The sequence below is a fragment of the Pelecanus crispus genome, chromosome 6 (assembly GCF_030463565.1).
Source record: "Pelecanus crispus isolate bPelCri1 chromosome 6, bPelCri1.pri, whole genome shotgun sequence".
NCBI classification, from domain to species: Eukaryota; Metazoa; Chordata; class Aves; order Pelecaniformes; family Pelecanidae; genus Pelecanus; species Pelecanus crispus.
Genome location: NC_134648.1, coordinates 55,939,487 through 56,045,926, shown reverse-complemented (window position 1 = coordinate 56,045,926; position 106,440 = coordinate 55,939,487). Strand labels below are relative to the sequence as shown.

General features: G+C 40.0%; 1 protein-coding gene across 1 annotated transcript; it reads right to left on the bottom strand.

Moving 5' to 3' along the window:
* Positions 1–8,703: 8,703 nt before the first annotated feature.
* SLC24A4 (solute carrier family 24 member 4) lies at positions 8,704–104,660 on the bottom strand. The gene is made up of 17 exons (XM_075713377.1): positions 104,504–104,660; positions 101,952–102,062; positions 45,645–45,721; positions 44,379–44,453; positions 42,227–42,311; positions 37,872–37,975; positions 37,074–37,148; positions 36,101–36,126; positions 35,352–35,405; positions 34,142–34,284; positions 28,512–28,681; positions 25,770–25,914; positions 15,485–15,651; positions 13,550–13,664; positions 11,304–11,416; positions 10,604–10,669; positions 8,704–8,856 (listed from the first exon to the last, which is right to left on the bottom strand). The coding sequence occupies exons 1-17, from the start codon at positions 104,658–104,660 to the stop codon at positions 8,704–8,706; spliced, it is 1,836 nt and encodes a 611-aa protein (XP_075569492.1).
* Between the last annotated feature and the right edge of the window lie 1,780 nt (positions 104,661–106,440).

Here is a 106,440-nt window from a genome sequence, read left to right as displayed (position 1 = left end):
AGGAGCTCCTTGCTCCAACTCATGTAGTCATTTTCAGACGATGATGAAGTCATTCAATGAAGAGTTTAGCCGCCTCAGACAAACTGGTTGGCTGAGATTCACTCATCCCTCTCTGCAGGCTTGTCAGATCTCAGCTCTGAATCCTTCTGTTGGTTCTGGGCACAGAGGTCCAAGAAAAAAAAATAAGACACTTAGATTTGTTCACCAGCTGGGCACCTTTGAAATGTACCTTGGGTATTGGCATGAGAACAATCTTCTAGATGGATCACACAAATTCAACTCTATCCAGGTTTTTGTTTCCCTCCACTGCAATTCAACAGGGACCAGGCCCACTCAGAGTTTACCCTTGTTTTGCTGGAAAATAAGTTTGCTGAGACAAAAAAAGATAAAGGTGTGCTGTTCTGCATGGACCTGCCCAGATGGGGGAAATCTGTGTTCACACAAATATGCAGCCATCCTAGGCAAATATCTAAGATTGCAAATGCAGAACATCAGTTTTCAGTGTGTGTTAGGCATTTCCAAGGATGTTGCTAGGGAAGAAGGAATAAAAGGACTAGAACTATTTAAAAAGACCCAGGAAAAAAATGGCAAAAATACAAAATAAAAAAATCCAGTATTGTGGTGCTATTTGAGTTTCACATGATTTGGAGAGAAGCTATTTTTTTGGTTTTTTTTCATGAAATCTTTCACACTATTTGCAATTTAAAGAATGTAGAGGTTCAGAAATTTGAAGTTTTGAAATCAGTTTTGTTAAAGATATTGACCAAATGTCATGAAAAAAATCTCATATTTTTCTGCAAAATATTTAGCATTTCTGCAACGTAGTTAATTATTTCTATAAAATATTTAAAATATGAAAATGAAGACAAGTTTTAACATAAGAAATTTTGTCTGAGCTTTGCTGGATGTTTTTTTAAGCTAGAGATTTGACAGGTTTGGAATGTGACACTGTGTTCTAGTATCAGGCTTTGGAAGTAAACAATTATACAAAACCTAAATGACAAAATATTATCCAGTTACTGCAAAATGCCACTTCTCTGTGATAGATCCAAGCCAAATGGGGGAATTCTTGTCTTTTCTAGGACTGATTCACCCTTTCCATCTTAAGCCACAGCATGTTGCAGCCCTTTTTTGTATTTTTATGCAGCTGAGTTGGAAAGGTTTAAAAATGGCTTATGGGGGAAGCCCTTAAGTACAATGAGCACTTTGGCTATAATAAAGTGCTTTCATCATATGCAGAGATTATATGACAGTTCTGTTTTCCATACAGTAGGAAGTGGCTGCATCAATAATATGGCACATGATAAGAGCCCATAGGAACTGTCATGCCTATTGTGTCACTAATCCATAGATTATGTGCCTTTTATAGGAGCCTATTACATAACAGATCATGATGGGTCATCATGTCAAACCTATGGGGGATTAAAAGAGGGGGTACATTCCACATTCAGATTTTGACTTTTAAAAGTTAATTCTGTGTGGAAGAAGGAATCTTTTTCCTTTCCCCGGCTTAGAAAAAGTTAGCCTAGCACACACCAAAGAATGAATCCTTACGCAAAAGTCAAAGAATGCAGGATATCCCTTTTGTCCACTTCACTAGGACTTTTCTGTAGATGCACAAAACCCACAGTGGCTAATGACAGGTTTATACAGCAACAGGGATGCCAAAAGCATGCATTGTGGTTAAGAAAAGTAAGGTCAAGCTTTGTTTTAACTTCCATCTCCTGGTCGTAAACTGGCTAGGAGTATTCATGAGAAGACTCTTGTCTTGTGAAATTGTAAATACACCAGCACATGAGACGAAGTTAACTCTTAGCTCCTCTTTTTCCAAGAACTGCATTTAAAAGCTTTTAGTCAGCCCAGAACAGACTGTACCAGAGACCATCATAGACCCTGAGGTGGACTACACGGATGTTGGAAATGGGTCATCAAGGGTAAGAGGGATTATTCCTTCTCTTCACAGTACCTCCAGAGCCCAGGTAACTGGGAAAGGAAAGTAGTACCGTGCAGCTTTTGGACCTTGCTTCCATCTCCTCTAGTCGGCACCCAGTACTCAGTGTGAACTTGCTGGATACCACCATGGGATGAAGCAGCCAAAATACCCTTGTTTCTGAGACTGCCATAATTACTTCTCGATCAGTGCCTCAGTACAGCAAACTGTGTTCTCAGCAAATCACACATTTCTAGTCCCAACAGAGCAAATCATGTGTTTCAGAATTGCTGCAAATCAAGCCGATACACTTAACTCACCCCAAATAATGGCTTGATCCAGGTGATACTCCCTGCAATAGATGAAAACGTGGGCCTTCTGTCACTCAGTTCAGCAGGGTCCAGATTTCACCAAGAAAGTGCAGGCACTTATCCTAGTTGGGTCCTGAAATTTTAGATTTTCAACAATAAATATGAGAATGTTTCACATGTTCTCATCATCTGAGGAAAAAAAACAGCAGACACTCTAGTTGTTTATATAATTTATTGATAGTGTACATATTTTTATATAGTGCATTACAATACTGACTCTTATAATCTTTTATAAATGCTGAATTAACTATTTTTTAAAATTTTCACAACAAAAATAATCAAATATCATGCCAACATTTTGTACCAAATTATCACATTAAATCCATTTGGATTTCATGACATATTTATCTGTACAAAGGACCCCATATCACAGAGCATTCACAGTGCATAAGGTCACAGTCATTGAAAAAATAAATAACATGATAAATAGATTTCTGTTATTTACATTTTACAAACCCATCCCTTCCTGTTTTCAAGTAAGCAGTTCTAGAAAGTTTTAATAATATTTAAAGAGGTATTGCACCTCCTAAGGGTGCACTGCAAATGCCTGCAAGTATGAAACACAGGGAATTTTGAAAGGTTCAGAAGTTATTTCAGTGATCATAAACAGTTTCAAATACTTTCTTGCAACGGAGGAGATAGTGGGAGCCAAATTCTACTCTCAGTTCCGCTGATACAAATTTGTGCCAACTACCAGGACATTAATGAGCACTGGCACCACTCCGAAGAACGTGAAGGCAAGAATTTGGTCATAACTTTGCTGCAGTTTCAGCCATTTGAAACATAGGTGCTGCTGGGGAAGCAGATTTACAAGTGTTCTTTGCATATACAACTGGTATATGAATGAAGGCCATAATCTTGCTGTAAAAACCCTCTGAAGGAAGCATCTCAGTTGGTATTAGTCTTTCTAGAGATTATACATACCTGGTTTTGATATATTCTGATACCTTTAGATTTTGTCACAATTCCCTATTGCTATAAACCAACCTTTATATTAGTCTTCCAGGTTTACCAAGGTCATCTCAGTGATGATGGCAATGATCGCTTACATTCTTTGTGCAAGTAAAAAAGAAAAATAAATGGAATTAAATTCAAACTGGTAATTCTTGTAAGAAAATATCCAAATGGCATTAGTTTCCCACAATCACTCATTTCTTTCAGACAGTGCACTGTATGTCAGAAGTATAGTAGCAAGCAGAACAATGTGATGTTACAAATTGCCACAATCACTACACATCTCGGCCTGTGGAGATGGAGCTAAATGTATGTCACGTTTCAGGACAGGGATGTATAGGATTTCACAGCTTTCTCTGGGGAGAAAATATCAGGACCCCACACGGGGAAATGCGAGAAAAGTATATGCTCAAGTTATTCAAAAGGAGGTTTTTAAACATGTACACAGTAGGCCAGACACTGGAATGCACATGTCAGTTGAACGACATTCTTCTCTTCAGCAGAACATTGATCACCTGCATACAGAGTTTTCAAAAAAGTTCACGGGAAAAATAAAGGGTTTTGTACAGAACTGCTGGAACTAAATGCTGTCATTTACCTGTGTAACCATCATATAAATCTCACCACCCAACAAAATGAAAAATCTGGAGTTCAGACTCAAAGAAATAGAAAGGAAATTGTGTAGTAAATGCATGAGCTGTGGACAGTTTATTTTGAGTGCTTATACACAAATAACTGAGAGATCTGAGGCTTGCAATGACAGAACGTTATGCTTCAAAGGTGATGCATTTCAATTAGGAAGATTCTTTGGTTCTACCTGGCTATCAGTGTTATTTTAGTGTCTGTTTCATATTACATTAGGTCTGATCTTTCCTTGGCATGAATAATCAGGCAGTATTTACACAGCTTAAAGCACTCTACCAAAAACGTCTAAGTGTAGGATGCAAATAAATGGCATTACAACTACAAGAAATCCAAGAAATGAAGACGACAAAACTCATGGGGGATTTGTGCAACTAGAGCAAACACATAATAGAAGCAAGTGTGTGTAATTAAAGCACAGTCACAAAGGAAATCAACAGCAGAATAGAATCTTCTGTATAATTGCTAAGTATTAGACTAGTAAAGACCTCTTCCATTTGTTTACATGTTGGCAGAACATTTACAAATATAATCTAAAACCAGAAACTAATTATATGTTTGTTACAGCTGCAGCAAGCATATAAAAATAAAACAAAATTGGCACGCCAATGACTGAGCCAGGAGAAAGATGGTTGATTATGCTGTACCTGTTGGGAAGACTTAAGGTGTACTTCTAGGCTAGACTTCAGCCCAGAGAGCAGCCCTTAGATCATCAAATAGTCATTAAGATAACCATAACCGTAGCTTTTTAGATTTGGACATATAGATCCTGAGCCTGAAATCTTTACTTAGGCAATACTTTATAATGCAGCACAATTGTTATGGTAAATAAAAGGAATCAAACGCTGCTGAACTCAATGGAAACACTCCCACTTGCTCATTACAGACAGGACTGCAGACCCTGTGGGTCTGTGTGGGACTGTGCTACTCCAGTGGAATTGCAGTGGAAAGGAGATCCTAAAAGCTCTCCTTGGCCAGCTGTAATTCAGTTTTGATCCTGCCTGTACACCAGGGCAGATGCACAGTTTTGAAGTCTGAGACAAGGAACCAGTTCTCTTATTTACAAAAGTGGAAGTCCAAAGTGGTATCAGCAGAGCAGAAGTCCACAGATTCTGGCCAAACCTTTTAATTTGAGAAAGAAATAAAATCTTTAGACCACAAAACCATTAAAATACGAAAAGATCTGAATATGACAGAAAACCCAGAAACCATGGTCCGCTGTCATCTTAGGACACAATCCAGCAGGCACTTGGATATATGCTGAGCTTTAAGCATGGAATCAATCCCACTGAAGTTAAGCTTTGCTGGATATGGGATATCTTTTTCTGAGTTGTATTACTTTTCAGTGTTAGTATGCTGGCAATTTTCAGATCACAGTAACAGCTTTCCTTCTCACATCCACCAGCTTTCTTTTCACTCTTGAGCTGAACGTTAACTTACACAACATTGTGACATACATTCCAAACTCAGACAGCTAACTTTTGCAATGGTTAGTGCAACAAAATGGCTACAAAATTTTACAGACACAATCTGAACAGCTGCAATATAGAACTGTACTAATTGCAGAGAGCCAAGCACAAATCACTCCTTTTCTTCACTGGAAAATGGCAAAATTTGTAGTGGTTTCCTGACCACATAAGCAAATTTTTTTTTTTTTTTGTATACACGTGAAAGGCACTAGTCTGGTATTACTCAGCAATAGCCTCCTAAATTACTGATACATTCTGATGTGGGTTTATCTGATATACAACAATTTGTCAATCAGCTCTTTCTCAGGCCATTCAATTTATCTGCATGGCTTGGCCTATAACTGCCATCTTTATTTATTTTAGCATATGGATAATGACTACATAGGGACTCTTTAAACTACTTCATATGATTATGTGTCATCAACGCCCTGATACAGCATCTAATAATTCTTTGGCAAACAATACATCCCTGGTCACGTGGTGGTGTCAGAGGAGAATCCTACTAATGTTATTTATAATGATAAGCATGGCATGATACCTGTCTCATAGCAGAAGATGCATATGAGACTACCTCATGAAATGCAGCATTAGAGTTCAATATAAATCATCCTGAAGTGGGTCTATGTTTTAGAGAGGGCTACAGATGACAGGACTGGCCACGCGATTTAAGGTCAGTATTACCTTCTGAGACTGTCTTTTGCTACAACAGAACATTCTAGTTTTCTGGAGCCAGTGATAATCAATTTAGGCAGAATGATTCTAAATGATGTCTGAAGGATTCATGGCATTAGCAAACACAATTTCATGCATATTTGGGCATATTTGCTACAGAACAAATTGGTGCCCCTAGTCTTCTAAAGTTGCCTGGCTCAGAAATATGAAGGTACAGTACAATTTGCTAAGTCTGGCACTGTAAACATTGATGCCCTCATCACTGTCAACTCAGCTGATGAGTAGGCATTCAAAACTAGACTTTGGAACTACTCTTCTGTAGTGTAAGCTGAGCTGCCTGAACTGTGCACAGAAGAGCAAATGTTTTCTTGGAGACAGCTAGTTCTCCAAGCCCACCCAACAGCAGAACAAAGGAAAAAAACATTTACTCAGCCTCTCCCTCTGCTCCTTTCAGCCTCATATCTAAGCCGTCACAAGATTTCCAGCAGCAAGCTGTCCTGAAAGATAGCAGGGAAGAGAGTAAGACTAGAGAGGGATGCTCCTACGGTGGCACAGCAGTATGCTGCATCTTCACAGCCTTTCTGCAACGGAAGACTCGTAAGATGAACATGAATTCCATCTCCTCAGCTTTCACTGCAGCAAAAATGTCTTGAATGCCTGGAAATGGGGTCACCGGCATACTTCAGGTCAAATCTGTTTACTGTCATGCTTGCCTGTTCAATAAAGCATTTTAATAATGCTGTATTTGTTGCCATCTTTAGGACTGGCTAGTTTAACTACATAACTACTTAATTAAGGTGAAAAACCCTAAATGGCTACTAATACTGACATTTGTAGCAAAGTGTAAAGCAAATAACAAGTATTTTGCTCTTTCCTTAGGATTACACTGAAAGGATCCAATTCCTAAAAAATTTCAACAGCAGAATACACTCCTTAATTCGTACTAAGATAATTTTTAAAATAGCCTTAATTATAAACACATTGCCTGGTGTAAACAGTATTCTGCATGTGAGCTGGCTAAACAGAATTATTTGTCATATATGTCAAAATAAGGAACTTTCTGATTTAGTGCTTATTTGCTAAGGTTTTATAGTATGTTCTCATTGACACAATAATGGGGTTTTTTTATATATAGTCTTAAGTGCAAAATATTAATATATTTAAAAATGCATCAACTGTTAGTTGGTAGATTTGTTTTGGTTTATAAACATTAAAAAATTAAAAAAATCTATGTATAAAGTTAACTGTGCTTCTTTAGAAACTTCATGTGATCATTCACATACAGCTTTAAAATATTTTTAAAGTTCAGTAGCAATTCAAAATACACTGTCTCAGTGATTTGCAATCATATGACTGCTACAATGTGGAATGTTACCCATTATTTTTAATACTCTGGGTCAGATCTTGCTGTCAATTACATCCAGAGTAATTCCCTATATCAGATTTATGCTGGTGGAAAGTGTATCAAAACTTGGCTTCTACTGGGGGTTAAAAAGAAGTATATCATGCTTCAAAACTTGCATGCAATCAAATCAAGGACCATATTCTCTTGACAGACTTGCTTTTGTATATTGTGTTTCTTAACTGCACTGCTCAGTGTCAGACACTCATCTTCATTAAGCTTCTGGGAACAAATAAAAAATGGAGAAGAATACACCAGCTTCTTGACTGATGAAATAAGCTTCTTCCCCCCCACCAATCAAATCAAATCATAATCAGGGTGGGTTTTGTTGTCAGAAAGTCTGGATTATGTTCAGATACTACTCTCAGCTGATAACAATAACTGATAGTTACCGAGCACCCAGTTATTTTTATTTGTTTAGTTTCTTCTAAATTTACAGAACGGGCTTGCAAGGGCCAATGCAAAGTTTTTCTTGTGGTGTAATATTCCACAAATGTTAGTTTATATTTATGTATACAGCATTCCTCATTAATGGTAAAACATATTTTTCAAGTATGAATTTCTGCATGTAATTCTCTTCTTCAATATGCAGATATTCTGACTTTTAGTGTGCATCATCACAAGTGATACAACATACAACCATTTCCTCTTCTTTCTCTGCCACATTGTTCATGTTCATTGAAAAGAATGATAAATATTCAACACTGTCACCAAAAACTGCCATAGTGCAGTTCCTCTATAAGCAGAGCACTTGAAGGGGGAAATGATGTCCTCAACAGTGCATGCCATGATATGTGCCTTGGACTTTCTGGTCCTGTAGTTGAGATATTTTGATTGAGCCAAGAAAAGTTCTGAACTTGCCTCTTATTCTTCCATGGAAAGTAAACGTCCAAACTGAAAAAATTATAAAGATTATTCTCCCTTCCTCTTGCTAACCTTGGTGGTTGATTGTCTGCAAAAGGAGAATGAAAACCGCAACAGAATGTCCCAGAAATGGGTCATTTTAGAGTTCTGCATAAGATCCACACGGCTTTATGACTCAGCAGCAATATCCAAAGAGGAGGAAAATGCTTTGGTTGCCTCGAGCTAGCATGTTAACAGAAAGGTATGCTTTCCTTCCACACAGGTAAAAGTGCTTGTTAGCTGATGAAGCAGGAATAACATTCAAATTACTGATGGAAAGAAGGTAGAAATGTGAAATGCCTCCTTGTCATTTATAGCATGTGCAATCAGAAGAATTTCAGTCTGTCTCCTTGTTGTCATTTAAAGTTCTTCTCGGCACATAGGGAAGTTGACAAAGGTGAAGACATTAAACTCTATCAATATAGAGAAACACAGGAAAACAGCATAAAGAAACAACACGTAGATGCCTAATTTCCTGTCAAGTTTCCACTTATTTACATGGATTCCAAACACCTGCAAGCAAACAAAGTGTTAGTTAATTAAGCCCCAGAGGAGATTTTCAGAAACAACCATTATGAGCTAAAAATGAAAGTATTTTGAATTAGAGATCCTGAATGAAGATAAAAATATATTCTCAGTATTTTATAGACCAAAAAGGCAACACATGTTTTTCTGATCAAGAAAAGGAATGCAGAAGCCCAAACTAAGAACTCAAACTTTGGCCTGACTCTCAGTTGTCCTAAGATCCTTTTACAAAATATTAAATGAACCCACTTTAAGGCACCTTCACAAGTTCTTCATGTAACTGAGAACCAGGACCGAGGTGCTCAGTTTCAGTCTGTGGTGCATTTTCAGTACACGGGGCACGTTCTAGTCAGGCAGCACTCATTCATTGATTCAGTATGAACTAAAGGAATGCACTGAACTACATGAATGTCTCTCCTTATGCCCCAGCAGAACACCAGCACCTAATGTTCATTCTTTCAACAGCTTCAGAAGAGGTGCTTTCTTTGATGTTTTGCTCAGCTCCAGAACTAAGGGGAGTTACAAGTTACAGGTAGCAAAGCAATAAAGTCCTCATGAAGGCATTTATTTTCAATGGTGTTGAGTGCCTCTGATTTATTATGTCTTTTGCTCAAAACTCCCCACGGAGTTTTGCTGGGAGGGTGTGTGCAAATCAGGGTATCCAGCAGAACAAATGAGTCAATAATAGATGCTTCGAACTCAGGTAATATGGCTTCTGCTATGAAAAGACTCTTTTCAGAAAAGCATGAAACAGCTAGCATAGTAACACATCTGCATAATCCTCCCATTTTTTTCCATAGTGCTGATTACCAATATGCATGCAGCAACATCAGATACAAATGTCTACAGAAACCTTTGTTGTTTCACAGGCACTGTGCAGTATGGCAGAACTGGGGATAAGAACAGAAAAGAACAGGCTCCCACAGCTTATTTATCAGATGCATTAGGAAGTTAGTGGCAGAGTGAACAGCCCCGGTCATTCTATCACTTAAGTCATGCACAGGTGATGTGGAGTTTTGGAAGACCTAGTCATGCAACAGTATGACGTCTCTGGTGATCCCCTCCTCTGCAGAGCCTCCACAGGCAATCAGTGAAACATGTTAGTATAAGTGGATATTTTTATACCTTTGGGATTTGATTCTTCTCACAGAGGGTTCCCTGGGAGTCAGCAGGATCAGACCTTAAGCACCAGCAAAATTGACTTTTGAAACAGAATTATTGTTTCACCTTAACAAGTCATGTGTTACAAGGGTAAGTGGCTTATGCTGAGTGACATTTAGCATGCCTATTCAAAGTCCTGAGGTTTACGGTCTTCACAGACTAGTCTTCATTAAGGGTTTTGACTACAGCAGTTGATCAGTCCAGGCTGGTTTTGGAAATCAGAGACAAGGGCAAAGGGTGATGAAGCATACCTGGGTCTTGTCCCAACATAAAGTAGAGACAAGACTGGAGTATGCAGCTGGACACAGGCACACAGAATTATTATTGGATCCCACAATTTCAACACTGCCACTGGAATCAATGGGACCTACATGCATCCAGCATCTCTTGCACCAAATGCCAGATTTCAGTCCTCACTGAGGACAATGGTAGCTCTTCAACTCCTGGTATTCCTATCGATACTTTACAATCAATGCTTTGGGGATAATAAGTATTTCCATTTTACCCTTCTATAACATGTAAATACCTAATAAGTATTTTGCAATTGGAATACTTGCAGACCTCAAATACTTACAGTAAGTGCCACTGATCCTAGCAAAAGTGCAACTGAATAAACCAGTCCTTTGCTGTTTATCTTAACCTGTAGGAATTAGACAGAGAAGAGACCTTTAAAATTCTCAGCATATAATAACTGTGCTTTGGAGATCAGAAATCAATTTACTGATTTATGGACCACCTTCTGTTTTGAATAGTGACTGACTTACACATTTTAAACTATGCAAATCCATGACAGATTTATCATAACAAAGAACAGGAAGGAATCAAAACAAATGTATAAGTAATCCCACCTACATAAAAAAACCCCACCATTCATAATGGATTTTATGTTAAAAGATCCTCAGGAGAGATAGGCTGTTATTCTCATCTTACAGACAAAAATACTAAGGTACAGGGAGACAGACAGGTGTGCTTGAAGCTGTGTAGTGAAAAAATTACAGAGCCATGAACAGATATCCATGGCACTATTTTGCTGCTAAACACTATAATGTACTCCAGTCGACAAACTCGGAATTAATTGCAGCTTGTGGAAGGAGAATTGCTTCTGTAACTCCTGGTTCCTTGGCAAAGAAGTAACACCTTATTTAGCAACCAATAACATGCTCAGCAGGTTGTTGGGTGGGTTTTTTTTTAAATTTTATTTGCATGCTTTCTTTTTAGGATTTTTTTTTAAGTAGACAAAAAGAAGAAACTAAAGTTTTGCCAAGTATACATACAGTTGATCCACAATCAATCGCCATGGTCTGCAAACCCCATGGAATGCCAAGGCCCACCAGAATGTCAAAGACATTGCTCCCTATTGTGTTGGATACTGCCATGTCACCAAGGCCTGCAGAGAAAAGAAGAAAACCTCTTGGGTAAAAATGAAGAACAGGACCATTACTCTGTGTACTAGAGGAAACTGAAGGGGAATGATCTGCATTGATCCAAGCCCCCTTGGACTGGCCAGAGTATCTGAGGTAGGGAGACAACTTCCATAATCTTTGCGTGACTTCTGAAAAAAGTGTGCAAAAATTGCTCACTCCAACTACATCTTCCTTGTGTCTTGGAGAGCCTTTACTGGGCACGTGGTATCCATTCAGCATCTGAGTTCAATGCCAATTAAAAAAACCAAGTCTTGTTCTAGGTAGTCTGCAGCCACAGGGAAACTGAAGATTATGTACTGGATTTAGTATGTGGACATATGGTCTTTATCTCATGTCAATGATGAACAGTGATCCTGAAAAGAACCCAACCAGATGGTAGTCAAAGATATTAAGCACTTCTGCGGGGCTTAATCAGCAATGATTTCACTTCAGGAACAATAAAATGCTACAGGAAAGGAAAAAAAAAAAAAAAAAAGAGTGAATGGAGGTGGAGTTCCTAGGCCTTACTCAAAATCTACTCCTAATGCTCATCACTGGCTGGACTCTCATTCTGCACCAGTGCCATGGGATGTGAGGAAGACAGAATTCTTCTCTGCCCCTGCTAATTTCCCTTAGGCGCTGGCCTAACTATTGAACCACTTCTACAAAGTGAATACTGGAAAGGAAGAGGAACTCTGACGTAAATAAGACATGTCCCACAAATACTTTGAGAGTACACAGAGTGGAGACCACACCATACATACAGTATCTTTTTGCAGGAAGCTGCTGAGAGAAAGGTTATGCTTTGGATCCATATTATGCTGGTGTCCATCTCTACTTTTTAGATATTTGTCTGCAATCTGTCAGTGAACATCTCTCTTAAATCCAAGTAGTGCAAAGTCCCTGTATTGTCTTTGAGAGAATGGGGCTGCTTTTTGCCAAGCTAGTGCTTACCTTCACTTTCAGAGGAAACAATCCCTACGTAGTTTTGCCTAATACTAAAGAAGAACTAATCTAAAGAAGCAGTCTGTTCATTTAAAAATGTAACATGTTTTCGTTCTGTTCTTGCAAAAATCTGTTCACGTTAATACTACATATGGAAAACTAATTTAGTAGGAAGGTGGTTCCATAAGAATCCTGAATACTTTTTTGTACTGCTTTTTGTGATATTTTCCTGCACACAACAAATAATACAACCTGGAAAATGAAATATTTTGAATATATAATTCTTTTCAATCAAGAAAAAAATAACAGCACTACTCCTATCTCAAACTACGAAGGTGGGGCTCTTGAGTACCTAATTTATCACTTCAGAACCCTTGTTGTTTGTCCAGTGATGTGTGCTGGAGATCTCATTATCTGGAAAAAAAAAGACTATGGGAATTGGAAGAGTGGAGAAAAATACAATTAGGACCTTTTCTTATTCTACTGCAGTACAGGAGATCACACTGTCACGTTTAATCTTTTTCAACAACAGGAAGAGATGTGGCTACATGTATTTCTCAAGTAAAAAAGGAAATGTACAGAACCTTAATCAAAACTTAAAGATACATGAGAAAGCCTTTGACAATTTCAATTGGAAAGCTGACGAGGACATAGCTGACATTTATCTAAAGCCCATTCCAGTGCAGCTATTCATATGTCCCAATGGGAAAGAGGTCTGCATTTGGATGAGAAGTATGCCTGGAGCAACATCACTTCTGCCAGGTCCTCTTAAACCATTTCACTTCCCTAGGTTCAAAAGGTCTTCTAGAAATCAGTGCAAGCTTTACATGGACAAGTGCTGGTCAGCATATATTCTTTGACGTAGTTTTTAATAGCTGATATTCCATATCATAACATGCATAACCACATAACATGCATGGGGTATCTGAGTGTTGAATGACCTTCTAGAATACTAGGGTGTGCCCAGTCCCAGTAAGCGAAAGATAACAGAACAGGGATTATTTTTTTGGTTCACAATAATTAGCAAAGTGTTTTGGCTTTTAACAAGGCCCTGAAATGGTAAAAATAAAAGAAAAAAAGAAAAAAATTGCATCAAGAATTTGTGTGTATGGAGGAAGCAAATCACAGAGAATGTATGTAAGATTGCAGTTATGCTTCAGCAGACACAGTACCTTGTCTTGCTACTATTAAGCTGGCCATACAGTCTGGGACGCTTGTTCCTGCAGCTAGGAAAGTAATGCCCATGATCACATCTGGTATCCCAAGGGTGTATCCAATCACAGTCACCTGAATAGTGAGGAAAATAGATTAACCTATCATATTTGGAAAGTCTTCTCATTCCAATACCGTTGTGGCATACTCTAAACTTTGATTTCTGGTGTGGACCCTAACAGGATTACTCAGGATACTTATCCATGTCTGCAAATTAAATAATTGTGCAATAAGCAGCCTAAAACCAACCCTGTGAAAAGTACTTTGGGTCTTATTATTTAACATTTTATGAGCAAACAAAAAGCTCCATTTTCTGTACTCCCAACAGGACATACTGATCTTTTAAGGAGGAGCACAGACATAATCCAACCTGTGGGGTTTTTTTTCATTCCCAAGAATGGCAAGATTCGCACTAGTTCTATGCTCAAAAAGACTGCAACCAATTGATATTGTGATATAGGGACAGAGATATAAAGAACTTATTTTATCCCAACACACAAAGAAGGAACCAGTTTCTTGCATGACTTCTAATATAATCCCAAACTGAGCAAGTCTGGTTATATTGTGCCCTGAGAGTCCGGATGTGGCTTTAGAAGAGCTCAGGGAATGGCTGAAGCTTGTAGCAGAGCTCTTGGAAAGGACAGGGAACTGTATTTAGCTGGAACATCCGAAGAAGGCTGAAAAAGCATCAAGAAAAAAGGCTGAACAGGCAGCTGAAAAGGAAATAGCTCTGTGAGAGTGAGAAGACTGAAATCAGGGACAGGCAGCTGCTTTCCTTCCGAGACTGCTAAGGGTGGAAGTCTTTAAGGCTCTGTGTTTTTTTCTTGAAATAGTTTGCCAGTCTCTTACATGAGGAAAACTGGACCCTTTGCCAAATAAAAGGTGTATTTTAGGAACCTGCTCACAAACCTTATTCTCAGGGGCAAGCTGCGGCTCAGAAATAGGAGTGGGCATGATTCTTCTGCTGCAAGTGGTAACGGGCTATTAAGGTCTGTCTGCCTCTTAAAATAAGCTGTGTTACAGCCTTCATGAGCACATCCCTCATTTGTGAAGGGGCTATCTACAAATGGAACCAACGTACAGAGTGTGGCCTTGCAAAGGACACGTGGTATGAAATGAATGTGTGGCTTTGGCACCATTATGCCAGGCAGAATGAGTGGCTGGCATGTGAAATTCTCCAACACAGTCTACATTAAGAGAAAAGAGGATTACTTTACAATGCAAAACTTATATGGAAAATTGCAAAACATATATAGAAAACACAATCTTCCATGAGAGGAAACATAAATACAAAGCAGTTTGCAAACACCTGACAAATTTGTGGAAGGTAGAGATGTTCTCCACCCAAAAAAGATTTTGCAGGTAAGAAGCTCAGTAACAAAAATTCTTCCATATGCATGACTAGAAGAGTGTATATATATATGTATGACTATGAGTGCATATATGTGAGACTATATATATCCCAGTATGAAACCAGCTGAAGGTTTCTTCACTATATTTTCCTTTGAAAGGAAAATGGGCATATAAATTCTTCAACAGCACATCCTACCAATCTTCCAGTTATAGGTATATACAGCTTTTTAGTTTTCCATCTTCTAGTGTAGAAAAAGGTAACTTTCTATACTTCTAAAGTATGGCTGATTTTTCCATCACAGAAACTATTTGAGGAAATCAAGCTGGAACCTTCCTGTACTGTATGGGGCCCTATACAGTAAAGGCCCAATTTTTTGTGCAGAAAAGAGCAGCAGAAAGCTAGAATTATAATAATTAGAGTATGAACTGAAGAGACTGCACTACAATTACATGCCATTCTTTAACAAATACACAAAAGATCTATTATATATTTTGAGATGCACATTTCACTCAGTATGGGAAGTCCTGCTACATGCACTTACCATCCACACCATGAAATAGGAGAAGGCGGCAATCCAGAGAGTGGATAAGATGAATGTTACCATGAAACACCTCTCCCAGCGTGGTTTGCTGCAGTTTGGAATGGTGCAAAAGAGCACGAACATCAATGGCCATGTCAAAATCCATTTAATTTTGTTCATTTTGCCATCTGCAGGACAAAGAAGGGAAATAACCAGTTTAGCTTTCCCATCACTATCCCTAGCCCAGTTACACCTCTTTGAACACAGCAGATGATCCCAGAAGATCCCAGAAGGATGTTTACAACTGTGCATGTCAGCTCATTTTCCAGTGTGCTTTTCATCTACACTTCCTCTTGTCACTCTTAGCCAAGTTCTGCATGCACATCCAGAATCTTATATAAGCCTGCCAAGGTCTATGTAAATCCATGAAAGAATCACAATGATTTAAAAGCATGGCTGCTTTTAAAACCAAAATCAACAGTCAGGTTTGTTGCTCTTTCAAATACCTGTGTTACTATTAATCCAAAATAAAAAAAAAAAAAACCAAACCAAACAACCAAAAAAATCAACCCCCCTCAGCTTTTAGCAAGGAAGATGGAAATCCTTGTAGTGAAAATACCCTGTACCTTCTGTGCAGCAACAGAAAATACATTCACAGAAAACCAAAGAACAGACTGAACCTATGAACATGACAAACTTGTTTCACGTGTCTCACTGTGGTCACTTGGGCAGAACTTTAAACCGGTCCTTAGGAGATCTAGACTTGTTAACTCTCTCCAACCACCTTGAGATGGTCTCTTATCCTCTATAAAAGGAAACTGAAGTTCTTGACTTCCCTCGTACAGCTCTCCAAAATCAACTGGTAAGAAATACCAGAGAGCTGTGATTACTGAAGACAACTACACACCTTCTCATTTTTTAAAAATGTAAAGTATTGTAAATGTGCACATAAATCTCAATACATAAAAGAGAATTATTTTATAATTGGGCCATAAATAAATGCGGCACCTTTTATGTGTTTCATGAGGTATCCTGCAAGTAGGATAACAAATTTGTTTATCAGGCTAAACAAGAGCATCACAGCTAACAGCATGGTGGTTTATGTTAGGGTTTTCTTTACATTGTTTTAGAATTCTGCTAGTAAGGATTTCCATCATTAACTGATAATGATATGCATGAGACCTAATAAAATATGCCACTTTGAATAAAATGGTTGATCGCATTGAAGAAAATTATCAGATACATCTTCCAGTGAAGTTACTCAGCTAAATTATAAAGGGCAGGTAATAATCAGTGAACGCTCCTATCAGTTTCACCAGGAATTTTCTTTCAGCAAAGACACTGGGATTTAGGATTTGTTTAATGGGAGTTTTTGTCAGTGAATTTAATTAGATTGAAATCTGTCCTCTGGACCAATGTGCACCAGATGCAATAAAATTAAATATTAAACATTTAAAAATTAATAATGCTTTTGTAACTTATGAGGCTACTTACTAGTCTAATTTAACTTGGTGAGTCCAAATGCAAGTCTTTATTCATTTACTTCAGTATGTATTCTAGAACTAAATTGTGTTGTGTAAGTTATGGAGCAGCTCCTTAACTTGAGATTTCCTTGTGAACTCTGAGATGCCATCAACCCATCAGGAAATCTTAGACTAAGCTTGGCCTTTTATTCCCATTTAGCTTGTGGCTGTGGAACTTCTAACACATACAACTACTGAAGTCTTCTGGTATCAATTCTAATTCTAGAATTTTACACATCACTGGGGATCTAGTATGTATTTTACAGGAAAGTCCTTTTTTCCTCTGGTTATATATACTGCTATACAGATTTTTAAAACAGTTATCTTTTATCTGTTCTGTCCAGAAAATGACACTTCCTAGCTCACATCTCACTTTAATTCTGTTAACAAGGCTGTAAATATCCTATGGTAATTTATACCTCCCCCTGTTTAATTTGTTACAGTTTGGATCATTAAAAGATTCCTGCTAGTTAATTTGTACTCTTTGTCTACCCAGGTTGCTAAGCTTGGTTCATAGTCAAACAAGTCAGCATGGGCTCGGCCAGTAAATTCCTCAGTGCATTATTCCAGATGCAGGGTGAGTGGGTGAGTGACAGGAAAAAAATTATGGATCCAATTCTGATCTGATGTGGGTGTGATCAGACTGACTTCAGTGCTGCTATACACAGGAGATTGTCCCATTTCTCTTTTCAATAACATGAATAAAAGAAACAAAATTGCCTGGAGAACAAATAGAGAATAAATAGATGCACTCAGCCTCTCCTGGGGAATGTGTATCTTGTCAGGGATCCTGTCTAGTGCCCTGAATTACTTAAACAAATGCTTAACTGTGAGAATTCACAGTGCCTTACCACTGGCATTGCTATGCTTGCTCAGTTCCAAGAAAACCAAAATATTAGTGAAGGAGGACTTGCTTTTCCCTTATCTTTGCTCAGTTGGAATGGATGTGTGTCAGATTAAAATTCCTGGCTCTATTAGTAGTGATGCTTTATCCACACAACGTCATGAGTTAGAACTGTTTTTTATAGCTAGATGGTTTGTGGAAGTGACACTTGCATTCGCTACATGGCAAACAGGCTTGAGACTTTGGGGAACAAGAAATGCATGTAATTCAGGGTTTTGGCAGCTAAATGGAGAAGCTGACTGGCCACTTGCAGTTAGCCTGGAATAGTTCTGAACCACCATGGCCAACGCAACCTACTTGACACACTTTACATTGGCTCCTCTTTTGTGTCAGGGTTTGCCAGCTTTTATAAGCTTCTATATAAAGCCTTAACTATCTCTGGCCTCAGTTCTGCCTCAGGCCATTTTCTTCAGCTCCTACTATGCTGGGTCATAGAACTTGTGTAGAACCTAGTGCTAAAGAAGTCTAGTCTTAATGCTATAACTTGGTATTTAAGTAAGAATTTAGTAAGTAAGTTTAGCAGCAACCTCAATGAAGTGAGAATTTCCTCAGGAAATGGATGACTTCATTCATTTCACCTGGCTTAGATGAATGCACAAACAATATGCAGCTTGAGAATTTTTTTTTATTTTATTTCTTTTGAAATTACTTCTTGTGCTGCTCTGTTGTTTTGGTTTTGACCACCCACTGTAAAATAATCATTAAAATGATTTAGTGATAAATTTGTTGAATTGGGGTATGCTTTTAGTTCATGACAAATTGTTTTATGATTGTTGCTTAGCTCACTAGTACATCTGCAAGCAAGAAAATTATCATCCTCATTAAGGCTATTATTCAATACATAGCTATTCTGCAAAAACAGACAAACAGTCCCATTACAAGGCCTTAGCTCAGTTGTTTTAATAGCACTACCGGCCACTCCAGTGAGCCCTGGGTCTGAAGGCTCTTGTGACAACCCACATAGCTGAGGAAAGGTGTATTTTGTTTGTTGCACCTCACACGACAACAATGAAAGAATATTCCTTTATTACAGAAAGCAACACTGGTCTATATTCTGTTCATTTCACCCTGCTGTAAAAGAAGCATATGAGGTTTTTTGCATGAAGTTGTTTTTCCTACTTTATACATCCATTTTTCTGTTTCTCCAGTTATTTGGAAGCCAAGAATGCCAAGTATTTCAGAGAGCTACCATTACAGAACAGCTTGATTACAATGTTTCTGAAAATGAAGCAGTAGCCCTACAACAGAGAGCCCTTTGCTAATTTTCAATACATTTCTAGGCTTGTCATCTTTCCAGATGTTATGCTCACAATAATTACTTTCACATAGTGTCCTTGTGAACAAAGTCAGCAACACACATCACAGCACTGCGAAACACAGCACAAGAAAGCAATATTTCCTTAAGATACTAAAGGAAGTGCCTTTTTACAGGAAAAATTCTGTTCTATTTGCAACATTCACAAAGAGTTGAGAGGAGCTCAGTACAAAAGTGTGAAACTACATTTCTGTTTCCATTCAGATCAGGAGTGTACCCTTGAAGTAAATCTCCTAATTTTCCCCATTTACTGTATTTTAGTTTGCAACACAGAGCAGCCTTGCATCACACCAACAAGATTCCCTTGGTATAAAGCTCAACCAGAGGCACAAACTTAAAAATGCTCCCAATAATAATGGGCATTTAGTCCATGGGACCAAGCTAGAGCTAGTCTGAAACAGAACTTCCAAATGCATATAGTGCAGACAGCCTACATGCCCTAGTCAATATGCTGCACAGGAAACACTTTTGCTGAGCTTAGACAGACTGCAGTCTGCAACTACACCATCAGGAGTCAGACTAAGTTACTGTAGTTAGTTACGTTTGATAGCTTTTCCACTTAGTCTTCCCTTTAGAAGTGTGGCAGTCAAGCATACACCACCGCTCCACACATTAGCTACTTCAGAACATGCCTAAACCTTCACATGTGAAAAAAGCATCTTCTTACACAAGACAATTAGTAGCTGACTGATCTAAAAAAATTATACATCCCTGAAAAGCACGAATCTAATTGGCACAGAGGATTTTCATAAGTGCATTGTTATGAATTCATATAAATCTCTAATTTAAGGTAACTTGAAAAATGGGAAAGGTTTTCTCTAATTTAAGTATAACTTCAAAATGAGAAAGGCTTCCTGGAGTTTACTATTGATTTCCATTTTTCTGGGATTTTGCTTTTGACAGTGGTAAACTTAGAAGAAAAATAAAGCACATCCAGGCTAGCTTAGGAAGATTACTGCTGCTGATTTTTTTGATGCTCCACTTCATAACTTTTAAATTCCCTTTTTATCTTTTTAAAACTCTCTACCATTTTTCATTTGAAAAAAACACCCCAACTTTTTTCCCCCCAATTAAAAGTGATTTTTAAATCGCTTGTCCCCTTGGTCCTAATTAGGCTTTACATTTACACCCACATATCATTAGCAACATTAATTCAAATCTCAACCTGAAAATGTGTAACAGTAACATACAAACCTCCACACTGGGAGCTTTGTAATAATGGAGACAGCAAGTAAATTTCTGCTAGAAAGTGCTGTTGTTCATCAGAGTTGGGACTGACTGGAAAACTTTAATATATGTAAATTAGCCAATCTGAAAGCCTAATTCATTTCTGAGCATGTGTGGTATCCAAAACACAACAGAGGAATATAAATTTTTGTCCCAAGTATGGGACTCAACATAGAAACAACTGAAATAGATATAACAAACTAGATCCATTGTGAATTTTCCACTAGAATTATTTTCCACTGAAAAATGCCTTTGTTGCAAAATAAAAAACTTCTGAGAAAATGGTTTTCAATTTACTGTTAGGAAAATTAACACAGCAGCTGCCTCTTCACCTTCTTGGAAAATCCTTATTGATTTCAGCTCTGCAACTTTTCCTAGGAACTCTGGAGGCAAGAGACTCTCTGTGTTACCACACTGGAGACAGGCTACATAGTATGTAAAAGGGTATCCAAGATGGCCCAACCTTTGCCAGCCTTCCAAGTGGGCAGTTGACATATTAAAACATTCTTATTGCAATTCTCCTGCAACAGAGCTTTGGAAACAATTCTTTTTTTCTGTGGAAAATACCAAGGTTTTACTTCTCATCCTCATCCAAAACAAACTATTTTCCAAACTACTGACACTTTTCTCTGAAGTTCCATTTTGTAGAATACAAGTTCCAAATTCCAGACCATGAGATCTGTCCAAAACAACTCAGATTGCTATTTTCAGCCTGTGCCTTTACCACACTTTGCATATTTGGATTTATGCCAATAATTTTCCCCTAAAGACACATTTTTGGTACAGTGGGAACTGGTCCAGAAAAAGAATTTGCTCCAGTATGCAAAAACTCTCAGAGTTACTGTAGGTTTACATAGGACAATATTCAACAAAAATAAAATGTAATTAGGCAGAGGTACTCCCCAGATCTTGTTTGACTTGGTTGGATTTTGGCATGGTTTATTTTGTATGTTTTAACCTCGCTGTCTACTTTATCAATGTTTTTTTAAGGAAGAACTGGGATTTATGGACTTCTTCAAGTCCCTCTTTGCCCCTTCAGAATGATGAGTTACCAAATTAAATCCTTGCCCACTTCTCTTGCAATTTATCCTGTGTGTCCTCCTCCAAGGTAGAGCACACTCATTGCTCTTCTGGAGCACATTTTCCAGCTTAGTTTTCCACAAAAGGAGTCTGGTTCATGAGCTCCAAGAACATGATGCAAATCAAAGTGCAGTACATGACAACAGTGAGATGTGCCTCAGAAGCACACTTGTGTCCTGAAACAAAATTCTAAGGTACATATGCCATTACAAAGGCAGTGGCAAGAGGAAGGTCTTCTAAAAAAGCATTTTAGAATACTACAGCTAGGTCCTGCTCTGAACTACCTTCTTGGAAGAACCTCTCTCTTGCAAAATCAAAGAAGCTACAGAAACTAGCTCTCTTCCTAACTCAGCCACCTAAGTCATGTTTCCAAACTTTGGCAAAAGCACCATAAAGCAGGCCAAAAGGACAGTCTGAGGAACAACTACAAAGAGGAACCAAAATGCACAATAAATCTTAATTCAAATACATTAGGACCAAGAAGTCTGCTGGGTTCACTAGTGATCAAAGTATAAAGGAGCACTGAGAGAAGATAGGGGCATTGCAGAGAAGCTAAAAGAACTCTCTGCCATCAGTGTTTGCAGAGACAGAAACTACAGAGGTTTGTGTATGGAACTCTTTTCTGTCTCGAGCTCAACCTTGAGGACATACAACTCCACAGGGGATATAACAGAGCTACAGCATCCTGAGTGTTCAAGTGAGGTACATGGGGTTTGCTTTGTTAACTGTGTTTTCCAATAAAAGAAGACATCAAATGAAGCTAGTAGGAGACAGGTTCAAAGCAAGTAAAAGGAGACAGTTCTTCACAAAATCCAACTCCTTCCCAAAGGATGTTGTGGGTGTTAAATGTTTGCAAAGATTCAATGAGAATTAGACAGGTTAATGAAGAAGAAATACATTAAGGATTTTTAAATACTCAGACATTACACCTAGTCCAGGAAGTTCCTTGAGCTGAAAATAGCTGAAGGCCAACTTGTCCTGTCTCATTCTTCCCCAGGCTTCTTCATAAAGTCATGGAGTCAGAATATTGGGCGAGACAAACATTTAGTTTGACCAAGTACAAACTTTTTTTATGTTTTCAGTAGATACTCTTAATTCCTTTTTGCTTCTATCCTACATGTTGTCTTTGTATTTTGGATCTATACAAAAATGGGCAGGATTGCTAATCTCCTTTATTGCCATCTCATTTTAGCTCTGGGAATTATTATTCCTATTTTAGCTAACACCATCACGACTTACATAAAGCATCCATGGTCCAATCCTGTAAGAGAAGTAGTTCTTCATTTCCGTGAAACCAGCAGGAGCTGTTGACACTACATATTTTAAAGGATCTTGAACATGTGACAGTGAATGCAATTTAAGCATCCATTAAGAGCTGCACAGAAGTGCTTTTTTGAGTTTGGGCTCTAAAAGACTACTGAGCTATGCCAAGGCTTTTACGCATCATTTGGTTGTCAACATATGCCTGCTCAGTTTCATCCTGCTTTATTCTGATCTGTGGGGGTTTTTTTAAAGTTTAAGACCTTTTTCCAAACAACTGTAGAGTAATCAAATTGTAAAGCACGAAATGAGCCCTTCTCTTGGAAGATAATCATCATGGCCTAAAGGTTAGGTCAAGCAAGATATTCCTCTTTAAAAGAGAATGTTTCTTCCCACACAGAAACCAAATGCAAAGGCTGGTTTGTATGATACTGTAGGTAGTTTCCATAAAAACTATGTGTTGTCTCCTGTTTCAAGATGAGCCTGAATCACAGCCTGGGGGTGAAACTCCCTAGCTGTCTGACATATGGGATCTAGGCTGGATACTGTAGTTTGAGACTGTTTTCATGTAACAGTTTTGTTCTCTTTCTGTGTGCTAAAGCCCTGCATTTATTGCTGAGCACTGCCATTGACAGACGATAAAAGAGAACAATAAGCAAAACTTATAGATGACAAATGATTACTGGGAATCACTCAGAGATGATGTAGCGCTTTAAACTTCACTTATATTTATTTGTTTCAGAAAAAACTTTTCCTTGCAAAAGGATCTGGAATACACAATTTGAAGGAGGAAAGACAAACCCCAAACTAGGCTAAAAAAGGTGACTACAGAACAGCAGAAAAAAGGGTTTGGGCCAATTCATAGCCATTTCTGTTGCAGCCCTTAAAATACTGGAGTGAATTTTCTACTTAGCACACTGCAAGCAGTTGACTTGGAAAGCCCTATTGGAAAGTGAAAGCCTGTTCTTCACAGAGCTCTTTAGAGTACTGAAAGAATACATGAACTTCTGATCTTTAGGAAATGTATGTGCCTTATTCCTGGCCTGAAAACACAACAAAAGAAAAACAGATGGGATTCTGGGAAACTGTAAACTACCTTTTCACTAAAGCCAGTTTTAAATGTCAGGATTTTTTTAGGCTACTGATTGTGCCACAGTACTTAAACAACAACAAAGCATGATGCTGGTTCTTTACATTTTCTCCAAAGTTATTAAAGTGGTACTTCTGAAAGCAAAAATAAAAGAACTCTCCCTCAGAATACATGAGTTGAGCAATGAGAATCCAACCAATAGATAATCATCTCCAGACAACAGAAGCAACAAAACCTGAAGATAATGATGAGGATTTTAAACAATCACTTTACCACTTTTACGCAACTCTTTAAGTTCATGTTGAACTTTTGCTCCATTCCAATATGAACTGTATCATCAGTAGTTCCACTTTGGCCTGTTACACCTCAATTATCTTCAAAGACTTTCACAAAAATGCTGAAAAACTGCATTTAAAAAAGGCCAATGGCATAACTAATAACTCCCTCCTTAGTTCAAAGCATTTTGTCTATTGTGAATGTCACACACTTAGGAAGCTCTACTCCAAAATCTACTTTTTATTCATAAAGTTGTCCGAGTCTTGAACAAATCCAAATATGGTCTCCAGGTAATGTCTGCCACATGTTAAGATTTCTGCATTGTCCTGGAATGTAAGAAGAAATGCATGATTGCGCTGCCCTAATTAAAACTTGACTCCAAAAACATATTAAAAATAACTCAGTTAAAAAAATCTTCATTGCCAACACATGCATTGAATCCTGCATTTTTAAGACGGTTTGAGGACACACATTTGTTTTTTAGAAGTTGTTTATTACTGCTACTGATACTATTATTATTGTTGTTATTATTAACAACATGTTCATGTGCACAAGCCTATCCACTTCTTTCACCATACAATAAAACCATTTTTTTCATGATCTCATTGATTATCAGGAGCCCATCTAATGGGCCTATCTTCAGTGAATTAGTTTGTTTCCATTCTTCACCCCCAATGAAAGTCCGTAACTGCTGACTGAAAGAAGCTCCTGTAAGAGCACACAGTACAGTAACACATGAAAACATAGGGTCTTATCCAGTCTTCATGGCGTATACTTCAATGTTTGTTCAGTCACAAACATCCCTTCTAAAATGACAGCAACTGAAGCAATGGGATCTCTAAGAAATTAGAATTATATACAACATGGAAAATTCTTCCTTCTTTTTCACTGTATGTGATATTCATTTATGCCAAGTAATATTTGTGTGAAACAGTAATTGTGTGACAGACTACTGACTACATGTCTGTGAGGGGTGATCTAATCTCTGCTGTCTAATCTCCAAAGCATTTGGGGGAGAATCAACCTGCAATGTGCTAAGGGCACCAACATAATAAGGCTGGTTATATATAGCCCTTCACACCAAAAAGTTTCCAAAAAATTTCAAAAGGTGAATATTATTACATATTGCTAGTCTTAAGAATTTTAAACACTGTCAAAGATATTCCCTCTTTCTCCCCCTAAACCTTTCTTCCTCTTCATCCAAGATGCCTCCCCTACAGTCACTAAATCAAGTTATTATGTATTTACACACCTAGCTGCCTCTGGCCTAGCAATCTCCAGAAGGCCGTTATTAACTGCTGACTTGAAAATTACTAGCAGTGCAGTGCTCATTGGGTTGGTCTGACATGTTTTTTAATATACACCTGCCTCACCTGCTTTACCTTTGCCTCTGGCAAACCAGCACTTCTACCGTCACTGTGCGTGATGGCTGGAAAACACTTTCCTAAGATCTGCTTTAGCCATGTAACCTCCAGCCGAGTTTTACTGTCATCAAATCCAGTCTTCAGACAGTCAAATCAATCCCCTTCTTCCTCTCTCCCTGCAAATGTTGTCTTTTCTTACAATCTAGTGTTTGGTATTTTAATTATCTTCTGTTTCCTTACTATAAACACCTGGAAAGTAACCCTTACCTGGCAATGAAAAGGGAGACAGACTGTCCTGTTCATTTTCCTCCTCTTGGTTCACCACAGGTATGTTCCCATTTTCAATATTCTCACGTCTCCCATTCTGAAGTGGTTTGCTTGAGCCATTGGCAGATTGGATTAACCGCTGACGCTGCACAGTGTCAAAGACAAAACTGCCATAGTTTGGAAAATATTGACTTAGTTAAATCTGGGGTTTTGCTGTCTGTCCAGCCCCAGTCACGTGAGCCGTAATGTTTCTCCACACAGCCTTTCTTCCAGTCAGCAACAAACAAATCTGTCTGTGGCCTACCTGTCTTCATCAGGCCAGTGTTGACCATCCACCTCAGAATTAGTGGCAGGAGTCTTTCAAGCCATGATGGAGAAAGTTGTCATATCTGTTCTTCCACACCATGTTTTAATGAGCATGGTTATTCTGAAGCACTTCTCACTCAACACTTCCCACTCAAACCAGCAATAGCACCATAATCTAGTGGTAACAGTCAAGACATTTCTGCAGTATTAGAGTTGGCTTACGAATGACTTATTACCCAGGATCCCTTCTACTCAGGTCCAACTCTTCTCCCTCCTTCTCATCCCCATTCCTTGAGGTAAATGTAAAGGTCCTACTTATAATTTCAAAAGCAAAACTGTTGCTCTTGTGCGAGTATATACTTTCATGAAGCTCATAACTGCCCCTGCAGACATGTGTAAGACTGCTACAGTTCCAATACATAGTACAACAACTACAGGGATAGGTTTTAAACGTCAGTATATACACCCATTAATACACTGGAGAATGTGAGATGTAACAGTAATTTCCTACTTTTATAAAAAAAGAAATATTTTTAGTTTGTTAGATGAGATAATGCAGGGTCAGCAAGTGTTCTCTTTTTCATGACAAATTATTGCAACTTCCTAAAAAGTGCTCTGAAACACCTTGAAAAATAAAGTAACTGCACAACATGCAAAAAAATTCTGAAACTAGTATTAACACACTGTAATTAAAAATAGAGAAAACTCGTATCTGAATACTTTACAAAATTTTGGCAGTGAGAATACATAAGAACAAAGATCCAAAATGCTCTGGTTTAGAGAATGTTTTTTGGAGATGTTGAACTAGCAAGTATCAGCTCTCTGAGCACATATCCATTAAGAAAGAATTTTTTTCTGATCAAGTGAATTGCCTTCAAAGCAGAACTTTCACGGAGTCAACTGCTGCTGTGTGCCCTATCTGATCTTCTGCTCTTGACTGTATGCCACCAAGCTGACTTCCTAATAAGCATCTCACTGGTTTACTGTTAAATTGGACTCTTGTTACAAATATATTAGTGCTGCTTTCTTTCATTGGGGTATTCACAATGCTGGGTAGACACATGAACTGTGTTATGATGTTCAAATTCCAGGAACTTGCTAAAGCTTGTATTTCCTAAACTACTGAAATTAATGTATTTGCCAGAGTAAAAAAACTCTCATATTTGACACTGTAGGGAGCAAAGGATAAAATCTGCCTTCATAGAAGCTGAGGTTGGCAGGCCAAATATTTCACCCCAAGTACTTCATACAAGCTCAGTACAGAGTCACTTGGCCAGTCCTGTCAGTTCAGCTGCAGGGTATGTGTCCTGGTTTCGGCTGGGATAGAGTTAATTTTCTTCCTAGTAGCTGGCTGGCATAGTGCTGTGTTTTAGATTTAGTGTGAGAATAATGCTAATAACACACTGATGTTTTAGTTGTTGCTAAGTAGTACGGACACTAGTCAAGGACTTTTTCAGCTTCCCATGCTCTGCCAGGTGCACAAGAAGCTGGGAGGGGGCACAGCCAGGACAGCTGACCCAAACTGACCAAAGGGCTATTCCATACCATATGACATCATGCTCTGTATATAAACTGGGGGGAGTTGGCCGGGGGGCAGCAATCAGTGCTTGGGAACTGGCTGGGCATCAGTCAGTGGGTGGTGAGCAATTGCATTGTGCATCGCTTGCTTTGTATATTATTATTACTGTTATTATTATATTGTTATTATTACTACTACTATTTTACTTTATTCAGTTACTAAACTGTTCTTATCTCAACCCAGGAGTGTTTCTCACTCCTATTCTTCCAATTCTCTCCCCCATCCCACTGGGGCAGGGGGAGTGAGCAAGCAGCTGCGTGGTGCTTAGTTGCTGGCTGGGGTTAAACCATGACAGTATGAAACAAGCAATACATGGTGGTGACAACGTATCAAGTAAGAGTTAACTGAAACTGTCCAGGGCAAATTCCCCTCATGAAAATATTTTGGTCCACTTTCATTTTGAGCTGAGGACTACACTGAAGACTAAAGAGGTAGGCAAATATCTGATGGGATTCTGATATGCTGCTTATGTAAGAGCAGTTCTTAAAAATTTTTGGTTGCCCTGTCTGTCCATTATCCTTTCTTAACCTGACCACTTTTGTGATGATCAAAACTAATTCTTCTGCTGCAGATAAAATCCAAATGTGCACACATACACACACACACAGAGAAACAAATGTCTTCTGGCAGGGAGATAAGGGAGCCCCTCCCTGGTGACTGTCCTCCTATTAAGACAGGCAGCATCACCAATTGGGAATCCATCTTCAAATCTGCTGTGACATAGCTGCTAGAGAAAGACATAGCTCTATCCCATCCCTAGGAACATGGGAGAATCGGAAATCCAGAATCACTATGAGCATGACTCTTTGGCAACCCCTTTGCCTCATAGTCATTCATTGTTTTCTTAATGAACCTACCTCATTAATGATGAGTCGGCTTGCCATTCGCATTCTGGTGCGTGGTCCAAACTTATTTGTAATCATAATCCGTAATCCAGCTTCAGGGAACCGGTATTTGGGGGGACTGGAGCAGATGATCTCATCCACCATCACAACGCTGTTTTTGCCATACTGCTGCATCCCCTTCACTAATGATCACAATGGACAGAGTTAGTTGTGGAATTGATCTTACTATGCTTCCCATCACCCAGAGTCATTCTCTTCAGGCTCAGGTGGGGGTAGTATTTATCTGAATGTTTGAATTCACGAGTGACTTTCCTGCAATACTTCTGCAGCCTGCTGAATCTGCTCATCACTTGTACACTTCATTTAGATCACATGCTGAAAAGGGATTTCACTCTGCTAAGGTAGCCACCAGCCCACTCTCAGATGAGTGGGAGCAGTTTTTACCCAGCCATTCATGCTGCAGTACCAGTTTTCATATGCTTATGTCCCACTACGATTTTGTAAGCCTTCTCTAAAAGCACTTGCACTGTGGCAGTGTAGACAGTGCTCCTGAAACCTCTGAAGCTACCCCATTGGATCAAGGTGCTGCACATCCAGAAGGCCCTAATGTTGTGCCCACTCCTTTTGGAAATCATCACTTCACCTTCACAGAAGGTTCACATTATCAGTATCTCTAACATGACAAGATTTGAAACAATGAAAAACAACAATTGTCAAGAACAAATGTAGGTTATAAGTAAGCCTTTGTTAATATAAAGGAACTTGTACCAAGGTTAAGAGTTTTGTTCTACTGTGTTAAGAACACAAACAGAGAGACAAAATTATATTGGGAATCAACACAAGTACAGGCAAGGACTTTCAGAGCTCAACAACAAACCAATATTCTCACAAATGCTGCAGACTACACATAGCAAGCAGAGCAAGGCTCAGCAGACAGGAGACATACCCATGTGGTGTTAGAAAGGAGGGCAGGAAATATGCATATGACTGTAATAAATATTAATTATTACATGTAATAATATGTACGGAAAAAAACCCCAACAAAATTCTTCGCTGCTTGTTTTCTGCTTTGCCTACCTTGGCTTCACCCTCCCAGTCCCCTTTTGCATTAAGTTACTTACATTAGGAAGAGGAAGAGAATTTAGGAGGTAGAAGTGAAAGATAATTATTAGTGCATAGTTCCAGTCACGAAGCAAAGGAAATCTAAGAAAACATTCAACTCAAACAAAGGAATTAAAATGGACCTCTTCTAAACACACAGAAGTCTGTATTGTTATTTTTTTTGCATTGTTACAGTGTTGAAATATTTTTGTTTTTCAGGAAGAAGACAGGATCCATGCATGCATGTAAATCACATCATGCAACAAAGGCTTTGCTGCCTCAAGCATCTTCTAACATATTTGAAGAAATACATTCTTCCATTATCATTCAACAAGAAAAAGCTAGCAAGCCTGTAAATCACCAGTAAACAGCTATGTATTTTACCCTTTAGCATTTGAGTGTCTTGCTTTGTTTCACTAAAATGAGTTTTCAGTGAGTACATTGGGGTCACCTGAAGTGTCATAAAGAGATCTGTGGTTTCACAAAGAAATATGCCCGACTCAAAGAATCCACTCTGTAGTCCTGTCTTGCAGCTTAATATCTCTAATGGAGAATAGAACTAGTAGTAATTTTGCATTTGGTAAACATAAAGGAGCAATTATCTTCCCCCCGCCCCAATATCTAAAACAAATTAACCTTGCTGGGTACTGCAGCTGATGACGCACATAAGGAGCACATCCATTCCAATGACTCCTACAGTTAGAGTGTAGCAGATTTTCTGTGACTGAATATATAGTCAGACAAGCTTCCTAGGAACCAATCCTCATGGAAGTGGACTCAACCACAGTAGCTTAACATTTGCTTTGGTTAGACAAAGAAAAAGAAATGTTTGACAGCAATCCTGATAAGGCAAAAAGGCCAGATATCTTTTTAACATTCTCATCAAATTAACTGCTCTCAAGTGAGTTTCTCCAGTGAAGTCTCCAAAGTGCTTCCTTATCTTACAGTGTCATGAAAAACATGGAAGCACTGCAGTTACTCTGGAACTGTTTCTTAGAGCACTAAGGAGACAGTGACCAAACATACTCAGCTTTGATGAAATACCATGATAAAAAAACTCAGCACTGATGCAGAATATATCATTAACAAATATATATATATAAAACTAACTGCAGCAGTTTTGACTTACTGCGGCACATTGCTCTTATTTCTGTAACAGCTCTTCAGTCTCACTCCCTGTACCCATAAACATACATACATTGGCCCCATATTGTACAAACAGGCTCCACCTAAAAATTGCAAAAGTGGTTTTCACAAATGTGAGGCAGAGAAAAGCCTTTTTCACTTCTCCTTTGTGATATTCCTTAGAAAAATATCTTCTGAGAATGGCTTTTCCTTTTAACAAACTACCTAAGGTAAACTTCCTGCTCACCACAAAGGAACATCACCAACAACCCTGTTAAAATCAACAGAAAGCTTCCTGCTGACTTTAGTTGACTCCTATCAGGCCCTCAGAAAACCACTTTTTTCAAGAGTTTCTGGTTTTAGGCAGGAATCGAACCATGCCACCTGGTGGAAATTTGGGTCAACATAATAAAAGCCAAGGGCAGTGAGCCACGTGTTTGTACTTTTAAAATAGGAGCATTATTCACAAAGTACAAGTATTTTGCCTGTACCTGTGTGTGAAGTGTGCAACTTGCCCTTGAAATTGGATTTATCTTATGGTGAAAAGCTCTCCTTTTTCCCTCTGCAACTTGAATAACAGAAGCTTTTTTATTGTACCATTGGAAGCTCTTGAAGCAATAAAACTTACAAGCATAAGAGAGAGCTGTGCAGCATGTGAACCCCCCTTTTATCTGCATCTTGAGCAACAGACTAACCATCCTTGGTGGGAAGAAACTTCCTCACCCAAAGCAACTGTTCTTTTTTGGGAAGCAATCAAACTTTCCGCCTGTGGAAAATCAGATTAAGGTTAGACCCACACCTTGGTGAAGCCAAGGGAGGTTTTTCAGTGGATCCTCAAACTTGCTAACCACTGGGCTGGAGGTAAGGCAGAGGCCAGCTCTAGTTCTCTCCCGGCTACTAGCAGTGCCTTTGTTTCAGAAAGCTGCTGCTGGAGAAGGTGCAGCTCAGCTTGTGAAGCCAGCCAAGTGTCACCTAACAACGAGTCACTGATAGGTCATGGCATATTTTGACTCAGCAGGAGGGAGATGCAACAGGCAGCCGTGTGATGGTTTTCTAGGACAGCTTCTTGACTCATAAAGCACGCATCTACAAAGCAGCTAGGCTAACACTGCCATCGCCGTCTCCCACTGCTCACTCCAAGCCCTGTCACCTCCTTCATCACTTCTTCGTGTCCTCTCTCATCTCAGGTAGGTTTGTCTGTGATAAAATCTACACTCTCACACTTTGAACGATGGTCCCTCCAATGCAGCATGTATTTGTGTAATGGGTGCTGGAGAAGGTAAAGGGAATCTGACTGAAACTGCAGTCTCGGTGCATCTTTGAGGGAAAGTAAAGAAGAAATCTGCCAGACAGTTGCTAGTGCAGACACTATTCTCATGAGTCCAGGTTTTTATTAGCTTTCTTGTTCCTCTTCCTAAAAGTTCTGCGTGTTCTTCACAAGCTGTCCTGGTTTCAGCTGGGATAGAGTTAATTTTCTTCCGAGTACCTGGCTGGCATAGTGCTCTGTTTTGGAGTTAGTATGAGAATAATGCTGGTAACACACTGATGTTTTAGGTGTTGCTAAGTAGTACTGACACTAGTCAAGGACTTTTTCAGCTTCCCATGCTCTGCCAGGTGCACAAGAAGCTGGCAGAGGGCACAGCCAAGACAGTTGATCCAAACGGACCAAAGGGCTACTGCATACCATATGAAGTCATGCTCAGTATAGAAACCGGGGGAAGTTGGCCAGGGAGCAGTGATTGCTGCTCAGGAACTGGCTGGGTGTCGGTCAGTGGGAGGTGAGCGGTTGCATCACTTGGTTTTTTAACCTGGGTTTTGTTCCTCTTCTTGTTGCTTTCCTTTTCACCATTTTTAATTATTATTATTGTTGTTGTTATTATTATTATTTTATTTCAGTTATTAAACTGTTCTTATCTCAACCCATGAGTTTTCTTACTTCTACCCTTCCGATTCTCTCCCCCGTCCCACCGGGGTGGGGAGCGTGAGCGAGCAGCTGCATGGTGCTTAATTGCCAGCTGGGGTTAAACCACGACACAAGCATTAAAGAATCTTCACATTTCCTGAAAAGGAAATAGGTGGACAGGCAAGCACTCTGTGCTATCATCCCTTTACCACATAGTGGCTAGAGAGGAGAGCATGCAGGGAGATGACAGCAGAACCCAACAAATGTCTCAGAAGTAAAAACCACTAATATCTGTGTTCTTTCACTGGATCATCCTTTTCCTGTGTCCCTGCTTGAATACGTAAGTAACAACTGCCCTAGGAGGTATCCCCTGAACCTTGTATGTATGTACCTCCACATCCAAATGACAGACTTCACTATATCATAGTCAATGTTCACAAAAATTCGTTGTAAAATGAGATCAAAGTATTTCAAGACATCTTCCTTTAATTATGCTAAAATGTCCTATGAGAAGTAATTTAAAATCTCTATTAAACTATTGTCTAAACACCATATCTGAGACCAGAGTATCAGTGTGCTGTCATTGCATAAACCTGTAGTAAGTGACAGTACCTACCTGCAAAGATCCCAGCCTCAACACTAAAAGCAGAAAAGAGTGGCATTCTCTGAGTCTGCTCTAAATTCCTGTTTGCCACTACTTGTTATTACATGAGGACCTTTCCAAATGCTACCTACATTGCTGCTGAGCTCAGTCTTCTAGAATGAGATATGTTTGCAAAGAACAAAGCAAGGAGACCTCGCTCATTAAGAGTAGCCCAAGAGCTCACTAAATTATATTGTTTGTGTTTTGAAGGTAGGAATGATTTTGCTATACAGAGAAAAGAGGCAATGGAAGAGAAGAGAGATAAGACAATGATAAAAACAGGCTTACAAAAAAGCCCAAAATACCCAGGTATATTTGCTTACCTTCAGTACTAGAAGCTGGGTATCATCTTCTTCCCCTTTATGACAAAGACACAGACAGCAAAGAACCTGCATTTTGCAATTTTACATATGTGCTTGGCAATGTATGCGGACCTATTTAGGCATGTGCAAGCCAGTCTTCTGAGGATCCGAAATCAACACATAATCCCTCTTGCCCACTGAGTTGCCCCTGTCCTTTCCTTCAACACCCAAGTCTCAGCTTCTAGTTCCAAACTAAATTTTGAAGTGAAAATTACCTTCTTCCTGGCAAAAAAAAAAATATTTCTTTCACAGTGTTGTAGCTCATCACTGAACAGGAGATAAAAAGGGAGCAAAATTGCCAATGTGCAAAGCAGCTTGTTTCCAGAATATCAAAAAAACCTTTTGATTGGGTTTTTTTCATCTGGCAGTCTGATTGCTGAATTGTCAAGTTAAAAAAAAAAATTCCTGCTTATGATTGTATAGTAACACTGTTTTGATCCACATTAAAGAAATAAAAAGGATATCCTGTGAACTACTCTTTTTCCAAGTCCTGTCTGCTCAGCCTTACCTTTCCATAGTAATGGAATGGATGGGTCATCACAACTAGAGGCATAACATTTATTACCATCTTCCAGCTCATTGTTGACTGTGTCACCATTTCCAACATTCTTGCTTTTAAGGGTGAAGAAATTTTGCAACCTCACATTGTACCTGAAAGTGCAAAGGAAAGGTCTGAAAAGGTTGGACTGTTGCATTTCCTCATGAAACTTTTAAGTGTCCAAGAACAACTTATGCAGACAAGCAGTAAAGCCTAGATGCATGTTCTCTGGCAACTAACAGGAAGTTAAGAGAAAGGACTATCCAATTCAGTGGCTAGGTGATATGAAAGCAAGGGCTGCACCTATCATGAGATACAGCAAGCTGCAAAAAGACACTAGAGCAGATTTAGTGAAGGCAAAACACTGGAGCTGTGGATTTTGGAGTGAGGACATTCACTATACAACAGCTTCTTTCCTCCTGCATCAGCTCGCAATTGACCTCACTGTTTCTCTCAGTACTGTGTTCCCCATGGCAGGTGCTTCAGCATTTCTGGGACTGCTGACCTTACCCTTCCAAAGAAAGAATGCATCTATTTTAGCCATGAGCGTGGGATCTAAGAGGGCTGTCGATGAACTCTGCTAGTACCTGATGTAGGAGAAAAGGGAGGCTGAAGTTCCAAAAAGGGTGATTTGTGAGGGGAGGGCAGCAAGGGATAAGTCTAAGTGACCTGCAGTAGAAGGGTGGACTCACAGACCCTTGCAGTAACAGTCAGACCTCTGACAGGAGAGTCAGAGGCAGTGACACTACAGAAGAAGGATGTCAGTATACAATCTGGTATGAGACAGTCTGAAGATTACCACATGCTTAGCAATCTGTCTAAAGTTCCTTGACCTTGTTCTCCACAGGTTACAAAATATGTGTAATAGCTGACATGCTGTGTGCTTACAATCCAGAGTACCCGGTGGACTTCATACACCTTTGTATAAATGACATTTTCCCTCAACTTTTTCGGAAAGCTACTTTACCTCAATGCCCTATGCAAAGCATGCATGAAAATATCTGCTGTTGACTGAGCACAAATCTAGCGTGAAACTGATTAAGCATGAAAAAGCAAGGGATCATATGTAGAAACATGACTGGCTGTATTATTCTCAGCAGGAAGGCCAAGGACAAAACCACACCAAAAGAATGATGATCAATTAACACCTGAAGGGCACATGGAGGAGAAAAGCACTTACTTCATGATAAGTATGTAGAATGAATACATAATGATGAGTACAAGGCTTTCCCACCTCAAAGAGACAAAAAAAAGTGTTAAAAGGCCATTCAAACAACTGTATGCTTTACAAGTTTTATGTAGGAGTGTGCATTAAACGTCTAGTACAAGTTACATTTGCGTACACAGGATTCACACCATTAAGATTAGATGGTGTCTCAGCAGAATGGGGGGAAGCAGGCTCTCAAGTTCCAATAAACATGCAAATAAAATGTAATGCATATATTGCAGAAATGTGCTATGCAGACTGAAACCACAGTTACCCTCTGAAGATCATAATGCCAAGGCCTTTTGTCATTTCAGTGCTGAAGCACAGGCCAGGCACTCTGAGAGGACTCTGTTAGAAGAAGCTTATGGTCTTCCACTAGGATCCCACCTTGGACTGTTCTTTGGGACACCTAGCACCCCCATAAATGTTAACAGCCAGAATCAGAGCAGCAGAACTTTGGCCACCCTCTCTGCATGTGAGTCTTCAGGCCTTACCTATAGCCTATTTACTTCGTTTATGTTTCCAGGTTCTCAAATTTTCTTTTAGTTTTCCCCAATCATCACAAAAAAAAAAACCAAAGAAAATACACAGGATTTCCTAGGTGTCAAATCCAGCTCATACTCCCAGCATGTATGAATGAAAGCTAATTACACTGCAACTCTATTTATTGATCTAGTCTCATGGCGAATACGGGACTGTAGGGAATAATTTACACAACTTACCATTGTATTTTCTCATCATATATGAACTAGAAGAAGGAAAAAAAGAAAGAAAACACATAAATTGGCCATTTCTCTGATCTATCTTGAAAAACAGTCAAATTTTATTTAAAAAATATCAGTCATATCTAGCCAGAAACTATTCAAGTTTTGACCCTTTCTAACCAGAACTTTCACTGTATGGATTGTGCCCCTCACAAAGCGCAAATGTTGTGAACAAGGCTTGGATCCCCCTCAGTGATTGTTATAAATACTAATTAGTAAAACAGTGTGAGTATTCATGTATTCTGAAGAGACCCAGCTCTGAGTCCTTTTAACAGCTAGACTAATTTTAGCAGAAAAGGCAGCCATTTTACTTCTGCTCTTGGGCCAAGTGGTTATACACATTCTACTCCACCCTATGTAACACCTGTAACTGAATGGACAGCTAGTGATCCATATTTATTGCAAATCAAAGTGGATTCCTCCCCTCCTTGCCACCAGACACAGTAAATGCATACGTTCAGGAACTACTGCACTGCTCTAAATGAACAAAGTGGTATCTCACCTGTGTTCTATTTAGAAAAATTTACCCAGAATCTGTGAAATAAAATTACTGTGTAGAAGCAAGAAACAGCCACCTTCCCTATTTAAAACAGAAGTGCAGCTCAAAATTTTTCATCTCCACAACAAGCAGTCCCCTAGGTCAGAAGAGAGCGCTAACTGCACTGTGTAACAGTAGCCTGCTAGCCTGCAGAACTTTACAGACTGTAGGTACAAAATAAATGGACATTGATGGACATGATGGACACCTATTCTGTGGGGCTGCATGAAGTTTTCATGTTTGGACCACATTGTGGAGCTGAGCCCTCACTTCTTGGTGTCACTAGAACTAGCTAGGAAAATAATTGTTTACCAGTGTATACCAATGGTTAGCAGGCTGGTCCTCCACAAACTCAAGCAATGAAACACATTAATTTATAAGAGAACTACTTACAACAATAAGTACAATCACAGATATTGTGTAGTATACAGAGTCCCGGAACACAGCCCACTGGGTGAGACAAACCACCTGAAAAATATCACACCTTAAGCCAACAAAAAATATGTGATTTTAAAGACAAAACAAAGGCCTCTATCTTGCAATCACTTAGGTGTGTGAGCAGAGTTATTATTAGCAACAATTTTGGAACTAATAGCAGTTTTATGCTAACAGGAAGACATACCAGTCTTACACAATGGATCTATAATAACCACCAGCAATAAAAATCATATAGAAACTTCCAGTAATGAAATACATTTCTTACTAATGATATTTTAATTGGTCATAATTTCAATTGTAAAATACAATTCATTGTACTGCAGCGAATCAATGGTTCACACTTCATTGTATTTGTGCATATATTGGACTCAATACTTGAAAAAATATGATACACAGTCTAACCATCTACTGAGTAGATGGAGCAAATCTCATGCTTGTGTCCTAGATTCTTTGATCACTGTCAGTACCAGGGAGGATTGGCAGATGCCACGGATCAGTTGACTGTGAACACAGTATTGTATGAAGAGGAACCAGTTTCCTCTCTATGCTACATGTTCAGAGTGCTGAAACTACAGCTGAACTTTTTGGAAACATTTGGTATTTGTAAAGCATTTGTAAATTCTTTCCAACATTTGACATTTTTCACAATGCCACCTCATTTTTGGTTTTGACTAATACTCTTTTTTAATATTTGCTCATGGAAACCCCTAAATTGTAAGCAATTGAACTCCATAAAATAAGTATCTTACTAACCTGTCCTGCAAACATGCCACAGACACCAATAATGCAGAGGATGTTGAAAACTGCTGAACCAACAATGGTCCCTATTCCTACATCTCCGTGAGTGATAAATACACCTGCAGAGGGAGCAAAACATGCATTACTACCTCAGTCATTTCATTTTAGGTCACGGGCAATTACTTAGAACACATGCTACCTGAGAACAAGCGATTGTTTGAAAGTTTAACCAAAACATATTTCATAATATATGCTCACTTCTCTGGAATATTTTGTGCTTTTAGTCTAACTAGCAGCTCCCCATTTTTGCCTTAACATCTCTACATACATATTTTTATTAAAAGTAAATAATTTCTTAGCTAGTTAGTTCAACAGTAAGTCCTGTATTTCACAGTTTGGTTGTTAGTGGTGCAGTAATCCATTCAAGTGAGTATAAAACATCTCCAGTCACATCAGGAGCATGGAATTTATTTCAAACAGTATAATAAAGCGCAGAAACCTTTCTCACAGGTATTTAATATTTAGTGTGTTCTTCCTTGCAGTGTCTCATGGGAATAAGAGATTTGTCCCTCAAAAAACTGGTAGCCACTTTGGGTGCAGTAATGTGTGCCTTCTGACTTGAACAGACAACCAGGATTCAGACTTCATGTGTTCTAGTTCCAACTTTCAGATTTCCCTTAGTACTGAACCCACCTATGCCTCAGATATAATTGTATCAGAATGACGAAAATCAATGTCTGGAGTGGACCTCCAGGTATTATCTAATGTAATCTTCAGCACTGAGACAAAACCAAAGATAATGTGAATGCACTGCAGAGCTGTATCTACTTGTACTTTAAATCTTTTGCTAAAGGGAGCCTTAAAGGCTTACACTCGCTGCTTTTTAATAAGTTGGATGTGAGGTTATAGTGCATTCCTTCAGACTGTATTTCCCTGAAGTTTGTAAAAATGTCAGTCGCGATAGTAGCAGAAAGCCTATTAAGGCTTTACTAAAGACAGATTTATCAAATTTAAGCCACTTGCTGCTAGAAAGCTAAGACCTAGTTGCCATTACTGAAACTTGGTGGGACAAATCCCACGACTGGAGTGTGGCTATCAATGGCTACAGGCTGTTCAGAAGGGACAGACGAGGAAAGAGGGGCACAGGGGTTGCCCTCTACATCAAGAAATGGATAGATTGTGAAGATCTGTCTCTGAAGAATACCCACAAGCAGGCTGAAAGCTTATGGGTAAGGATTAGACACCGAGGCAACAAAGCAAACCTTGTGGTTGCTGTCTACTGCACGCCGCCCAATCAAGGAAAGCCTATTGACAAAGCCCTCTTACTGCAGCTACAGGAGGCTCTTGTCCTGCTGGGGGACTTCAACCACCCTGACATCTGCTGGAAAAGTAGCACAGCGAGCTCTAGGCAATCCAGGAGACTCCTGGAGTGCACTGAGGATAAATTCTTAAGCCAGGTAATAGACAGCCCTACCAGAGGGGATGCAATGCCGGCCTGTTGGTCACCAACGCAAGTGAGCTAATTGGTGATGTCAAGACTGGAGGCAGCTTGGGCTACAGTGATCATGCACTGGTGGATTTCGCAGTCCTGAGGGATATGGGTCAGGTGAAGGGTAAAGTCAGGACCCTGAATTTTAGGAAAGCAAAATTCCAGCTGTTCAAGAAGTTAGTCAGTAGGACCCCCTGGGAAACTACCCTCAGGGACAAGGGAGCAGAACAGAGCTGGCAGATTTTTAAGGACACTTTCCATAGAGCGCAAGAGCTCTCGATCCCCAGGCATAAGAAAGCAGGAAAGGAAAGCAAGAGGCTGGCATGGATGAGTCAAGACCTGTTGGTCAAACTAAAGAGCAAGAAGAAAATGCACAGGCAGTGGAAGCAGGGACAGATATCCTGGGAAGAGTATAGGGATGCTGCCTGGTTCTGTAGGGATGGGGTCAGGAAGGCCAAGGTGCAGCTGGAACTGAACTTGGCAAGGGATGCAAAGAATAATAAGACGGGCTTCTACAGGTATGTCAGCCAGAAAAGGAAGGTCAAAGAAAGCATACCCCCCCAATGACCAAGAATGACAAACTGGTAACAACGGACAAGGAGAAGGCTGAGGTACTCAGCAACTTTTCTGCCTCAGTCTCTACTGGCAAACTCTCTTCCCACACCTCTCGAGTGGATGGACCGCAAGACAGGGACTGGGGGAGCAAAGTCTCTCCCACTTTAAGAGAAGAGCAGGTTCATGACCACCTGAGGAACATGAACATACATAAGTCTATGGGACCTGACAAGATACATCCCAGAGTCCTGCGGAAATCGGCTGATGCAGTTGCCAAGCCACTCTCCATGATATCTGAAAAGCTGTGGCACTCAGGTGAAGTCCCTGATGATTGAAAAAAGGGAAACATTGCACCATTTTTAAAAAGGGTAGAAAGGAGGACCCTGGGAACTACCGACCTGTCACCCTCACCTCTTTGCCTGGGAAGACCATGGAACACATCCTCCTAGAAGCTATGCTAAGGCACATGGAGGACAGGGAGGTGATTTGGGACAGCCAACATGGTTTCACCAAGGGCAAGTCTTCCTGACCAACCTAGTGGCCTTCTGTGATGGAGTAACTACATCAGTGGACAAGGGAAGAGCTACAGATGTCGTCTATCTGGACTTCTGTAAGGCCTTTGACATGGTCCCCCACGACATCCTTCTCTCTAAATTGGAGAAATATGGATTTGATGGGTGGACTGTTTGGCGGATGAGAAATTGGTTGGATGGTCACATCCAGAGGGTCAACAGTGACCAGAGTGGTCAACAGCTCAATGTCCGGATGGAGATCAGTGACAAGAGGTGTCACTCAGGGGCCCATATTGGGACAAGTACTGTTTAATGTCTTCATCAGTGACATAGGCAATGGGGTTGAGTGCACCCTCAGCAAGTTTGCAATGACACCAAGCTGAGTGGTGCAGTTGACACACCTGAGGGACAGGATGCCATCCAGAGGGACCTGGACAAACTTGAGAAATGGGCCCATGTGAACCTCATCAGGTTCAACAAGGCCAAGTGCAAGGTCCTGCACCTGGGTCAGGGCAACCCCCAGTATCAATACAGGCTGGGAGATGATAGGATTGAGAGCAGCCCTGCAGAGAAGGACTTGGGGGTACTGGTGGAAGAAAAGCTGGAAATGAGCCGGCAATGTGCGCTTGCAGCCCAGAAAGCCAACCGTATCCTGGGCTGCATCAAAAGCAGCGTGGCCAGCAGGTCAAGGGAGGTGATTCTGCCCCTCTACTCTGCTCTGGTGAGACCCCACCTGGAGTCCTGCATCCAGCTCTGGAGTCCTCAGCACAGGAAAGAGATGAACCTGTTGGAGCGGGTCCAGAGGAGGGCCACAAAAATGATCAGAGGGATGGAACACCTCTCCTGTGAAGAAAGGCTGAGAGAGTTGGGGTTGTTCAGCCTGGAGAAGAGAAGGCTCCAGGGAGACCTTGTTGCAGCCTTTCAATACTTAAAGGAGGCTTAAAAGAAAGATGGGGACAGACTTCTTAGCAGGGCCTGTTGCGATAGGACAAGGGGTAATGGTTTTAAACCAAAAGATTTAGGTTTAGACTAGAAGTAAGGAAGAAAGTTTTTACAATAAGGGTGGTGAAACACTGGAACAGGTTGCCCAGAGAGGTGGTAGATGCCCCATCCCTGGAAGCATTCAAGGTCAGGCTGGACAGGGCTCTGAGCAACCTGATCTAGTTGAAGATGTCCCTGCTCATTGCAGGGGAGGTGGACTAAATGACCTTTAAACGTGCCTTCCAACCCAAACTATTCCATGATTCTATGAAATTTGCTGCTTTCCCCCTTCTCTATCAGTGTAATCCTGTGTCCTTCATTCTCTTAATAGGTACTGCTTTTGCCATTTAGATCTCCTCTCTATACCAATAATTTCTAATATTTCAGAGATTATTTCAAATAATTCTGTAAGTAATGTACACAATGTCCTTCTGCCTTTAACAGATCTGACTTATCTATACATTAATTTGTTCTTTTCCCATGTCCCCTGTTCTCCTACTTCCTTGCTAAAATTAATTCCCTTTATTTGTGAAGAAGCAGCCAGAGAGGCATCAAATATCTCAAATTCTCTCTCTCAGGGGACTGCAATAAATCTCTTCTTTTACTTCCTATGTTCAGAATCAGCCATTCCTCTCTGTGTTTTGAGAGGAGATTCACAGTTTCATGAGATATTTTGAGTAGTTAATTATACCATGAACCACAGACTAGCTGACAGCTGCAATTGCTGATTATAAATTGACAGAAGAATGGTAGCACTTTTGGATATCTCTGCTTGATCTGCTGCTGATTTTTTAACAGCAGATCTCATAAAAGCTACTGTGTGGGCTCCATACCTATAACAGATGCAAACAGTTCTGGAGTGGAGCTCCCTGCTGCCATGAATGTGGCTCCAGCAACATCTTCACTCATACGTAGTTTCTGGAAGAAAAGCATTGCTAATTTCAGCACTGCTGCTGTATTTACATTGCACAGTTCTAGAGCTGCTAAGATAGAAGCTCTTCATTTTCTGGACACAGTGCTGTTAAAGGATGAAGTCACTACGATATAAAATTAGACACTACCTTTTGAGAAGGCAAATGTACTTTGGGCAAGTAAAATGTTTATACCCTAACTCAGCGAAGTGTCAGATAAAATTACCTACTTATATATAACTGAATAGCCAATTGCAGCTTACGTGTAGCTGATTAGAGAAAAGCATCTCTGCAGATTCAAAAAGACTGTAAACATCTCAAATTGTTTTCATTAATTTACTTTTGGAACTCTAAACACAGTCATTCAAGAATAAAGGGCAATTCTTGGGGCTTCTAAAATTTGAAAATAAAAATCCATAAGAGAAAAATACAACCTCTCTGAATGAACCTTACAAACAACAGGCCTGATTCTGGCTTCACTTTACAACTGTGTTAATCAAAAGCGAGTCCGCCGACACAGACAAAATTAGTCCAATTAGACAGAGAGAGGCCTGTGTACTGCAGATAGATCTATTTTTATGATGGTGTCTCTTAAGCTCTAATAGAATATAGATAACTTAAGAGTTCTCAGACCAGCAGAAACATGTGTAGCTCCACAAGTGGGCTGCATCAATTCAATAATGTCTGAAGATCTTTCCCTTGAACTACAAAGAAGGTTTTATGGAGGAGCTTTTTCTTTTTTGAGAGTCTCTAGACTCATCTTTAGTACCTTTATTTTTCTTCCAAAGATGGAAAAGTGGTTAGTGATGAAAGCACCAGTACAGAAATCATGTATTTTTCAGGCAGCATGCAATATTTTGAGCTCATGAAAATGGCATCCTACAGAACTTGACAAAACATAAACACAAGCCCTTAGTGTACTGCTTGATTTATTACCAGTCATACTGTTGCAGGACCTAAAGCGTAAATGTTCTATTTGAATTCTTCTTAGCTGTTTTAATGTTTAGCAGAACATGAGACAAGAGGCAAAGATTTTATGAAGGATCAGTGACAACTTAATTGGTACAACCCAACTGGTACAACTTAAATATGGTGTGTAAGGGGCATGCTGAAGACAGAACATCTGAAAAGGGAAAGAAAAGATCCCTATTGAGTATTTTACTATTACTGGCTGCCTCCCTTATTCTGCTATTTGTTCTTCTATTCATAAGTGTAAGTACATAGGTCTGAGTAACACTAATAGGAATTTAGTACATATATCCATAGGAAAATAGACTTTTTAACTAGCTACAGGAGTTTCTCAGAAAATGGTCATGCACATTTTTGTTAAAAAGCAAAGGAGATGAGATTTCCATTTTTCCCTCAAAAAGGAATTAAAATATCGTTTTGTATTTTGTGTTTTGTAGTAGTTCACCAAAGCCTTACCTAACATAACATTTACATGCCAATTATATATCCTACCCTGTCCTGATCACCTCACTTAATTAGAATCCTACATGTAATTTTGCAAAGTCTTCTCAACAATTATGTAAAGGAATTACATTTATTTACTAATTTTTTGCATATAAAATATGTATTCTCATTCCATATCAAACCAAGGTACGTACTTTTCTCATACATTCTCCCTTTTCTCCACTTTATGCCAGCAGCACATATGCTTGCTTTCTCCTTGCTGATACAGTGGTAGATGTCCAAAAAAATTTGCATAGCCAACACGTTAATTTGTGTATGTATGATTTCTTTTCACAAGTGACTTTTAAAACTAGGAGTACAATAATAAACTGAACTCATCCATATGTCATGTCCATCCTAGCTACATACTACAGGTATTTAAGAGTGGGTTTTGCTATCTGATCTCATTAAACCTTTCATTTTTTCTCCTTGAGCGTGGCCAGGGGGACCAATATGCACAGACCACAGGTTCATTTTTTGGTGGAAAGCTCAAACCATTTGAAAAGGACCGAGGCAAAAAAGTTGACAGGAATGAACTCCAAATAATGATGGCACAAAATGTTTGATTTTATAATAATCTCTAAAGAAATTTCCAAAAGAGGAATAAAGTTCTTTAACATACCTCACAAATTTTCTCTAAGGATGGAACAAAGAAGTCATCACATACTATGGCCAAAGCATAGAACATGTAAAGAGCCTGTAAAGAAAATAAATTCAGGAAATATTTCAGATTTTTCCTTTACATGAAAAGAGGAAAGAAGGCAATGCTATATTTATTCAGGCTAGCAGAAATAGCTTCATTTTTTATTCCATTCCAAATAAAAATCACTCTGCTGATCAACTTATGGCATAAAAACAGATTCTTGAATGTAAGATTAAGTTTAGAACAAGAATGTTTGCCAGACCCTAGAATATGAAAGGTATCATAGTTTGATGGAATAGGGTGCCACAACAGACTTCATATAAAGGAAAGTAACAGGTAAGGCTTACAAAGTTATGTAGTCATCATCTGTATTTTCAACTAGTTATCAGACCAAGTAATTAAATAGAAAGTAACACCATGTTGATTAACAATACTCAAGAAATAATCACACCTGGAAAGAAGCAGACCCTGACACGGCTCACTGCACCAAACCCCTCAGGAATGATCCTAGCTCCCTGCATACATATGATTCTCCCACTGTCTTATGTGGCCTTATGCGCTGTGCTCATGCAGTGGGCCTAATCCTGCTGTTGTCCATCAAACACAACTCCTTTTTACTTTACTTTCCCTGAGCTGGGAATGGAAAACTGGAGCACGTGGGCCTTACTTGTTTTGTTTTTTCTACAATAAAATATAAAACTCCACATGACATTTTCTTCATTTCTTCAGGGTTGGGGTTTTTTTAACAATTTCATCTTTTGTGTAGAGACACAATAGGAAAGAAAGTGAATCAAGAATCTTCCACATCATGCTTGATGTCATCAATAAAGGAATCCCAAACCCTGTTCATACAAGACGAAATACAAACATATACAAGTCTGTGATCCATGTGGCCAGGATTTTATCTCCAACAGGATGAATGCATACACACTCCAAATTCAGACTTGCATCATTTTCTTAAATAAATTGTAGAATCATAGAATCATTTAGGTTGGAAAAGACCCTTAAGATCATCGACTCAAACTGTTAAGCTAACACTACCAAGTCCACCACTAAACCACATCCCTAAGATGTTACCTTTTGAGCATTGGTACCCATGCAGACATATTAGAAATACTGAAATCAAAGTATTAGAAACATGTTGATATATACAGAGCTCGATTGAGTAAGGCCACTAAGATGATTAACATCTTACAAGACAAATAAAAGGAAAACGAAAATGAAGCACAGTAGAGGAAAACTTACGGCAATGATATGAAGCAGAACTCCTCCTTGCTGCCGTTCTTTATTTGTAAATACATCTTCAGGAAATTCATTAATGGCTGAAAAAGAAATATACTTTTTAAAAAAAATTTTACAGCATCTGTAAACGAAGACTGAAAAATAAGGATGCATCTGTAGAAATATATGACCAAACATGAGTGTATCTTCCAATTTATTACATTACAGCTTGCCACCTCAGAATCTCTTTTCTGCTCTGTAGAAAAAACAGAGAACTGATACTTAGGTGTTATTAATTATCATTATTCCAGTGACTTAAACCAACCTCCACTGTACTAGGAGTTTCACACTCTTAATGCCTTATTTTTACTATCGTCTCCTCTGTGTCTCCTCTAAATATACCTCCAAGGTGACAGGCACAGGCACAAAAATTCATGCTGAAGTAATATTGCTGGCTTTAAGTGTGCCTTGCCTGAAAAATTACACAATGGTTGTAACCTTCCATCAGGTTCTTAACTACAAACTTTTATAGGGCTCCACAGTCTTGTAAATTGTTTCACAAAGATTAAAGTGATTCCAAGTACTTTCTCCAGAAAGTCTACTATCTAAATCTGGTGAAGGAAGGAATGAAACAGATATGGTAGGTGGACAATAGGAATGTGCAAAGACATGAGTTTTGGGACTACTTCTGGGTGACAGTGAAGTTGTGTGGAGCTCAGTTAAAGGATCTATGTTCCACACAAAGGCAACAGTGAAAAAAAGATTCCAGATGGTGGAGACAAAGACAGCAACTAAATCAAAGGCCTGAAGAAATATATGAGATAAAAAGATCCAGATTGACAAGACAGGCAGGGACAGAGATCTACAGTGCCTCAGACAGGAGTCTGGGAAGTTTAAGGGTGAAAATTATTTCAGCCACTGGAATCCAAATGCACTGAAGTCATTAAATTATTATTCAGAAAGACATGTTCCTTTCCACGAGGAGTTGTAGATGTAGGTTGACAACAGGATAAGCTCCAGAAGGTTCTTATGAACTTACCACAATATACTGAAGCTCAGAGAAGGAAACAGAGGGAATATATTATCATCTTCCCCATATTCAGGTTGGCCAGTTTAAAAAAAAAATGTTTAAGAGCACAATATTTGATATTTATGCTGTTCCATTTTCAATTTCAATGGTGTATTTTCTCAATTTCTCAGCATAATTCTGCAAACAACAACCATGAACATAGAAACCAGGAATTTGAGGTATGGTTGATGTTTTTAGCTACTAAACTTCAAACAGTCTAAACCAGCCTTATTTTCAGGAAATGTTGCACTGTAACTCTTTGAAGATTACACTTTTTAGAGTATCTTAAATTTGAGTTACCTGCAATCACAAAACACACTTGAAAACCTTAGCTGCAGTGAGAGGATAATCTAGTTTCAAAGACCTGAATGACTTCTCATCTCCTCAATCTTTGAGTTTTATATATATACAAAAATGCCTCTTCTCATCTGGACTACACACACCTACATATGTCGCACATGTCTAGCTTGACAAAGACTTGAACAGTGTCTCCATGCAAAGTTTAAGATCCCGTAGCTCTGTTTTTCCCTTAGTGCCCACTACCATAAATGTGTTATTTTTTAATTAATACACTGGCAGCAGGCAGTGTTTAAAACCTAATATACAGAAATCACACCTTCCTTCCAAAAGTCAAATTTACCATTTTATGAAATCTCTCTAAATCCTCCAACCTAATATTTGAAAGCCACTATAGTTTTGTTTACAACTACTAACGGTCTATAAAATATTTAGCATAAAATAAAAGTTCATCAGCAATTCCTTGACCTGTTCTTACTGTTGTATTCTGACTAGAACCTATATCAGCACTTGGCATGTTGAACTTTCCCAAGATACAGCTGTATCTTTTCTTTTAAATCTCAGATAACAAAAACTGAAATGAAAGCAATAGTGGATATAAATATACAAATGCATCAGCACAATAGCACAATTATACCAAATCACTCATTGAATTATGGAATACCATTCAAGGGTATGCAGAGTACTTCAGTGCCTAAAGACCAGTAGCACACCAGTGTATAGCAGGACTAGCTTCAAGAAAGTGGGTCTGGGTTGCTACAGAACTCCAGAGTCTTCAAGGGCCGTGATCTGCACTGTAAAGAGATTTGTGACCTTGCGAAACAGTCTGAGGAAATAGCATTGCTAAACAAATGCAAACCACGCTGTAAATAAAAGACATTTGCCCATTGAGCCAAACAAATTCAAATACTTCTAAAATCAAAATATGTCCATAAAACATCTTCCTTTCTGTTTAGTTTTCTTCACTGTTACCCTCAAACAAGGAAAAGAATAGTGGAAATATACCTACGCTGGGAGAACACTGGTTGCATTGTAGTTTTGAGACACTGTATTTAGAGTTGACATTCTTACTCTTGTACTGGAAGACAGTGCAGGACTATCCACAAGCTACTGGTCAAGATGCAGCAATCTGCAATGCTTTTATCTACAGATAAATCTTTTAAGATGCCAACAGAACCTTATATGCATGTAACAGACAAGCAGGTTCCCTGTAGTAATATACTGCTATATACAGTAATACATATAGTAATATGTAATACAGTAATACCATTCCCCCCATGTAGCAATTGGGGAGGAATACCCTTCTGGAATAATATTGGAATACTGGCATCACAGGTGGTTGTGCCAGGAGCACCATCCCCCTTACTGCCACCATACAGCAGAGGGAGTATGTCCCTGTCCCGTAACTTGGCAAAATGGACATATCATCTAGGAAGCTATTACCCACCTGGTAATCTCATTCAGTTGAATGTAAAATATTCCACAGTATAACATTAAAAATGGTTAAGTAAGTATAAACTGAAGTTTCAAGAAGCATGAATAAAAATCACTATCTTTCTAACATGACTTTACTTACTCGAAGTTAATACTAAATAGGAAATCAGAAGACCAGAAGATAACAAAGGTAAGAGCCAGAAGACAGAAATGAGCCCAAGCATCTGATCACCAAGTAAAAGCAAACGACCTTCACTGCAAACCATCTTGCTTCATATGTAGTCTGGTGATGTAGTATTTGTAATAAATAACTACTTGTAATAAATATTGGCTTGCCTCACAGAGGTAATTTTAAATGAATTAACATGAAGGCAGTTTTTCTCAAAGATAATGTGCCTCTCAACACAGAACTCAAGGCATGCAACTGTTCTCACATAGAGACACTACAAAATCCTCTTTAAAAGTCAGGTAAATGAAGCAAGGGTAAACTTGGTAAGTAAGATTTCTTCCTTAATGAAATGGCCACCTGCCAGTGAGTTCCATGGTAAAGTTTGGAGTTTTTCAGTATAAGCATTTGCTGTCTTTATGGCTTTACTATCCAGACAATCATAGGTTTTTAAAATCGTCATCTATATATTCTGTATACCTTATCTACATACACTGTTCTTTATTTACTCGCTGTATCATGGGTTTAATACTTTAAACAGAGTATTTGTTTTTCTTACCTACTGCTATGATAACCTGGTTGCTCAGGAAAAGGCCGTTTGGATTCCCTTGGCTCCTAGCTTAGGCCTGGGAATCAACATCACTTAACTGAGGGGGGCAGTGGTACTCCCTCATCTGAATGAGCTGACAGAGGGGATATGACATTATCACGAAGTTTGAGAAAGCACAGTCTGCCCTCATGGTACAAGCTGATGCATGTGCACAGCAGGGCACTGCTCTACTTCACGCAGAGATATTTTCTCATGTACGGGAGACAGCTATCTGGCAGCCCGAGTGGGAGCTACATCTCCTCCGTTTCTACTGAAAGAGACAGAACAGATGGGAGAAGGAGATGAAATGAAGAGCAGTACATCTAATGGGGCTAACCTTTGCCAAAAAAAGGAGGGGAACATACACCAATCATCTTAAAATCAGCTAGAAATACAGAAATATTTATCCTGCTGGTACTGTTGCAAACTCATGGTTCCTGCAGCTCATCTTATCAAGCACAGATTTATTGAGGGGGAAGGGAGGGCACCAAGAAAGCCAAGCCTATATTGGAACTGTCATCATTCTGCAGCTCATTACCTCTCCCCAATCACAAAATGAGTGGGGAAACAAAAGCAGCTTATCCAGCCACGACTTGGAGGGGACACCACCACCTTTTTCTCTGAGTGCTGGAAACAAAAAATCCTTGATTATGCCATGACAGAAAGGATGATTCACCTCTGATAAAAAGCTCTGGCTGAGCTGTCTGTGGCTGAAGAGCTACACAAGGCAGGCAAATAGCATGCCTCAGAACACAATATAATAACAGCTGCACAGCTTAAGCTGTCTGCCTGGCTTTGGAGTGAAGATCTGGTATGCAGCAGCCGGGGTAACCCAGGCATGCCAGTGACACCTGCCCGGACTTAGGCTGTTACCGGATTACTTCTGAGTACCATCAGAGCATTGTTCCCATATGCCCTATCCATACTGTGACAGGCAGTCTGCCAATGAAGTTAAGTTTCAAAATCTTCTAAGCCTGACAGAATATCTCAACAACCACGTGGACCTGTGGTTTTATAACCTGCCTCGACATGTGATTTCTTCACCTTATCAGCAGTTGATTTACTCACAGAGGCAACAAACATGCTACCTCTTAATACCTGCTAAGCGTTCAAGCCTGTTACAATGCTTAAATTTCTCCTCACAGGGAGAAGGGAGCTGTGGCTGTTTGAAAGGACACATGCAATCAGCTCCACTCTGCCTTTGCAGGAAGGGGGTTAGGCAAATGATGTACACAGAAGCCCACTTGTCCTAATGCGTGCATCTTGTTCTTCTGCCCATGTTCCTCTGTCCCTTCAGGACATCTTACATCTACAGATTGCAATACCTACATCTTTGCCCTGGCATTCAGGGGTTGTTGATCATCAGACTTACCCAGGGGAGAGGTATAAGGGGAAGAAGGACAGACAGAAGACAGAATTATGTACTTCCGCTTTTATCCCCTCTACAATCATATTCACAAGCCAACTTGAATATTTCAAATTTGTGTCATTTGTTTAAGCACTGCAAGCAGCTTTAGGCACTCTGCACTTAGTATATTTCCGCATATGTGCAATTCCCTTTTCACATTGCAGATCATCACCTTCCTAAAGCCTGGTGTTGCATACATGCACATGTATTTGTGCCTCAGCGATTGCAAACAAACTCCTCACTGTGTGCAGAAATTAGCTTCTTTATACCTGTCAAGCAAATGCATGCATTGTTACCTGGTGTCAGCAGTAAAATGTCAACAGTTTGTGCACCAAGAGTTGAACTTGCAACAGCCTTCATGGTACTGCAACTTGCACTAATTTATAATTCTGTACTAATATAATCTGTTAAAAGATTTGATTGAAAGCCAAAAAATTATCACTTCTTTCAACCCCATCTCCCTGAATGCAGGGGTCCTATATGAGCTGAGTTGCAACAGAAGGGATAAGTATGTCTTAGAATCACCTTGCTTTCAAAACATTTGTGGCTTCGGCCCATACTGTTCTTCAAAATCAGTGCAGTGGGAAGATTTTTACAGAAAGAAGGTCAGCCACTTTGAAAGCAGCCTAGTGGCAATGGGAGAAATTCCTCCCATACTCTCTTTACCACCAATGTCAAGAGGGTCAGTCCCCTGTCACATTTGACATATTAGCTCAGGTGCTGAAGTGGTGACAGTCTCAGAAATGACTGTGGTGAGCTCAGTACAGCCAAACAGACATGTAGGTAGTCTCGGGGAACAGCACAATACACTCATCTGATCCTCTTGCATAACCCATGCACTGTCAGTATTGTGAGAGCAATTGGGGACTTTAGAAAAGAAGAGCAGGGTTGCTTTTGCTCATAGAAAAGTATTGACCTGTTTTAGTTATGTATTCCAGTGTTAACACTGTAAACAAAATCAACTCAAAGATAACGTTATCACAGTGAAACTAGTTTACTCATATAAAATGTGTCATATAAGAGTCCTCCTTTTTAATACAGATATAATAAATTTTAACAGTTATTAGAAAATCATAAATGTGCCATAGTACATTAAAACTGTATTTTTTACAGAATTACAGGAAGCCTAAATTCTTGAAAAAATCACATAAACTTCAAATTTTAAAATAACGCTTTCTAACACCACAAGCAACACTTTCTAACACCACAAGCTAACACGCCCTTAACTCTGAATTGTCACTTGAGAAAAACTGTATACTCGGCAAGTCCTTTTATACATGAAAGCTGGTAACTTTGAAAATCTTACAGGGACCAAAGAAGAAAGAAAAGAACGATTCACTGATAATCCTGGATGCCATCCTGAAAAAATAAGAATTACCAAGCTTTAAGCTCCCATTCCCATTAGACAGCTGTTTCCAGTTTTCTGTAGCAGGATGACACATGGAATTTCCCTGAAATACTCAGTTCAGCTTCTGCTGGATACTAATCTGGGCACCAGTGTTAAAGCAAATCAGGAATGGGCAATTCAAAGAAATGTATACATTTACTTGAAAAATTCTGCAAGGAAATTCCTTTAGAGATAACTCTTTAGGAAACTGGTTTCATGGATTATACCACCTGGACAGCAACAGAGCATCCAAATGAAGTGCAATGAAATGATACGAAAAACCACCCAACTTCTTTGAGAGACATTTGTGCATCAGTGTAACGCCATGTGATGCCAAAGATCAGATTTTCTATTTGCAGGCAAAGTACCATATGGCAGGAGGCACAGTAAGCATCCTCCTCCATAGCCCTCACCTCACAAACAGTAGAATTATGAGCAAATTTTATCTCTGTGGTATATTAATTCAATTTGCATTGCTCAACCAAAAGACTGCCAAATGTGATTATCTGTGCAATGGTAAGTGGCAGCTTATGGAGCAAATAACTGACTCAACTCTAAACTATTAAATCCATTTAATGTATGTATTGTAAAGGATGGTGTATTAATGAAATAGGCTTCAAAACTCTCCTTCCATCAGTAAGAAATTATGCAAATATCTATACAAGAGTGGATTAGCTACCATAAAAAGTAACATAAATACCTTATTAAACCCTGGACTTAGATTTAGTTTCTTTTCTCTTTTATGAAAAAGAGAAATACTTGCAATGTCAAACAATCAAATAAAAATATATTAACAATTATCTGCCAAGGAAAAGAAAATTGAAAGGCACGATGAAATCTCATCTCCCAATCTAGGGAGTCAGTGACGACACATGGATGCACAAGTACCGCAACATGGAGATGCATCGGCGCATCAGAGCGCAGTGTTTTGTGTGTACTGGGCTTTGTGTTAATGGTTTTAATGTCCTCAGGATAACTTCAAAAGGACCCGAAGTTTTGGGATCATGGATTTTCTTCCCTCCCTGGCCTCCAGCTGATATACTCTCTAGAAACTGGCTTTAAAGAGCTAGAGATCAAAAACCTCATGATGAGTTTTCTGTCTGACAACAGTCAGTTATTTCACATTATTTTCTCATACAGATAGCTCTTGCCTGATGCCTTCATACAGCTGTATCTCAACCTTATGACTGCAAAGTAGCAGTTCCACAGAAGACATCTGGAACCTTGCCTGGAACACCTCTACCATGACCCAGGATTTCAGTACAGCTATCAAACTGTGAAGTCCACTCAAATTAACCAAGAATGAGGACATGAACATTTCTAAATCAGTGCTGAACAGAGGTGAAATTACCAACACCTAGTTTTATTACATTTTAAGAACAACTTACATTAAAAGATTTTAATTCAGTGTAGTGCAGTGCCCTAAATATGCCTCCATTTGACAGCTCTCCACTGCTTATGTGAAATAAGCCACTGGTCTCAGCGACCAGTCACAGAATTTCTGAACTCTGCTAACACCTTCCATGATTATGGTACTGGTTTTCCACAAAGCACATGCGTATTCTTCAAAACCCCACCCAAGGACACCAACCCTTTTATTTTACACCTCAGATTCCTAAATCAGGATACTAAAACGTTTTTCACCTTCTCTCCTTTTTTACTTACTGTTTCATACTGCCTGAGCTGTGTTTACACTAAGCAGTTCAAACATTAGCAGGGTCCAGCATCGGTGCAGGTTATTCATGTCATTTCACAGCTTAGGGGGAATAATACGATTCATCCTCCACTCGAGACTGAATAATCATTGTGGAATAATGTGAACAGGTTTAAATTGTACTACCTCATGATTGTTCTGTGAATTAACCACAGACATCAGTCACCAATAAAAACTGGTGTCTTCTACGTGGAATTTCCCTCTGGTTTCTCACTTTGAGCTTCATACATTTGACCTCCCCTGTCCCCTTCACCTTTCCTTCATTTTTTGCTTCCTGAAAGTTGATGGTTTCTATGGTCATCAGCCTCTTGCTTCATTTGAGGGAGGGAGCCCTGGCTTGCAGGGCTTTGGACTCAACTTGGCTGTGTCCTTTTTAAATACAGGTAGAAAGCGATGTCCCTGGCAAGATCACTACCTGATTGGAAAACAAGTTTTGGAAAAGGGATAATAACTGGATTAACTATCAACACTGTGACTCACATAAGAAAGGACAGTTATTAAAAGGTCAGGCAATTTTTCATCCCAAAATAAAAAGAATTATTTCTTAATGTTTTTCACGGGCAAGCTGTCCAGCTGCAAATAGGGTGGAGAATCAAACAGCACTTGCTTTCTATGAGTTTTCAGTATTATCACCTCAAGCTCAATGAGGTCTTGTTTTGTGGGTTTTTTGCTCCCAGTGAGGTTTTAAAATATCTTCCAGAACTAAAGGATGGAAAGTATTTATGCTAGTTGTTCAGCCTACCCATTCATAAACTCAGTGTGTTCACCTCTACACAATAAGGCCAGAACTCTGCTGCCAAGGAGAGGTTGTGTTGTCTGCAATGTCAATGTTGTCTGCAAGGGGATTTCACTACAAATCTATTAGTAAGCTGTATAGCCAGGGAAAATGACAGCCTGGTTTCAATACTAGAGGGCTTTGAAAATCAACCAGGCAAGCTGTAGCACTTCACTGAAAAGATTATGAAAAGTGTAACATAATTTTAAGACACTGTGGACTAGTAACCCTCTTTGAAATAACACACTCCGTTTGGCACAAAAGAAGGACCTTTTTACAGAAGGCGGGTTATAACTCCCCAATTTTGTTACTGAATATACGTTGGAGATGCATTTATATATACTGTTGTTGTATTATGCCTAATGAACAGCTTGACAGTCAGAGTAGACCACTACCTCCTGCTTTGTTCCCCAAATGACTCTTTCAGCAGGTATGCAAGGAACAACCACCACAGAAGTTGTCCTTGACAGATTTTCCTACACTACAGAATTTCATAGCTGGAAGAATCTCTTTTCTGTGCTGCTTGAATAAGCAAGCAAGATGGATCAGTTAAGAGAATCTGGCCCAAGGTTGAAGTCTCCTTCCTCTCTGAACATCTGAAGAGCTCATTTGGCAGATGTCACACATTTCAAAACTGAGATGCATTATTATTCCATTGATGCCACATAACAATGGGATCTAAACTGCCCTTCAAAGACAAAAAGAAAAGCCGGCTACCAGTGACAGAGTTAATATGAAAGATGATCACATTTATGAATGGATATAGATGGAGTGGCAGGAAATAACAGTTTTCCTTAGAAAATATCACCATTTAATGAACATCTCTGCTTGCAAACTGACTACAAAAGTATTTTTCTATACAACCAAGCTCGTTCTTCCCAGCCTTCTTCAGTGAATAAAATAGGGTGTTACTACCTCCTTATACCTGCTGGAGATAGACTTCAAATAACACAGAATACGAGCCTATTTCCTGCCTGGTACATCCTCAGTAGAGGCAACAACCACATTCAAACTGCAAAATGACTGGCAAAATTTGACTTGATCAAAGTCAGACCACAGATTAAGTTTGAACTGCTGGTAGCTAGGAAAGCTACAAGGTTACCTGAAAACTGAACAGACTACATGTAGAAAACACTGAAAACGAAGACACTGCAAGAGCTGCCAGAGCAGCTATCTTTCAGAACAGAAGTGCCCTTTAAATGAAACTGCTATTGTGCCTTTAGCACAGTTAATGCATAATAATAGGCCTTTGAATCCCTTCTACTCCAGCAAAAGCTGCAGTATGGCTCATTTAAAAGCAGCTGTATTGGCACACACCATTCTTTTTCCACAAATACATGGAAAAGGAAATGAAATTCAGTATTTCAAATATACATATTTTTACTGTTTTTCTGATACCTAATCCAAGTAGGGATTTTAACCATCCAGGAAAATTGTGTTAATCTCCAAGTTGAAACAGCACAAAGCCCGTAGATGATATCTTCTAGCAGGCTAAGATTAAGTTAAATAAACTGGTTTTCTAGAAGCAAATGGGCACAAAGGTAGCAGAGCAACAGCAGACTTTAAGTCAGGCCTACAGAGACCAAACAGAGAAAGGCATAAAATAAAGTCAGGCATGGGTATTGTTTGAACTTTCTTTACTTACAAGTTTTTCTTTCTGGATATAGAAGGAAAATACTGGAAGGCAGCAGTAAAAAGACCTACTCGAACATTTATTACACCCCCTGCCAATTCAGGATTTTTCCAACAGTGATTTTTCTTGTGCTTTGTCCAAAAAGCTCCATCAATCAAGAGGGAACAGGTAAAATACAAAGACACAATAAGACAGAGGAAAAGCCCCTCGACACTGTTCATTAGGTGGCCTTTCTGGGGCCATAATTCCCAAGAGGGTTCAGCACAGGCAAGCCAAGATTTTGAAGGAACTCAGCTCACTATGGACACCATGCCCAGCCCTTATAAAAATCAGGCTGTTGATGCTACAAGCTGAGATCAGCTGATTAATTCTCTGAATTTTGCTTTTATTTTGGAAGGAAGCTGAATTTTGAAAAATTGTTTCAAGTTGCCCATATTAAGTTCTTTAAAAAAACTGCTAAAAAACACTGGAACTATAATGAAGTCAGGTTTTGGAGTCAAGTATTTAGGATAATGTTTTGTTTCATGTACCCCTTGGTGCTTTGAAAAACTCATTTCCATATGGACAAACAGAAGCACAACAGTTTCTCCTTGTAAGCCATGCTCATGTGGTGTAGCCAATTCTCATTACTTCATTGTAAACCATGTGATGATACTTGTTTTTTACTTTTCCTGAAGCCATGGTCCTAGAATCATGCAATTATGTAAAAACATCAGCTTTCACTTAAAACAAAAAGTCTGCTTCTAGCCTTTGTATTTGTGGAAGAGGGCCCAAGCCCAAAAATCGAAGGGACTTAGGAAACCGAGAAGACAAACAAAAAAGAGACACAGACTTCTTGTTTATCTTTCAAACAAACATCACAATTTTGCAGGGCCAGGTTTACACTTTCTGAGCACACAGGATTACTAGCATTACTCTTCAGTTCATGTGCTTTAGCTAAAGTCACAAATACATGCACATTCTAGTATGCGGTTTCTGCCCAATAATATAAAATGATGCCAACATGTTTCTTATACCATAGGCTAAAGCCTACTTCACCTTTTCCACACAAGTAATCCCATTTAAGGCAACGAAGATTTAACCCTCCAGTTCCTATATGTCATGATTCATTTATTACATAAATAATTTTTCAAATGGCAGATTTGCAGTTCTCTGCTATTTTTCCCCAGACAATATCCCCTGCGGCATTCTCTCCTTACTCTAGAAATTCAATAAGGAGCTGTAAACACTACTGGAGTACTTCAAGAATGATCTCTTTTCAGTCCTAGCCTCTACTTTATACTTAGGCAGCCTCACATTTGATATGAAATCCGGTAAGTAAAAACCAGCTTCTTAAAAGATTTGGAGAATTCCGCATATTTAGCAGCATCTTAAGTGGCACTTAAGATTTGAGGGAGGGAAAGTGATTTTTTCCTAAATGCATAGTAATTATTCCAGAATAAAAGCGATCTTAATCCAGAAGAGGCACACAGCAGGAGAGTCCACTGCTGGAAGGTAAAAAGATAAACATTACAATAATTCCACAATCCAAATTTACAGTCCTTCTCACACTGTCTTTGTCCATGTGAAATCCTATGCCATGATTATTTAGTGTCTGTAAATGAATGTTGCAGTGAAGCTCATACCAATTCACATAGAGAGAGCCGTAATCTTCACTTTAAGCAGTGCATACATGAAGCTGAGTACAAGGCCAAAGGCCACAGAAGTGAAATGAGCAAAAGAAAAGAAAGAGGGCAAAAAAGGTACATTGATTTAGTGATGTCACAGCCCAATCATGAAAGATTAGTACAGGGTTTTTTTAGACTTTAGAAGTTAAGCTTAGAAGAATATATAGAAGAATATATAGTTTAATACAACACAGATCTCTCTTTAATCTAGCCAGGTCAGCTACCAATAATAGGGGAACTACTGTCACACAAGCTTCAGCATATATGGTACAAGCCAGCTGAAAGCCTGGATATATAGGTCATAGCTGGAGCTTCTGCTTCACTGCTGCTGGTACCACAGCTAGTTCACTTGTGTGTCAGGTATTTCTCCATTACTTTGCAGTATTTTTGCAAATACTCCAGCTGTAAGTTTGGAGTGTTGCTTTCTAAAAACAAGCATCACACTGTCACAATCCTGCGTGCACATACACTGCCTGAAACCAACTCAGAGAACAGCACTTCTCATGCCAAAGCAGCTGTCACAAGTGCAAACTTAAAGAGTGCTAGCAGATTTTATTTTAACTTATTTCCAAACTTCTTGGCTGACCAGAAAATTGATGAAAGTGGTACCTAGCTTACCCACCTCTCCAGCTTACTCTGCTCTGGTTTACTACACAGCATGCATACAGACTATGGAGTAACCCTCAGCAGAGAATCCAAATCAGCACATCAGAAATGTATTTGTACCTGACGGACATTTGCACTTGGCTCAACAGGCACCAAACTACATTGTCTGCCCTTGAGAGGCAAGAAAGGTACGTTTATCTGGAATCTCCAAAAGACACCCATGGGAGACAATCACTGTCTATAGATATCACTAAGGTTACTATATAAATGAAGACAGGGAATTACAGAGAGTCTCAGAACACGGTAGGAAAAGAATCAATGTCTGAAAGCTAAGGAAGGAAAAATATCAGTTAAATATATGCACTAAATTCTTAACAAGAGGAGAAATATGAAAATGGCATAGTCATCTAATCATACCAACAGTAGCACGTATTTAAGACTGAGACCACATACCAGCAAACTAAAAAATGTCTAGGAGCACCATTGAAAATGTTCTTTAGAAGCATCACACCACGATGGTGCCCAGCAAAATACATGTAGTTAGAAATAGCTGATTCAAGGGATCTTTTTTAGTCTGGTCTGAATGAGGCTAGACTCCAGAGTTACCCACATCACACTTAACTGCCACTCAATGCAGTAGAACCACACAAGATATAACCAGCTGCAAAACATACAGAAAACTTTCACACCTGCCCATATAGGAATAATACTGCATTACTCTTCTTTCTTAAAATAAGCTTGTATCATCTTCATCTCATTGCATCAGGTGGTTCAGAAACTGTTTTTGCTCTCCTACCACTTGTTTAGATGAATTGAAGAGGAAAACACACCTTCCTAATATATATTAGAAACATACAGAAAATATATATCTCTCTATATATTCTGTTTATATTCTCTTCACATATATCTATTTAGGTTTGCTTCCAGCTGTTAGGCAAAAAAAAACCTGCCATGCAGAAATAAGGTGGTTGCTTGTATTCCTGCTGTGCACCAGAAAACAGAGCCAGAATCATAGTAAGAAATCTGATAGAATATGGCTGGAGGAGCAGAAGGGTGCTGAAAGAACAGCACAGCCACAAAAACGAGAAATGTGGACTAGGACAGTGAGTACTCAAACACAGCAGAGCCTCACCACAAACTTGATCTGCTTTCAGCTGATGTAAGGAGAGCAGAGCAGGAGTCATGGCTTTAAACTGCTTTAATCTGATAGATCATATCTCACCTGCCCAGAGACCCAGACCCAACATTTCAAAAGTTATTTATATGCCCATTTTGGATTAGTAAATCTATTAACTTACAGTGTCACTGTGTCATGTAATATCAATCTCTTTCACAGTCAGATGGACAACTAAATGTATGAAAACACCTCATACTGGCTGTACCTTCCTTCAACAGCCTGGCTGAATGTAGCTGATGAATGCAGCAAGCTGACTGACCTGACTGTGTATTTTGATTTACTTGGATTCAAGAATTTGCAAACCAGTTACAAACACCAAGGGACATTACCAGATGAGTACCATTTCCTAGTCTTTTGTTCTGTGAAAATGCTTCTTCTGTTACCTTGCACTCATCAAATACTGGGCATAAAATGTTGTACTTGGTTTGTGAAACAGTAAGGCCTGGTGAACCTTTCTTGCTTAGTAACGGATTACACCTTTTAAAATCCTTAACTTGAGCACAGCAGTGCTTCAATTCAAGCTGGCTAGCCTGTCAGAAAGCACTAGTTACAGCTGACATGAGCACATCTCATCAGCCACTAACACAATCACTCCGCAGTCATTCAATCACTGTGTGAAGCTCTTGAGTTATTTTCCAGTGCAGTTGCTCTCATCTATGTTAAGCTAATCCGAGATAGATCATTCAAGTTAATTTTTCAGTGAAGACACAAGCTGAATGAGAGAATATGATTTTCCCAACTGCATGGCATAGTTAATACCACAGTTGGGAATGATACGTACCAGTTTGATTTCCAGCAGTTGTTCCATCCACTAGACAAACCTCTTCCCATTCTTACTGTGGAAGCTTATATTGTGGTTTAATACGAGACTGGGCAGTTGACCAAGTAACAGCTTGGTTTTTTCAGTTCAGGGTTTTTTTTCCTAAATTTAACAGTTGGGAGATTTTGAAATGTGTCTGCAGATGAATCAACAGCTTAAATGGTTCAGTGAGCAAAATAATTGTATGGATTTTTTTTTTTTTGGTCAACACGGGAATTTTAACATATTTGCACTTGGCAGACATAACAAATTCGAGTAAAACTCATTTCAGTTCAATTTCTGCTCTCTTTAACTCTCATTTCTTAACCATATTCCTGCTGAAAGGCTAATATTGAAATAGCTCTACGAAAGTTAATGGAGCTTTGCTGATTTATATCAGTTTGAGATTCCAGCCCACACATTTTTCTTTAATTAGAAAGGTTGAGAAGCATAAATAGTGCAAATACCGTAAGTGCATGACGTTGTTCTCAAGTATGAGTTTAGAACTAGACAAAAGAATTCCGAAGCAGAAAAAATTTGTGGATGGTGCATTTCAACAAAGACAGAAACAAAGTTTTCATGGCTTTTCGTAACAACTACAAGGCACAAATCAAAGACCTAGATTCTGTAGCAGACTATGAGTGCTCCATCCCTGTAAGGTCATCATCACAAATCCAGCCTACCAGTTACAGAAGTTACTATTAATATTGGTCCCATTTCAATTGGACTTCTTGTTCTTTGAGTCAAGCACCTATTTAAGTACTCTAATAAAGCTCCTGTGATGATCTTATCTAAAAAAGTCACCATGCAAAGACATATTTGCCTTTGCAGCTTATTTCACTGACAACAGTTCAAGCTGTAACTGAACTGCAAAACCACATTCTACCAGACTACAGTACTATTTACACTGAGGGATAATTATAAGGAATTATCGCTGGTAGGCAAAACAAAATCCTACATTTTGAGAAACATATGTTGACATTTTAGCCATTAATTATAATCAGTGGCACTGATGCCCTTTTCTAATGGATTCACACAAGTAAGGTTAACAAGTCCAGTTCATGTAGCTACTATAAAAACAGCACAGACAAAATAAGTGGAGCTAGCATGCAGGCTCTGCTAAATGTTCAGAACCACCAGGTACTGCTTTCTACACAACTGATGGGGAAACGTACTGACACATCTATGTCAGACCAGGCTCCTTATTCAGGTTTGTAATCTAGGCATTGCGGGCACTATGCTCCGTTAACTGCATGGTGAACCAGGGGTAGCACTGGATAGACATGATCTGAATTACTTAGGCATGCCCTTAAAATGTGATCCCAAAAGAGCAGCCATACCTAAGACAAATTCCTTGTAGAAAGCAATTGGAATATAACCCCTTAAAGAAGCAAGGATAATGTCCAAGTATTAGAGAATTCCAGCCCTATACAGTAACATACACTGACAACATCCCAAGCTAAGCCTTCTCTCTTCTACTCAAGCGATGCTGTGGCAGTTAGGAATGTGATTGCCAGACTGAAATAAATTCAATTATTTGTGGAAATATTTGGAACACAGGAGATCATCAGAGGACTCAAAGACACAAGTGGTGTTTCACATGGGAAGAGGCCTGCCCTAGTTTTCAGATGAGGCACACCACACTGAAGACTGAGTTGTGAATAGTGAAAATGTAAGGAAATGACAGATTCTGACACATACAGTAGTAACTATAGACCATAACAAATACCAGCAATATATAGTAGTGACAGAGAAGGCTGCAGCCAAGCAGGAGTGATGGGGTGCTGTCCACAGGGCTCCTCTACCACCACATCAAGTGGGAAGCCATTTGTTTGAAAACCAAAAGCAGGCACAGCTTCCGAGAAAAGGAGGATGGCACAGCTGTGCCAGCAGGCTGAGGAGGTGTCAGTGGCAGCTGGAAGAAGCTGAGGAGGGGGTGGTAATTGTCTAAAATTAACATTTAAAGAAGGAACAGTGTACCCATGAATAACTGACATGAACAATCACAAGATGAGTTGAATCTTTGCCTACTAATAGGTGCAGCCACATAAAGGCATCAGAACATTGACTAACCTTCAGTGAATTAAGCACTGTTAAAAGTAGTGACAGCAAGAGCACTGTAGGAAAACTAGATATAGGACACAGAATAATGTTAATGCCTACAGAAAATAAATACATACACAGACTTTACAAAGTTACATTTCCCCACGCATTTGAAATGCAATCAAATATTTCATTTTCCCTCAAAAAAAAACCCAACCCTACCCCACCTGGCACAGCTCTGGGTTAAGGGATACAGACTGCAGGAGGGGAGTATTTGGAGGAGATTCCACAAAGCCAGTTTACATGCATTTGGCTTAAATGCCAGCTGCACTTCTAGTAAGCCTTTAACTGCTACCATACTGACATCCTAGAGACATGAAAGTGAGATCACAGCCCTGTATATATTTTAAAAATAACCAAAGTAATAGCCTAATTCTGCTAGCAATTTCCTACATTCAAATCCAACAAAGTAGAGCTGCAAATTGGTTCACACAAAAGTCACGCCAGCATTATGGCATGTTCTTCTTGTTCGAAGGTCAAGTAGTGGGTTAGCTTCACAGCATTCTTAAAAATCATTATTACATATACGCTATTTATAAAAGATATGTACATAATTCTACCCTTGATTGGTTTAGTGTGGACTTGGTAGTGTAGGTTAATGGTTGGACTGGATGATCTTAAAGGTCTTTTCCAACCTAAACAATTCTATGATTCTATGATTCTATAATAATACAACTAACCACAATAGTTAATATCATAAAAACCAAAAGAAATCACAGACAACACTACACAGGATGAAGAGATTACTGATAAAGAAATTGCTATGGGAGTAAAAGGAAAAAATAGCATGTAACAGGGAAGAAATCAAAGACTTTTTATGAAGACACAAAGAGCTAAGAAAGAGATGACTGAAACAAGTGCAGAGCATATGGAGAGAAGTACAGAAAATAAAATGAGGAGTGGGAAATTACAAAAAACATGCACAGTAAGGAATAACTACTGAGAGGCAAAATGATGTACCATTTTTGACTAAATATTCAGGGACATGCTAATGAGACATGAGGACATCCAGGAAGAAATGCCTGAAAGTCCAAGATCTGAGAACAGAAAAATGTGTGAGAAGTAGGCACAGACACACAACTTGGAAATTACCATCAGAGGAGTTATGACTGAACCCATCAGAGCAGAGCTGAAGATGTTATAAAGAAGAGAAGGCAACAGAAGGAAGAAACATGAATTATGCCAAAAGGAAAATAAAAAGGAGGCCAAGGAAACTATGAGCAAAGCAGACAATATCCAATAGAGCACAACACCAAAAAAGACAAGAGCAGGAAAGGAACAGAGGTAGCGACAGTAGTATGAGAAGAAGCGTACAGACAGATCAAAAACTGTCCCAGTGGTTTCCCTAAGGAGATGGATGCACAAACAAATGGCAATTGCCCCACATATTTCATTAGGAGTGAACCTGTGGGAACCACAGGTGTTCAAAACATTTTAACCAAAACAGTCAAACTTTAATTCCCATCAAAGAACCCACAAAAATAAGTAACATAGAAAGAGCCTGATAGAACACCTTCAGTCAGGTAGAACTTGCAGTTCAGGGCAGGTAACCTGCAAGACTTCAATAATTTGCAATACTGAATTCTAAACCACTGTAAAATAAACCCAGCAGTATTTACTTAAGCCAAATTATTTTCATGGTAGCTTTCCTCTCAAAAATGACTGCACATTTTGGCCCAACTCAACACAATTTTTCTTTAGATTTAAGAATCTTTTCTCTGCCAAAATCTAAATTACTTTTTGGCTGACATTTGAACAGTATTAATTAATAAACTATAATAGTTGGGCTACTATTCTATTCTCAATTCAGGCTATACCCTGACACATGACCTTGAATAAAACACTTGGATTCAGATCATCTGTTTCCCTTCTCACCATTTTGTGTCTTCTGATGATTGGGATACAAAAAGGTTTTACAACTGAAGATTTGGTAAATAATAGTATCTTCATTAAATGGTAAGCTAAAAAACTACTTTCCTTGTTATCAGACATAAACACATCAGTAAGAATAAAGAATACAATTTCAAGACATCTACTGAGATGTAGGAGACCTGGATCGTTCAGATATTTGTTAGTTGGACTTGCTGTTACTTCAATCTCTGTATCTGTAAAAGCTTACTTAACAATATCAAACAGACATGAGCTAGCTGCGTTTTTCTACTTTTGATATATGTGTCTATATATGCTTATATGTGTCTATTATTTTGGTGATTTTGCTGGAAATATTTCAGACTTTAGTGATACCAAACATAATGGTCTCCAGATTTTGCCTCTTTCTTAAACAGAAATTCAGCAAAGGAAAAAAATACACTATAATGTGAGTACAAGCTGTGCAGAGGCACAAAATAGCCATTGCAGTCTCAGAGAAAATAATTTTAGACAATGCTACGTTTCATGCTTTGAAGTGTTAAACTCTACAAACTCTGAATCTATCTGATCCTGTTAGCATCTGCCTTTCCACCAGCAAAAAGAATCACTGAATTGCAGCAGCAAAAGCAATACTGCATTTTATCAGGTGAGTTGAAGCAGACTCTGACCACACTGAGCAAAAAATGGAGTTCAATGAACTGGAAGCATCCTCTTCTACTTGGAATTCCCTGTATTGCATAACCAGGTAAAACAGCATGTTATCTCAGGTTTGAAACATCTGTGCTATCATGTACAAGTAAACCCCCACTTAACTCAATCCACTAATACATCTTCCCTCTCCCGTTCAACCATATAAATTACATAACCCTCCTGAAGAAGGGAAAATAGAAAAAGAATTTCATCAGCTGAGATCGACTTCAATGTAAAATAACTAGTACTCTTTAGCTTTTATTAAAACATAAAGCAAGCAATATAATGGGTTACCAGAGACATATTAGAAGACGGTGCAGTGCTGAACAGCCATACTTAAAAGCAACTCTCTATCAAAATAAGAAAGGAAGAACCCAGAATTAGGGGTAGGGTATACATTTTTCAAGACCATCAAATATCACTTTCTAAGTTCTAACTATTAGAAATCTTGCAATTATGTTTACGAAGAAACAGCTCCTAAATTCCATTATATCACTGATCCAAATAAAACTGGGGGGGGGGGGTGGGGGGGGGTGGGGCAGAAGGTATTTAGAGCGGGAGTTTTAAGACCTGAATCTCCTATATGAGTGTTTGTTCCAGTTCTGTCCCAAAGGAGAATGAAACTAGATGACCCAAAATTTTTCTTCCAGCCTCATGTTTCTCTGACTGGAGGTGCAGAAGCTCCACCTGACTGATTTATTCAAGTGCAGGTGCCCCAAACAACGTCTGAGCATCATAATCATAGATGCCTATTTCTGAGTGATTATCCAACCTGACCATTTGCTGTCGCTTCTCCAGTTCTCAGCTTCACCATTTCCATCTTGCCACCCCTTCTTACCTCAGCCTCTCACTCTCTTTGCACCAGACTTGCCCTCAGCCCTTTTTAAATTGCATTTCTAATCCATAGCCTTCCTGCTGCAGGTCCAGCACTTGCAGGACCTTCTTGCATCTCAGCCACTTTCCTACATTTTAATTGAGGCCCTAACCTAGGGAAGCACCTTAAAGCATGGGTAAACATGCTTTCTCAAATAAGAATTGACATTAACACATGCTATACTAAGCCAAGGTCTGGGGATGTGCTTCCTGTTGAAAGTTAGGGTTTTTTTTTTTCAGTTGTGATAAATATCTTTCTAGGTATCCTGTTTGGCATCTGGTAAACTTACAGAGCCCTAGAAATAAGAAAAATAAAGGAGGGCACAATATTTCAGGTTCCTTTTCATTTACTGAATTAGAATGTATTTGAAACTGGTTATAAAGCACAGCTGCAACTAAACAATGAAGACTGTACTGGGTTTTGGTTTGGGGCTTTTTATTTTAAGAAATTGCTGGCCAGAGCAAGGGTATATAAATTTCCTATATATTCTTTCTAGACTTTTCAATATACAGCTCTCTTCTGTATTACAATATCGCCCTAAATAACTAATAATTCCCCCTTCTCCTTCTATTCCCATCTTTTAAAAGTTCCCCAAACCAGTTATTTTAAGGTAACTCTGGTCACAACAGGATACAGAAGGACTGAGATAAACAGCTTTTGTCCCCTACAATGAAAGGAAGCAATTAAGAAGCCAGAAGCATCATTCTTGGTCTTACAAAACCACAGCACAAAAGAGGAATCCTTAGTAGCAAAAGAATGAAGTTTTCAAAGATGACTGGAGGATTTAGTCCTATTTTGATTTTATTGGAATTGTGTATCCAAATCCCTTAATCAACTGTGAAAATTTCAGCTAGGAAGTTCAGATTCCATGATACTAGAGGGACAATGTCTAAAATTCTGGTTTCCATGTGCAGTGCAATATAAGAGATATTGCAGTCAGTGGATCTAACAAGATATTCCATTAAGATCTATTTTGAATGTTTTCAAGTAAAATAACCAACTTAAACATTTCTAACATGCCGATTATCTTAGAATCCAATTGCAAATATTATGTAAAACAGAATAATTATCTCCAGCCGAAAAACTGCCATATTGACAGTCTAGGAGTTCAGCTCCTAGCAGCATATGTAAAGAATCAGAGACACTTCCAAAATTTTTGCGGGTTGATCCATTTCTTCCTCAAAAAAGGAACAGAGGAAAAATTAAGTATATAGAACATGAGAAAAAAGTGATAAAGAAGAATAAAGAAAGAAAGGAGATGAAGATACAATAAACAGAACCCTGGAAAATCTTTCTAGTTATAAAGAGTGTGATTAGTACTACCTGGCTGGATATGATGCCCTTTTTTCTGAGGTTTCTATGGCTATCTGATACAAGGCCAAAGGCAGAGCTTCCAGCACTTTCTAGGTGAGAAGAAATAGCACTTTCTAGAGGAGAAGAAATAATTTCTATTAATAGCTAATATATGTGAAATTTAAAACATGTATTCAAACCAAATATACCGCTTGCAAAATGAGGTAGTTAAAGTAAATATTAAGAAATCTATTATTTCAGAAATTTCAGCCCAATAACTATGCTTCAAGAACAACCTCTAATACAAGATCAAGGCTCAAGATCAGTCCCTTACTGGTTGTACTATTCCGTTTTGAGAGAATCTGGAATAAAAAATAAAGTGTCAATACACAGTTTATCTTCTCAAGAAAGCATTAACTTGCTAGGAATAAGAATTGCAAAGCATTTGTATTACAGCACCACCTGGTGTGGCTTGCCACGGATGCAAATTATAAGTGGACAAAACCTACCAGGTCACCTAATTTACCTGTCAACCAGTGCAGAATTTATCACTAAAACATAGCTTTGGTGCTTTTCATTTTCTTTTTCATTTAAAATTATTTGTTTTGGAAGACATGGTTCATATCTAACCAGATTTCTGAACAATATTTGATGCATTAGTGGCTCATAAAATTCCAGTTACAATATTGATAGTTCAGTTTTAATTAACAAATACAGTGTTGGTAAACCCCATGACTTCCCACGTCATGATGACTGTCAAGCAAGCAAGAATACATGCCACTATCTTCTTAGAAATTTAACTTTATTAAGGATTTCAAGCAGAAAAATGGGAAATCTCAATATGAAAGCATAAGGTGGATTAACAAAGATCAAGATACAAAGCATTATGACCCCTCAAATCCTATGGGAGAAGGTCTATCAGGTGATGAAGGGGCATTCTGCTGAGATTACAGAGGACTACACAGCACACTTAATTGCATTGTGCTTAGCTGTTTACATGCTTAGCTGCTTGGCAAATTATAAAAAGAGAAATTAATTCTTTCATAATTCTATCAATATTAGGATAGACAGCCTTAGCAAAGCATGTCTGGAACACTGTAAAACATCTATGTATCTGGGTCACAGGCACCCTATGCGTTGCTTATAAAGTGTTCCATTTCCCCTTACCTTTCTCTGTTGAAAAAGAAAAGTAAAGAAAAGTTACTGTGTGACACAGATAATCCAAAAAGCAAAAGGCCTTATTTACCTCTTGTGCTGTCATAAATGAATAATTGCATGAAATCCAGTAGAATGTGAACTGGTATAGATTAGCAGAAAATCTGCCCCAAAAGCCTCTACTCCATCAGCCAGACCTTTCTCTTGCCAGAGACAAGAAATGAGTTGGTGTGCTCAGCTACACCGATTCTCTTTAAAGCGCAGATATTAGAGTGCTTGTGTTTATTTTTTGTCCCAGGCTACTGGCAGGGAGGTGCATCTCTGGCTAGGTACAGAACAAGCTAGCATCTGTCTAGTCACACAAAAGTGCTGAAATTTAGAACAGAACAGAAAACTTATTTAATCCTGCCAAATTCTGGTGTCTAAATATTCTGTAAAACTGATTTTTGTGTACATGGTAATCCACTGTCCTCCATTCTGCAAAGAGAAGAGCATTCTTGACAATAAATCACAATACAACTTTCATGAATAAGCTGGCATATCTCACTATAAATATGTACAAAAGAAAAGGTGAAACTAACACTGAAGGATGGACACAGCTGCTTTCTAAAACACTCAATAGTAATATTATCTACATTCATGCTATGTCATTGTCACGAGTTTGGATAAAGGCCAAGCAACTTGCAGGCAGGCCTTTCTTTACAATCAAAAGCTTGCTAAGTTTCTAATTACCTCTCAAATTCTGCCAGACACTTTTGGCAATTTTTAAATAGTTTTTTTGTAATTGCAATGCCATTACAAAAAGGAATCTGATAAGCTAAATCACTTCCATAAGTTCTGAGTCTGTATGCAGAAAGCTTGTGCACACACATCACCCATTGTCCCATAAGATAACCCCCTAAAACAGACTATTAACACTGTCACTCAAGCTGAAACAGCTTGAAGGAACCAGTAAATTTCCTTTATTACATTTTTAATTTTGAAGATCTGCTACCCAAAAGACACCACCTGCCAAGTTCTTCTGAAATACAGAGGGTATGTTTCAATGGAAGAAAAAGCATGAATGTTAGTCACAAATACACACAATGCTCAAGTGGTAATTGAAAATTCATTTTACTGTTTGCTTATCCCCTTCATTTCTCATTTTATGCATATATAAGTCATTAAAGTTTCCCTTAGGACCAGTCTACGCTTATTTTTTCAGCTTTTCTTCGAGGTTGAAAGTATGCATCGCCAGAATATCATCAACTGCCAGCAATTAAATTAGGTAAAACAATATCAGGCAATTTTGAAAATCATTTTCAAAGAAACTGCTCCCTCTGCAAGAAAATTAAGTGAGCAAAATATCTGTAACCCCTTGTCAGTATCCTGAAAAACTAATTAGGTCTATGCTTTTGATAAAGTAAGCTGACAAGAACCTTTCACCTCTTCTGTAAGATCCAATTTGCCTTGGAAATTTCTAATTTCTCTTTTGGTGTGTCACTTGTGATTCATCCAAATACAAAGCAAAAAGGAAAAAAAGAGAGAAAAGGAAAGAGCAAGTGCTTTTGACTTGTACTAATGAATAATGTATATCATTATTCCAACCATACTAAAAATTTTCTAAATCTAAACTTCCATGCCGGACAGTTTATCAAACATACCTTCAAAGGTACCATAAAAATAACTCTAGGATGCTTTTTTACCAAAAATAGTACAAACTGCCAGAAAAGTGGTTTAAATTATTACCTCTATTCTACTTAGCTATCACCAGAATCGAAACATTTACCTAATAACACAAATATGTACAAAAATGCATTTAGAGACGTCTCATGGTCCTGGGGAACTGCTGAACCTAGAAGGTGTTCAGCTCACTGTGGTATAACGTTTTGCCTACTTATTTAAGCCAGTCTATATGAAACACCTTGGTGACTCTTAGCACACAGGGATCTTGGAAAAATGCCTTCCGGCTTACCCACCACTACTTTTGATGTTAGAAGGGAGAAAGCAAACCGTTTAGTCTATTATTAGAATTTTATTCTTCATTTGTGGGCAGTCCTGCTTCAGGAAGGCTAAAATCTTTAAACAGAAAGACTCAACTGGGACTGGTCATATGTGCAAGAATCTGAACATGTGCAGTCCCCAGAAATGAGGAGCCAGGGTGCCCATTTTCTCAGTTACTCTTAAATTCGATTTCAGTGTGTTCTTCCATTTCCTAAGAACCAAGTCAAAAACTAAAAAAAAAAAAAAAGACAAAATATCAAGCAGTGATCATCTTTCACACTTTGGGCAAGATTTTTTTCTAACAGACAGTTTCTAAATGCTAACTACTGTTCTTCCAAAGAGCACCTGGTGTGGTTTCTTTTAAATGGTCCCCTTGACAGGGAATCTTTTTTTCAGTGCTCTCCCAATGTTCAAATCACAAATGCAAGATTGTTTGCCCTCTGAATATCTCATATCGAGTTCTCAAACACATGCAAAAATCAGTGAGGTGATATCCTAGCATAAGTTTCTATCACAGCAAATGCTTTTCCCTCATTTCCAATCAGTTTGCATAGATTTGCATGTTTTGAAGCTAGAAAGGACCTTTCTGATCAGGTATCTTCATCTTCTATTTAACCTACTGCAGGACAGGTTATGTGAAGAAACCCCACATAATCATATGTTTATTAATCCACTCTGGATTTAAAGACAATACATTATGTCACTAAGTAATCTTTCCTGAAGCTGGACTACGCTCATTGTTAAAACATTAATTCGCTTTTTACTGTGAAATTACCATAGACTTGCTTGTGATTTCCACTTCCTTCCGGATGAAAGTTCCAGTTTTTCAAAGACGCCAGGACAGTTATACTCATTTATATCAGGTAAGGATCTCATATCCCAGGGTGCATCATTACTGCTTGAGACATGATGAGATATAAAACTCCAAGATTTTCAACAACTTATCTCATAAATTATTTCAAATTGCTGATAAGCATATGGGCATTGACGCATTCAATCCTCTAACAAGAAAAAAGACGATGGGCTATTTTGGTCAAGGACGGGTGTTCCTGTGTCCCTGAGTCACAGAGGCAGACACAAGCTTATCTCCATAAATGTTTTTAAAAAGCAGGTTGTATTCCTGACAGAGGTTCTTGGTGGCTGATGTAGTATATCTACATATTATAGACACAAACAGTATTATATTTTAGTGCTGTAAAATCCTATTAGACTAGGATATCTTAGTTGCAGACCCATACTTAGACATCACTGTACAAACATAAAGTAATTGCCAAATGCAGCAAATTAATTCACTTCTTATTTAGGCAAAGTAACAGTTACCCAGCTCTTACATACATGAAGCAGGTAAGTTTATCTGCATTTTTCTTCATTGTTTCACAACGGAAATCGTTAGGCTTACATGCCCACACCAATACTATTAAAACACAAAGTGATCACGAGTGAGACTGATGCTATTCCTTGGTATTCTATGCAGTGGTAAACACCTGCTGCAACCTGTTTAGTGAAAGCAACATCCCACACCACATCTTTTCAGAACACCCTGAAACCCTCCCTCGGCTGGACAACGGTCTCTGTTTTGCAGTTCAGGTATGGAGGCTAACCACAGTGAAATGGTTGCAGTGACTAAGACTGGAAAGAGTCCATGGCTTGCAGCTTCCCTTGGAATGAAGGGCTGATGCTTACCATATGATCCCTGTCGGGCTGCCGGTGAGGTGTTGAACCCTGGCTGCACCACTCAAGTGTCAGAATTGCAAAACAGTTTATACTGCTGTGAATCCATATTGTGCAAAATGCAGAAAACAGCTGAATCCAAAGAACTCCTATGTATACTCAGAGTCATCTCAGGCTGGTGTGATAATGGCACATTTTAAAAGATCTTATTTTTAATAAAAGGTTGAATTCTGCCATCAAACATGTACACATGAACAATTTTAATACGGAAAATGAAGCCATAGGCTACATTATACATCACTAGCAAACTTCTCTATATCGAGAACATTTCAAAAGTGAGGATTTCAATGTCAAGAGAAAAAAAAAATATATCTGAATTAGCATTTACTCATCACTAATATGCATATGAATCAAAAAGATGCACGTACAACAGGTTACTGTTGTCTTTGCATGTTTCAGCTGGTTTCATATCTGAAAACAACAGTACTGAAGTTGCACGCATGAATGGTATCAGACCCAGGAGGAGTACAGGAGGAATACATATTGGGAATGAAAGGAAGGATAAAATTTAGAGATAACAGGGAAATGGTCAGACTCAACAAGTCAGCACTTGTATCTACATCAGGGGGGAAAAAAGGAGAATGAACAAGACAGAGAGAGTGAGGGAAAAAAGAACCACAGTTTTGCTGAGGAATAGGCCTTTCCAAATGTGTTTGGAGGCATGTGTACACACACACACATTCCTTATTGTTACCTAATAATAATGTTAAAAAAGAAAATGTGTCTGGCTACAAGCCATACGAGATGAAGCCGTAAGCTGTCTCTCTCCTGAGATCTCACCAAAGCTGACAGCCTGAGTTAACAAAAGGAAAGTTCCCAATGCATTTGGAGAAGAGACAGCTTAGGAGCAGCTTGGTCTTGGTGACAGTGAAAGGACAACTCAAAAAGAAAGATATGAGAGTCACTGCCACAAAGACGGCAGTGAAAGAGTGAAGAGAAAAAAAAATAACAATGACAGACACCTGAGGGATCCCAAAGGATGACAGCAGTGACAAACAACTTCTGAAAAAAACGAATTAATAGTACTTCAAAATGAAAAAAAAAAAAAAAAAAAAAAAAAATTATTTACATGTTGTGAGAAGGTCCTTTAAACAAGTGCATTTAAAAGAGCAACTGCTCTTCACTCCTCATGCACTGACACTCTTTCCAGTCTCTTCAGTTGGATGTACAGGAATTCTCTTTAATTAATTCCTGAGTGTTCAGCGAGAACTAGGCACTACTGTGAAGAGACCACACTGAGAACTACTTATGGGCTAGAGAGAGAAATATGTAAGCTTGAACAGCTACTAGAACGCCTAAACTAGATACTCATGGATTTAAACAAGAGGTAAGCTTTTTAGTAAGAGTTGAGCATGCCAACAGCACTGAAGTCCAGGTTACTCTAGAGATTAAAAATACTTCCAATTGCAAAGACAACACGTATCAACTAGACCAGCATTATTCCTTATCACTATCAGAGTACCGGCATTCTGCTAACAGTAAAAATCAAGCTGTTTCCTTGCACAAAATGCTTATGTACCTCAATTATTACATACAACCAAATAAGTGAGAGCCACAGTGTGGCAAACAGTGGTAAAGCTAGTAATAAGACAACAAAATGTATCTGTAATGTTCCTTAGTTACAAAGTGAGTTTCATCTCAAAACGTCAACAGCACCACCACCTTTGTCCTAAACTAAGTCACGAAATAAAAATCCACACTAAACCCTGGCTGACTGTAGCCAAATGGAGCTTTGATTCAATATAAAATAGACCAAATTTCATAGACAATGAACTCCAAATTCTTTCTAATAGGCATGAGAGAAACAACTGCAGACACCATCTAATGCTGAAGGCACGGTATATAATTGTAACCCCTAGATATGTGGAGAGCAGCAAGGAGAGTTCGGTCTCAGCTTTAATTCTTTAGTTCCACTGGCTTTGGTACACTGGATACCAAGGAAAGTTTGATTCATGAAACTGAGTAGATTTTAAAAATTCTGCTTAGATGGAGAAATCCTTGACCACTGCGATGGAAGAGCAAACACTTTACACATAATCTGATCAATAAAAGAAAGAAAACTAAGCAGTCCTCAGATATAGTATAGTAATTTTAGTATTTTCTAAAAGAGTCTCTGAAATGCATTGTCATTCCCCAGAAGACAAACATGTTATACTCAGTGTTACCAGCCTACAGCAAAACAAGGAGTTGCATTTGACCTTGTTACAACCTATAGAGTATTTTGAGCTTAATCGACAGAAGGAACTAATAATCTAATGGTAGTTTTCAGAGATAAAAAGTTGAGTATAAACACCTGTGTATAACTTTTATGCTTGCATTTCTTTATTACACCATTTCAACAAAGCATTTAAATTTGCATATCAGTAGCTCAAATACTATCTAGAAGATTTTTTGAATTGGGCCCTAAAGCAGTCAGGATAAGTAGAGAAGGCCTGTATCTAGAAGCAAAAGACAATTACATACCAGACTACTTCCCAGACCAACATAATTTTAAAGCTCATTTTCAAAATAGACACAATGGCCTCCACCAAATCACACACCTGTCTGTTACACATCTACAAACTTTTTGCTATTTAATATTCAGAGCTTCCTCATATTGTCATGGAGCTATTTCACATGGAATATTTTCATGCGCTTGTCATTATCTGCAAGACTACTGATTTTTTTTTTTAATGTGCCACAGAAAGTAATTAGTTGGTATTTATGTCTTTAAAAATTGCCAATTTCTGCAAGACAAGAACAACCTTTGAAAGCTCTAGATCCTACAGAAGAGTAAATAGTGTTTGCAAACTCTATTCACTAAGTAGAAGGAAAAAAAGAGAGAAGAAAGTATCATAGTAACAAGGGACACAGAAGCAGCTCTGTTCTACTACCTACCTGGTCACTTGATATACCTGCACTATTGTGTTTATCACAGCTGTTGAAAGGATGTTTAACCTTAAAAAACAGATCCTGAGTAAGGAACAGTTCGTATTTGCATTGCCCAGGATTAAGGTAGGAATCAGAGGCTCATGACCATCATCCTGGCCTGCACATGTATGCTCAGATTTCAAAATACAGTATTTATCAAATCTACACTCAGTATCTACTCTCCTTCTAGAAAGCTGAAGTCATTATATTTTTTTCAATGTTTCTGGATTTACATCTCAGAACAGAAAGTGTCCCTCAGTCCTTGGTTTATCTGGGGCAGGAGGAGGGTATTTTCTTGCTATAGGAAGAATCACATATAGGCCCCGACTTTTTTGGAAGTCCCAGAATCAGCAAAGCACTTTTGTGGACACGCTATGGGCATTTCAGTATTGCACAATATGGGGCTGTGCAGGCCTGGGAAGCAGATTAGCTTTCCTAGGTGGTGCTGCACCAAGGCTGTAACTCCACATGTAATTAAAACAACCCCAAGCCTCAGGTGGTGGCAAAGCTGGAGCAAGAAGTTCCTGTCTTGTATCCGCCCTGCCACACAACTTTTTCGGGCTTTTGTTCTCCCCACCATCGAAGCTGTGCATGTACATCTGTCCTGAGATGCCTTCAAATAAGGGCAGTTCTTTACCTAGGGCTTTACCTGAGCTGCTTTACAGCACAGCAAGGTAACAGTAAATGGGAGTAATGAGTCAGAAACAAGAGGTCAAAGGTTAGGTCTTCTTAAGTCAGTTTTATCCCCATAGCCAGCATCTCACAGGAGGAGCTTTAAGATTTCACATACTTCCAGACAATCCCTACCCAGATGCACAGCTCCAGAAGTAGCAGCGTAGCACTACCGCTCTTGCGTAAGGCCAGGTTCTGACAGATTGCCTGTACTGGCATATGGAAAGCTGTACACATCCCTTTACTCACCCATACAGACACAAATACTGCAAAAAATAGAAGTAGGGTCTGCTACAGATCACCCTATCTTCCTTTATAAGGTTAGCTAGATTTTCTTCTCTCATTTAATTGTGTCATATGTGTGGGACATAATTGTGTAATGGATGTGTGACATCCATGCCTGTGTATGCAATAAATGCGTATTTCAGTAATTGGGTGTATGAGTATCTTGCACTCCATTTTCCTATGCTATCAGGACTTCTCATGCATATATGACCAGAAAGCACAATATGACCAGAAACCAAAATACTCTCTTTATAAGCTGACAAATATGTTAGGAAAAAAATTTCAGCTAGATGCTTTAACACTGTAAGATAGCACATCTAGTAATCTGTAGTAGCAACAAACAGCAGGCATTATCTTGCTTACAGTACAGTACTGTAGGTACTCTGTTTCAAGAGACATTTGCAAAAGCTTTTGATGGTTCACAATTACAATGCTTTTTAGATCAAAATGTACTCCGCAATTTCTTCTCTTTTAGCATGTGTTCACGGATGACTCAATTTTCTGACAAATACTTATTTAATACTTTTGCTCAATAGAAAAATCAGTGAGAAAACCAGAAAAATACTGATGGGAGATCCATAATAAGAGTAAGGTGCAGACTCTTTCAACTCTTTGCTTTGCTTTCTGCTAGCTCCAAATGTTTGATTTACTGGCTGCCCATTTTGTATCACGGATGTTTTGGGTAGGTGTAATTCCTATCTATTTTTAATACAGCAATAATTTAACAGATGTATTAAAAAGGGTTACACACCTACAAAAATAATGTCTTGGCAAAAACATACTTCTGGTTTTGCCAAGTGGAATGTTTTGAAGACACTTCAAAACGAAGTCAGGGGAAAACATTAGTAGTTCCTCCTTCTGTATGTGAACGACCTATAAAGCACATGAAATTATTTCACATTGCTTAAAATACAAGAAAAATACATGATCAGTTTTAATTTTGGCCAAAAAATAGATCTAGGCTAAAAGCTTACGACCTAGATGAAGAAGATTCAGTTACTTAAACCTACAGCCGGAAAGATGCCTAGGTTATATGACACCAAACGTCAGCCTGCTAATCTGTTAGGTACCAGCCCTAGGAGCAGGAATAGCGAAATAGTGGTATGCCAAAGGGGATCAGTAAAATAATCACCCTCTTTCTTGAGTTTTATAGTCTGTCTCTGTTCTGGATGCAGATGTTCAAAAATAGCTGGCAGTGACAGCACCTAGGATACATGCCAACTTGCTGGCTGAGTCAAGAGGCTGCAGAGTAAGGTGCCCCTGTTGCTTGCTATCTTTCTTGATCGAAGATTAATCTGTCAGTTCCAGGAAAGAAGAACTGGTAAACTCTGCACTATGCAAAGTAGAAATTAATAAACTCCTTTTACCTGTGTTTACCCTTAGGCACACTAGTGTCACTTGCCGGGCTGCAGAGTCATCCAATTTCAGCCAGAAGGGTGGACCACTGTTTAGGTTGGAAAAGACCTTTAAGATCATCAAGTCCAACTGTTAACCTAGCACTGCCACATCCACCACTAAACCATGTCCCTAAGTGCCACACCTACACGTCTTTTAAATACCTCCAGGAATGAGGACTCAACCACTTCCCTGGGCAGCCTGCTCTAATGCTTGACCATTCTTTCAGTAAAGAAATTTTTCCTATCCTAATATCCAAGCTAAACCTCCCCTGATGCAACTTGAGGCCATTTCCTCTCATTCTATCACTTGTTACTTGGGAGAAGAGACCAACACCCACCTCACTACAACCTCCTTTCAGGTAGTTGTAGAGAGTGATAAGGTCTCCCCTCAGCCTCCTCTTCTCCAGGCTAAACAATCCCAGTTCCCTCAGCCGCTCCTCATAAGACTTGCTCTCTAGACCCTTCACCAGCTTCTTTGCCCTTCTCTGGACTCTCTCCAGCAACTCAATGTCTTTCTTGTACTGAGGGGCCCAAAACTGAACACTATTCCAGGTGCAGCCTCACCAGTGCTGAGTACAGGGGGACAATCACCTCCCTGCTCCTGCTGGCCACACTATTCCTGATAGAAGCCAGGATGCCGTTGGCCTTCTTGGCCACCTGGGCACACTGCTGGCTCATGTTCAGCCAGCTGTCAACCAACACCCCCAGGTCCTTTTAGGCCAGGCAGCTTTCCAGCCACTCTTCCCCAAGCCTGTAGTGTTGCATGGGGTTGTTGTGACCCAAGTGCAGGACCTGGCACTTGGCCTTGTTGAACCTCATACAACTGGCCTCGGCCCATCGGTCCAGCCTGTCCAGATCCCTCTGTAGAGCCTTCCTACCCTCAAGCAGATCAACACTCCCACCCAGCTTGGTGTCATCAGCAAACTTACTGAGGGTGCACTTGATCCCCTTGTCCAGATCATCAATAAAGGATATTAAACAGAACCGGCCCCAATACCAAGCCCTGGGGAACACCACTTGTGACCGGCTGCCAACTGGATTTAACTCCATTCACCACCACTCTTTGGGCCCGGCCATCCAGCCAGTTTTTTACCCAGCGAAGAATATGCCCGTCCAAGCCATGAGCAGCCAGTTTCTCCAGGAGAATGCTGTGGGAAACGGTGTCAAAGGCTTTATTGCAGTCCAGGTAAACAACATCCACAGCCTCTCCCTCATCCACTAAGTGCGTCACCTTGTCATAGAAGGAGATCACGTTGGCCAAGCAGGACCTGCCTTTCATAAACCCATGCTGACTGGGCCTGATCATCTGGTTGTCCTGTACGTAGTGTGTGATGGCAATCAAGGTGATCTGCTCCATAACCTTCCCCTGCACTGAGGTCAAGCTGACAGGCCTGTAGTTCCCTGGATCCTCCTTCTGGCCCTTCCTGTAGATGGGGGTCACGTTTGCTAACCTCCAGTCAGCCGGGACCTCCCCATTTAGCCAGGACTGCTGATAAAGGATTGAAAGTGGCTTGGTGAGCACCTCCACCAGCTCCCTTCAGTACCCTTGGGTGGACCCCATCTGGCCCCACAGACTTGTGTGTGTCTAAGTGGTGTAGCAGGTCGCTAACCATTTCCCCTTGGATTATGGGAGCTTCATTCTGCTTCCCGTCCCTGTCTTCCAGCTCAGGGGGCTGAGTACCCAGAGAACAACTGGTCTGACTATTAAAGACAGAGGCAAAGAAGGCATTAAGTACCTCAGCCTTTTCCTTATCCTTTGTCAATATGTTTCCCCCCGCATCCAATAAAGGATGGAGACTCTCCTTAGCCCTCCTTTTACTGCTAATGTATTTACAGAAACATTTCTTATTGTCTTTTACGGCAGTAGCCAGATTAAGTTCTAGTTGGGCTTTGGCCCTTCTAATTTTCTCCCTGCATAACCTCATGACATCCCTGTAGTCCCTCTGAGTGGTCTGCCCCTTCTTCCAAAGGTCATAAACTCTCCCTTTTTTTTTTTCCTGAGCTCCAGCTAAAGCTCTCTGTTCAGCCAGGCCAATCTTCTTTCGGCACATGGGGATGGCCTGCTCCTGCGCCTTTAAGATTTCCTTCTTGAAGAATGTCCAGCCTTCCTGGACTCCTTTGCCCTTCAGGACGGACTGCCTCCCAAGGGACTCTGTCAACCAGGCTCCTAAACAGGCCAAAGTCTGCCCTCCAGAAGTCCAAGGTAGCAGTTCTGCTGACCCCCCCTTCTTACTTCTCCAAGAATTGAAAACTCCATCATTTTGTGATCGCTATGCCCAGGGCAGCCTCCAACCATCACATCACCTGCAAGTCCTTCTCTGTTCACAAACAACAGGTCCTTCGGGCACCTTCCCTAGTTGGCTCCCTCACCAGCTGTGTCAGGAAGTTATCTTCCACACACTCCAGGAACCTCCTAGACTGGTTCCTCTCTGCTGTATTCTATTTCCAGCAGACATCTGGTAAGTTGAAGTCCCCCATGAGAACAAGGGCTAGCGATTGTGAGGTTTCTCCCAGCTGCTTACAGAATATTTCACCTGTCTCTTCATCCTGGTTGGGTGGTCTATAACAGGCTCCCACCATGATACCTGCCTTGTTGGCCTTCCCCCTGATTATTACCCATAAACCCCCAACCCTACCATCACTGTCATTAAGCTCTAGACAATCAAAACACTCCCTCACACACAAGGCTACCCCACCACCTCTCCTTCCTTGCCTATCCCTTCTGGAGAGTTTATAGCCATCCATTGCAGCACTCCAGTTGTGCGAGTCATTCCACTATGCTTCTGTGATGGCAAATATATAGGTTTTCCTGCTGCACAGTGGCTTCCAGCTCCTCCTGTTTGTTGCCCATGCTGCGTGCATTGATGTAGATGCACTTCAGTTGGGCTACTGATGCCACCACCTTTTTGGGGGATGGAGAAGCCCTAACTCCTACGTGACCATTCTCGGGTACTTCCATGGTTTCTAACACATCCATAACCCTTGCATCTTTGCTGCTGCATGGATCTCTATGCCCTACCTCCACTGAGATGGCAGACTGAAGGACTTTGCTAGCACACCATCCCTCAAACATCAGTGTGCTGCCCCCAGGCTTATCTCTAGAGAGCCTGGTTTTATCCCTTTCCCCCTTCAAATCTAGTGTAAAGCTCTTTCAATGAGCCCTGCTAACTCCCATGCAAAGATCCTTTTCCTTCTTTGAGACAGGTGTACCCTGTCTGTTGCCAGCAGGCCTGGTATCGTGTAGACCAACCCATGATCAAAAAACCCAAATTCTGACAGTGACACCAGGCTCAGAGCCAAGTACTGATCTGCTGGCTCTTCCTATTTCTTCCCTCATCATTCCCTGCAACTGGAAGGATAGAGGAGAACACTGCTTGTGCTCCTGATCTCTTAACCAGTCATCCCAGGCCCTGAATTCTCTCTTGATTGCCCTCAGACTTCTAGTTGCAACTTCATTGCTGCCTACCCGAAAAATCAATAATGGATAATCATCTGAGGGCTGTACCAGGGTAGGTAGTTTTCTCTCCCCATCTTTTACCCAGGCCCCAGGGAGGCAGCAAACTTCCCTAAGAAGTGGGTCCAGTGTGCATATTGGGCCTTCTGTTCCCCTCAGAAGGGAGTCTCCTATGACAATGACCCAACAAGACTTGACAGTCTTGGCATTAGGGCATGCTCCTCAGAAACATGGTTTTGAATCCACTTAGGCTGTGATGGAAACAATGCAACTCACTATGAATTCCCCAAGCAAACCTCTCAACTCGTAGACTGCTACACAAAATGCAAGCACTGTTGTCTCTCCTTGAGCCACAGCTTTGACAGAAAATGGCCATAGTTTCCCTATTTTGGGCTAAGCTCACTGAAATTATATGCTCCAAGCACACCATTATAAGACTCCTGCAGGGGAAGCTCAGGTTTGCAAATAGTGTTGGCACCTGGATACTGAACATGGGCAATACCCATGGTGTACGCCAGAACTCTGATGTAAATTTCAGCACTTTTTTTTCTCATTGCACTTCAGGCTGGAAGGGACCTCAGAGGGTCTTCAGTCCAACCTCCTGCTCAGAGCAGGGTGAGCTATGAAATCAGACCAGATTGCTCAGTGCTTATACAACCACATTGTTAGAAATCTCCATGGATGGACATTGCATAACCTCTCTGGGCAACCTGGTCCAATGTCTCGCTTCCCTCATGGTGAAAAACCTTTGCCTTATCTCCCATCTGAACCCTTCTGGTTTCAACTTGTGCATAGCCTCAGTCCTTTATATGCTTAAATTTGCTCCTGAGCTCAGTTCTCTGCCTCTAGGGAGAGGAGAAGCTGTAGTAATAAATTACTTAATGTTACTCGTTATTGTTAGATCTATTAAGCGAGCGGCTCACATATGAGAACGCTGTAGGCCACCTATGTAGAAAAGGTACTTTAACACAGCACACATTTCACCCGGCTCTCAGTCTGGAGCAATGTCCACTGACCAGTTCTGCAGATAGTCATGATCTGTAGAGGGACTTGGTGTGTGTTGGGGGGAAATAGTTGGAATGAGGTCAATAGTTCATGCAAGAAGAAACCTCCAGCTTTGGCTGTAAACACAACAGAAGAAATGAAGTGGTGACATGGCGTTCACTCCTTAAGATTCAAAGCACTGCTCTATGTTAATCCTGAGCATAATCCAACATATGCATGGAACAGGTAAGAATTAGAAGATAGATTTGTTTCTTTTTATACAAACATTCTTTCTTTTCAATAGTACTGTTTCACAGTTTGTGAAAAGGCATTCCTCTCCCACAATAGTATCAGTTCAAAAATAAGAAATTAAATTTTCTTTGAGGTTTCTGTTTAAGAGCACTCAAAATTTCTACCTTCAGCAGAGCCTGTTAACAACAGGCTTAAATGCTCTCCTGAATTAGGGCTGTAATTTGATTATGTATTGCATGAGATCAAGCTGGCAGTTCATTTTAAAATATTTCCTTAAAACATCCACAGATGCAGAATTATATAATTAAGCTATTTTAGATCATTTAATGAGGTTGCAAAAAGGTACTATTAGTAATTTGTCACTTGGAAGCTTGTGCTGTTGGACTTATGGTTACTAAGGCAGCCTGCCTTAGTAGAGCAGGTGGACAGGAAAAAATATCTTTTTGGAGAAAAATACAACCTTCTAAACATTTTACTTAAGAGCAATTTTGCTTTAATATCTAGAGTAAACAAAACCAGAGTAGGATATGGTATACTATACATATGTTATTAGTATTCACCTGAGATGACCTCCATTACTCACAAGTATATTCAAGCCTTGGATACACTAACAAAATGTTCACCTGACAAAACACAACTGTGTATTCTGCTCCTGCTTTGGTCTCTCACCACACATGCATATGTCAGTGACAGTAGGCATGTGACATACATCACAGGATCTCTCAATTGGGCATCTTAGTCCTGGGGTTTTTTAGATAATTATGCCAGAGTAACATGACTTGCTCTTGCAATCTTGTCTCAGAAATGCTCTGCTATAGCAGAACAACATGGCTATGAGCACTGTTCTTGAATGTATCTACTCAGGTGCTGTATGTTTCCATTTATTTTTACGAGTTTGGCTGGTCAGCCAAATTCCTGTTTCCTGTGCTACAGTGCACCCATCTGACTGATACGAGGTGGACTTGCTTTTCACAAAGAGGGGAAAACACAGAACATGGTAGGACTATAAAGAGAGGGAACAAAATATTTCAGCTTTGATGTTTCAGCAAGCATACATACTTACTTACAGAAAAAAAAAAAACAACAACTTTGTTTTCTGGGCAAATACACTCAATCAGAACATACGTATTACTGAATGGACGGAACCATGTCAGTGTTCATACGTGGGACTGGGAGGATATGGACGTTCCCCAAAAAAGGGATAAGATAAATAAGTGAACACGAGGGGGAGCTGTAAGTGCAGAGGGAGAGAGGCACAAACGGCACCCCATCAATCTCTTGTCATGGCCCAATTTCCTCACGATTTCCATGAAATATACTCTCTCAGTTCAACTCCTCTAATTAAAAAGACATCCACACTACAATAAAGTGCCCCGAGTTTATTACAGTTTATATTCGTTGGGTGGAAGAAGCATTGCTATGCATGCCCCAAAATTATGAAGTCTAATTACTACCTCAGCTACTCAGCTGTAGCATACTTTGCAAGTGAGACCAATAAGCAGCAAGACATGCAGAAAGCCTGCAGTCTACCCACATTTTAGTGACATTCCACACAGGAGCTAGTGATAATGTACAGTAAGGATATAAAGACTGAGAATTGTTTAAATACAGAATTTAAAAATACATAGTATGAACAAGATATACAATGCTGCTACTGATAGATCGTGTGTGCATGCTCAGTAGATGAATAAAGAAATTACTTTAAAAAAGCACTTAAAGGTACACTGGTAACAACCAGTAGGCTGATGTATGATACAGTGTCTAAGGAACAGACTCAGCCTCTGTAGACTTGGGCTTCTGAAGAATTGAATCCTCCAGTGCAGGTCTCAGTCACAAGTGAAGAGAGCTGAGCTGCTTCCTGGGGCAGTAAGTGACAGCAGCGGTGGTGGTTGGGCTGCCTGACTGAAGGAACCTGCATGAGAAATTTGGTGATGAACAGTGTTTGAGGAGCAAGTCAGCAAATGCCTGCTTGGTGGGAAAAGTAGATTTGGAGCACTCTATGTTAACAACACTTAGGGGATAAATCACCAGCCCCGGAAAAGTAAGGAGAGGACAAGAGTCCTAAAAAACTCCTGGTGTCCAATATAACAGCCAGACCCTAGGAGAAAGAATCAGCTGGCGTTTTGAAATCACATTCTCTATATGCAGATAGTGGCAGTAAGCACGGTATCCTAATTTTTACTTTCTAAACTTCTTTACTACATGTAATCAATAAGAAATGAATAATGGAAAAGTCCAGTTACACTGTACATCTCTTGTCACTTGTTCTATGAGACAGAGCAATAATGACTGCAGCAACACAAATGAGACAACTAAAAGTCCTTCGAAGTCACACATACACAAGTTCTTCCAAAACCCTATTTGTAGTAGAAGGGTCTCTTAATGAAAGCAATTCACAAAAGCCTAAGACAAAGCAAAGCAAAACAAAAAGTCATGGTTAAAATGAAAAGAAATACACTGCAATAGCAAATTAAGGAAGAAGTTGGTCATGTTTCTACCATCTTAGCTGGGCCTTTACCAAAATGTACTTAAAATTGTGTCTCTGGAGATCGAATTTCTCTCATATAACACTGACAATGAAAGATGCTTGTTTTGGAACAGAAAAGTAAGATACACCAAATTCATCTGACCCTCAGTGTGCAAGGTATTTGGAATGCCTGTCTCCACTGAGGATAAACATGGTCTACATGACTACCAGTCTTAATTTTAAATGGCTCATGTCAGGAAGTTACTCTCATCATGAACAACCAACATGATATGCATTACAGGGAATGAAACTCTTAATGGTAAGTGCTCACTACCAACTAAAGAGCCAAATATTCAACAGTTTAAAAGAAAAAAAAAGAAAAAGCAAAACAACCCACTGTCATCACTGGTTCTGAATAGGTGAATATTATTTTAAATTTGCAGATACAATAGCTATAGCATAAGATTTAGTATGTTGTTTGAAAGGTCTGTAATTTTGTCATTAAATATTTCCAGGGAGGAGCTATTTTAAAGGCAGTGTTCAATTTGAGAAACAATTTAAGTGTATCTTGGCTATACCCAACTGCCTAGTGTCGAGTATTCTGTGGTTATGACTGTCTTTCTGTTTGTCATATTCTGCAGCTTCCATTACTGTAGCATAGCATCTCAGTCTAATGCATGCAACTTCATTGTACTCTTGTGAGACGGAAAAGTATTTTTAGTCAAACTCCACAAATGAGGCCTGCAACACAGCGGATTAGACCAGAACCACCAAATTTAGGGCTAAAACAGGACTAATACAGAACTTCAGTAAATAAGTCTAAAGAAACAATCCAGAAAGTCTGCACTAGCAGTTACCTATCCCCGGAAGCAGCAGGAATTCAGCACCTCCCTGTTTATCTTGCAGGTTCCCTGGGCAATTTCACCTGTGCAGAGCTATCTTCATCTGGGGAAAGAGGCAACTAGCTTTTACCCGAGCAGGGTAAAACACCATTAAAACCTGCCAAGGCCCTTAGAAAGGCTAGATCAATTAGGTATGCTCAAAGTACTCCTTACACATCTCAGTAAGACTGAAATCAGCATAAGCCACCGTTACTATGGACATTTTCATTAAAAAAGTTACACCTAAATGCTTCAATTTCCAGACTAGCACTCTCACATCTCACCAGTAGCTAATTCAAGAGAGTACCACCTCTCTCTTAATAAAAAAAAAAAAAAACAAAAAAAAACCCAAAGAGATACAGGTTGTAAGTATCTCAACTACTGACCTAAGGTTGATTCATAGAGTATAACAGTTTTGTATCTTTGCACATTACTAATAAGTCAGTCCAAAATGAATGAGAAAGTGTTGCCAGCATGGCAAAACAGCTCCACAGGTCCCAACCTGCTCCACAACAACTGCTAACTTTTGAACATGAGTTTTGTCCTACAGTCAGAGACTTTTGCTCTCTGTTATTTCACTGTCCCCCACCTCAACAGCTCCTTGTGTTCAGCATGAAAGATTCTGTAGCGAGGGCAACCTATCCAATCCTACCTGAGGTACTTGCCAAGAATCCATTTTGTGTTCAGAAATCCTCACCAACTTCACTGGGAGTGCTGCAGGTATGATTTGGGGTTAGAGACCTACAGCACTCCAGAGGGAAAATACAGTTCCGCTAAAACACGGCAGAAAGTTTTCTTTAACTTTTCCCCTATGTTGAAAGTGCCAAGATGCCCAGGTACCTAAGGATGCACTTAGTGAGATTGGCAAAGACATCTAACTCCAGCTGAGATCCAGAGAACTGAGAACCTTAACTCCAAAGATTTCACAGAGAATCTGGCTGTTTCTAAGTATTGAGGCCCTTAAAATCCCACTCTACACCCCATTTCCCTCTCCTGTTCAAGGAAATTTTCCTTACTAACTTTAATGAGAATGGAGTCAATTAGTTTTTAGTAATATATCCAGTTATTTCACTGTCAGAGAAACAATTTCTATGGACACAGGTACAACTCACACTACAATAATATTTTGCTTTATTAAGCTGCCAATATCAGTTCCATAGCTTTAGATGCACAGAAACAGGTAAAGAAATTAATTTTTAAGGGGAACATGGTGCTTTCAGACCATACGCAACACTTGCTAATGGCATCTGGTGCTCTTCCACAGGCCAAGGGCAAAAGAGCCTCAAGCATAGAGATTTACAGTTTCTGTTTTACCACCCAAAGTCATCTACCATGATTCAAGGTACTTCTATGCAAAAGAGAGCACAAGAAGATTGCCTGGAAGTAATTTGTTTTCACCTGCTCCCTCTCTGAGAGGGAAACACTTCAAGCAATGGCTGCTTTGCTTTCCACCAGACAAATTAGTTTCACTGTGATCGTGTTCAGATGTATAACCCATGAATTTTAAGTTGGTTGTAAAAGTCCACAAAAACCCAGTTTAGCATCTTCCATCTGTACTGACTTAAACACTCTTCTTGAACAGCAACAATAACAGTTTTGAAATGTACTTTCCCTTGGCTCCTCTCCTTCCTCTGACTTACCTACACACTCTCTAATCATTTTGATGACACAGGGATATTCCAGTAGTTTAACGATAAAACTGAGCATGTCAATGTTTTCGCTATGTACTTAGTGGAGGAAATACAAACACCTGACAGCAAACTCTGTGACACCGATTTTGTATGATTTAATATCAGAACAGAGTTTCACTCTTTAAAAAGATGAATAAGCTTCACAGACTGCTACATAGTCCTGCTGTGAAAGGAAAATGGTTTCACAATAAATTAAGAGAAAACGTCGCATTTTTTCTCTTGTATAAGGTGCATTAGTAACACAAATTAAGAATAATGTATCTGAGAATGCCAAAATAAAGGATATTTCAGTGGAATTAAGATTTTAATACTTTGCCTTTGATCTGAACGACACAGTATTCTTTAAATCCAAGAGCACAAAATTCCAGACTTCCATAAATAACCTGGAGCTTGCTAGCACAAATCTGCCAACTAACAAATCCCTCTTCATCTCTCCAAAGGCTGAATTTTTAAAGGTCATTAGATGGTCAGCTCACACACTAGCTTTAAAGATCATGTAAATATAATAGACAAAGACATATAAAATCTCCATTCCCCATTTCAAGTAGCAGTGCTTCCTAAGAGTGTATCATCCCTGATGTAAAGCAGAGAACCTGCATGCAGGTAATATCTGCAGGTAATAACAGCAACATCCTAGCTTCCACTAGATGAAGCAGTCCAATGCTGCATTTGCTGTGTATGGAGAAGTCCTACTGCTGTAAAGAGTGGCTTAGGAAGGGCTAGTGGGGCCACAACACAACACAAAAATATTCCTTTGAAGAAAAACAAAAAATAATTCTCAAAAAACTTGATTCCTGCATGAGTCTAAGTCCCCATCTTGCCTGAACACAGGCCGAAACATGAATGATCCTTCCTGGTGGATACTCAAGGCATTGGAAATGTCTCAGTTTGAGAAAGGATTGACAACTTCAGGTTAATCACATTTAATCTTAAAGTTGTGCATAAATGGTGTACTAACTCAGAATGTCTCCTCAAGTGAGCCAAGTGAAATCATGAATTAGATCCACCGTGAGTATACTTAAAAATGTGCTCTTCAAACTGAAGTGAATGCACTGCAGTATGGGGCATTGTAACAAACTTCCAGTTCTAGACAGCTTTGTCCTGAGGCAAAAATGGTCCTCTCCAGGGACTGCTGCTTGTGTGCTAGTACCTCAACTGCAAAACTCCATTCTATAGTCTCCATTTCCAAAAAGCAGACAAAAAAAAGATGACAATTAAATGAAAAATTAATCCAAACACCAAAAGTAAATAAATACAAACCTCTAAATCTAGCCATACATTTAGACTAACTTTGAGAGATGTACACTATTTCTGTAATACTGAAGTGCAACCATGTTTGTGTGGGTCATTTCACTTCAGCTGAGATGTCACTCCAGCCTGCTGTCAACGCTATGTGGGAGGTTTACACTAATCAGCTTTTTCTGAAGTTTAAATTCTAGCATCACATCAATAGCTGTTACACAACATCAAGAAATGCGAGCTATGCTGATTGATGAAAGCCAACCTGGTCCTATTTTCAAGCATCTGAATTAACAGATTTTTCCCCCCATAAAATTATTTTACATCATCAAGTTAAATGTTTTCGTTAAGAGCAAATAAATACAATGATGCATCATGGTCTAAAAAGCCAGAGCTATTTTACAGTTAGCATTAACTTTTGGTAAGCCTCGGGGGGGCGCCAAGAAAAAAAAAGGATTTTAGAGATTTTTTTATCATCATTCATCATCCATGAATACCTCACAACAGTATAATTTTTCTCACAACTTTAATTATGTGTCTCTATCTTCACATATTGGAGACTGAACATTTTCGCAGAAGGGAGAAAAAGCACACTCCTTTCCAGAGTTTGTTTCAAAGAAAATCAAATTATCTGGATTACTTTCTCATAAAACATAGACCATACAGCTCAACAGCCAGTACAGCCAAACTTCTATTCTTGGTTTTTGTTATTTTGCAGTGGTAAAGCTGCCTGGCACTTGTAGCAGCATCTGAAACACCCATGGAATTGAAGCCTTTCAAATGCTTTGAAAATCTTTCAGCTAACAGAATTTTTCTCTAAAGCAAAAAGAAAAAAGAAAAAAAAAAAAAGAAGAGAGAAATTAAAAAAGTCAAACACATGTCCAGTCAAAGCACACATGTATTCACACATCAGACTTCAGGAAGAATCAAAACATAGTGTAATGCTGGTTAATCTCATAATTGCAAGAGGCTTTTATCCATGGCTGTTAAATAATACGATCCAAGTTGCCTGTCCAAGATTAAATGTATAAAGTCACTGTGCAACTAAAAATAGCAAGTCACGGAAGGGTATGCTACACCATTTATATAAAGAAGAGAAAGATCATTTTTAGTAATTACCCTTGTGAAAGAACTACTGTTGTTTCCTTAACACACAAATATATTTACTAGCAGAATATAAATGCATTCATTGGGAACATAATGACTGTAAAACTTTGAATTTTTACTCCTGTAAATGCCTAATCTGATACACTATTTTAAAACAAGCAATCCATTTGGTTTTCCCATATTAAAGATAAATTTCACAGGCAGAAAAGGAGGAAAGGTATTTTTGCTGAGGAAAAAAAGAAATAATCAGAGCAATGAACTGAACAATCTGAGGATTAGGAACAGGTGCCTCTAACAAGCTACACCACATTTACACTCACTCTAAATCAGAATTTATACTGTGGCACCTAAGTAGGTGCAAATCTACCACTGGGAAAGCCAGGATCATCTTCATTCTCTATGGAGAACAAGGCTTACTATTATAAAGATGCTTTTCATGTTCAGAGCCCGATCTAACTGGTTAATATTTGTAGAAGGGATAAAGGGATCTACGTTCCCCACTACTGTTCAATTAATTTTTTGCTCCCTGGGGGGAAAAAAAAAAAAATATTTTTTGTGGAGTGAAGGAATATAGGGGAAAAAAATCACAAAGGGCAGTCACTACTGCAGCCACAGCTAGAATTGAGGATTTCCTGGTCCCCATGCCATGCTGAAACACTGGTCCTGGGTCTCCTGCAGTAAAGATCGGTGTATAAGGTTATTATGCAGCCCTGTACATTTCATGTCAAGGCACAGAACTACTGAACACAAACTTCAGGTATTACATTAAAATAGTCTTTAAAACAAAAGACAAACATATCTGTAACTTACAAAAAGAGAAGCAAGATTTTGTTTAAAAACTCCAAACAAGATAAACAAAAAAATTCTCTCCACTTAGTACAGTGACTGAACTTAGTTTTCTATAGGAAACAGATGATAATCCATTTTTTGTAATAATGATCAAGATGTCAGTTTGGGGTCATGTCTGTAGGCACTCCAGAATCATGATGTATCACCCCCTACTACAACCTGAGCACAGTGAGACGTCACAGGGCTAAGCACCTTAGCACAGACAGGCACACAGCCAATGTTGTCCAACATAGCCATTTTCCACCCTACACTTTGGGTACAGGAGGTCCTCATCTCTTCCACAAGTCATCAGATGTGCTACCCCTCACAGCTGAAAACCCTCTGGAGAAGGACAGAATTGACCCATGGACCACAGCTGGGCCCCTGTCAGAAAGTATCTGGCAGAGGTGCAGTCTCTCCTCCTCAGAGCTGCACAGCAACGCTCAACTCCAAGAGTCCAGTCTGAAGTCAGCAGTATGGTAGGAACAAAATATTTGGAATCAGTTACTGGATGGAAGGGAAGAATTTTAGTTGTGAAGATGATAATTTTATTCATTAAGAACCATATAGTACACGCATCACTATTCCCATTCCATCTGCAATCTCACCCCAGAGGAACAGTAATGCTAGTGGCATGTGTACAGCATTCAACCCTGCAAGGGCTGGAATGGGAGAGAAAACATTGAATTTTGAAAATGTCCAAGAAAACCAAAAGATTCTGCATATAATTCCATGCATTCCACCAAATCTGACTAATTTCAACAGCCACTGAGCTTATAGAAACACAGTACTTTTTCAGACCCTGAAGTGCTTGTATGATCACTGCAACTGTCCTTTTTTCAGTGTAACATCTCTTACACGTGCCAATTGGTCTTGTACCTACATCCATGAGAAAAATCAAACTCTGAGTTGGGTGGGACCAGACTCTCTGCTATACAGAACATAACATTAAACCAAGTTGACTAATTTCCTTTTACCAGTTTGTTCTCTTGCAGAGAAAGCAGCCCAGCTCCAACCTTTAATTACCTAAGCAGTACTTACTAAACTTAGTTGCCCTGAATATCCATAGATTAAAGCAGTTCTGGAGATGATCCCAGATAGTCTTTCCAAGTAAGAACTCTCCCATCAGATGCTGTTACTAATCAATCCTGGACAACCAAATAACTATAGTAAACCCATACAGAATTAAAAAACATAATTGAGTAAGTTCAAATCTGAAGTAATTGCTTCGCAATCAGAAGTCAGTTACGGCCAAGACAAAGCCTCCCCTCACCCTCCTGCCCCCCAATCAAATAAGAAACTGCCAAATATTCAAAAACCTTTGAGTCAGACACAAGCACAGGTTTGCTCACACATGAGAAAATACTGCTGAACTCTTTCTTTCTTTCTTTCCTTTTTCAGCCTGCAAGCCACAAGAGGTGCTCATTTTATCTCTGGTATGGCAAAGGAGTGTTGGTATTTTATACAGTCCCTCTCACACAGTGGTCCCAAAAAAACATTCCCCAGTGGAGAACCATCACTACAGCAGAGACCTGCAACTTCCCTAGTCACAATTTTTCATCTCCATTCTCTGTGGATAGCAGCTGGCCCACAGGTGGGCCAGCCAGGCATCTCCTCACCCCCTTGTGGGAGCAACTGGAAAAATCTGTATGTTCCAAGGTTCCTCCATCAGGCCTTCTCTCTCTAAGTGGAGGAGAAGGAGAAATGATAATTGCTCTGTAATGTAGCATTCAACTACCTGGTATAATTGCCTGGGAAGAGGCAACCACTTTACTTCCTAGAGGCAAGCTGGATAGTTCACTGGACAACCTTTAGGTATCACCCTAAATCAAAAACATTCAGCATACTTAAGCAGTTCTGAGCATATCCTTGCCCCATTTACACTAGTAACTAGTCTCGGTGCCCCACGTTAGGCTTTGTAAAAACATGTCTATTGTGAAAAGTTACGTTCCTCATGAAAAAAGCACAATAAAAGAGTCAAGTTGTTATGAGCTGATCAGGAAGGAGAGCAGAGAGGTGATGGTGGTAGCTGCAACAGCTCCAGGCTCAATGAACTTAGTATGGCTACAATTTATGAATAAGGGTGGAAAAAACGCAGCTTAGTTACTGACCCTCTCTGCAGACTTTGGGCAAATCACTTTGCCTTTTTCAGTCTTACTTTTCCTTGTCCATTTCCATTAGGCACTCTTAGGGACTGCCACTGCATCTCACAACAAGGACAGACAACACTGTAGCTCTATAGGGACCCTCCTCTTCTCCCTCCACCCTCAACTAGTGAAGCCTCTGTGCACGACTGAAGCAGGACTAATTAATATGCTAGCTTTGACTTCTTCCCTGTCTAGCTAATCCTGGCTGGCCTATCTCCTGAGAGCACCATGATACTCATGGCTCATGAAGTGAGATTCACAAAAGGGGAGAATTATAATATCCCAGATAGTTTCTTTCACATACTAATCTGCAAGGGGCTACATAAAAATAACAAGAAAAGGCAAATGGACATTGGAAAGTCATCTCAATGTTTCAGTGCAGGTAAAGGAAGCAGACAAAGGCTAGCAGCAACAGGGACGGGGAAAGCTTGTGAAAAGCTTAAGAAGGTAAGAAAAAGCCTCACCATTTTAGGCAACAGTAGCCAAAGATCCTGTGGATGGATTTAAATATAATATATCATAATCATAACATAACATAATCAGGCAAAGAATGCGACCTTTAGGAAGGCATGAAAAGTATTTAAAGAGAAGAGATTCTCACCAAAGAACTAAACCAGAAACAGCATCTTGCCATCCAACAATAAATCTCTAGGGCAGAACCTCAGCTGCTGTAAACTGTCAGGACTGTAACGACATAGTAGAGTTAAGGCAGTGTACACCAGCGCAGATATGCTCCCAGAAGCGCTAAAGAACAAATGCTTCTGTCTTCAAGAGTCTATGTTTTGGACTAGGAACTCACAAAATTCAAAGCACATGCTGATTCACATTAAAGGGGGGGGGGGGGGTGGGGGGGATGCATTTTCCCCATTTCAGTCTCTTTGAGCTTCTAAATATAAATTTCATGCATTGTAGCTTTACCATTCCAAAGTTTAAATGTTTCCCACCATCTATGAATATTTACATCTTGCTATTCAAAGGTTTAAATACCTCTGTGCAATAGATCCAGTCATATTACCCTCAGCCCGCTGAAAAAGTGAGCGCATCATACGCTAGGGAAAAATAATTAATCAGGTTTTGGCAATCTCCAAGAATAGTGCAACAAGCAAGTAAGTATGGAAACTGAACAGGCAGAGAGTCTAAATTATCTTCTTACTCTCATGAAGGCACATTTGCCACTGTTCCCTACTATAGGTAGAGAATGTCACTCTCTCAAGATTGTTAATGCAGCACGTCATTAACATTAAGCCATTAATTTAATGTTGCAAAAAAGGAAACAGTTGAATGAGCACATAAACATGTAGACTACATTCTACCTGAAGCGTCTGCTCTGCTGTACTTCAACTTATCAGTAGAGTCCCAGCAGGAATGAATTTGACTCAGTTTCTAAGGCTGTTACATATTCTACTGTAATGTCTTCAATGTCTGTCAACTTTAAAGAATAAAGGAAACCATCACTCTTTATTGCCTGAAGGTCTTGCCTTCCTGTAGAACAGGAGCGATGCCAGTTTAATTGTCATCAGGTTCATTGAACACTTTCAGCCTGCTAGGTGGATAACCATATCTATTCTGTAAAAAGTCATTGGCATTAATGAATACAGTAATAGATATGTATAAAAAAATTTTGTAACTTCTGAAAAAATAATTCCATTATGAAGGTTCTTATCAGAAATATTAGCAGAACAAAGTTTAAAATTGATTTACTGTAATGAAATGGCACATTGTGCCTAAGTGTATTTTTAAATCAGTTATTTTGACCCTCAAAACAAACACTGAGATCCAGAGAGACGGCACTGAGGCTCAGGAGGGTCTGGTTTTGGTAAAGCTTTCTAAATTGCTTTATATCTGGATGGTGTCATTAGTACAAGCTCTGAAAATGTTCTTCGTTAATACCTAATCCATGCCAAAAAAAAAACCCCAAACCCAAAACTAAAATAAAAAAAATAAAAAAAATAATAAAAAAAAAATGGATACAAATTGTGAATGCTTCCAGTTTTATGTGCCAAACACAAGGCTACTTTTGTAACTTAAGCCCTTTATAAGAGACCGTCTTTGCTTCTCATTCTAGATTCCTTGCCCAACCAAAACCAAACTTCTTACCACATTTTGATTGTTCATACCTCTTATATCGCTTCCTCTGCTTACTACTTCTCAGGGTCTGCCTCCTTGCCCTGCTATTCCCAGGATTCTCCCATGGTTCACTACCCAAATTCAGCGTCCCTCCACTCATGTCTTTGTGTCCCTTTCACCCATCCTCCAACTCCAGGCTCCATGACCATAGTCTTAGTCTTTCTACCACCCAATTCCAAAACCCAAGTTTCTCTAGACCTCTGGCAGCTTCTGGTGACCATTTCTACCTCCAGATGCTTTTTACAACCTACTTCCCTGCAGCCCAGTTCTGTGCTTGTCCAGTTTTGCCTGTCCTCCACATTGGTGGTCCAAGCTATGGACTGATGAGACACTGAGAGCACAGACATGAAGTAATGAATGCAGCATTTTAACATCTATCAAACAATCCAGTACCTCATAAAGACTCTGTCCTAGGCCGACCCCAAGAGTATGGATTAATGCTCACAGACTGATTTACAATGCCTTTTCAACCTGCTTCCTGTCACAGCAAATTGAGGTGTGGTAACAATTGTGCATGATACAAAGCAAGACAGCAGCATTTGCCGTCTCAACTGCAGTACATGGTGACATGTCACAGACAATACGGTGAAAAGCAAGGAGTAAAAATGAAATTGCCATGGGTAAGGATGGGTAAATTTACACACAGCTCTTATACCAACAGCACAATTTTCTGAGTGGAAAATGGAGCAGATTTCCACACAAAAAGGTCTATCTGCATGGTCATAGTAGTGAAGAACAGATCTAAATACAAACACATTATCCCACATTAAAGGTGAGACAGTCAGCAATGCCATGGAGATCTGCATGCCCAAGTCTCATTAACTTTGATTTTGAAACCCCCAATTCAGGATTTCAAATATGTCCTGAGTGAAATGTAATTCATTTGGTTTCCATACCAGATCACAGGAAAACTCAGGTTGGATGGAACCTTAGGAGGTCATATTAGTCCAAACTTGTGTTGAAACATCATCTTTGCAGGAGCCTAGATCAGGACTGAGGTATCTGGATTTGATTCTTTGTTCTACCACATATTTCCTCTAATTTACTAATTTACACAGCTGATGTCTGTCTGAGTTGTCTGCAGTCATAGGAGAAGAGACGTTGCACTATTACTACATTAACATTTGAGAAATGTTTAGGTAATGTGGTTTGAAATATAGGCAATCAGACATCTAAATATTAGAGCTGGGCTAATACAGGAAACTTTAGATCTTAGTCTAGCACTCCAGAGCATTCAACCTGGGTGTTTTGTTCCATTCAAAGAAAGTAAGGGCCTGCACCCACAGATGTTAAATTTGGTTCTGAAGTTGCTACATTTTAGAAATTCTGATTTTTGTTTCAAGCCTGCTTCTTGGTAAAAGTCCTTATCCACAGTGTGCTTCAACTGGACCAAAACCAACTGTAAATAAATGATTCACATGAAATAAAGATTATATTAACATCTTTATTAGGTTTAAGAATATACAGTAATATATTAAATAATATTTCTTTTTGTTTTATTTGCTCTTGTTTATTACATCTGTAAATGGCATTTAGTCAGACATTGATTTACAGTGTGTTAAACTACTGCCTGCAAGCATGGCACGTAGACCTGGGGAAATGGATAAATTACCCTGGAGTTCGTTTTCTGTTCTCACGTCTCCAGGGGACGCCACTGGCAGGATGAGCCAAAGCACAGAGAGATGTTTGTCTCATTTCTTTCTACTATTTTGGATGCCAGTATTAATACACTGCTAGAAAATTAACAGCTCAGAGAGAAGGTTAGTTATTTTTTAAATTCTAGCTTCAGAGAAAGCACATTTCCTAAAATCATTCACAGAAAAATAAACAAAACACTTTTCCCAATTAACTTCAATGACATCTACCTTCCAGCCCTTTTAATACCCACATCAATAAGCCAGGCAAAAACTAGCAGAAGTTCAGCCTAAATCTAGGTGTGAATTCTGACTGGGAGACCTTGGGAGCCACACAAGAAAAACTTGCCATTAAATGTTTGTCATTTGCCCTCAGCTAGTCCACTAAAAGTGGTTTTAAATTGTCACACATCTATCTCCTCCTGGAAACAAAACCCATCCAAGTGAGATCACAATCACTAAAGTTTACCACTCAGCATCTACAGGGACAAGAGTGAGTCCAGAGACACTGAGGTTGTGGGGGTGGCAGGGGGGAGACAACCTACAAGCAACCCAAACCAAATAAAACCCCACAAGCACGTGGCAAGCGGCTACAGAAATAAGCTACACGCTAGCTGGGTAGTAAGTCTTTCCACTACATAAATATGTGCATCTGTGCATATATACACACACACATTCGCTGGACACTGCGCCTCTGTGTTATGTGACTACCATATGCGTAAAGCAACTAAGAGCTTTTTTCTTAAACCTTTCCTCGTTTTCATTTCCTTTTAGACGAATGCAAGAATAGGATATTTAAGGCTGGTAAGTTTCCTGGTCTTTGAGGGCATAAGACACTGGAGTAAAGAAACATTTTAAAATAAATTTATCGTGCTACAACAGTTGCACATTTTCTATGCATCAAGGCAGAGAGCAAGTCTGATTAAAAGGCTAGTGGGGAATATCTGCAAATAATATAACATGGTTATTGCCTGTATTACCTCAAAGAGACCATGGTCTTTCTGTGCTAGGTACTGTACGAATGCATAGTAAGGGAACCTGCAGGTCACGCTGAGCTTACCAGTTTAGACTGTTCATGAAATAAAGGGTTACAGTGAAATTAATGCCTTAGACCCCCGCTTTTAAGGAGGTGGCATTTATCACTGCTACAAAATGGAAGTTTGATCTAGGGAAAATCATGAGCACATTTTTTAAAAGAAAGACATATTATCACATTGTTTAAAGAGAATTTACATCAGCACAAAATGACATATTCCATCAGAAACAAAAGTATGTTTAGATTAGCATTTACTATGCAAAGCTTATGATCTTATATATTAAGGTGTCTATAAGGATTAAGAAAAAAAGGATACATCAATCCAGCATATTGAGAATGATGCATTTAACTAAGCACTGCATTCGTTAAATAACGTTGATAGAAACCGATGCTTCCTATAGTGTCTTTACGACGAATGTACTACAAATAGCTTGTTCTATCCTTTTGGAAAATTACTTTGAAGAGTCAGTCCTGTCTTCTCTAGTCAGTGAGAACATCATCATCCATTTTTACAGACAAAGTAGCAGGTTCTTGTACTGTCTATGATATGTTAACAAAACTGCCTAAGACTTCTGTAGCTCCTCTACAATGCATCACATCCCACATGAGTCCCCAAGGTTATAACTAACAGTGTAAAATATATACGGACCTAATGACTTTTGATCCTGACTCAGAACTCAGTTATATACATGCTGCTGGGAAACACACTTTATTTCACTGTAGAGGACTGGTTCTTTCTCTCTCACTGCAAGGACAGAAAGCATTGCTACAATATGCCTTTTAATTCTGAAGTAAAAAGGCAGCATGGCTCAGAAAAAAATGCTAACCCCTGCCTTTCCCCCAACCCACAATTCATCTCTACCCACTGATAACAATGGGAGGAGCAGACTAGAACCAAATCCCCGGCTTTTTAAAAATCAGTGTAGCTTGTGAACTGCCCATGGTTGACAAACCACTGGACAGAAAACCCCACCGACTCTTTGAATTTCAAGGCAGCTCACTGACTAGTGTCAGAAGACTAATAGAAATATATTCCGATACATTTCTAATTCACAGCAAGTAGTTTAAATATGCTCTGTACTGTACACAGGGATTCCTTGAAACTAGTCACAACAGAAAGGAGTCCAGATCACACAACCCAGTGGAGTCGCATGGTTAGAAACATTGCACCACCCAGTCACCCCAGCTTGTAATTGCACTGGAAATGTTACTCAGACTTCTGGAGGACATGGAGTCATGGGAACATTTTGAAACAAGAGGCGAGCCATTGGAGCAGAGACACTGTAAATCAGACTTGCTGGGCAGATGGCACTGCAAGATAGCGAGCTGATGGCAGATGGAAGTGTGAGCTCGGATAAGGCAAAAAAATTGGTTGCAAACTAATGAGATCTGTTAAGACGCTAGAGACAACTACTCTCCCTTTCTGATCCTTCTGCTTTAAGTGAGGGTCAGATCAACCCCTCCTCCCACAGAAATCTACCCAGGAAAAGTTTTCAGAGCCATAAAGAAAAGGTAGTTTGGTTTCCCTCAAAGAGGGATACCCACAGCGGCCATCCAGAGAGTTACTCAATACGAAATAAGCCTAAGATTCATAATTCAAAAATCCCGGGCTCTTGTGAAATTTTTGAAGTCCAGAGCCTTCTACATACAATCTATAAGCCCTCCAGCCTGGCTCCAGGACAACATAAAGACTTGTATCTTTTCTAAGTTTTTTCTGTTCTGATACAATGGCCCCAGAAGCATTAATAATGTTTCCAGAAGAACACAATACAAAATTATCTGATTTACTTCAGTAAATGAGACAATCACAGACAGTGTAGGCTATGTGAGCTTCTAGCAGACAGCAGCTTCCACAAGCTTCTAGCATTACTTCTAGAAGCTTATGGAGGTTTTTCTCCCAAGATATATTACCAAGGGTGAGCCTTTCTTACCACTGACATGAACTGCAAGGATCTCATGATCTTATAAACTTCTATAGCTGCAATTTCTGACAGCTGGCTATCTTTCTTTATTTGCACATAAGTAAGAAAAGGGGGTGAAGTGGTAAATAAAATAACTTTGTTGAGAGCCTTTGGGAAAAGGGAAGTAAAGCTGCAGACTTGTGTGGGAAGCTAATAAAGAGAGAGCACAGCAACAGCACAGCAATGACACAAAGGATTAACAGGCTCTCAGCAAGAACTTGCATTTCCCAAGGTATTACGAAGTTCTTGTATCCTAAACACACATAGAAAAACATCCACATAAGAAAACTGCTATATACCATATACACACCCATGCATTTGTAGGGCCCCTAGTGCTTAAGGCAGATACAGAAATGACATAAATAAGTACTTCTCATAAAGGAGCCTACAGAGAGGACTGTATTCATAGAACATGTATACATATTAACTATCTGTTCTTAAGATTAAAAAAAAACAAAAACCACACAAATAAAGTCCAGCCATTTAAAGTGTTCCTGAGATTTTCATTACATTACAATAAGCGCATGACTGAAAGCCTACATATTGCAACTGAAAATCCACGCTCTCTCACCAATTTTCTATGCAATCTTGATCAAGTCTCTTGACCTTTCCTGGGACTACTTTCTCCAGATGTAGTCATGGAGTTACACAAGCTACATACCCATGGAGATGAGCTATGCTACTTACTCCTTTTTGATAGGTTCTAGGTCATTGTACCTTTTCATTACAGGGCAAATCTCAATCTCTGGCTACCAGACAAGAATTGGGGGGGGTGTGTGTGTGTGTGTGTGTGTGTGTGCGCGCGGCAAACCAGCACTACCCTCCCCCAAAAAAAAAACCCCAAACCAAAAAGTTGTTACTGAGCAATAAGTCATGGGTTCTTACAGACCCATTCCTGTCCAACAAACATCAATTTCAGATATTTTCAGATGCTCCCTTTATTCGCAGCTATCTTACATCTAGCCACTCTCTCATCTAAATCCCCCCCTTCAGCTGCAGAAGATACACAGAGATAAGCTGTACATAACTGCAGAATAACAGGAAGTGACTAAAAAATGCTACAATTGCAATCCTGTGACATATTTGATCTGTAAATCTGTGTTCGAACAGAAGAAACACCTTTAAAAAGAAAGCCTAATTCCAGCATTGTGACTAGAAATCATTAATTTAATGCGTCTCATGATACTTTTAATAAAACCTCAGCATACTGGGGCCTCTCTTGTGTCTAGCTGTTGTGGTTACAGAGAAAAGGGCACCTCAAAGATCTGAATTTCAGAAAGCACATCAAAATGACCCAACTGCATTTATTTCTTCCAATTGTTCTTAAATGAATCTTACAATTTTAGAGGAATGGAGGGAGCTGAGCTATTTGCTCTAAACATCTGGAGAAGTTAGCACTGCTCCTGGTGTTCCAATTTACACATAAGCATACGTTTTCTCTTGGCAGTTTTATCATATCATTGTAAAAAAGTTCTCATTCAAACAAAAACTTTGATGGGCATCTTTCTGATACAGCTTCTATGGTATTGTGGCCTTTGCTGGCTTGGCTCCAAGTGTGCTGTCAAGTATGTGTTCAGACATGATCACATTGATGCATCCACATATGTGGAGAAAAATGAAAGGGGAGTGGGAAAGAATAGTATTTTCTGGCTATTCATCAAGAAAAATTACATTTCCAAAGGTCATTTTTGTCTTCTTTCTTGCCTGTAAACAACTTTGACAGACAAATCAACAGCATCATAAGGTTACAGATGCAGACAACAGCAAACTAACCCACGAAATTCTTAATGGAAGCACAGAGAAGCTCTTGGACATCAAGATGATACAGTTAAAGCTTTTGGCCCCACATACTCTGCGCAATGTTCTTCCACTCCTCTCTCCAAAGTGCATAAGCACAGTAGTGATCCTCAACCTATACAACAAGTGCCTCAGCATTACAACGAACAGGGCTGGGGGGGGGCAAGCACTGCTCCAAACTCTTCTAGTGCCTGGGGCTGACAGTATCCCAGAACTCATGCTGCCACTGTTTGCAAGAAGGCACAGACTCTGCTATCATCAGCTGATCAAAGAGTCATGTTTAAAAAAAAAAATCTGAACTTTAAATTAATTTGGCTAGTGCCATTGGCAAAATATCTCATCTCCCACACACTGTAAACCACAGACAGGCAAGGAGAGAGAGAAAGGAAATACACACTGGAAAGACAGATGGGAAGATGAAAGCATTGTGGACTAACACTGATAATAAAATGCGTCATCTATCCCTGTCCTCAATCAATTATTATCACCTGGCCAGGATAGATATCCTGAAGTAAAATGGATTCCAGGGTTTCCATATTACTTACCTCATCATCCCCCTCCACACAATATAAATTCCTACTCTAAATACACAGTTTATCATTAAACTAGCAAAACATGATTAAATCTATAATGGTAATGAACACACTGTCTGAGCACAGTAATTTATCTCAAACACAGCATGTTTAGCTACCCATAGTTTCAAGAAGAGTACATCTCTCATTACCAGTGCAACATACATAGCGTCAGCTAGGTAGGAATAATCACCAAGAGAAACAAAATTAGAGAAATTAAATTGTCAGCACAAGTCTCATAACAACCCCAAAACATTCTTATATCTGAAGATTAACTTTTACCTTTGATAGATAAAGTCATGGCATTACATAGCACAATAAACCTTACTTCTCCACAGTCCTGCCTTTTTTTTTTTTTTTTTAAGTTTGACACTTTTGTGTTTACCTTAACACATCACTGCAGCTGGGTCACAACAGCACTATGCAATACCTCAAAAGCTTATAACACATTGCAAAGTTTTCCCATCTTACCTGGCTCTGTACAGTTCTTTTCTTCATGTGTCCCATTAGGTGATGCCATCAACCTTCTATTCCTCCATATTTCTGACAAGACACGTCTGTCTGCAATAGTTGATTCTCGGCCTATATTAAATAGAAAGAGGTTATGTCCACTGTCACTAATTTTTTCCTGCATCATCTTAATTAGACTATATGCCCCCCCCCCCCCCCCCCCCCCCCCCCCGGCAAGGAGCATGGACAGACCATCAGTATGGGAATGCAGCAAAATCAAGGTGTGACTGGGGCACGTGCCAACATACGTACGCTAGGTGCTCCTAGCTACAAAGGGTAAAACTAGCTATGAAGGTGCAGTATCAGAGCTGTTAGCATGTTTTGACTACCAGAATACCTGGCTGTGACACAAAATGGGAAAATATTCTGCAGCAAGCAAATGCTGAAGCCTGCACCTGTGAAACACAAACCTTAGCAGTTCCTATAGATGAAACCAGCCCGGCTATACTGACATGAGCAACAATCACACTTCCATTTAGTAATCTGCACTTGTACATATTACATTACTAATTGATTTCTCAAAAAATAAAAATACATAGGGACATGTTCCGGCTACATTTTGGTTTATTCTGAGTCTAGGGACTGATCTTTTCAGTGTTGGGTATACTTGATAACATCAGTCCCTGGGTAACTTGTCAAAGAAAATGGAAAACAACTGCACTGTGAATCCCCACAAGTCTTAAGAAAAACAAACTTCTTTAGAAGTCAATGGAGCTTTTGCCTAAACTCGTATTCCAGAAGCATTCTCAATGGAACTTGCTGAATAGAGTACAGAAGGAGCACTTGTGATAATGCAGGGTAGGCAATTATAATAATCAAAGGAAGAATAGAACCTCTTAATTAAATCACTTCCATCTCAACCTTATCCCTTTCAAATGAACATATTATAATAACAAAAATTCTTTCATGGCTGATCTTAGAGTTTATATTCAGTCATCATGTAATGCTTGTGCTTTGTTACAGTGACTCTTGCAAAAAAATCTAGCTTGGAAGTTGGTTTGGCTGGAGTATTTGCTAAAATATTCTGGTGCCACAATTATAAGAAACACAAAGAACAGATGGTCAATGGTTATGGATACAATATACTGTAAATTAGCCAGCTGAAAAAAAACCCTACCTGATGCAGCATACCATCAAAAATTAGGTTATGAGGGATTTAGCTGATAACCCAGGAGATTAAAAACTTTCACTAGCCATGACATTTTTCATGTAAACCTAAAAAAGTTCTGGAAAACTGTTATCTGCAACAAAACCACCCCTCAAACTATGTAAACATAATCATACCCCAATTACTTGTTTTCACAAACCAGTAAGTTTATGAAAATAAATAGCTGGTGCGGGGGGAGGGGAAGCATAGGCATGACAAATAGTTCTAAAAGAAAGCAACAGTATGCTCTAAAACCACAATTTAAAAGAAGTTGAAAGTTCTAAGATAAGCAATATGCTAATATGGTCTAAGACACTGAAGTCTTATATGGATGGCTTGTTGCTATCCTAGGTATATCTCAAACAAACCAGGCAATAATTTGAGCACAAGAGCATTAGAAAGTATGACAAGTTCCACCAGATTTTTCTTCCCTAAAGCGCACATTTTAACTTCAGCTTTAATTTAAGCAGATGACCCATCCTAATTCTGTTGAAATGTGATTTTGTTATATTAAACGTGGATGTAGGATCCAGGCTTAGTTTGATTTTGTTCTTAAAACCTCAAGAACTGTTGGCAGTCCTACCCAGAGACCCATGTGCGCCCCAGCAACCTTAGATTTTGCATCTGAGGGATGCAACGCGTATTACAGGAAGAGAGCCTGAAGCTGCACACTTACAGCCCAAACTGTGTCAGCAGGTGGGGAAAAAAAAAAACACAAACGAATGGGAATGATGTAGTTAATTATATGTGCATCGGTTTACCAACATGGCACTTGGACAAAGGATGCAACAGACTTTTGCTATAAAACGTGAGGTTAGCACTGTTCCTTGCCTAAAATACAGAATTTTCTGTCAAATCCACATTGTAATTGGGGGGTGGGGTGGAGAGAAGAAGCAGTTGTAGCTGATGGAGGTTTACAACCTAAAGATAAAAATGAGAGGCGGCCCGAAGTTGCAGAGGGGACCACAAGCGGCTGGAGAGGATTCAGCTGCGATGCCGCGGCAGGGAGCAGCTACCTCACGGCCGTTCCCAGGCACGCAGCCGCCCGGCGACCCCCCCTCGATTCCCGACCCGAAGCCCTCCGGGCTGAAGCCGGGGCGGGCCGGCTGCCGGGAAGCCCGGGGCCAGCAGGCGCCCGCGACGCCGCTGCCTGCCCTGCCCGGGGCTGCGGCCACGCACCTGCCCGCCGCGGGGGCTTCCCCGGAGGAAGCCGCGCTGCTCGCCCGCCTCCGGGGTATTTCCACTGAGAAACCCAAAAGGGGAACAGCCGCGGACGCCTGACCCCGCCAACCCCCGGGGCGGCAGCGGCCGGGCCGCTCCTGCCGCCCTCCCGGGCTCCGCCGGTCCCGCCGCCACAGCCACTCACCCAGTCTGGAGAGCAGGCTGGACATGCACCAGACGAAGAAAAGGATGGCGCAGATGAAGCCCAGCTGCTGCAGCAGCATCTCCCGCCTCTTGCGAACTTTCCTCAGCATGAGCAGCATGGTCTTCGGCGGGGCGAGCGGCGCCTCGCCCAGCTCCATCGGAGCACACGCGGGCGCCGAGGGGGCGGCCAGCAGGTCGGTCGGAAAGCGGGGGTCACTCCCGGCGGCTTCCCGCAGACGGCTCCATGTCGGGCGGGCTGCAGCGCGGAGAGAAGCCGGTGCCCGAGGCCTCAGGTCGGCAGCGGCGAAGCGGAGAGGCAGGTGGGGGCGGGCGGGGGCGCGGGGAGGAGGGCGGCGGCAGCCCGGGCGGGGGGCGGCGGGGCGCCGCTCTCAGGGGCCGGGCTGCGCCCCGCGCCCCGCACGCACCATGGCCGGCGGCGGAGGAGGCGGCGCGGCGGCGCCCCGCGCTCCTCTGGCAGCGGCCGCCCCACGGCGTGCCGCGGGCTGCGAGTCAGCGCCGAGGGACGGCGGCATCCATGCGGCTGGCTGCCCGCCCCGGCCAAGTTTAAAGTTTATCCCGTCCTTTCCCTCCTCCTCCCGCCGCCGTGGGGTAGCTGGCCCCTGGGCTCTCAGCCCCGGCGGGCGGCCGCTCCTCTGAGCGCCCGGCCCGGCCCCCTTCTCCCCGCCCCTCTCCCGCAACTTTCTGGGTGCTCCTCCGGCACCCATGGCAACGCGCATGTACCCTCCCCTCCCCTCCCCTCCCCCACCGGGGGGGGGCGGAATTAACCGGCTAAATTCATCCTTTCCCTTTCTCCGGGTGCCGCCTTTGGCGGGGCTGTGTCCGCGAGAGGAGGGGAGCGGGCAGCGGCGAGCGCTGCGGCGCCGAGGTGCGGGCCGGGCCGGGCCGCGCCGCCTGAGGTGCGGGTGCCGGTGCCGGTGCCGGTACCGGCGGGGCGGGGGAGGGCAGGGCAGGGCTCGGCTGGCGGCGCCTGAGGGGCGAGGGCGGCCGTTGGAGCGGGGCGCGGGGTGCGCGGCGGGGCCGGGGGGCGGCGGTGAGGGCCGGGCCGGGCGGCGGCGGCGGCGGCGGCGGCGGCGGCGGCGGCGGCCGCGTTCCTTTTCACCTGTGCCCGGGCGGTGCCTTGCCGGCCGGGCTGCGCGGGGGGAAGTGGCGCTTCGCTGATCCCCGCTGTGCGCTCTCTGCGCCCTGACGAGCGAGCGCTGTTCAGCGCGACAAAGTGAATGAACCATTTTGTGAAACAGCGGTTAGTTCCAGACTGTCCCAAAGCAGATTTGTTTTTTTTTTTTAACTAAGATTTGGTATTCACATTAATAAAGTGGTTACTGTTAGCCAACGAGAACAGTTCTGGGAACTTCCTACAACAGCACAGGCGCCGGTTCTCTATTCCTTCCAGGCACCCAGAAATTCTGTGCATGTCAGGGAGCACATGTAGACAAAACAGGATTAAGTCATCTGATCTTCTTTTCGATACAGCATTTGGTTTACAGTGGAAGGCATTTCAGGTGATTCCCTCCGGATCTCTGTCCTTGTACTTCAGAACATACAACGCTTTGTATCTGGCGTTGTTCTAATGGTGTCATAATACAAATATCCTACCCTGCAAAAGCAGATCTTCACAAATAAAGTATCACTAATCCTCTGTGTTTTCCCATCTTTGTGCAAATGTAGGTTTTTTTCTTACGTTTATGAATTATATCCGCTATAGTGAGATGCAGCATTGCAGTGCTCGGGGTGCTCTGGTACACACCGCATGTGAAATTGCTCTCGATCCATGCTGAAGGCTGCCCAGTTGTCTCAAGTGCAAAAGGGATTACTCAAGCTGGAGATCCCAAGAGAAGCAGTTGTGTTAACCTTGTTGCTTGCTTGCATGCGCATAGCTACAGAAATTTGTGCCTTATTCAAGCTCCAGGGGCACCTAGA

Excerpts from the sequence above, each read along its gene's own strand:
- SLC24A4 (XM_075713377.1), bottom strand. The coding sequence starts at position 104,660 with ATGGAGCTGGGCGAGGCGCCGCTCGCCCCGCCGAAGACCATGCTGCTC. Across the intron at positions 42,312-44,378 it reads CCTTAGAGAAAATTTGTGAG|AAACTACGTATGAGTGAAGA; the intron begins GTATGTTAAAGA and ends CTTTTCTTCCAG. Across the intron at positions 25,915-28,511 it reads GCCGACTCATCATTAATGAG|CGTCAGCGGTTAATCCAATC; the intron begins GTAGGTTCATTA and ends GACACTGTGCAG.